The 144,179-nt window shown below is 40.7% G+C and overlaps 2 protein-coding genes across 2 annotated transcripts; both read left to right on the top strand.

Annotated features, from left to right (window-relative positions):
• The first annotated feature begins 56,558 nt into the window (after positions 1-56,558).
• Positions 56,559-120,963, top strand: MRPS6 (mitochondrial ribosomal protein S6). The gene is made up of 4 exons (XM_061192691.1): positions 56,559-56,575; positions 56,690-57,035; positions 105,588-105,727; positions 120,400-120,963. The coding sequence occupies exons 1-4, from the start codon at positions 56,559-56,561 to the stop codon at positions 120,587-120,589; spliced, it is 693 nt and encodes a 230-aa protein (XP_061048674.1). The 3' UTR covers positions 120,590-120,963.
• SLC5A3 (solute carrier family 5 member 3) lies at positions 56,946-81,411 on the top strand. Its single transcript, XM_061193960.1, has 2 exons — positions 56,946-57,035; positions 78,854-81,411. The coding sequence occupies exon 2, from the start codon at positions 79,193-79,195 to the stop codon at positions 81,347-81,349; it is 2,157 nt and encodes a 718-aa protein (XP_061049943.1). The 5' UTR covers positions 56,946-57,035; positions 78,854-79,192; the 3' UTR covers positions 81,350-81,411.
• Positions 120,964-144,179: the final 23,216 nt, after the last annotated feature.

Genomic DNA, 144,179 nt, shown 5'->3' with positions numbered 1-144,179 from the left:
TGGGACAAGTCCTCTCCCTGCTGTGCAGTCATAAAAGCTGTGGAATGTGAGCACAGCATGTGGTGCGAGCATGAGCTTGCACAGAAGTGGAAGCCTCCTGGGAGGCATGGTACATGGCCTTGCAAAGGAAGGTATTTGGACAGAGGTCCCAGGCTTGACCCTGAGTGAGAGGTGCAACTGCTCAGATAACTCTCCTTGGCATGGAAAGTGCTGCGCAGGGCTTACATGAGACTTTCCTCCCAGAACATATTCTAGGTTGAACTCGTAACAATGCCAGCCATTTGTTGTACCAGGCTTGACGATACATGCTTGACCTACCATCATCTCTTTGTCTTCTCACCTTATCTGGAAGGGAGGTAGGGAAACAGTAGGGCAACTCCTTTCAGGCACACACACCTCCCCATCTCTTCCCAAGCCAGGCACCCTGAGAGCTGGCACCCTGTGGTTCTGGAATGTGAGAGCAGCGTGGGGTGTGGACACATGCCTATCCTCTTCAGGTGGAGCTAATGAGCACAAAAGTCTACACCCCGTGGGAGCCATGATGCTGCAGAGCACCATGGAAAGCACAGGAGACCAGGGTCTGGAGATGAGGATGTGAATGGAATTTTACTCTTGCTGAGTTCTCACTTCCTCATCTGGAAAATGGTGGATGCTACTCTCACTTCCTCCCAAGGCGATGGGGGAGGGTCAAAGGAGACCTTGTGAATGAACGTACTTGGTCAACTGTCAAGGCCACATAGAGGTGGGTGATTTTTGTTCTTGGTTGGGAGGCAATACGCATTCAGGCAGCATGAGAGAGTACTTGTCCTTGGCGGGGAAATGGCACCCAGTGAGATTAGCACCCAGAGAAGGGGTGGGAGCCAGGGAAGAGGTTAGTACTCAGGGAAGAGTGTGTATTGGTCAGAAGGATGGTACCCAACGAGACGGCTTCTACTCGGAGAGGAGGATGATAGCCGGTGAGGAGATTTGGACTCAATGTGGAGGTGGGACCTTGGCGAGGCTCATCAGGTGATCTGACCCATAAAGGGGTCTAATAACCAAGGTCGGATGAGACGGAAAGAGATGGCTGGTGCAGTTCTTCAATTTAAATAAAAAGCAGCAGTTTGTCCTAAACCTTTAGTGCTCTGCCCACGGTGAGGTGTTTTAGAACATCCATTTGTCCACAATGGTTTTAGACTTCTGCCCAAGGAACACTAGTTAAAATTAAAGTCAACATTACTGCGATCAAACTGATCTCATATTTCTCCCACCTGGAAATACCTACAATTCCTGAAAACAATGTTTCAATTTACCACAAGTCCGGAGGAATTTTAAAGTGTAATAGCCGCCCTCCCCTTTCCTTTTCCTGCCTCCCACTCCCGGTCTTTTGGAGACAGCAGCGCACACGCGGACTTTCCATCAAGGGGAAGCTCTTCATCCTTTATTTGGGCACCTCTATCTTTGCTGGAGTGCATGACAAACCTACAGAAGCTGGTGACTCAGGTTGGATCATGGGGAGCAAGTGGGCGAGTCATAAGTGAACGACGTGCGTGTGCTTGCCTATCCATTTGACATGTTCCAGAGCTTAAGTCAGAAGGATCATTAAGCCACTTTGGATTTGGGGCCATTCACTTGCCCAGTAAGCTTAATCGACCTGCCCTCCCCGTCATGTGCCTGCATTTGCACCTGTGGTCAGGGCTGATATTTGGCACGTACAGCTCAGTCTATTAAAATATTGAGCTACTTTCACGTTTGTTGCCAAATAACCATTGACTGGACACTTTCCAACATCCCCAAGGGTCTGTGTCCATGCTAATTGATCAATGCCTGTTACCACACTGATCGTTAAATAGTTGTCATCCCAGCTTATGGGCAATTAAAACAAATTTCCATCCACATAGGTGGTGAGAGGTGCCATGCATTCCCTTGCTTGGAAAAGTCCCATGGTTCTTTCAGGATGAAAGGAGCCCCTAACCATTATCTTTGTTTAGGTGATTGAGAAAACTCAGTTGAGAGAAGACCCTTCATTGACAAGGACCAGAATTAATGTTGGCTATTTTTTTTCTTTGGTAGTAAGAAAGTCACTGAAATAATTCAATCAGGTAAAATAAGCAGACATGTGGCCTAAAAAAGATGAGGTTTGTACAATGAGGCAGATGCCATCTGGCCCAGTAGGAATTCAATGAAAATGGGATCATTTTCTTTAATGTCATAACTATCCAGATCATTGTCTATTTGTAGAGTCTTGGGGCACATTGGAGGCAAAATTCAGAAAGCAATTCTAAGTTGAAGCTTTTTAATCCTGAACCACAGTTGATCACCATAGGGTATGCCTGTACTGGAAACCTCTCGTTAATTTCCATATGTTCACCCATAATATATGATCATTGTAAAAAAAATTAGAATAGCTGAAAGCACATATTTTTCCCCATGCCAGCCACTGCCAACACTTTCTTTAGCCCTCCCCAAAGAGTCTCTGCTAGTGATTTGCCTGTATACAAACATATATTTTAATACTTAACACATGAACCACAGTATCTAAAATCTAATGTATAACTTAATGTATAGCAGACAACTTCCACAGTGGAAGTATGGTGTGCTCCCTAGATCCTGCTTCCGAGTCGAGACACTCATTTCCCCAGCTGTCTGGAAGTTGACTGGTGACAGATCACAGCTAAGCCCTTCCCCTGGAATTGCCCTTGGCCAAAATAACACCTTCTCCCAGGGCACAGCTCATATCCAGGGGCTGGTCAGTGCAGGGTATAAAGGCTCAGCCTTCACTCTGAAAAGCCTTCCCAGCCAGCTCCAGAGTCTCCTGTGGGATCAGCTGAGACCCTTGTTACAATTGCATCTCAGTTTAACTCCTCCTTTTGTGCCCTCCTACGGCTTTCACTCCTGCACAGGTGTTGTCTCTGAGGGCGTTTCCCAGTAAAACTCTGGCCTGCAAACCTCCATCTCAGAGTCTATGTCCCAGGAGCCAGTCACGACAATGCCCGTCTTTTCAATACCTGCAGAGTATTCCATCATACAGAATCTAACAAATATGTTTAGTCTCATTCCTATAATCATGTTTTACATTTTCTGTTTAGTATTCTTTCTTGCTGTTTCCTTCTAATTTTTAACAGATTTTATTTTGTTTTATTTTACCAGATCAGTAGTTTCCTTTGCACTTTCTTCATTCTAGACAAACACTAATAATAATATAGTTAGAGCCACATATGCAATTTAAAATTTTCTAGCAGTCACAAAGGCATGACTCATTGGGGATCATCTTAGAATTCTGACTACCACACACATTATAAAAGGTTTTCAAAAAATAAAATTAATTTTAATAATATGTGTTATTTAATCCAAGATAATCAATATATTATCATTTCAACATATATTCAAAGTAAAAATTATTAAGAAGATATTTAAAATTCTTTTTTTATTGTGTTGGCTTTGAAATCCAGTATGTATTTTATATTTCTAACACATCTCAATTCGCACTAGCCACATTCAAGGGTTCACTAGCCTCATGTGGCTAATGGCTACCTAGACAGCACACTTCTAGAGGTTTGAAAGTCTCCATCAAAAGTATATTCTAGGATGTCAGCAAAAATGATGAAGTAAGGACCTCCAAAAATTCTCTCCTCCATAAAAGCAACAAGAACACTGGCAAAAATGTTAGAATCAACATTTTCAGAACTCTGGAAATTAACCAAAAGCTTGCAGCAATCTGGAAGCATTTATTCAAGCAAAATAGCTGAATCCTGGTAAGAACAATGAGCTTTGTGTCATTTTCTCTTGCTGTATTCCATTACTCCCTCCCCAGCACCACAGCAGCCCAGCAGCCTCTGGAGGGGGCAGAGTGGGGTTGGAGCTCCTTCAAAGCCCCATCCTTAGAGAACTGTCACAATTTGACCTGGCTGATGGTTCTTTGGAAGACCCCCCTTGCAATGCTGTCTTTATTTTATCCCACTCAGAGCTCATCTAGTGCAAGCAGCCTTTTCCCCAGGGGTGTGTGTTGAAAATATCAGAGGCAATTATTGAACATCATGGCAGCCTCAGATAGTGGAATAAGAGTTGGGACAAACAATAGGCTAACCAAAAAGCTTAAAAGGAAAATCTGGGGAATGGATACCCATAGGGGACTTTGGAAATCTCCACCATATTCCTGGGAGTCTAGAAGGTCATGCAAATATATAGGGTTGTGTGCATGCCCAGGGCTGCGTGTGTGTGTGTGTGTGTTTAGGAAAGACCTGAGGAGGTCCTAGTTCTCACCCCTGCTTAAGATGGAGTTGTAAAGTGCTTGACTGAATGTTGATGGTGTCCCCCAAGACACCCACAGAACTTCTTGGCAAAAACTGGGGGCTTTGTTGGTTCCAATCGTCTAAGGAAGTGTCTGTTGAAACATTAACTGATCACTAATCAGAGACTTCAGTGTTCTCATACAGCAAACAATATACACTTTACAGAATTACTTCAGAAAATTCAACAAACAAACAAACATACAACAAACAACAACAACAAAACCTGGGATGGAATCTGATTTCCAGAGTTGCTACATTATATTATTTTAAATGTCCGGTCTTCAACAAAAAATTATGAGACATACAAAGAAGCAAGGAAGTATGTCCCACACGCAGGAAAGAAAAACAATCAATAAAAACAGTCTCTGAGGAAGCACAGACATTGGATTTACTATGCAAAGTAAATCAGCTATGTTAAATATGTTTTTAAAAACTGAAGGAAACCATGGCTAAAGAACTAAAGGGAAAAAAGTCCTGTATATAAAGAATCCACAAAAAATACAAGATCAGTATACAAAAATCAATTGTATTTCTATACAATAGCAATGAACATTCCAAAAATGAAATTAAGAAAACAATTTCAATTACAATAGCATCCATAAAATACTTAAAAATAGATTTAACAAAAGAAGTACCAACCTTGTACACTGAAAACTACAAAACATTGGTGAAAGAAACTGAGGAAGACCCATATAAATAGAAAGACACCTATGTTTATGGATTGGAAGATGGCAATACTTCCCAAATAGATTTTCATGTTCAGTACAATCTCTATCACAATTCCAGATGCTGCGTTTTGAAGAAATTGACAAGATGATCCTAAAATTCATATGAAAATGCAAGGGATCCATAATAGCCAAAATAATCTTGAGAAAGAAGAAAAAAGTTGGAGAACTCACATTTTCCAATTTCAAAACTTAAGCTGCAGTGGTCAAGATTGTGTGGTACTGGCATTAAGGATAGACCCATAGACAATGGAATAGAATTGAGAGTCCAGAAATAAACCCATACATTTGTGGTCGATTGATTTTCAACAACACTGCAGAGACAATTCACTGGGGGAATATAATCTTTTCAACAAATGGTGCTGGGATAACTGGGTATCCACATGTGTAAAAGAATGAAATTGTACCTCTTACATCACACCATCTTCAAAATTTAACTCAAGATGGATCAAAGACTTAAGTGTGAGAGCTAAAACTATAGAACTCTTAGAAAAAAACATAGGTGTAAATCTTCATGACTTGGAATAGGCAACTTTTTCTTAGATATGACACCAAAACCACAAACAATTAAAGGAAAAATAGATAAGTTGGATTTCATCAAAAATTTAAAAATCTGTGCTTCAAAGTACACTATCAAGAAAGTGAAAAGACAAGCCACAATATGGGAGAAAATATTTGCAAATCATGTACTTGATAAAGGTCTAGCACCCAGAATATAAAATGACTATTACAATTCAACAATAAAAAGGCAAATAACCCAATTTAAAAATGGGAAGGGAATTGAGTAGACATTTCTCCAGTGAAGATGTACAAATGGCTAATAAGCACATGAAAATATGCTCAATATCTTTAATCATTAGGGAAATGCAAATAAAAACCACAAAGAGATACCACTTCATACCCATTAGGATGGCTATAATCAAAGACAGACAATAACAAGTGTTGACAGGGATGTGGAGAAACTGAACTCCTCATATATTACTGATAGGAATATAAAATCTGGCAGTTGCTCTGGAAGAGTTTAACATTTCCCCAAAGAGTTAAACATAGTTTCCATATGACCCAGAAATTCCTCTCTCAGATACATAATCAAGAGAAATGACAACACATGTTCACACAAAACCTTGTACGTGAACTTCATAGCAGCATTATTCATAGTATCCAGAAAGTGAAAACAACCCAAATGCCCATCAACAGATGAACAAACAAAATGTGTTATATCCATATAATGGAATATTATTCAGCTATTAAAAAGAATGAAGTACTGATTCATGATACTACATGGATGAATCTTAAAAACATCATGCTAAATGAAAGAAATCAGACATCAAAGAACACAAGTTGTATGATTCCATTAATATAAAACGTCCAGAATAAGCAAATCCATACAGACAAAAAGTAGATTTGTGGTTGCCAGGGGCAGGTGGGGAGGGAAAATGAGACATGATTGCTAATGGGTATGGAGTTTCCTTTCAGTGGTGATTAAAATACAATAATGGTAATGGTTGCACAACTTTGTGAGTATACTAAAATATACTAAATTGTACACTTTAAAAAGATGAATTTTATGGTACGTAAATTATATCTCAATTTAAAAAAATTTTAAAAGGAATTTAAAAAAAGAGATTGGAGAAAATTTTTTACTATTAGATACTCTTAAATTTTTAACAAACCTATTTTAACCTACATTTATCTATCAACATCAAGAATGAAATAGCCTTTATAAATCACCTTCCTTTCTATTATCTCCACAACCTGAGAATTAAACATATTCTTACTCTCCCTACTCACCTCTCTACAACTTACATTTTTTTGTTAATAATGATAGTGGAGATAATAATATACTTATTACTTGTTGAGTGCTAACTGCCAAGTACCTTGTTTGTTTTATACACATTGTCTCATTTTTCCCTAGCTCTTAACTACCACCTCAAACTACTCCTCAGACTGTTTAGGGATTTTTGAAAAACACTGTCTTCTATTTTAAGCCTCCATCAAACAAGTTAAAATTAAGTCATGTAACAACACTATTGATGATTTTTTCTATTGATTTCTTAAAGCCACTTTCCTTCTGTGGCTTCTTTGACACCACAGAATTCCAGTGTTCTCTCATTTCTAGGATGCTTCCTCTCATTCTCTTTTGCTTGATTCTCCTCTTCTTCCTAACTTCTAAATATTGCAGTGCCACAAGACTGAGGCTTGAGACCTCTCCTGTCTTCATTTACCTCACACTTTAGGTGATCTCACCCAGTCCCATGGCTTTAAACACCATCTTTCACAGATAATTCTCAAGTTTGTGTCTCCAATCCTGACCTTTTTCCTAAACGCCACCTTCCAATTTGACATCTCCACTTGGATGTTCAAAAAGCATCTCAAACTTAGCATGTCCAAAACCATACCCAGACTTGGTCTTCCTCTGATATTCTCCATCTCTGTGAATGGCACCGTATTAATCCAGTTACTCAGGTCAAAAACTTAAGAATCAAACTTGAATTCTCTCTTTCTCTCATACTCTACAGATTCAATCCAATAGTAAATTCTGTTTTTCCTCTCTTCAGTGTAAATCTCCACTTCCTCTACTAATATCATCCTGGTCCAAAACAATGTCACATATCTCCTGGATTATCACAATAGACTCTTATCCATCTTGATTCGTTTCCTCTTGCCTCCCTGCACTCTTGTCCCCAAACCCAAGACAGAGTGATCCTTTCTATTGTTTCCCATCACACTAAAGTATAATCCAAAGTCCTTCCTATGGTCTGAAGACCTTAGGTGTTCTGCTTTCTTAATAGCTCTCTCCTTCCCCTCCCACTGTTCTCCTTGACTTCACTTGACCCCAGCCACACTCACCTCCTTATTGTTTCTTCAGTTTTCTGAGACCATCTGTGCCTTTATGATGCTTGGAACACTTGCCCCCCATAGCCTCATTGTAGCCTCCCTCACCTCATTTGGATTTTTGCTTCAGTGTCAACTCAGAGAAGCCCTCTCTGACCAACCCCCCATCTATAATAGCAGCTCCTTCCACTCACTCTCTTTACCCTACATTGTTTTTCTTTATAGAACATGTATGTTTGTAAGACTTTATGTCCAGAAGCATGCAGATATGATACATATTTTGTTTTATTTCCTCCTGTAACTCTATCACCTAGAAAAATCGAACAAATAGTTTCCATCCATGTTCATCATCGAGTAAAGAGATGGGTAAGAGCATTGGTTGTGTAGCCAACTTCTTGGGTCCAAAGAACCAGCTCTGCCACCCTTCTGGCTGTTTAACCTTGGACAAATTATTCTTATTCCTTCATCTGTGTAATGGGGAAAATAATAGGTCATACCCATAGTGATATTGGGAAAATTAAATGAGATATTAAATGTAAAGTTGTTTAGAATAGTGGTGCTTTCATCAGTGTAAGCCTTCAATAAATGTTGACTATCATTATTATTACTATTACATACTAGACTTTTTTCTTGATTCAGATTCTTTTTTATTATTTGGGTACAGTATATTCTTAAGTAATTTTCTCAGAAAGGGTAAGGGCATGTGAATGCTCTATTTTCCTGCATTCCAAAAGTCTCTCCCTTTGATTATCATGTTTGATCTATAGTCAGTGCTCAATAAATGTTACCTATTATATTTAGTATATACAAAATCTTCCCTTTCTTGTCATCTTTATTCTTATCTGTTTTCATTGGTTTAGAGAACTTCTTCAAGTAAAACCTTCAGAAAGTACATGGGGTGGTACGTAATTTGAATCTTTGTATGTCCAAGCCCATCTTCCTTTTATTATCACACATGAATCATGGTTTGGCTCTAGAATTCCCTCAGAATTCTGTCAATGTTGTTTCACTCTCCTAGCATTTGAAAACTGCAGATGAGAATTTCAGTGTCAGTCTTCTATTTTTGTTTGGAAGTGTATAGGATTCTCTCTTCACGTGACATTTCTTTTCATGTCTCTTTTGTGACAATGTGGATGAACCTGGAGGACATTATGCTAAGTGAAATGAGCCAGATACACAAAGACAAATACTGTGTGATCTCACATATATGTGGAATTTTAAAAAGTTGAACTCATAGAAACAGAGAGTAGAGTGGTGGTTGATGGGCTGGGAGGTGGGGGAAATGGGGGATGTTGGTTAAAGGGTACAAACTTTCAGTTATAAGATGACTAAGTTCTGGGGATCTAATACACAGCATGTTGACTATACTGTTAATAACAGTTAATATAGTTAACAGTACTGTATTGTATATGTGTAATTTGCTAAGAGAATAGATCTTGTGTTCTCACCAAAAACAAACAAGAAAAGGTAACTATGTGAGGTGATGGATGTGTTAATTAGGTTGATTGTGGTAATCATTTCACAATGTACACATCTACCAAATCATTACTTTATATACCTTACATATGTATAATTTTTATTTGTTAATTATACCTCAATAAAACTGGGGAAAATAAAAGACATTTCACCATGGCAGTTATGGTTGACTGTCTTCTATTTAGTATTCCTGCCTAGTGTTTGTTGGTTTCTTTTGATGTGAAGGTCCAAGTCTTTCTTTAGCATAGGGGAATTTTCTTTTATTACTAATTGGATTATGGGTTATCTTCCAAGTGAATTATTGTCTATTGGAATTGATTTAAGTGGCTGACTCTCTTAGATCTTTCCTCATATTTCATATCTTAGTCTTAAAATGTCTATTTCTTTGGTCTTTGGTTTTTGAAAAATTTTTTAGTTATTCATGCATTGAATTTCATAAGTGTTCTTTTTACTATTCAGCATCCCCATTGAAGTTTTTTTGATGTACTTTTTTTTAAACTTCCAAGATATCTTTTCTATTTTTGTGGTAGCTTGATTTGTGAATGTAAAATTTGCCATAGACTGAATATTTGTGTCCCCACAAAATTCATATGTTGAAACCTAATCCCCAATGTGATATACTGGGAGGTGGGGCCTTTGGGAGATGATTAGGTCATGATGGTGGAATCCTTGTGAATATGATTAGTGTTTTATAAAAAAGACCCTAGAGTACTTGCATGATGACTCAGCAGGAAGACAGCTTTATGAGCCAGAAAGAGTTCCCTCCTCAGACACTGACTCTCCTGGTGCCTTGATTTTGAATTTCTCAACCTCCAGTGTTATGAGAAATAAATTCCTTTTGTTATAAGCCACCTAGTCAATGGTATTTTTGTTATAGCAGCCTGAACAGACTAAGACAAGGATGAAAACAAGATGTTTTTTGGACGTTTCTTCATGTTTTCTGTAGTATTTCCAATGACTTCATGTTTTTCCTTCTCCAATGGCTCTTGAAATGGGTTTACCTGTCCCAGTGCACTAGGCCCGTACACTGTGGAACTGTGTAGTGACTCCTGGAGTTCTCTTTCAATTTAATCCACATTGCATCATATCTGGACAATATTCTTCAGAGTTTGTAATAAAACGTTGGGGTTTTTCTTAGTTCCAGTTAGAATTATTCTTCTCTATTTTAGTTTCATTTTGCTTATTTCCTCCTCTACAGTTTTTTAAAATGAACTGTAAAGTTAACCTTTTACTACATAAGCTTATTCAATTCATACCTTAATTTTTACGTCAATAGAGACTACAATGGAGGCTAGTGTAAAAGGGTGATGCTCCTTTATTATACAAGAGTTGACATATGAACAGTTTCTGTTGTGCTTTAATTTTTCCTATCTTAGGATGTTATTTTACTGTTTTATCAACAAAATATCTTCTTAACTTATTTTTGTGACGTTTCTATAGTTGTGAGTTTATATACACTATAGGATTAATCTATTATCTCTCAATCAGTAGTTTTTAAACTGAGCCCTTCTGTATAATTATCACCATCTGAGTTCTATGGGAAGTTTGACGAATCTGTCATTACCTGCAGAATGTATAGTTTGATTAGAGGGCACAAAATAATAAAACAGAAAAAGCATATAATTAAGGACAAATTGAGATATAAAGATAAAAATATATAGATATCTGGAGAAGAAAGAAATTAATGCAGAATGAGATAATCATCAAACTCCACATGAAGACCAAGAAACTTGCATGGAATCTTAATGGATGAATGTCATTTGAAAAGGAGAGAAGTGAAGTCTGGCTTTTCAGATGAGAGAAACAACAATGGAAATGGTGTTTGTGAGACAGTAAAGATCCAGGCCTGATTATAGTTAAAGTAGACCAGAGTCAGAAATTAAAAGAGAGACATCACTACAGATCCTATAGGCATAAAAAAATAAAAATCCAAATATCAAAATAGATTCAAGAAAACATTACCTGAATAACTTAGAGAAACTGAATCTGTTGTTTAAAACTTTTTCCCACAGTCAAACTCTGTTCCCCGAAGTCTTCAATGGTGAATTTAAACAAACATTTAGAGAAGAAATAACATCAGTCTTATACCTATGGTCCCAGAAAATAGAAAAGGAGGAATTTTCCAAAACTTGTTATATGAGGAAAGCATAACCTTGATGTCAAAACTTGACAAGGACATTACAAGAAAGGAAAATTCAAGTCAATCATACTCTAGAACTCACAAGCAAAAATCCCAAACACTGACCAACTAAATCCAGCATTATGGAAAGATAATATCATGATTAAATTAAATTTGTTCTGAGAATAATATTAGAAAATAATCAATGTAATTTGCCACATTAACAATAAACTATGACTATCCCAGAGATTTGGAAAAATCTTTTGATAAAATTTATCATCCATAAAATTTTTTTTTAGAAAGTTGTGAATGGAAGAGAACATAATGTGGTAAAAGTTATCTAGAAAAAAAAAACTATAGCAATAGCAAACATCATACTTATTGGATGAAATGTTGCAAGGTTACCCTTTGAAAATGGGAATAAGACACAAATGTCCACTCTTATTCCTATTCAACGTTGTGCTGGAACTCCTAGCCAATGTAGAAAAACAAGATAAGGAAATTAAAGATATACGAATTAGAAAGGAAAATATAAAACTCTCATTATTCATAAACAATATCATAGTATGTGTCAAAAAGAACCTACAGGTATTGAGATGCAAAGGGCCAAGAACTGCAAAGCACTCTTAAGAAGAGTAATAAGGCAGAAGGATTTGCTCTACTGGATATCAAATTATAAAATCACACTAATTAAAATAATGTGTATTAGTGGATAGATAGACAGATGTTTCAATGGTATAAAATAGAGAAATCTAGAAATAGACTCATGCATATTTGGACCCTGGGTATTTGACACAGCTCTCTTCAATAAATGATACAGGACAATGGATATCTACATGGAAAAAAAAAAAAAAAGAAACTCAACCTATATCTCACACCATACATAAAATTCAATTTCAGATGGATTCTAGATCTAAATGTGAAAGGTAAAACCAACCTTCTACCTTTGATAATAAGTATACTCTTTTCCTACTTTGGGGTAGAAAAAGCCTTCTTAAACAGGACACATAATGCATTAACCATTAAAATAAAGATTGATAAATAGTACTTTATTAAAATTAAGAATTTTTGTTCAACAAAAGATACCATTAACATAGTGAAAGGGCAACAACTATTCAGAATTTTTTTAAAAAGCAACTCTTACAAACCAATAAGAAAAAGACACTAGAAGAAAAAGAGGCAAGCAACTTGAATGGGCAACTCACAAAAAACGTTATCCAAGTGGCCAATATACCTATAAATCAGAAAAGTGCAAATCAAAACCACAGTGAGAATCAACAGATTCATCAGAATCGCTACAATTAAAAAGACTGATAATACTAAGTATTGATGAGGATATAAAGCAAAAAGAACTCTCATACACAGCTAGTTAGGGAATAAATGTTGCAACCACTTTGAAAAACAGTTTAGCATTACCTATTAACTTTGAAAACACACACACATTATGCTCCTACAATTCCACTCCTATATCTATGCCCAATAGAAATGCATGTACATGTGTATGCACAAGAATGTCCAGTGAAAGTTCCCAGGAGCCTCAAACTTTAAACAGTCAAAATGTCCTATAACAGTAGGATGGATAAATTAATGGTAACATATTCATAAAATAAAATAAGGTAAGCAATACAAATGAATGAACTTCAGCTGTATGGAACAACATGGATTAATCTTGTAAACATAACTTTGAAGGAAAGAAACCAAATGCAAAAGAATATATACTGCAAGATTCCATTTATATGAAATTCAAAAATCGAGTAAAACTAAACTATAATGTTTAGGGATATAAGCTTAGGAGGTAAAAAAAAATTTTTTTTAATTCGAAGTGACTTCCATAAAAATCAAGATAATGGCTACTTTTATCAGAGAAGAATGATGATTGGGGTATTGAGGAGACTTCTAGGCTGCTGGTAATATTTTATTTTTTGAACTGGTTATATAGATGTTCACTCAAACGATTAAACTATACATTTTTGTTTTCCCTCTTTTCTGTATTTGGGTTCTCTCTCTCTCCTCTCTCTCTGTCTCTCTCTCTCTTACACACACACACACACACTCTCTCACACACACAATTACAAAAAGAAAAAAGAATGATTAAATACATTAAGATACATGTAAATTATGGTGTGCTGAGATGCTGAGTAGCAGTTTAACAAAATGAGGTAGATTTATACATAGCGACATGGAGAGTTTTTGAAGACATATTATTACCATTATTAAATTGCAGAATGATGCACACAATGTGATACATTTATATCAAAACAAACAGTACTATATATTTTTGTATATACCTTCATATATGCACTTCTATAGTACATACATACAAATATACCTACATATACTTCTTCAGTACATAGAAATAATTGCAGAAGCATCTATGCAAATCTAAAAACAGTGGTTACTTCTAGGGAGAGGCCTGTGTGCATGCTGGGGGTGGGCGGGGCTGTATGTATGACTTGCATAACTAAAAATAAACAAACAAAGAAGGAAGGGAGGGAGGGAGGAAGGAAGGACCAAGCCCAGAATTTTGAGCCAAGCCACCCAAGATCACAATGGAGGTAGTCTAGAGCAGCTCACTTAGAATATTCCCTAGATGTTTCTTTATTCCATCCACGCTTGGGGGTGCCATTAGTCAAGAATTAGTTCATTCATTCATTCAACAGACATACATATTATTGTGTTCCCTGAAGTAGACCTGTTTGTAATTTTCATGTTTCAGTCCAGCCATTGAATGGGTAAGTATTTGACAATAGCAAGACAATCTCACCTTGGTGACATTCAAAACCTTCACCATTAACAGGTGGCAGGTGGATCAGGTTTATAAGAAACACGTGCATTTCTGAGTGTTTAGTTACCTAATCTAAGAATTGCACACATTCTTCTTTACTCGGTTCATCAAATCTTTAAAAGTCTTAAAAGTGTAACAGTGGCAGAGGAGCTTCTAGGAACTCTGGGAAACTCTAGGGGGGATGTTGAAACTTTAAGCGTTCAAATACGTAGACACAGTGACGAGTGTGAAACCCCAAGGAGACAGGAAAGGAACTAGAGACACAATCACACCAGAGAACCAGATGTGAACGTCTGCCTAGGTGTGATCCCCACAGAACTTGACACAGGACAGCTGTGTGATTCCTCTGAGACGCAGGAAACACGGACATGTTCTCAACATCCCATCAGGCACAGACGTGCTCTTCATACCCAGCAGAAAATTTTCTAACTCGCCTTTATAGTGGGGAGTGTCAGTAAATCACAGGGATACTTGGCGGGATCAGAAGCTTCATCTTGCCATCACAATAGCCTCTTGTGTGGACTCCCTGCTGCCCTTTCTGGCCTTGCAATTGATTCCCTACCTGCAGTTGAGTATTCATTTCAGAGAGGAAATTAGATCCCCTGATTTAAAACCCTGCAATAATGACACGTTTTATGAAATGTCAGTGCTGCTTCCATATATTCTCATACAATCCTTCAGGCATCCTTGGAGCTGTTCTTAAGATTCCCACCTCACAGTTGAGGAAGTTGAGATAAAGAGAGGTTTTCCCAAATCCCTCTAGCTAATTTGGAGTGCCCCTCCGCCATCTCCACCCAAATGCTCTCTCCCATTATTCTTGGGTTTTCTTCACAGCACTTATCACTCTCTGAGATTTCTATTTGCCTATGTGTTTATAGTCCATCTTTCCCCACTAGAATACAAGCTCCAGGAGGAGAGGGACTTTGTCTAACTTTGCCATATCCCAAGTGCCAGAATGATGCCTGACACATGGTAGACACTCAAGAAAACTTTGTTCACTAGGCACTGAACAGGTGAGCTTAAAGCTAGTCCCTCCAGAGTTTATGAAATGTTACATCCAAAGGGTCCAAGATAGTTACTTGCATTTATAATGAATCATGTAATTAAGTACAGTTTGAACCTTTAAAAGCACTGGGGTTAGGGGCACTGATCCCCTGCTCAGTTGAAAATCTGTGTATAACTTTTGACTCCCCCAAAACTTAAATACTAATAGCCTTGTTGATCAGAAGCCTTGCCGATAACATAAACAGTCAGTTAACATATATTTTGTATGTTGTATGTACACCTACATATATTTTATGCATTCATGACAGACCTAACTTTTCCTTAATTTTTAAGATATTTCTAGGCTGGCTACATAGTTTGTGAGTTTTTTCAAACTGTCTCAAATCTCCCCCAAATATTTAATATATTTAGTGAAAAAAAATTGTGTATAAGTGGACCCACACAGTTCAAACCTGTGTTATTCAAGGCTCAACTGTACATTAAATATGATATTAACTCAACAACAAGAATGATGTATGTTATCTGTATATAGTTCATTTACCAAATGCTGACTATGTACCACGCATTGTTGGGTATGGGTGATAAAAATTACCCTTAAGGAGCTTATAAGTGTGTGTGTATGTGTGTGTGTGTGTGTGTGTGTGTGTGTGCAGGGTGTGGGTGGGAAAGAGAATACAGGCAAGTAAACAGTGTCACCACACTGTGTAGTAAATGCAATTATAGAGGTAAACAGATGCTGATGGCATAGAGGAAGGGGAGGTGAATACAAAGGGGAACTGCAGTAGGGTGTTAGGGAAAACTTTCAAGGGGAGCTGAGAATGCAGCTGAGTTAGGAAGAACATAATAATTACCCAAATAAGTGGGGAAGCCTATACAAGGCACCAACTTATTAAAGGCAAGGAAGTGGGTACTTTTGGGGAACTGTATGGTACAAGGCAGGGATGCATTGAGAGATTAAACTGGATATGTATGGGAGAGCAATTCACAGATGACCTTGAATTTCACTGAATTTTATATCACCATGTCTGCTCTATTTCCCAATGTATATCCACTGCTGGCACAGTGCCTGTCAGATGGTAGGACCTCTGTAAATATTTGCTGAATGAGTGAATGGATTTGGAATGCTACCCCAGAGCAACCCTTGCTCCAGGAGCCAACTAGAGTTTTAAATAGGGAGGGGACCTGATCAGATTGACTTTTGAGATAGACCACTCTGGGAGCAGAAGAAGGAAGATTCAGGTCAGTGAGGGGTGGTTGGGAGTGAATTTAAGGATCCTGGAGTGAGGTAGGTCAGAAGGATAAGATGGATTTGAGAGTTACTTGGTGACTGGTTGGATGGGAAGTAAGAAGTAAGATCAAGGCTAGGAAGGTTGCAGATTTCTGGCATAAGACCTGGGTGTTTGCTGGTGCCACTCGCAGGACATTGGACCCAAAGGGGAGCTACTGGATTCAGCTGGATTCCTGAATCTGAGTTGCATTTGGAACATCCTGGTAGAGACGTCAATAGTCAGCCAAAATGTGGGCCTGGAGCCCAAAAGAGAGGTCTGGTCTGGAAGAAGACGTGGACACCAGCAGGGTCTAGGTAGTGCATGGAACCTGACAGCGTGAGGAGGGAGCCCAGGGAGGGAGCTCTCCAGGGAGGGGGCTGCAGGGATCCTGGAGGCAGGTGAAAGGACAAAGCAGAGAGGTGACCCAAAACTGCCTCAGAGGTGGTGGTGGACCAAGAATCATGGTTTGAAGGAACAAATGTCAGAGGCAAAAGGATTTTGCCATTGAACACAATTGAAGCATGAAAGAATGACCAATAAGACTGAAAGATGAAAGGATAAAATCCAGGATGGAGTGAGGTGGGAGGAATGGACCAAGGCAGGCAGCCTGGAACAAGAAGGGATGGGGTGCCAGAACTCCCTTTTTATGCGATGCCCCGGGTGAGGTGTTGGGTGGGGTGGTTTCCAGGAACCATTGGGATGGGACAGTTTCTGTCTTTTCATAACTTTCAATGCCATCTCCCAGGAGGTTAGAGCTTCTCTAAAAACTATGCCCCTGGGATGGTGGCCTTCACCTGTACTTCTCCTGTAGTTCTCCGCCACCCAGCCTCTGCTGTACAGCACTTGAGCCATCAGCTGTTTGGGATGGTGCAGCCAGAGGCGGGGTCCAGGTGCGCCATCTGCACGTGGGCAATTACATGTCTAGACTTGTTACTCACATTCTCTGGCACAGATTTTCACATAAATCAGGCATTTCCAGCCGTTCCCAGTTCCTCTTCCTAGATCCTCTGACCTCTTATGCTTCCTTGTTCTGGGGAAGTTTGGTTGCAGTTTCTCGGGGACTGAGAACATAGGATCCTTGCCCTTTGGGTCTCAGTTTCCCCAAGTTCTGGTTCTAATCTGAGGCCTGCTCCACACTGCTGTGCCCTCTTTGGGAAAACAGTGTGGCTGTAGACCATAAACGATTTGGGAAATTCTTCTTTGAGAGGCCAAGTGAAGGAGGCATTCCTAAATGCAGAAAAATCCGATGCACAAAGACATTCCTCTTGGGATTGGTTTTAAGAATGAAAAATTGTGAAGTGAAATGGCCAAAAGCAGAGGAATGATTAAGAGGACAATGGCATTTCCTTGGGTGGAATATAACACAACAGTTTTAATAATAGTTACGAAGATTAGTTAAGAACGTGGAAATGCTACTGATTAGATACCAAGAAATAGAATACAAAATGATGCGTATAGTATGATTAAAACTATGTAAATAAAAACACACAAGAAGTCTAGAAAGAACCTCTAAGGTCTCAACAGTGGCTGTGTTTAGATTGTGGGATTATGGGCATTTTTTTCCTGTTTCCCAGTTTTTTCCATAATGAGGTTATATTGATCTTACAATGGAAAAATACATATAACAAAAATAACTTTTTAAAACCCTGAAATCTCATTTGACAGCCACCTGCTCTTCTCAGGCTTTTCAAGAACCAGGCTGTCCTGGCCCTCCCTCTGACTCCCTCTGTACTCTGTGGCCTGGGGTTCATCTGTTGTCCTGTCTAGGCAGGGCCTCCCCTGGAAACTAGACCCCCTCCTTGGTGTGGGGCAGGTAGGGCGCCGTCTTGAGGTGTGGGCATTTAAAATGTGCAAAACCTATTAAACACAAGTTTTAAAGAGTAGCACACGGTGAGCAGGGGAAGCTACCGGAAAGTCCTTGAGGGCCATTCTCACAGCCTGTCCCTGACCCTAGTCATGAAGCCCCCGGTAGGTAGGCTCATGAGGGTGGGGCACTCAGCCTCCTGTGGCCACTCTAGTTAATGTCCCACCGTGGTGCACCAAGAGTAGACTCCCAGGCCATAGGGAAACAACTCCATCAAAGGCAGGGGGATGGTGTCATGGGGTAGGGGCAGGTCCCCTCTGGGAGACTCTGGAGAGGCAAGCCGGCTGACAGCTGGCTCAGGAAGGCACACCAGCCGTGGCAGAGACCAGTCTCTGGTACCCGAGAGGTGCAGATGGGAGTAGAGGGAGGTGAGGGAGGGGGTACTGGATGGCGCAGTAAGATAGGGGCTAGACTACAGGAACAGGACAGCCAGCCTGTGTTATAGCTGACTCTCTGCGGGATGAATTATTAGGGAGATAAGACACCGATGATGTTGCAGTGTTGTTGTTTTGCACAACTGTGGACCCAGGAAAGGAGAATGTCACCCTTTTCCACCCGACACTAGGATGGAGAGGCCAGCATTTATCCAAAGGTTTGAACTGCCTTTGAGTTCCTCCTAGAATGTTTTTGATTCAGGCCCCCTGAGGGGAATGATGCTGAAGGGACTCCCTAGGGGGAGGGTACATGGGGACAGAAGTGGCAGAGACCTGTGTCCCAAATGGAACCCAAGGCCCCAAGTTTGAGGCTCTTCTTTTTTCTCTAGTCTCTGTCCCTGGGGGCTCCCCTGAGCTAAAGGCTTGGGTACCACCCATACAGGGACTCACAGGTTGATACCCACAGTCCACCCCATCGACGAAATCCTACCTTGTACTGCCAACAAATATTTATTGAGTGCCCTCTTTGTGTCAGGCGTTGTATCAAGGACCAGGATCAACAGCAATTAGACTAAGCCCCTGCTCTGGAGAGCCTGCATCCCGCTGATGTCTCAAAGGCACTGCAGACCCATTATGTACTACATGCTGACACTTGTAGAGCCAGGCACTCTTTTAGATGCTTTATGTGTATAAACTAATTTCATCTTCACAACAGTACTTTCCTCATTTTCAGAGAGGAAACCTGATAAAGAGGTTAAGGGGCTTGCCTGATGTGCAGCTGGTGAGCGGAGAGCTGGGCTGGAACCCGGGCAGCCTGATTCTATACACTACCAAACTTCCTGTTTCCTGCCCTAAACAAAAATTGTGATTTCCCTCTCACATCGTCTCCCTAAATGTCACCAGTACCCATCCAATGACAGAGAACCACAGCCCAGAAGTCACTGCTGACACCTTCTTCTCCCCCTCCACACCCACTCAGTCAACAAGCCTCACTGATTTTACCTGTTAAGTTTTTCAAGAGGCAGAAAGGTGTGTGGTTTTGGTTGCCATTGTGTCCAGTCCCCAGCAAGTATAGTGACCACTCCACGGTGAGTCCATCAGTGAACCCCACACTCGTGCTTGGCCTGGAGGGACGGAGTCCCCTATTTTTGGATGCATCACTTTGTTCTAGATGGAGAACGAACATCCCAGGGGGCAAATCATGACTGAGATGGAATCTCTTGTCAGGTTTGGTAGGTGGGAGCCAAACCGGAAGATCTGATTTAGATAGATATATATAGAGATAAATTAAATAATGAATGCAATAATTCTAGCACCTGAGGTGGGGAGCAAGTTCATGCAACCTCCATCTGTTTACTTGTCTGTTTTTTTGATCAGAATACACAGCAAACAGTTGTTAAACACTTCCCACATGGCAGGCAGGTTTCCTCATGCTTTCCACATACTACCGTGTAACCCTCACCACAGTCCTATGCCTTAGGTATGATTATGTTACAGATGGAGAAATTGAGGCCCAGAGAATTCAGTTACTTAGTCAAGGTCACAAAGTCATTAAGCCATGGGACCATGTGTTTGGATCCAGGAAGTCTGGCTTTGGCTCCGTACCGTTTACCAGCAAGCTTTACTGCCCCCAAACAGCCACCTTTGGTGAGATCTCCTCTGAGTACAACTCTTCCCTGAGAACCAAGCACTTGTCCTTCATGGCCACACTCTCTTGGATTCAGGGTGGATGCACCTTCTAAGGTGGATCTCAAGTGAGATTCCTTCTTCAGACCAAAGCTGATGGCCAATGTCAGCAGTCATTTGAACTCAGCACATGTGTCCTCAGGGCAGTCAGGCTATGGGCCAGCCATCTTCCACAGTGGGGGTGGAGAAGCAGAGAGACAAGATACTTCTAGAGCAGAGCAGAGACAGATACACGTAGTTCCGGAGACACCAAAATTGTCACATCTATTTCTTCAGGAGCCTCAGCCTCATGTCCTGTTCCAGATTATATTCCAGGATATACTCTGGAATCCTTTAGTAAGTTCCTGTTTTTTGCTTTTTCATTGTAATAACTACAAAATGATGGCCATTGAGATAGGCAAAGACATAAAAAGAGTGTTGCAGGCAGCATTCAATTAACCCTAATTTTACAGATAAGAGATTAGCTGCAATCTGCTGTCTGTGTGTGGGTTTGAGCCTGCATGTATTTATAGGGTGTGTCTACTCAAATCAGGTGATAGAAAGTTGAAAGAGGCTTCAATTAAAATAGTTTAAAGGAGAAACTTGGGAGCCACCCAGAAAACACATGATGCAGTGTTATGAAATGAAATTCCAGGTGAAGAGTGTAGGCACAGAGATTCCTCTTGACACAGGAGATAGATTCCAACTCTAGTTTCCCAACCCCAGTATTCACAGCTGCTCAGGCAGGATCATTCTGGAAGTACCATGCACCCATATCCACTTCCAGTCTTCACTTCTCTATCAAGAACTTGGATCTGTAACTACTTCAGGATGCTGAATCTCTCACAGCTAGACCAAGTTGGCCCAAGATAACAAATATCCTCCTCTTGGTTGTTGGGTAAGTAACTTTGAAACCCCAGGAAAATGTGGAGATCAGAACAGAAAATGAGCTAAATCAAGACCAGAGTATTGCTATATTTTATCGATTTTAACATCTTGCAAATTGTAGTGCATTCTACAATCAATGGTGTCATACAACTATAAATGGTGGTACTTCTTCTTTAACGATATTATAAAATAATGATGAATCTTATAATTGAAGATATCTTAGATCCCATGAAATACTGTTGACCTTGAACAACACAAGTTTGAACTGGGCTGGTCCACTTATATGCAGATTTTTTTCAATAAATATATTGGAAAATTTTTTTGAGATTTGCAACAATTTGAAAAAACTCACAGACAAATTGCGTAGCCTAGAAATATAAAAAAAAGAAAGAAAGAAAGAAAAAGGTAAGTCATGAATGCACAAAATATACATAGATGCTAGTCCACTGTATCATTTATTACCATAAAATAAACACAAGTCTATTAAAAAAGTTAAATTTATCAAAACATGCACACAAACACTTACAGATCATACATGGTGCCATTTACTGCCAAGAGAAATGTAAACAAATGTAAAGACGCATTAAAGATGTATTAAATCATAACTGCATAAAGTTAACTGTAGTACATACTGCACTACTGTAACAATTTGTAGCCACCTTCCGTTGTTTGGCGGTGTTTCAAGTGTTGTGATATCCACTTAAAATGCAGTGTGATGCTCATCATTTCCGAGTGAGCAGTTCCTCTCTCCAGTAAATTGTGTTTCAAAGTAAAAAGTGACCTCTCATGGTTCTTGCTTACTTTTCATTGTGTTTAGTGCAATACCATAAACCTTGAATAACACCCTGGGACCCATACGAAGTGCCACTAGTGATGCTGGAAGTGCTCCCAAGAAGCAGAAAAAAAGCCATGACATTAACAAGAAAAAGTTGAATTGCTTGACATGTGCCACAGAGGAGGCAGTTGCCCACCATTTCAAGATAAATGAATCCAATGTAAGGACCATTGTAAAAAAAGAAAAAGAAATTCATGTAGGCATTGCTGCAGCTACTCCAATAGGTGTGAAAACCTTGAGCTTCTGTGAAGTACCTTTTTATCTCGTATTGAAAATGCAGCTATTGTGTGGGGGCAGGGTTGCTATAAGAAAGGCATGCCTACAGACTCTAATGTGATTTGAGGAAAAGCATAGTCATTATATGACAACTTAAAGCAAAAGGAAAGTGAAAGATCTAAAACAGGAGAATTTAATGCCAGCAAAGGATGGTTTGATAATTTTAGAAAGAGATTTGGCTCAAAAAAGTTCAAGATAGCAGGAGAAGCAGCTTCTGCTGACCAAGAGGCAGATGAGTTCCCAGTTGCCATTAAGAAAATCATTGAGCAGAAAGAAACTTGCTGGAACAGGTTTTAAATGCAGATGAAAGTGCCCCATTCTGGGGAAAAAAAAAAAAAAAAAAAAGCCACAAAGGACATTTATTAGTAAGGAAGAGAAGTGAGCACCAAGATCTAAGGCAGGAAGTGACAGGCTAGCTCTACTGTTCTGTGCTAATGCAGCTGGGTTTATGATCAGGACTGCTGGTTGTACAAGAAGTCTTGAACAACAACAACCCTTTTTCTGGATTGGTTCATCGATGCATTATCCCTAAAGTCAGGAAGTACCTTGCCAGTAAGGGACTGCCTTTTAAAATTCTTTTGTTATTGGACAATGCTCCCGGCCACCCAGAACCCCATGAGTTCAACACCGAAGGCACTGAAGTGGTCTACTTGGCCCCAAACACAATATTTCTAATTCAGCCTCTAGATCATAAGAACCTTTAAGGATCATTATACCTGGTACTCTATGGAAAAGATTGTCAATGCTATGAAAGAGAACCCCAATAGAGAGAACATCATGAAGGGCACCTGGAAGGATTACATCATTGAAGATGCCATTGTTTTTGTAGAAAAGCTGTGACAGCCATCAAGCCCGAAACAATGAATTCCTGCTGGAGAACACTGTGTCCAGATGTTGCACATGACTTCACAAGATTTACAATGGAGCCAATCAAGGAAATCATGAAAAAGATTGTGGACATGGAAAAAAAAATGTGAGGGTGAAGGGTTTCAAGATATGGGTCTTGGAGAAGTTCAAGAGCTAATAGACACCACACCAGAGTAATTAACAGAAGATGACTTGATCGAGATGAGGGCTTCCAAACCAGTGCCAGATGATGAGGAAGAAGACGTAGAAAAGACAGTGCCAGAAAACAAATTGACATCAGACAATCTGGCAGAAGAGTTCCGATTATTCAAGACTGCTTTTGACCTCTTTAACAACATGGACCTTTTTATGATATGGACACTGAAACTAAAGCAAACAGTGGAAGAAGGATTGGTACCATGTAGAAATACTTTTAGAGAAATGAAAAAACAAAGAAGTCAGACAGAAGTTATGATATATTTTTGTAAAGTTACACAAAGTGTGCCTGCTCCTCCTGCCTCCCCTTCCCCCTCCTCCACCTCTTCCACCTCTGCCATCCTGAGACAGCAGGACCAACCCTCCTCTTCCTCCTACTCCTCTGCCTATTCAACATGAAGACGATGAGGATGAAGACTTTTATGACGATCCACTTCCACTTATGAATAGTAAATAATCATCATGCCATACAGTTCATAAACATATCTTTTGTGTATGTGTGAGTGTCTTTGTGTAAAAATCTGATAACTGTACATCAAGAACTGTGTGAGACGTTTTTGTGCCATCATCATGGAAGTATTCATCATGTAGAACATCGTGGGCAAGACTTGTATTGAAGTGGATAGCGTATCCTTACATCAGCATAAGGTGAGTGATAGTGAATGTAAAATTAATAATACGTTAGTTTTCTTACTGCCTTACAACTTTGCTTCCAAAGAATTACATTATCATATAGTATGCCTCTCTCCCTTGTAATTGGAGAAAGTGCACATCAGCCTATCATCACAGGAAAGTGTTTTTTAAAATGTAACAATATTTCTAATACTGTATTATGAACATGGTTATAATACTGTATGCCATAGATATTTTATAACAATTCGTGCGTTAGTGTATAAGATAGGCTATCGTGAGGCAATCTCATATCGATTACACTAGGCTATAATAAGGCAATCATATTGCTGCATCTTTGTTATCAATGTATGAATCGTTATACCTGTAAATAAATATGAATTTTTGTTTCACATTATCTTTTCTTTTTTTTTTTTTTAATTAATTAATTTATTTATTTTTGGCTGCGTTGGGTCTTCGTTTCTGTGTGAGGGCTTTCTCTAGTTGCGGCAAGCGGGGGCCACTCTTCATCACAGTGCGCGGGCCTCTCACTATCGTGGCCTCTCTTGTTGCGGAGCGCAGTCTCAGTAGTTGTGGCTCACGGGCCTAGTTGCTCCGCAGCATGTGGGATCTTCCCAGACCAGGGCTCGAACCCGTGTCCCCTGCATTAGCAGGCAGACTCTCAACCACTGCGCCACCAGGGAAGCCCCTATCTTTTCATTTTTGATATCTAGTTTTAGTAATACATATAACATCTACAGTGTTTTGTATCATTGAAGACACTACTGATGACAAACAATTCATTTTGTAAACAGACGACGTAAATTTATGGTATCGTAAATGCAATACAGAACTGTAAATGTATTTTCTTTTCCTTATGATTTTCTTAATAAAATTTTCTTTTCTCTAGGTTACTTTATTGTAATAATATTGTATATAGTACATATAACATACAAAATATGTGTATCAACTATTTTTTATGTTATCAGTAAGGCTTCTAGTCGATAGTAGGCTATTGGTAGTTAAGTCTTGGGGGAGTCAAGTTATACATGATTTTTCAACTACAAGAGGGATCAGTGCCCCTAACCCCTGTATTGTTCAAGGGTCAACTGTATAGCATTCCTTTTGCAGTAAGGTTAGAAATAAGTTTTTAATCATCATAACCTGTGTGTTATTTAAAGAACCTTGAAACATTGAAGAAAATCTAACATATTAGAAGACCTGGCATATTAGACTTGTGATTTTAATTTGAAATGTTTAAGAGTATATAGTTAATTAAGCTTAGGGACAGTCTTTGGAAATTGTATCATCGGGGTATAATCTAACCCAAAATTACAATGGCTCAAAGATGATAGGAGTTTACTTCATGCTCCTGTAACAGTCAAGTGGTGAGTGGTCCAGAGCTGTGGGCCAAGCAGCTTTGCTATGTGAGGTCTTCTAGGGAATTGGCTCCTTCTCTACTTTGGCTCTGCCATGGCCTAAGGTGTTATCTTCATCAGCCTGGATGATGTTGGCACACCACCAAATCCAAGGGAAGTAGGAAAGAAGAGAGTCCAGGGCAAGTGTCTTAAAGAAGCACACATCATATCTGCTTATATCTTATTGGCCCAGCTTAGTCACATGGCCACAACTAGCTGTAAAATGTAGCCTACTGTTGGGTGGACATGTGTCCAGCTAAAACTCACGGGTTTTAGCTAAAGGGAAAAAATGGGAGAATTAACACTGGAAAATATTTGGCAGTCATCCACCTTGAGTCTTAAGAAACTTCACTCACTAGATTTATTAAATTTCAGTAATTGCTTAAAGGCTTAGAAAGATTTCACTTGTCAGTTTTATAAGTTTGCCATGGCAGGCATATGTCTCCATATGTCACCAGACTGTCTTCCATACTGGCTGTACCATTTTGCATCCCCACCAGTAATGATAGTTCCTGTTGCTCCATATCCTCACCAACATTTGGTGTTGTCAGTGTTCTGGATTTTGACCATTCTAATATGTGTGTTGTGATATCTTACTATTGTTTTAATTTGCATTTTCCTGATGACCTATGATGTGGAGCATGTTTTCATATGCTTATTTGCCATGTGTATATCTTCTTTGGTGGGGTGTCTGTTAAGGTCTTTGGCCTATTTTACCATTGTGTTGTTCTTTCTTTCATAGATTATGCCTTTAGTATTGTATTTAAAGAGGCTACATACTATATTATTTCAATTACATGACATTCTGGAAAAGGTAAAATTATGGGGACAGTAAAAACATCAATGATTGCCAGGGGTTAGGGAGGAGGAAAGGATGAATAGGTGGAGCATAGAGGGTTTTTAGAGAAGTGAAAATAATCTGTATGATACTACAACAGTGAAAACATGTCATTATACATTTGTCCAAATCCATAGAATGTACAATACCAGGGGTGAACTCTAATGTACACTATGGACTTTGGGTGATGATGTGTCATTGTAGGTTCATCAATTGTAACAAATGTACTACTCTGCTGGGGGATGTTGGATGTGGTGGAGGCTGTGTATGTGTGGGGGCAGGGAGTGCATGAGAAATCTCTGTACCTTCTGTTCAATTTTCCTGTGAATCTAAAATAGCTCTAAAGAAATAATCTTTAAAAAAATATTACCGGTGAAGTCATCTGGCCCTGAACTTTTGTTGTTTGGAGTTTTAAAAATCACTGATTCAATTTCATTACTGGTAATTAGTCTGTTCATATTTTCTATTTCTTCCTGGTTCAGTCCTGGGAGATTGTACATTTCTAGGAATTTGTCCATTTCTTCTAGGATGTCCATTTTTATTGACATATAATTGTTTGTAGTAATCTCTTGATCCTTTGTGTCAGTTGTAACTTCTTTTTTTTCATTTTATTGATTTGGGCCCTCTCTTTTTTTCTTGAAGAGTCTGGCTAAAGGTTTATCAATTTTGTTTATCTTTTCGAAGAACTGGCTCTTAGTTTCATTGATCTTTTCTATTGCTTTTTAGTCTCTATGTTATTTATTTCTGCTCTGATCTTTATGATTTCTTTCCTTCTACTAACTTTGTTTTTTGTTTGTTCTTTTTTTTCTAGTTCCTTTAGGTGTAAGGTTAAGTTATTTATTTGGGATTTTTATTGTTTTCTGAGGTAGGCTTGTATTGCTACAAACTTCCCTCTTAGAACTGCTTTTGCTGCGTCCCCTAGATTTTGGATCATTGTGTTTTTATTTTCATTTCTCTCCAGGTATTTTCGAATTTTTTTCTTTGATTTCTTCAGTGAACCATTGCTTGTTTAGTAGCATATTGTTTAGCCTCCAGTTGTTTGTGTTTTGCAGTTTTTTCTTACAGCTGATTTCTAGTCTCACAGTGTTGTGCTTGGAAAAGATGCTTGATATGATTTCAATTTTCTTAAAAATTACTGAGACTTGTTTTGTGGCCTAGCATGTGATCTATCCTGGAGAATATTCCACGAGCACGTGAAAAGAATGTGTATTCTGCTGCCCTTGGATGGAATGTTCTATATATCTCTATTAAGTCTATTTGATCTAATGTGTTGTTTAAAGCCAGTGTTTCTTTATTGATTTTTCTGCCTGGATGATCTGTCCATTGATGTAAATAGGGTGTTAAAGTCCTGTACTATTATTATGTTACTGTCATTTCCTCGCTTTATGTCTGTTAATATTTGCTTTATGATTTTAAGTGCTCCTATGTTGGGTGCATATATATTTACAACTGTTATATCTTTTTCTTGGATTGATCCCTTGATGATTATGTAATGTCTTTCTTTGTCTCTTGTTACAGTCTTTGTTTTAATATGTATTTTTTTTTGGCTGCACTGTGAGGCATGCAGGACTTTAGTTCCCTGACCAGGGATTGAACCCGCGTCCCCTGCAGTGGAAGTTCAGAGTCTTAACCACTGGACTGCCAGGGAAGTCCCTAAAGTGTATTTTGTTTGATACAAGTATTGCTACTCCAGCTTTCTTTTAACTTCCATTTGTATAAAATACCTTTTCCATCTTCTCACCTTCAGCCTGTGTCTATCTTTAGATCTGAAGTGAGTTTCTAGTAGGGAGCACATATATGGATCTTATTTTTCTATCCATTCAGCCACTCTATGTCTTTTGAATGGAGCATTTGACATTTAAATTAATTATTGATAGGCATGTACCTATTACCATTTTGTTAAATGTTTTAGTGGTGTTTTTGTAGGTCTTTTTTGTTTCTTTCTTCTTCTTTTGCACTCTTCCCTGTGATTTATGATTATCTTTAGTGTTACGTTTGGATTCCTCTTTTTTTTTTATTTTATTTTTTTATTTATTTATTTTTTAATTTTTTAAAATTTTTTTAAAATTTTTTTTATGGATTCCTCTTTTTTGTGTGTGTATCTATTATAGAGTTTTGGTTTGTGGTTACCATGAGGTTTATATACGTAAAACTTTAAGTAATCATATATATGATTATTATATGACTATAATATGATCTTTTAAGTTCAAATGCATTTCAACAACCCTGCATTCCACCAAACATTTAGAGAAGTGTTAACACCTATCCTTCTGAAACTATTCCAAAAAATTGCAGAGGAAGAGGAAGGAATGCTTTCAAACTCATTCTACAAGGCCACCATCACCCTGATACCAAAATCAGACAAAGACATCACAAAAAAAAAATTACAAGCCAATATTAGTGATGAAAATAGATGCAAAAATTCTCAATGAAATATTAGCAAACTGAATTCAACAATACATTAAAAGGATCATGCACAATGATCAAGTGGAATTTATCTCAGGGATGCAAGGATGGTTCAATGCCCACAAATCAATCAACATGATACACTACATTAACAAATTGAATAAAATCATATGATCATCTCAATAGACAGAGAAAAAGCTTTTGACAAAATTCAACACCCATTTATGATAAAAACTCTCCAGAAAATGGGCATAGAGGGAAGCTACCTCAACATAATAAAGGCCATATATGACAAACCCACAGCCAACATCGTTCTCAATGGTGAAAACATTTCCACTAAGAGCAGGAACAAGACAAGATTACCCACTCTCACCACTATTATTCAACATAGTTTTGGAAGTTTTAGCCACAGCAATCAGAGAAGAAAAAGAAATAAAAGGAATACAAATTGGAAAAGAAGAAGTAAAACTGTCACTGTTTGCCGATGACATGATACTATACATAGACAATCCTAAAGATGTCACTAGAAAACTACTAGAACTAATCAGTGAATTTGGTAAGGTTGCAGGATACAAAATCAATGCACAGAAATCTCTGGCCTTCCTATACACCAACAACAAAAAATCAGAAAGAGAAATTAAGGAAACACTCCCATTTACCATTGCAACAAAAAGAGAAAAATACCTAGGAATAAACCTGCCTAAGGAGGTGAAAGACTTGTACTCAGAAAACTATAAAACACTGATGAAAGAAATCAAAGATGACATAAACAGATGGAGAAATATACCACGTTCTCGGATTAGAAGAATCAATATTGTGAAAATGACTATACTACCTAAAGCAATCTACAGACTCAATGCAATCCCTATCAAACTACCAATGGCATTCTTCACAGAATTAGAACAAAAAACTTTACAATTCGTATGGAAACACAAAAGACCCCGAATGGCCAAAGCAATCTTGAGAAAGAAAAATGGAGCTGGAGGAATCAGGCTCTCTGACGTCAGACTATACTACAAAGCTACAGTAATCAAGACAGTATGGTACTGGCACAAAAACAGAAATATAGATCAATGGTACAAGATAGAATTCCCAGAGATAAACCCACGCACATAAGGACACCTAATTTATGACAAAGGAGGCATGAACATACAATGGAGAAAAGAAAGCCTCTTCAATAAGTGGTGCTGGGAAAACTGGACAGGCACATGTAAAAGAATGAAATTAGAACACTCCCTAACACCATACACAAAAATAAACTCCAAATGGATTATAGACTTAAATATAAGACCAGACACTATAAAACTCTTAGAGGAAAACATAGGAAAAACACTCTTTGACATAAACCACAGCAAGATCTTTTTTGACCCACCTTCTAGAGTAACGAAAATAAAAACAAAAATAAACAAATGGGACTTAATAAACTTAAAAGCTTTGCACAGCAAAGGAAACCATAAACAAGACAAAAAGACAACACTCAGAATGGGAGAAAATATTTTCAAATGAAACAACAGACAAAGGATTAATCTCCAAAATATACAAACAACTCATGGAGCTCAATAGCAAAAAACCCAACAATCCAGTTAAAAAATGGGTGGAAGACCTAAATAGACATTTCACCAAGGAAGACATACAGATGGCCAAGAGGCATATGAAAAGATGCTCAACATCACTAATTATTAGAGAAATGCAAATCAAAACTACAATGAGGTATCACCTCATGCCGGTCAGAATGACCATTATCAAAAAATCTAGAAACAATAAATGCTGGAAAGGGTGTGGTGAAAAGGGAACCCTCCTGCACTGTTGGTGGGAATGTAAATTGATACAGCCACTATGGAGAACAGTATGGAGAACACTATGGAGAACAGTAAGGTTCCTTAAAAAACTAAAAATAGAACTACCATATGACCCAGCAATCCCACAACTGGGCATATATCCTGAGAAAACCATAATTCAAAAAGAGACATTCACCACAATGTTCATTGCAGCACTATTTACAATAGCCAGGACATGGAACCAACCCAAATGTCCATTGACAGATGAATGGATAAAGAAGATGCGGCACATTTATACAATGGAATATTACTCAGCCATAAAAAGAAACGAGGGCTTCCCTGGTGGCGCAGTGGTTGAGAGTCTGCCTGCCGGTGCAGGGGACGCGGGTTCGAGCCCTGGTCTGGGAGGATCCCACATGTCGCGGAACAGCTGGGCCCGTGAGCCACAATTACTGAGCCTGCGCATCTGGAGCCTGTGCTCCGCAACAAGAGAGGCCGCGATAGTGAGAGGCCTGTGTACCGCGATGAAGAGTGGCCCCCGCTTGCACAACTGGAGAAAGCCCTCGCACAGAAACTAAGACCCAACACAGCCATAAATAAATAAATAGATATATTGGATTAAACAAATAGATCATTAAATTAAAAAAAAAAGAAACGAAATTGAATTATTTGTAGTGAGGTAGATGGACTTAGAGTCTGTCACACAGAGTGAAGTAAGTCAGAAAGAGAAAAACAAATACTGTATGCTAACGCATATATATGGAATCTTTAAAAAAAAATAATGGTACTGATGAACCCAGTTGCAGGGCAGGAATAAAGAGGTAGACATAGAAAATAGACTTGAGGATATGGAGTGGGAGAGTGAAGCTGGGGTGAAATGAGAATAGCATCGACATATATACACTACGGAATGTAAAATAGTTGGCTGGTGGGAAGAAGCAGCATAGCACAGGGAGATCGGCTTGGTGCTGTGCGATGACCTAGAGGGGTGGGATAGGGAGGATGGGAGGAAGACTCAAGAGGGAGGGGTTATGGGGACATGTGTATGCATATGGCTGATTCTCTTTGTTGTTCAACAGAAATTAACACAGTATTGTGAAGCAATTATATTCTAATAAAGATCTATTAAAAATTAAAAATAAAAGATATATACACCCCTATGTTCATTATAGCATTGTTTATAACCAAGATATGGAAGCAAGCAAGTGCCCACCAATAGATGAATAGATAAAGAAGATATGGTGTGTGTGTATATATATATATATATATATATATATATATATATATATATATATATATATATATATATACATATTTCACTATATATATAGTGAAATATTACTCAGCCATAAAAAGAATGAAATCTTGCCTTTGTGACAACATGGATGGACCTAGAGGGTATTATGCTAAGTGAAATAAATCAGGCAGAAAAAGAAAAATGCGGCATGATTTCACTTATATGTGGAATCTAAAAAAACAAAGCAAATGAACAGACATAACAAAACAGAAACAGAGTTATGGAGAACAAACAGGTGGTTGCCAGAGGGGAGGGGGTGAGGGAGGAAAGAAATAGATGAGAGGTACAAACTTCCAGCTGCGAAATAAATGAGTCACAGGTATAAAATGTACAGTGTGGAGAAAAAGGTCAATAATTATGTAATATCTTTGTATGGTGACAGATCATAACTAGGCTTATGGTGATCATTTTGAAATAGGTAGAAATATCAAATCACTGTGTTTTATAACAGGAAATAACATAGTTTTGTAGGTCAATTATACCTCAAAAACAAACAAACTCTTAGACAAAAAGATCAGACTTGTGGTTACCAGGGGTGAGTGTTGGGGGGAGTTGAACTGGATGAAGGTAGCCAAAAGGTACCAACTTCCAGTTATAAGATAAATAAGTACTAGGAATGTAAGATAAATAAGTACAAAGGATGTAAAAAAATATTACAACTTTAACAACTTGAATATTAATTAAAACAAGTAGCTATAGGTGATCCTCTGCACATAAAAGCCTTCTTCAGATATTAAAAAATCTCAAGTGCCATGATTATGAGCCTTTGGATGGGTTTTGTTACTTACAACCAAAAAAGTCTTGAGGAAGACTCAGTTTCTCCCCTAACCCCATTACATCATGTTTCTAGCCTGTCTCAGTGTCATAGATCACACAGCTATATTTCTAAATTTTGTTCTGCTTATGACAACCCTCCAAACACACATGGGTGGAGAAGATGCCTATTGGGATGCCTGTCCTCTTTGCTGCATACTGTTTCTCTGCACCCATAAACCTCCAAATCTACAGGGTTCAGAGGTATCTTGCTGTTGTAATGATATGATTTGACCCACTATTTAGACTTGACTATTGGCCCAAGGTAACCACTAGCCCAAGCAAGGCTAATAAGAGTGCCAGTTGAAAGAGAGCCTCAGACTATATCTAGGTGGCTAGAAGGATCATATGTAGACCACGGAACTGGGAATAGCTATTGTCTACTTTTGGAGACTGGAGAGCAGAGAGAAAGTGTCCTTTTAGAGAGAGAAGAATTAAGCTGATGGCAGAGAAACAGAAACAAAAGATGGAGAGCATCGGGTTCTAGTCTGTTCCAGAAGCCCGGTCAGCTGCACATTGCCTTGAGGCTTGGGAGACATCTGGTACACTAATAATAATTCATCTCTCCCTTCTGAACAAAACAGAGTCAGTTTCTATTATTTGTAACCAAAGGAATACTATCTAATATGCCTGAAAAGATATTAAACTCTTCGTATGAAGCAAACTCATGGGTTTTATTTTAAAAAGAAATAGCTGCTTGGTTGTCTCAATTAGAGGAAATTTCCAGTGTAGTTCTGACTTTTGGGTTATAAGTACTGGTCCAAGGTATGTCCCCTGGTAAGTCCACAAAATCCAATTTACCTAAAACTCAACTCAGAGTAACTCTGGCCTGATAATCACTTGCAAAATACCCAACACTGAGTATAAGAAAATTACAGACAATTAACCACCTGTGACTCGTGTAGCATCTCATTATACTTAGTCTATTGGAAGATCTCCAAATTGCATTATATGTCCATGGTTGAAACTATTAGTTTACCATTCTCTCCCAGCAAAAGCTACATTTCCCAGCCCCCCTTGAAGGCAAAGGAAGGCCATAAGACTAAGTTCTGACCCATAAAAAAGGAGTGGACATGATGGGGGCAACTTCCAGAACATTCCCTTAAAGGAACATCCCAAGTCTACTTTTTCCCTTCCTTCTGGAACGTGAACATAGACTGGCAGCAGGAATGGCCAGGCTAGACCACAAGATAGAAGTCATGTGCTGTAAATGGAAAGCAAAAGTCTAGGAAGAGCCTGGGTCTCCAGCCCTACTTACATTTAGACTTTTCCATGTGAGAGAAATAAGCCATCTTATTTAAGTCCCTGTTATTTTGACTTCTGTTTCAGTAGCTGAGCCAGCACCTTAACTATAACACAGTCTTTGCATGAAAAAAACAGAAATGAATGACTTTTCTACAGAAGGTAGTATAGCCAAAAGTAAAATTTTAAATTTGTGCAATTCACTCATTCAACAAATATTTATTGAGTCACAAAGGTCTGAATGTGAACAGCCTATCACCCTTGGAAAAAGTGTCTAGGCTGGTGAAGCAATCCAGCTCATGTGAAATGAGGAGTGCCCAAAGGAACATGGGGCATTTAGCCTAGGGAGGGAAAAGGTTAGGATAGGTTGGAGAGCAGTCATCAGATTTAGGAAGAACTCATGTGGAAGAGAGGATAGACTTGCTCCATATGACCCCAGGGTGCTGAATTAAGACCAATAGGTTATGCAGGGAACTGAAGCCCTAAGATCCAAAGAGTTCCATGTCAGTTCTGGTTCTTGGCTTTAAGCAACAGAAGCAGACTTTAATGTCTTAGGCAAAAACAAAATTTGTTGGAATGATATTTGGGGGGGAATCACAGAATTAACCGTATATCAGAGTACTGGCCAGGAATCAAGAGTATCTGGAGGGCTGGTTAGCAGGAAGCATAGCCACAGCCATGGAGCAGACAGGGTCTAATCAGCATGATGAATGACTTCTAACTGGTCCTCACATCTCTGAGCCATTCACTCAGGAGTCAGAATCATGGGAGAGAGTCTTATGGTTGCACCTAGATCATCTTCCATTCCCTGGCTGAACACGGGGTGGACGAGGGGAAAATAAGGTCCCTGTTGACTCTGATGAGGAAGTCAGGTACTACCTCCAGGAGGAACCAAGATAGTATCAGACAACTATCCAGTGCTACTTCTAATGATTCTTTCAAAGCCCATGAATCTGTGACCCGTGTCTTGGGATTGGGAGGAACTTGTCCATTCAGGGAAGTTATCTCCTTTCTGTATTCCTCACATATGCTCATACACTCTGCCAAATGATTCCAACCATGAAAGGTTCACTACCTCACAAGTTCTTTTTCATGTTAGGATGAAATAAAGGCTGGGGGCTTAGACTCTGCCTGATGCTCAAGACCCTCCAACTCTGGTCCCACTTTTGTAGGGGTAAGTCCTGTGATTCTTCCACAGAAACCTTTCTTCCCATCCAACTTATTCACTCAATGTCACCATCCTCTGACCCCATCAAAGCATCTTGTGTTTATTCTCTTTACTCCTCCTATCTATCTAAATGTTATCCATTCTTCACATTCCAGCTCAAATCCCACATCCTACATGAAACATTCTTGAACCATCCCAGCCCAAAGTAACTCTTTGGAAATTTTTGCCTGTACTCTTCGTTAGGCGGTTAATCACTCTCTTTTTAAATGTTTTCTATTTTTTAGAATTGATACTTATACTTTATTAGATAATTTAATTTTAAACATACTTATATCTTCTCTCTCTACCTGGATTATACCTTCTTGAAGACATGAACTATTTCTTATCCAACTTTGCATCTCCTGTAGAACTTAACAAAATTCTTTCCACATGGACTTTTTTTTTCCCTTAATTGATATGAATATCAGAGGTGGGTATGGTCTTGACTCCTTATCCAGGAATTTGGGGAAGGGGAAACAGGGGAAGATGAGGGGAGAAGTAAGTCAGACAATGACTTAAAATAACTTTGCTCAGACTATAATAATGATGTGAATGATTTATAGTTTTTATAGCGTTTTGAGTTATAATTGGTATGAAAACTGCATATATTTGATAAGTTTTGATATATGTTTACATCCATGAAACTATTGCCCTAATCAAGATAATAAATATATCTACCAGCCCCCAAAAGTTTCCTTATGTCCCTTTGTAATCTCTTTCATTCACTTCCACCTTAAGCAACTGCTGATTTGTTTTCTGTCACTCTAGTTTGAACTTCTAGAATTTTACATAAATGGAACCATTCTGTATGTACTCTCTTTGTCTGGCTTCTTTCACTCAGCATAATTATTTTAAGATTCACCCATGTTGTTGAAGAGCTCACTCCTTTTTATTGCTGAGTAGTATTCCATTGCATGAGCATATCACAATTTCTTTATCTGTTGATAGTCATTTGAGTTGTTTCTAGTTTTTGGCTTTTACAAATTAAGCTGCTATGAACATTTGTACAAGTCTTTGTGTGGATACATGATTTCATTCATCTTAGGTAAATACCTAGGAGTAGAATGGCTGAGCCATAAGGTAGGTCTCTGTATAACATTTAAGAAATTACCAAAATGATTGCACCATTTTTATTCCCACCAGCAGTGTAGGAGAGTCGCAGTTGCTCCATCTCCTCACCAATATTTGCTCTTGTTTTTTAAATTTTGGCCATTACAATGTAGTGGTAGCTCACTGTGGTTTCAATTTGCATTTTCCTAATGACTAATGATGAACATCTTTTCATGTGCTCATTTGTCATCTTCTTTGATGAAGTGTTTGTTCAGATCTGTTGTCCATTTTTAAAATTGAGTTGTCTTACTGCTGAGTTTTGAGTTTCAATTTCTCTATATATTTGGACACAAATTCTTTATCATACACGTGATTTGTAAATATTTTCTCATGGTCTCTGACTTGTTTCTTAACTATATCTTTTCAAGAGTAGAAGTTTTAAATTTTGATGAAGTCCAATTTATCAGTATTTTCTTTTATGAATTGTGCTTTTGGTGTTGCAACTAAGAAATCTTTAACTCAGGGTCACAAAGATTTTCTTCTTCTGGAAGTTTTATAAATTTATGTTTTACCTAAAAAGGTTTATGATAAATTTTGAGTTAATTTTTGCATATGGTATGAGGTATTGATCAAGGTTCATTTTTTTGTGTGTGTAAAGACATTAAGTTGTTCCAGAATCACCTGTTGAAAAGACTATCCTCTCTCTGCTGGATTGCCTTTGCAACTTTGTTGAAAATCAGTTGACCATATGTGTGTGGATCTGTTTATGGACTCTATTCTGCTCTAATGATTGTTGTGTCTGTCTTTACACCAATATGTCACTGCATGATTTATATTCCTATAATGTCTTAGATAAAGTGCTTTCACCCACAGATATAAAGTTGTGTTCATGATGTGGACTCTGGAGCTAGATTACTGTGTGCAAATCCTGGCTCTAGCACTTACTGGCTGTATTACTTTGGGCAAATTCTTTAATATCTCTGTGCCTCAGTTGACTCATCTATAAAATGGGGATGATGACAGTATCCACTCATCAGATTGCTGTGATCGTTGTGTTGATACAAAAAAAAGTCTGTAGAACAACACTCAATAAAAGTTTTCTCTTATATAACTTCCTGAATAAAACAGTCAGAGGAGTTAGTTAGGTATTATTGTTCCCTGAAATGTCTTGGCCAGTGTCACACAGATAAAGACTACACTTAGGTCTTCTGGCTCTAAACCCAGTGTCTTTTCCACTCCATCTCTGAGACTATAATGGAAACCCCAGTCTTTTTATAACCTAATCTCCGAGGTTATCTTCTATCACTTCTGCTGTATTCAGTACTTTAGAAGCTAGTCTTTAAATCTGGCTCACACTCAAGGACAGGGAACTATATGAAGTATAATGCCAGTAGGTGGGGACCATAGGAGACCATCTGAGAGGCTACTCATGGCAGGTCCCTTCACTTTTCTAGGATTCTCACAAGTCTGGTAGGAAGCATCAGAGGCTTGGTCAGAGGCTTCTGAACTATGGAATGAGAAGCCAGGGAGAGTATTCCTGAGCCAATGACCTAATAGGAGACTTTGCTTTCCCCTCATGGAAAGAAAGTGAATCTTAGCTGCTTCGTTCACCGTTGCACACTGCCCATACCTTTTAATTAGGAAGTACAGTCTGAGGCTACGCCTGTGGAAATAAAGGAGGTATCAAGTTTGGCCAAGCAGTTTTCTTCTGCCTTTCAGATGACACTAGAAACGTGTTCATACGAAGCACAGAAGTGGGAATCTCACTTATAAAATTAAAACTTATTGATTCACCAAGATTTACTCAGCACCTACCATGTGCTAGTCCCTCTATTAGGCACTGGGGGCACAAGAGTTTCTTTTTTCATAATTTTTCTGTTGATTGTTAAGGCCACAAAATCAACAGGAAATTACATTGTGTTAGTTTAGGTTCTCTAAGAAGTGGATACCAAGATAGGATTAGACATGTAAGAGATTTCTTGGAGGAAATGCCTATGAAGGACAAAGGGAGGGAACCAGAGAAGGTAGGGGGGAGCTTTCAGACTGCATTACTGGTCTGACATCTGTGCAAGGCTGGGGGAAGGAAGGAGGGGTGGGTAGGGAGAGTTTTGCACTGCAGTGCAATTCCAAGAAAGGATGTGCCGGGTCACTGGGAAGTCTTTGAGCCCAAGTCACCCATCAGAGGAGTCCTGTGTGTAACAGAAGTGAGCCTGGATTTGCACCTTCACTGTGCTCAGTCCTTGACTGGGAGCAGCCTGAAGAATATGTGGCCTCAGCACTAGCGGAGCAGTGGGTCCAGAGGGACAGCAGCTAGGGATCTGAGCAGCATCTTTTCACATCTGTCATGTGCATGCAACAAGGTATGACTAGTGTCATGATGAGGTGAGCATAGGTACTAAAGAAGTACAAAAGAGGTGCACCTAATCCACACTTTCAGGGGTAGGGCAGGCTTTCTGCAGTGCAGTGGTCAAAACTGAGACCTGAGCAGAAAAGAGGAATTAGCAAACTCACACATACTGCTGATGCAGGTGCAAACTGGTACCACCCCTTGGGAAAACCATTGGCATTATGTAGAAAAGTTGAAGTTTTGCATACTCTGCGAGGTAGCATTCCACTCCTAGGGACAGCAATTAGAGGAACTCTTTGCACGTGCACATATATGCACTGGTCTCTATGTAGATGAATGTTCCCAGCAGTATTATTTGTGATAGCCACCCACAAAGGAAACAACCCACGTCCATCAGCAGAACAGATGAATTGTGGTACAATGGAGTAGTATCAGCCATGAAAATAAATAAATTTACAGCTACATTAAATAACTTGGATCATAAACACAATGTTGAGGGGGAAAAATCAAGATACTCATACAATACTTAAAAAGCAGGCAGAAATAAGCTACGGCTTAGGGAATGCCTACATTGATGGTAAGGCCATAAAGAAAAGCAAGGAAAGTGGGGAGAGTTGGGGTTGTGTTTGCGGAGACGCACGGAAGAGGATTCTGGGATGTGTTATTCTGGAATGCTTGTTGAATAATTTTTCTTTAAATTCTCCATATGTGTTTCATGCAATCTCTGTCTGTATATTTCATAATTTAAAAAAGGGGGTGGATAGGAGTAGGCTGGGTGGAGGGAGTGGGGTATGTTCCAGGCAGAGGGCAAAGGACGGTGGGGAAGTGCATGCAGAGCTCAGGGACCTGCAAACACAATGGGGTGATGTGGTGAGGAGTGACGAGAGTGATGGAAGCAGACAGGAGGCCCCTACAGAAGGAGGGGCCTCATAAACCCCTGCTGAGGAGTTTAGACTTTACCCTGAGGGCAATAGGGAGCCACTGAGGTATTTAAGCTGTGGAGAGACTGAATCAGATTTACATTTCCAGAAAGATCCTTCAGCCCCAGTGTAAGGATGTGCCTCACAGTATCCAGGCGAGTGGCGGTGAGGTGGGAAAAGGACGAGGGTTCCTGATCCTAGGTGTTGCTGGTGGCTGGTCTTCCTCACCATCAGACTAACTGCCCTGCTATGCTGCTGCATCTAGGGACTTGTAATTTCTTAACCACTGAATCATTAATAACAGGAGGAGAGTCTCCTATCTGGTTGCTCTCCAATGTCCATCGGTCATATTATTAATTGAGGTGAAAGTGTCATTCTGGGTCCCAAAGCCCATCTCATTAAGATGCTGAACATTTTGGTGCAGAGGAGAAAAGAAAAAAAGCAAAAGGATTTGTAAATAACTGATCATTCCAAAAGATAACCCTCTGTAGGAATCATTTAATAATAGCACTATAGGTAATTATTCTTTATCACTAAAATGACTTGTTCCATTTGCAGTGCTATTATAGATGAGCATTTGGTTAATATGGGAAAGTTTTCTTAGTGATTATGTATTTAATACTAAGGTCAGTTGTGGACTTCTTTATTCAAGTGAGGAACTAAATTCCCAAGATATTTCTTGCATGTTCTCTTAAGGCCTCAGTAAACCTAGGCTGAAAGTTCAAGATGATTTATTGTGGGAGGAACCACCTAATGGCTCTCAATTACCTTGTAATTTTAATTGCATGTGAGGAAAATTTTTTTCTTTCTGGCAGCGTGGATAGCTGCTATTTTTGCCATTGCGTTTATTTTTTAAAATATGGGTAATCTGAGAAAGTAGATACTATCTAATAGTGAAAAAATATATCTAGATTTGATATATTCTAAAGTATAAAGTCTTCCTCATAGCAGCTTTGGAGGAAGTTGGCTACCTACTAAATACCTTCTCCAGTGACAATAATCATTTACCTCCTGAATATGTTCTCTGTTGGAATTCCCTCTGCCTCCTACACCCTCTTGCCTAGCTGTCATCTTCTTCCTTTGTCAAGGGAAAGTCAACGAAGTTCAGATCAAGGGCACAACTCTGTTTTGCCAAGGCAAACTTGACCCTGAGTCAACGGGGGCTGCACAGCTATTAGGCGTAATCTAGTGCCTATGGGCTTTGTTTCTTTTACTAAAACTCTATTCAGTCCTGTCTGATGACAATGTGGACGTTCTCGCAAACGTGCCTCAACAGAGCCCCAGAAACACAGGGTGGGATGATCCTTACGGAGGGCTAGACTCTGAGATGGTACTTGAATGTATGACCTTCTTACCAGGAAGTGTTGGCCGGTGCTGTCATGACACCCACCTTTCAACATTCCTTGGGTGGCCAGATGATTTAGGTGGTGCTTCTCCTGCAGGCTTCAGGACTGTCACTTTCCTTCTTTTGGTTAAAGTCCTGAACAGGGAGACAATTTTGAGCAATAAAAGATATCACCTAGGTTCTCCAGAAGATTATAACATTGTTATGAAGATTTATGAAGGTAAGACAATCAGAGAAAAAACACCAACACACTGAGTTGTAATATAAGCTTTATGAACTAGGAGCTGAGGAAATATCACATGGGCGTGTGACCAGAACTAAAGGAAATTCAGTCGAGAATGTTTGTTGCCATTGTTGACACTTGCCTCTCTAGCTGCGCCTCAGATATCTGATCAGTCTCCAAATCCTACAGATTCTATCCCTAACACTCCTGCCTTCAACCTCCACAAGACTCCACCCTTTTTTTGGCCTGCACAATGCCCTCTGAGCTTGTCCCTGCTTGCACACGTGCACACTTGCACACATGCCCCCTTTGAATCCATTCATCCCTGATCACCTCCAGCCTCGAAACTCCTATGTGCTGAGCAGGGCAGGCTCATGCCCCTCTCAGGCCTCCCCTGAATGACTGCCCATCTAGCTTATTTTGCCGGGTGCTCCTGCCTTGCCCAGAAAGCTTCGCCCCTCCAAGACACCTGTAGATGTGTTTCATCCACCCACAACCTTCTCCAGCTCCTGGCCTTTGTTTATTTTACTAAATCTCAAATCCTTCCACATGTGTTCTTCTGTATTTTGCACTTGTGGAGAAAGAACATAAAGCTTTTTAATACCTTCAACATTATTGACATTTAACGTTAAGAACACTTGTGGGAGGAGACCTTCAAGATGGCAGAGGACTAAGATGTGGAGATTACCTTCCTCCCCACAAATACATCAGAAATACAACTACATGTGGAACAACTCCTACAGAACACCTACTGAACGCTGGCAGAAGACCTCAGACTTCCCAAAAGGCAAGAAGCTCCCCACGTACCTGGGTAGGGCAAAAGAAAAAAGAAAAAACGGAGACAAAGAATAGGGATGGGACCTGCGCCAGTGGGAGGGAGCCGTGAAGGAGGAAAAGTTTCCACACACTAGGAAGCTCCTTCGCAGGTGGAGACGGCGGGTGGCGGAGGTGGGGAGCTTCGGAGCCACGGAGGAGAGCGCAGCCACAGGGGTGCGGAGGGCAAAGCGGAGAGATTCCCGCACAGAGGATCAGTGCCGAGCAGCACTCACCAGCCCGAGAGGCTTGTCTGCTCAGCCGCCGGGGCGGGCGGGGGCTGGGAGCTGAGGCTCGGGCTTCGGTCGGATCGCAGGGAGAGGACTGGGGTTGGCGGCGTGAACACAGCCTGAAGGGGCTAGTGCGCCACGGCTAGCCGGGAGGGAGTCCGGGAAAAAGTCTAGAGCTGTCAAAGAGGCAAGAGACCATTGTTTCGGGGAGAGCAAGGAGAGGGGATTCAGAGCACCACCTACAGGAGCTCCAGAGACAGGCGCGAGCCGCGGCTATCAGCACGGACCCCAGAGACGGGCATGAGACGCTAAGGCTGCTGCTGCCGCCATCAAGAAGCCTGTGTGCAAGCACAGGTCACTATCCACACCTCCCCTCCTGGGAGCCTGTGCAGCCCGCCACTGCCAGGGTCCCGTGATCCAGGGACAACTTCCCCGGGAGAACGCGCGGCGCGCCTCAGGCTGCTGCAACGTCACGCCGGTGACGTTGCCCCCGCAGGCTCCCCGCATCCGTACCCCTCCCTCCCCGCGGCCTGAGTGAGCCAGAGCCCCCGAAGCAGCTGCTCCTTTAACCCTGTCCTGTGTGAGCGAAGAACAGACGCCCTCAGGCGACCTACACGCAGAGGCGGGCCAAACCCAAAGATGAACCCTGGGAGCTGTGCGAACAAAGACGAGAAAGGGAAATCTCTCCCAGCAGCCTCAGGAGCAGCGGATTAAATCTCCACAATCAACTTGTTGTACCTGCATCTCTGGAATACCTGAATAGACAACGAATCATCCCAAAATTGAGGAGGTGGACTTTGGAAGCAACGATATATATATTTTCTTCCTTTTTCTCTTTTTGTGAGTGTGTATGTGTAGGCTTCGTTGTGTGATTTTGTCTGTATAGCTTTGCTTTTACCATTTGACCTAGGGTTCTGTCTGTCCGTTTTCTTTTTTTTTTTTCCATATAATTTTTAGTGCTTGTTATCATTTGTGGATTGGTTTTTTTGGTTTGTTTGCTCTCTTCTTTATTTCTTTCTTTCTTTTCTCCTTTTCTTCTGAGCCGTGTGGCTGACAGGGTCTTGGTGCTTGGCCAGGTGTCAGGCCTGTGCCTCTGAGGTGGGAGAGCCGAGTTCAGGACATGGGTCCAGCAGAGACCTCCCAGCTCCACGTAATATCAAATGGCAAAAGCTCTCCCAGAGATCTCCATCTCAACGCTAAGACCCAGCTCCACTCAACGACCAGCAAGCTACAGTGCTGGACACCCCATGCCAAACAACTATCAAGACAGGAACACAACCCCACCCATTAGCAGAGAGGCTGCCTAAAATCATAATAAGGCCACAGACACCCCAAAACACACCACCAGACGTGGACCTGCCCACCAGAAAGACAAGATCCAGCCTCATCCACCAGAACACAGGCACTAGTCCCCTCCACCAGGAAGCCTACACAACTCACTGAACAAACCTTAGCGACGGGGGCCAGACACCAAAAACAACAGGAACTACGAACCTGCAGCCTGTGAAAAGGAGACCCCAAACACAGTAAGATAAGCAAAATGAGAAGACAGAGAAACACACAGCAGATGAAGGAGCAAAGTAAAAACCCACCAGACCAAACAAATGAAGAGGAAATAAGCAGTCTACCTGAAAAAGAATTCAGAATAATGATAGTAAAGATGATCCAAAATCTTGGAAATACAATGGAGAAAATACAAGAAACGTTTAACAAGGACCTAGAAGAACTAAAGAGCAAACAAACAATGATGAACAACACAATAAATGAAATTAAAAATTCTCTAGAAGGGATCAATAGCAGAATAACTGAGGCAGAAGAACGGCTAAATGACCTGGAAGATAAAATAGTGGAAATAACTACTGCAGAGCAGAATAAAGAGAAAAGAATGAAAAGAATTGAGGACAGTCTCAGAGACCTCTGGGACAACATTAAACGCACCAACATTCAAATTATAGGGGTCCCAAAAGAAGAAGAGAAAAAGGAAGGGACTGAGAAAGTATTTGAAGAGATTATAGTTGAAAACTTCCCAAATATGGGAAAGGAAATAGTCAATCAAGTCCAGGAAGTGCAGTGAGTGCCATACAGGATAAATCCAAGGAGAAATATGCCAAGACACATAATAATCACACCATCAAAAATTAAATACAAAGAAAAAATATTAAAAGCAGCAAGGGAAAAGCAACAAATAACATACAAGGGTATCCCCATAAGGTCAACAGCTGATCTTTCAGCAGAAACTCTGCAAGCCAGAAGGGTGTGGCAGGACATATTTAAAGTGATGAAAGGGAAAAACCTATAACCAAGATTACTCTATGCAGCAAGGATCTCATTCAGATTTGATGGAGAAATTAAAACCTTTACAGACAAGCAAAAGCTAAGAGAATTCAGCACCACCAAACCAGCTTTACAACAAATGCTAAAGGAACTTCTCCAGGAAGGAAACACAAGAGAAGGAAAAGACCTACAATAACAAACCCAAAAGAATTAAGAAAATGGTAATAGGAACATACATATCGATAATTACCTTAAATTTAAATGGATTAAATGCTCCAACCAAAAGACAGAGACTGGCTGAATGGGTACAAAAACAAGACCTGTATATATGTTGTCTACAAGAGACCAACTTCAGACCCAGTGACACATACAGAGTGAAAGTGAAGGGATGGAAAAAGATATTCCATGCAAATGGAAATCAAAAGAAAGCTGGAGTAGCAATTCTCATATCAGACAAAACAGACTTTAAAACAAAGACTGTAACAAGAGACAAAGAAGGACACTACATAATGATTAAGGGATCAATCCAAGAAGATATAACAATTATAAATATTTATGCACCCAACATAGGAGCACCTCAATACATAAGGCAAATGCTAACAGCCATAAAAGGGGAAATCAACAGTAACACAGTCATAGTAGGGGACTTTAACACCCCACTTTCACCAATGGACAGATCATCCAAAATGAAAATAAATAAGGAAACACAAGCTTTAAATGATACATTAAACAAGATGGACTTAATTGATATTTATAGGACATTCCATCCAAAAACAACAGAATACAGTTTCTTCTCAAGTGCTCATGGGACATTCTCCAGGATAGATCATATCTTGGGTCACAAATCAAGCCTTGGGAAATTTAAGAAAATTGAAATCATATCAAGTATCTTTTCCGATCACAATGCTATGAGGCTAGATATCAATTACAGGAAAAAATCTGTAAAAACTACAAACACATGGAGGCTAAACAATACACTACTAAATAACCAAGAGATCACTGAAGAAATCAAAGAGGAAATAAAAAAATACCTAGAAACAAATGACAATGAAAACACGATGACCCAAAACCTATGGGATGCAGCAAATGCAGTTCTAACAGGGAAGTTTACAACAATACAATCCTACCTCAAGAAATACGAAACATCTCAAATAAACAACTTAACCTTACAACTAAAGCAATTAGAGAAAGAAGAGCAAAAATATCCCAAAGTTAACAGAAGGAAAGAAATTATAAAGATCAGATCAGAAATAAATGAAAAAGAAATGAAGGAAACAATAGCAAAGATCAATAAAACTAAAAGCTGGTTATTTGAGAAGATAAACAAAATTGAGAAACCATTAGCTAGACTCATCAAGAAGAAAAGGGAGAAGACTCAAATGAATAGAATTAGAAATGAAAAAGGAGAAGTAACAACTGACACTGCAGAAAAACAAATGATCATGAGAGATTACTACAAGCAACTATATGCCAATAAATGGACAACCTGGAAGAAATGGACAAATTCTTAGAAAAGCACAACCTTCTGAGACTGAACCAGGAAGAAATAGAAAATTTGAATAGACCAATCACAAGCACTGAAATTGAGACTGTGATTAAAAATCTTTCAAAAAACAAAAGCCAAGGACCAGATGGCTTCACAGGTGAATTCTATCAAACATTTAGAGAAGAGCTAACACCTTTCCTTCTCAAACCCTTCCAAAATATAGCAGAGGGAGGAACACTCCCAAACTCATTCTACGAAGCCACCATCACCCTGATATCAAAACCAGACAAAGATGCCACACAGAAAGAAAACTACAGGCCAATATCACTGATGAACATAGATGCAAAAATCCTCAACAAAATACTAGCAAACAGAATCCAGCAGCAGATTAAAAGGATCATACACCATGATCAAGTGAGGTTTATCCCAGGAATGCAAGGATTCTTTAATATACGTGAATCAATCAATGTGATAAACCATATTAACAAACTGAAGGAGAAAAACCATATGATCATCTCAATAGATGCAGAAAAAGCTTTCGACAAAATTCAACACCAATTTATGATAAAAACCCTCCAGAAAGTAGGCATAGAGGGAACTTATCGCAACATAATAAAGGCCATATATGACAAACCCACAGCCAACAACGTTCTCAATGGTGAAAAACTGAAACCATTTCCTCTAAGATCAGGAGCAGGACAAGGTTGTCCACTCTCACCACTATTATTCAACATAGTTTTGGAAGTTTTAGCCACAGCAATCAGAGAAGAAAAAGAAATAAAAGGAATCCAAATCAAAAAGAAGAAGTAAAGCTGTCACTGTTTGCAGATGACATGGTACTATACTTAGAGAATCCTAAGGATGCCACCAGAAAACTACTTGAGCTAATCAATGAATTCGGTAAAGTAGCAGGATACAAAATTAATGCACAGAAATCTCTTGTATTCCTATACACTAGTGAGGAAAAATCTGAAAGAGAAATTAAGGGAACACTCCCATTTACCATTGCAACAAAAAGAATAAAATACCTAGGAATAAACCTACCTAAGGAGACAAAAGACCTGTATGCAGAAAACTATAAGTCACTGATGAAAGAAATTAAAGATGATACAAACAGATGGAGAGATATACCATGTTCTTGGATTGGAAGAATCAACATTGTGAAAATGCCCATACTACCCAAAGCAATCTACAGATTCAATGCAATCCCTATCAAACTACCAATGGCATTTTTCACAGAACTAGAACAAAAAATTTCACAATTTGTATGGAAACACAAAAGACCCTGAATAGCCAAAGCAATCTTGAGAAAGAAAAACGGAGCTGGAGGAATCAGGCTCCTGGACTTCAGACTGTACTACAAAGCTACAGTAATCAAGACAGTATGGCACTGGCACAAAAACAGAAATATAAATCAATGGAACAGAATTGAAAGCTCAGAGGTAAACCCAGACACATATGGTCACCTTATTTTTGATAAAGGAGGCAAGAATATATAATGGAGAAAAGACAGCCTCTTCAATAAGTGGTGCTGGGAAAACTGGACAGCTACATGTAAAGGAATGAAATTAGAACACTCCCTAAAACCATACAGAAAAATAAACTCAAAATGTTTTAAAGACCTAAATGTAAGGCCAGACACTATAAAACTCTTAGAGGAAAACATTGGCAGAATACTCTATGACATAAATCGCAGCAAGATCTTTTTGGACTTACTTCGTAGAGAAATGGAAATAATAACAAAAATAAACATATGGGACCTAATGAAACTTAAAAGCTTTTGGCCAGCAAAGGAAAACGTAAACAAGATGAAAAGACAACCCTCAGAATGGGAGAAAATATTTGCAAATGAAGCAACTGACAAAGGATTAATCTCCAAAATATACAAGCAGCTCATGCAGCTCAATATCCAACAAACAAAAAACCCAATCCAAAAATGAGCAGAAGACCTAAATAGACATTTCTCCCAAGAAGACATACAGATTGCCAACAAACACATGAAAGAATGCTCAACATCACTAATCATTAGAGAAATGCAAATCAAAACTACAATGAGGTATCACCTCACACCGGTGAGAATGGCCATCATCAAAAAATCTACAAACAATAAATGCTGGAGAGGGTGTGGAGAAAAGGGAATCCTCTTACACTGTTGGTGGGAATGTAAATTGATACAGCCACTATGGAGAACAGTATGGAGGTTCCTTAAAAAACTAAAAATAGAACTACCATATGACCCAGCAATCCCACTACTGGCATATACCCTGAGAAAACCATAATTCAAAGAGTCATGTGCCACAGTGGTCACTGCAGCTCCATTTACTATAGCCAGGATATGGAAGCAACCTAAGTGTCCATCGACAGATGAATGGATAAAGAAGATATGGCACATTTATACAACGGAATATTACTCAGCCATAAAAAGAAACGAAATTGAGTTATTTGTAGTGAGGTGGATGGATCTAGAGTGTGTCATACGGAGTGAAGTAAGTCAGAAAGAGAAAAACAAATACCATATGCTAACACATATATATGGAATCTAAAAAAAAAAAGAAAAAAAACGGTTCTGAAGAATGTAGGGGCAGGACAGGAATAAAGACACAGATGTAGAGAATGGACTTGAGGACACAGGGAGGGGAAAGGGTAAGCTGGGACGACGTGAGAGAGTGCCGTGGACTTATATATACTACCAAATGTAAAATAGATAGCTAGTGGGAAGCATCTGCATAACACAGGGAAATCTGCTCAGTACTTTGTGACCACCTAAAGGGTGGGATAGGGAGGGTGGGAGGGAGACGCAAGAGGTAGGAGATATGGGGATATATATTTATGTACAGCTGATTCACTTTGTTATAAAGCAGAAACTAACACACCATTGTAACGCAATTATACTCCAATAAAGATGTTAAAAAAAAAAAAAAGGAGAACACTTGTGGGCCTGCAATAGGCAGTTGGGGATACTTCACAATAATGTCAGAAGAAAAACTAACTGCTTCAATAAGTGGAGATGCAGGAAGTAGTTTGTCTTTTTAAAGTCACAAAGTTAAAAAATACATTAAGCATTTCTTTCCTAAAAAAAAGATATTGTGCTAAGGAGAACATCTCCCACAAACATCCCATAATTTATTTGCAGGTGAGGGTAGGCAAGGGTGCAAGTAAGAGAACATTCCATTTTAGGCAAACTTTGCTTTATCTTTTTTTTTTTTTCTTATAAGTGGAGTCCAAATTTGAGCTGCACCCACCCGCCCCCCCCCCCAAAAAACCCCTTATTTTTTCAAGATTAAAAAAATAACTTGTAAATTGGGGAATTAAAAGAGAGGAAAATGTTTAGGGAACTCCCCAAATGCCTGACCTAACAATATATGTAGCACAGAGGATTTCATTCTGTAAGGCACACAACCAATAGCACAGGCAAGCTGACGGGGTGAGAGAGGTAAAGATTAGTCTAGATATTTCCTAGAGGCTTGCTGAGAAGACAGAAAGAATCACAGGCAAATCAACAAGGCTGAAAGGATCTAAAAGGGTGGGCAAGGCTGTGGGTAGGGGGTTTAGGAAATACCACCGGTACACTGGTAAATCATTTAAAAACAAAATAAGTGTGAAATGTTGTCACTTGGATGTGGGCCATCGGATGAGGAACAAAGGTACGTACTGAGCAGCCAGGCAGAGAAACAGGATTTTACAGGTCCATGTTCTGGGAGCAATTAGCGATGGAACAATCTCAGGTGTTAGTGAAGTGAGATACAGGATGGGGAGCTCACATTTGCCAGAAATGGTGGCTCCCTTTCATCAGCGAGAAGATGATAGGCTGATGAGAGTGATGATTGACAGCCTTAAATATGACTTGATTCCACCGTGGGATTATTTTCTCCGTTGATTGAAAACATTCACATTTCTTCACTTTCTGAGGGTTGTATTTAGAGACACAGGACTCTTTTTGAGGTATCTTTGAGAATTAATGATCTAGTGTGACTCAAGGTCAAGTCTCATTATACAGTAATATAAAATAAAAGGGTAAAGGTGATTAAACTGACGTAGGGCATAAGCTGAGGTTACTTTTTTGAAATAAGATCAGATTTTGACTTCTTATTTTTTCTTTTTTATTCCCTCTCATAAAAACTTACTTGAAAATGTACTATAATTTCTGGCTAATCAAATCTTAAACGTATACCATATCAAATCTTCAGGAGACTCTAAATTACAGAGTAATTTTTTTTTCTTGTAGAACTGAAACTGTGCTCTTTGACTAACTAATACCTCCTCTTTCCCCTGCTTCTCCCAGCTCCTCCCAATCACTATTCGACTCTCTGCTTCTATGCGTTTGACTATTTTAGATGCCTCATATAAGTGGTATCATATAGTATTTGTCTTTCTGTGTCTGGATTATTTCACTTACATAACGTCCTCCAGGTTCACCCATGTTGTCACAAATGGCAAAATTTCCTTCTTTTTAAAGGCTGAATAATGTCCCATTTACCACATCTTCTTTATCCACTCATGGACATTTAGACTGCTTTCCTGTCTTGGCTGTTATGAATAATGCTACAATGAACATGGGAGTGCAGATACCTCATTAACATCTTGATTTCAATTCCTTTAGATATATAATCAGAAGAAGGATTGCTGGATCATATGGGAGTTTTATTTTTAATCTTTTGAGGAGCCTCCATACCATTTTCTATAGTGGCTGCACCAATTTACATTCTCACCAATAGTGTACAGGGTTCCCTTTTCTCCACACCCTCGCAATACTTGTTGTCTCTTGACTTTTCGGTAATAGTTATTCTAACAGGTGTGAGGTGATATCTCATTGCGGCTTTGATCTGCATTTCCTAGATGATTAGTGATGTCAAGCTCCTCTTCATGTACTTGTTGGTCATTTGCATGCCTTCTGCAGAGAAATGTCTGTTAAGTTCCTTTGCCCATTTTAAAATCAGGTTATTATTTATTTATTTAGTGCTGTGAATAGTATGAGTTTCTTATATATTTGGATATTAACACCTTATTAGATATATAGTTTGCAAATATTTGCTCCCATTCTGTAGGTTTCTTTTTCATTTTGTTGATTATTTCCTTTGCTGTGCAGAGGCTTTTTAGTTTAATGCAATCCCATTTGTCTATCTTTGCTCTTGGTGTCATATCCAAGAAATTATTACCAAGGCCAATGTCAAGGAGCTTCTTCCCTATGTTTTCTTCTAGGAGTTTTATGGTTTCAAGTTTATATGTACATCTTTAACCTATTTTGAGTTGATTTGTGTGTGTGTGTGTGTGTGTGTGGTGTAAGACAAGTCCAATTTTATTCCTTTGCAAGTGAATATCCTGTTTTTCCAGCACTATATGTTAAAGAGACTATCCTTTTCCCACTGTGTATTTTTAGACCCTTGTTGAAGATCATCCATTGACCTTATATGTGTGGGTCTATTTCTGTGCTCTCTATTCTGTTCCATTGGTCTGTATGTCTGTTTTTATGCTAGTACTGTTTTGATTACTATAACTTTGTAATACAGTTTGAAATCAGGAATTATAATACCTCCAGCTTTGTTCTTCTTGCTCAAAATTGCTTTGGCTATTCAGGGTTTTTTTGAAATTCCACATGAATTTTAGGATTCTTTTAAAGAAATTCTCTAAAAATTGTCATTGAGATTTTGACAGGGATTGCACTGAATCTGTAGATTGCTTTGGGAACTATTGGCATTTTACCAATATTAATTCTTCCAACACATGAACATGGATATCTTTCCATTTATTTGTGTCTGCTTTAATTTGTTTCATCAGTGTTTTGTAGTTTTCAGTATACAGATATTTCACCTTTTTGGTTAAGCTTATTCTTAAGAATCAGAGCAATTTTTAAAATTTATACATGGATACTGAAGAAATATTTTATAATTCTCAATGATGACTATACATTGCACAAAAATCTTTTTTGGTGAATTTACATTTATAGTTACAGTAGGAAGACACTAAATTTGCAGCAGCATTCTCTATGATTTTATTATTATTTTTAAATGAACCCGCCAGCATTCTGCAGCTGTGCTTAAAAAAAAAAAAAAGTTGAAGGGGTGTAAATTTATTAACAACAACAAAAGATGGAACAGTAAACAGCTACTGAACATGGGATACTTCCTTATCTACAAGTTTCGCTGCAGAAGGCCTGTTTTAATCAGCATTTCAAATAATCAAAGGAAAGTTCCCTCTATGCCTACTTTCTGCAGGGCTTTTATCAAAAATGGGTGTTGAATTTTGTCGAAAGCTTTCTCTGCATCTATTGAGATGATCATATGGTTTTTCTCCTTCAATTTGTTAATATGATGTATCACGTTGATTGATTTGCATATATTAAAGAATCCTTGCATTCCTGGAATAAACCCCACTTGATCATGGTGTATGATCTTTTTAATGTGCTGTTGGATTCTGTTTGCTAGTATTTTGTTGAGGATTTTTGCATCTATGTTCATCAGTGATATTGGCCTGTAGTTTTCTTTCTTTGTGACATCTTTGTCTGGTTTTGGTATCAGGGTGATGGTAGCCTCATAGAATGAGTTGGGGAATGTTCCTCCCTCTGCAATATTTTGGAAGAGTTTGAGAAGGATAGGTGTCAGCTCTTCTCTAAATGTTTGATAGAATTCGCCTGTGAAGCCATCTGGTCCTGGGCTTTTGTTTGTTGGAAGATTAGAGGGAACTTTCCTCAACATAATAAAGGCCATATATGACAAACCCACAGCCAACATTGTCCTCAATGGTGAAAAACTGAAACCATTTCCACTAAGATCAGGAACAAGACAAGGCTGCCCACTCTCACCACTATTATTCAACATAGTTTTGGAAGTGTTAGCCACAGCAATCAGAGAAGAAAAAGAAATAAAAGGAATCCAAATCAGAAAAGAAGAAGTAAAGCTGTCACTGTTTGCAGATGACATGATACTATACATAGAGAATCCTAAAGATGCTACCAGAAAACTGCTAGAGCTAATCAATGAATTTGGTAAAGTAGCAGGATACAAAATTAATGCACAGAAATCTCTTGCATTCCTATACACCAATGATGAAAAATCTGAAAGTGAAATTAAGAAAACACTCCCATTTACCATTGCAACAAAAAGAATAAAATATCTAGGAATAAACCTACCTAAGGAGACAAAAGACCTGTATGCAGAAAATTATAAGACACTGATGAAAGAAATTAAAGATGATACAAATAGATGGAGAGATATACCATGTTCTTGGATTGGAAGAATCAACATTGTGAAAATGACTCTACTACCCAAAGCAATCTACAGATTCAATGCAATCCCTATCAAACTACCAATGGCATTTTTCACAGAACTAGAACAAAAAATTTCACAATTTGTATGGAAACACAAAAGACCCCGAATAGCCAAAGCAATATTGAGAACGAAAAATGGAGCTGGAGGAATCAGGCTCCCTGACTTCAGACTATATTACAAAGCTACAGTAATCAAGACAGTTTGGTACTGGCACAAAAACAGAAATATAGATCAATGGAACAGGATAGAAAGCCCAGAGATAAACCCACGCACATATGGTCACCTTATCTTTGATAAAGGAGGCAAGCATATACAGTGGAGAAAAGACAGCCTCTTCAATAAGTGGTGCTGGGAAAACTGGACAGGTACATGTAAAAGTATGAAATTAGAACACTCCCTGACACCATACACAAAAATAAACTCAAAATGGATTAAAGACCTAAGTGTAAGACCAGACACTATCAAACTCTTAGAGGAAAACATAGGCAGAACACTCTATGACATAAATCACAGCAAGATCCTTTTTGACCCAACTCCTAGAGAAATGGAAATAAAAACACAAATAAACAAATGGGACCTAATGAAACTTAAAAGCTTTTGCACAGCAAAGGAAACCATAAACAAGACCAAAAGACAACCCTCAGAATGGGAGAAAATATTTGCAAATGAAGCAACTGACAGAGGATTAATCTCCAAGATTTACAAGCAGCTCATGCAGCTCAATAACAAAAAAACAAACAACCCAATCCAAAAATGGGCAGAAGACCTAAATAGACATTTCTCCAAAGAAGATATACAGATTGCCAACAGACACATGAAAGAATGCTCAACATCATTAATCATTAGAGAAATGCAAGGCAAAACTACAATGAGATATCATCTCACACCGGTCAGAATGGCCATCATCAAAAAATCTACAAACAATAAATGCTGGAGAGGGTGTGGAGAAAAGGGAACACTCTTGCACTGTTGGTGGGAATGTAAATTGATACAGCCACTATGGAGAACAGTATGGAGGTTCCTTAAAAAACTAAAAATAGAACTACCATACGACCCAGCAATCCCACTACTGGGCATATACCCTGAGAAAATCATAATTCAAAAAGAGTCATGTACCAAAATGTTCATTGCAGCTCTATTTACAATAGCCAGGACATGGAAGCAACCTAAGTGTCCATCATTGGATGAATGGATAAAGAAGATGTGGCACATATATACAATGGAATATTACTCAGCCATAAAAAGAAATGAAATGGAGGTATTTGTAGTGAGGTGGATGGAGTTAGAGTCTGTCATACAGAGTGAAGTAAGTCAGAAAAAGAAAAACAAATACAGTATGCTAACACATATATATGGACTCTAAGAAAAAAAAAAAAAAAAGGTCATGAAGAACCTAGTGGCAAGATGGGAATAAAGACACAGACCTACTAGAGAATGGACTTGAGGATATGGGGAGGGGGAGGGGTAAGATGTGACAGCGTGATAGAGTGGCATGGACATATATACACTACCAAATGTAAAATAGATAGCTAGTGGGAAGCAGCCGCATAGCACAGGGAGATCAGCTCGGTGCTTTGTGACCACCTAGAGGGGTGGGATAGGGAGGGTGGGAGGGAGGGAGACGCAAGAGGGAAGAGATATGGGAACATATGCATATGTATAACTGATTCACTTTGTTATAAAGCAGAAACTAACACACCATTGTAAAGCAATTATACTCCAATAAAGATGTTTAAAAAAAAAACAAAAACAAAAACAAATAATCAAAGGAGTACAGTGTTCCTTTTTCTACTTTTCAGAAGAAATGGAATGAGCCCTCAGGCAGCCACCAGCTTGGGAGATTTGGGGGTGCTGACTGTGTTGAAGCATTAGGCAATCAGGCTAATTTCCTTATGCTACTTCTCAGGTTAGAGGGAGGAGGAGAAGCAGCAGCCAGATTCTCACCCCTGGGCACCGGGGGAAACTGTGGCGCTTCCTAGGTGGAATGCTAAAAGTTGAAGTCAGCTCATGGTATTGCCCTGGTCTTTGGCTCAGCATATTCCTTTGGGGTCCACATTTTCTCATTCAAACAGGGACATGTGATTGATGACAGGAGGGACAGTTGAAGTAGGGACCATCCTGGGAAACCTGTAACTCACTTCTGAAGGTCCAGAAAATTCCTTACTTCCTTATTTTATTTATTTACAATATTCTACTCTTTATATCCAAAGGCGAAATTACACTAACCAGGTAATTTGTATTAATACTTCTATGGTTTCTCTTTGGAAGAATACGTGTGGTGGAGTAGTCCACGAAAGGAAAATGTTAAAATCCAGGTATCACAGAAGAGTCTGTGTTCAAACCATCCTTATCTCTGGTGATGGATGGGAGGTTGGGGATGAGAAATAGTAAGGTGTCTGGATAAGGTGACAAAGGGACTCATTCTTGGCTCACCCAGAGTACATCTACTGAATAAGAGTATGAGCTCAGTCTCCATATAGTCTGGATCCAAACTTCGTCTCTATTGCTATCATAACCTTTGTGTGCCTGTATTTCTAAATCCCTAAAGTGGGGTTAATAATAGTTCTTGCCTCATTGCAATGTAAAAATCGTAGCGTGGTGCCTGATCCATAGTTAGTGCTAAGTTTCACCTATTATTAAAGCACTTAAAAGTTGACAGACATTTCACCTACAGACCCTTTTAATGGGGCAAGCATGGGCAGAGGCTACAGTTGCAGGGGACTCCATCTCTAAAGAGTGCAGCTGGAGAAAAATGCATTTAGTACAACTCCTGCCAGGGAGAGTACAGCCAACGGCTGGAGGGAGGTGAGCTCTGCGTTCGTGCTTGCGGGGGTAAGGGGTACGCAGGATGAGGCTCCACTCCTTCCAGGGCACGCACGATCCCGGACAGTTACTAAGTGGCTTTCCAAGCATTCAGCTGGTTCTCTAAATGAACGCCCAGTACACATTTGAGCCAAAGTCTTAGCCTATCCTTAGCAACAACACGTGGGTCAGGCCGTGCTCATAAAACAACAAATGCCGGTCTGTGCAGGCATCGTTCTCAGCGGTTGAAGAGCATCAACTCACTCAGAGGCATCACAGCCCTGGGAACTAGGTGCCCTTCACACCCCCTTTTTGTAGGAGCCTGCCCAAGGTCAGGCAGCCGGCGAGGGATGGGCACGATCCGAACCCGGCGGCCCACCGCCTGCGCCTGGCGCCCACTTCGCCGGGGAAGGGGCCCCGGGAAGCCGCGCCAGCAGCCGCACTGGAACGGAGAGCTGTGGGCAAGGGCGCGAGGGCTAGCCGGCCCCCCCGCCCCCGCTATCCTCCGCGGAGTGCGGGTGGGGGACGCAGACCGAAGCGGGAACGTTCTGGAACCCGGGTGCGCGGCCGGGGGCGGGGCGAGCCCCTGGTCCGGCCGAGATCCCGCAAGGAGCAGCATAGCCACGGAGCAGGCCCCTCGCACCGAGAAGTCGCGGGGTAGAGGCGCGCGCACGAGCCAGACCGCACCGCAGCGCACGCGCACACGGGGGCGCAAGCTCGCCCGCCGCCCAAGATGAGACGGAAGGCATGGAAAGTTCCAGCTGGTTCGCGAACTGTACGTAGCAAGCGCGGCGGCTGCGGCGGCGGCAGGGTTTGAGGGGGCGTGCGGCTGCCGCTGGAGGCTCCCGGCCGAACCCGCGGTGCCTCCCCCCGCGCAGCACCTGCGGGGTCCGGGTGGGGGTCCCGGCGGGGGTCCCGGCGGGGGCCGCGGGCGGCGTGGAGCGCGGCTGTGGAGGGGGGCGGCGCAGCCGCCTTACGGAGGGGGCGTGGCTCGCCGAGGGGGCGTGGCGGCCCGTCTGCGCAGCTGCCAGAGCCTTTAAGCCCGGGCTCGCTCGGCCGGAGTGTGCTTTCGCCGCCTGGGAGCTTTCCGGCCCAGCTGCCTGTCCGATCCCCGCGGTCCCAGCCCTCCTGCGTCCTGGGAGCCGGCTCGGTTCGGAGCCGAGAGCTGTGCGTTCGGGCATGCCCCGCTACGAGCTGGCTTTGATCCTGAAAGCCATGCAGCGGGTAAGTGACCTTCCCCTCAGAGCCCGCCTTCCCGCGCGGGCGCCCTCGCAGCCGCTAGGCCGCCGCCCCCCGCCCTCCTCGCCCTCCCCGCCCTCCCCGCGCGGCCGGAGGGGGCCGGGGCCGCGGGCGGCGGGCGGCGGGCGTCCGCGCTGAGGGGGCGCGTGGGGCCGACCGGCCCGGCGAGGCCGCGTGCGCGCGGCCGCGGGAGGGTGTGCCTCGCACGCGGCCGCCGGGCGGTCTGGCGGGCGGGCGGGGGACGGGGGGCGGGGCGGCCCGCGGGAGTCCAGTGGAAGGTCCGCGGGAGGACACGCGCCAGCGCCCGGCCCCGGCCCGGGTCCCGCGCCCGCCGTCGCGAAGCTGCCTCGTCGCCGGCCCCGCCGCTGCCGCCCGCTCCGGCCCCGCTCCGGCCCAGCTCCGTCGCCCACCCGCCTCCGCCTCGCCTCCGCCGGCCGCCCCGGAACCGTCCGCGCTCAATAAAACCTTCTCCAAAGCGTGTTTGTGCGATTGTCTGGACCACGGTCGCGTAGAACCGGCTCTCACGTGAAAAAAAAATCTTTGACTTCTCGTTTTCTGACTTCAGCGACAATCCTGCTCCGGGTGCCCTTAGCCCAGTTTCATTCATCCAAGTTGTGGCCTTTTTTGCGCCTTCCGGAAGAAATTTGGCTCCCTCTGCTTTTGATTGCTGTTGAGGTAGAGGATTTCAGGTTTGGAGGGATGTTAAGCGATCCTGCAGTCCGTTCACTCCAGGTAACGCTGTGGCCGAGGACAGGGACCCGCGGCCCGGAGGCAGCTCTTCGTTCTCTGTTCTGGGTCAGGTACTCCTCAAGCCGTCGCCGAAATCCCCATTCTTCCGTGAATTCGGTAACGTAGTGTGTGGTGTGTGCTTTTTTTCCTCCCCCCGCCTTCCCTTCCAGGTATAATAATAAAAATGATAATAATTCGATGTTCGAACTTTGGGAAGATAGCTTCCTACAGCGCCAGAGGCTTGGGCACATTCTATGTTTTGGGTCAGTTTTGAAAAGGAGCTGTTAGGAAGTTAAGCCTGGGGTCTTGGTCCAAGCGCTGTTGAAACGCTGCCAATCACAGAGCATTAGAAAATCGTTCCGTTCTTTGCACACTGTAAAGTGGAAAAGACACCAGTGTCTCTTGATCAGGTCTGGAGAGTCTGGTCCGGCATGCCATTGTGTCCCCAAGCTTGTTCTCCCTGAATTTGGGGGAAGGTAAGATTGCATTGTTCAGCCTCCTGAGTATTGCCGCTTTCTTGGCCCTCTTCCCTCTATACTGAAATACACTGCTTAAAGAGAATGGGAACAATGAAGAAAAGAAAAGCACAGTGTTAAAAAGGAAACATTTAAAATTATGTGGCAGTTGTTTAAGTCCTCCCTTTAAGTTACGCGTTTTAGGAGCTATCAGAACCTGGGAAATGGAGATACTGAAATTTCTTTTGTTTCACCTTGTTTTAGGGAGAAAACAAGTATCATTAAACAATGTATTTGAGTCAACGTATAGACATAGTATTTGTTCATTCCATAAACCTTTGGAATGAAAATTCAGAACTCTTCTTTGTCTTTAGCATAGCTGCCAAGTACTGTACATTTGTTAACAGAGCTTCAAGTATGTTAGTTAATGTATTTCCTCTGTGTTCCATTTTTTTTTTTTTTTTTTTTTGTATCCTGTAACAACCAGGATTCACAATCTTTGGTGTGGATCATACATTTCTTACTCCAGTTCAGATAAGCCACATAGTACAGTTTGGTTAAAATAATAATTCAATTAACCTTCCTTGAAATCCTGGCGAGGTTGGGCAGGGGCCCTTTGCAAATAATCAAGGTGAACTCCTCCCTGGAGGCGGAGGCCTCCATGGCTACAGATAAGGATATTGTAACAATGATGAAGTTGTGTTGAAGAGATCCTTGACCTAAATAAAGTAAGATTAAACAACAAAAAATTTCTCTTTTTGTATTGTTCATAAAACCTGTTTTTGAGTAGGTTGTCAATGGGTAACGAACACAAAGACTTACTGGTTTTGAACAGTTTTGCTTGCTTTCCATTTGGGGAAATTGGATCCTAAAATAAGATCCGTACTTCGGGGGAAATGAATGAAAAATGCCACCATGAGCTTGTATATCTCTGACAGGCTTTGGGGAAACCTTCCTTCTAATATGCAGTGGTTTGCAGTTCCACTTGCAGGTAGCCTATTCTATGTAACTCCTCAACTTTAAGATGCATATCTTTTATATTTTTAGATTCTGAAATGTATACCTCTTACGGTGTACCCCTTGATGACTTATTTTCCTTTCCCACCTTCCTCAGATCATTTATGTATCTTGGAATTGAGGAAATATTCTATGTTGGACAACTCTTGTAAAAGATGTGGAAGTTGCAGTCTTTTCTTGGATTCCCAGAGAGGTTTTCTTGTTTCTTTCTTGTGGTACTCTGTAGGCCTGAAGAGCATTCCTCCTCTCTTTAGGGTGAAAACTGAGCATAGAAGAGATTTTAAATTTAAGATGCAGGTACTGTGTTGAGCCTCTCACAGCATTTCTTGTGTTAAAGACCCACTGCATTGTAGCACAGACTCTTGTGGGAGTCCCCATTGGAAGATTTCAGGGTGTAGTATATAGAATGAATCTTTATTGAACTATACACAACTGTGTGTTAGTCACTTAGAAGTTTCAGTGCTGTCTTTTTCTCAGTTTGCAATTGGGAGTCCATTATAATGAATCTCTGCTTGTGTTGCGCTCTCAAGTTTGTGTACTTACGAATGTAGATACCAGCCCTCCCAAGACGAAATTTATTTGCAGGTACCATTTAGCTTGAATTTTATTAAAACGTGTGTATGTAAAGTTGTCTTTCTGTATTCCCCCTATTTTTAGTTTAGCGTGAAAAGTAGATAAATGTAGTTAATTCTGAAAGTTGATGCGGTAGAGTAATGGATGTTGTGAAACCAGACTTTTAAAGGTGATGACTAAAGCCATTTGAAAAGGTGGTTGCTTAGACCAGTTGTAGATCGTTAGGTAGAAGTGTCTCCATAGTAAAAAGGTATTGAAAAGTCTTGTCATAGGTCAGCATCGTAAGAGTTTTATTCCTTTCTGGCAAACACAGTTTTCAAGGCTGTAGTATGGAAGGACATAGCTGTAGAGGAAAGATCACAAGCTGCAGAGTTCCAGGCAGTCTCAATTCAGCATATGGAAAACCTTTTCCAACAACTGAAAAAGTAACAAATTGCCTGTGAGATGGTGAGTTTTCTCTCCACCTCTACCCTGACCTCTTGCAGTGGGAATGTTTAGGTAGGTAGAGGAGGAGGGGTCATGCATTTGGTAGGTGAGATATGACACTGATTTCTGAGGTCCCCTGAGAGTTTGAGAAATGGCTTTTGTCCTTTGATTTCACTTTGAAATTTGATTTAACACATTGGTATTTCATCTCAGCTAGGTAAAAGATAGATTGAATTGACAATTTTTGAATTTTAAAGCCACATACTGTGTTGAAAAGCTGTGTGAACTTCGTAGAAAATTTTTACGTTTGGGATAGGCTCAGGAAGAGGAATTTTGAGGTTAAAAAAAGATCTATGCAGGACATTTATATATTTTGGTTACTTAGTTTAGGAACACTTTATCATGTCTTAGCACATTTGCCCAGAGGATGATCACAATTGGCATATTTAGAGTTGTGAAAGCCCTGGGAAAATATTTTTTCCTGAAGTCTTCTCATTGCTACTTAGGAATTTTTAGGAATTAAAGGTTAATGGTTTAAATAATAATTAGTTTAATTCTAAGTGAATATAGGTGTGTACAATAAAATAGCATTTATATATCCTCTTGCATAATTTTTCAAATAGGAATAAAAGTAGATAGCTACTTTGGAAATCAAATTCTTTTTCATTAAAAGAGATTTCACAAGTTATTTTATGTTTAATATCCTTCATTTTTAATTTCATTGAAAATCAGATTATATTTTAAATTTTACAATAACATTGAAATAGTTGTTTGTAAGTAAAGAGTTTTACGATGTACTGAGTTTAATTTATGACCTGGGTTTTATAAGTTTAGAAATAGAAGTGTTGTGATATTCCTAAAACTGTACAAAGCAGTAGGTTTTCTGATAATGCAGTGAAGAGTCTCTTCTATTTCTCCTCAGTCAAGCCTTTTCGGTTAGAAAACCTGGCAAAAGTTGTGTACTCTAGAGCTGTATCCCAGGTTTAGGATCTTGTGAAAGTAATTGCTACAGAATGTTTGCATTTTAGATACTTTTTGGAGGCATAGGGTCTAATAATGAACTCAAGTATGGAACTGGCCAACCTTAGGTCATTGTAGCTTGGCTTGCTTGGCAACATTTGATAACTAGGAGCTAGTGATACTTTTGCTGTCAGTTGGTGGCAGACAGAAGTTCAGATGGAAACATATTTGTCCTAGTTGTCAGGTGGCTAAGTTAGTCTCTTTTTCCTTCTGTGAGCCCTCCCTTAACAGCTTAGCTTGTAGCTTGTATCTTTAATAATCACCCTTTGTGTTTTGTCTACTTGAAATCAGACAACTTAAAATAGTTATCCAGTAAGGAAAGACTTGAGCCTTGTGGGCAATGTTGTACTTTCACTTGGTACTAAAGTTTTCTTGGGTTACAGCTTATTGCCGCAGCAAGTGATTGAAGAAGGAGTCCTGTTCCTGCCCCTGAGCTTACAGCTAAGGTACAAGGAGTGGCTTGGGGGTAAGGAATCCTTCCTCACCAGACATGGTTTGTATGTATGAAGACTGTTTGTCAGAAGTTTGACATTCTGCACTAAATTCTTTGTTATTCGTGACTCACACATTCAGTACAGCTGTTTGTTGCTTTTTAGAATCTACATGTTTCATATGCAGACTGCTATTGAATCTTCTCACCTTTAGATTATAAAATCACTTTAAAGAAAACTAAGTGTGAAAGCATTGAGGAAATTCTGAAGTAATGTTTTTCATCTAGTACCTTCACTGTATTTGTAGTTCAGGTAGAATTTATCTGTTCAAGATGAGGAATACATCTTTTTAGTGGAAGGCAGTTCTAAACCAACACGGAATGTTACCAACACATGTAGTTAATTTCTTAGGGGAATCAAATTTAAGGAATTAGTCAGATTTAAAGAAATCATTCAAATTTAATGAATGTCTGGTAAGTTATCAATTTATCTAAAGGAAAAACTACCCTCAGAAGTTCAGAAAAAGACAGTTAATCCAGTCCTGTTATCCTTGTTGTACTTAGAGCAGGAGTTGGCAAACTATATGGTTCACAGGCCAAATCCAACCTGTCACCTGCATTTGTATGGCCTGTGAGCTTAAGGAAGGATTTTACGTTTTTAAATAGTTGGGAAAAAATTAGAGTATTTTATGAAAGTTATATGAAGTTCAAATATCAGAGTCCATAAATGCAGGTGTTTTGGAACATAACTCTATTCATTTGTTTATATTTATTATCTGGTCCTTTAGAAAAAAAATTTGCTGACCCCTTATTTACACATAATTTCCTAGGTTCACCATTTCTCTTAGCTTCTTATGGTGCTGTTTTCTGAGATTTCTGCTTTGATTCCTTCCTTTCCCTCTATATACTGTACCTTTGCTTTCATGTGGTTTAACCTTCATATGGTTTGCCTTTTTTTGGTAACAAGCCAAGAACTCTGGCATTTTGTACTCTTCTGTGCTGGTTATAGCCTCCTGGATGTTCCCTTGGCTCTGCAAACTCAATGTGGTTCAAACTTAATGAGTTGCCTACCCCAAAACTTGTCTAACTTATTTCTGTTCGTGGCTTCTGTTTTCTGTCACATGTGGCTGAACCAATCCAACTCTTTGTTCCTTCAGTCTCAATCCCATATAGTCTCTTCTCTGCCCTAGCTGAACTACTTACGTTTCTTGCTTGGATTCTTGCAGTTTCTTAGGTGGTCTCTCTAACATATTGCTGGGGGGTAGGATAATCAATGCCTGTAAATATGCTTTTTGGAGTGCAAGAATATAAGTTCTTGAGATACTTTGAAAGAATTAAATTGGGATGCATTTTTAAGAAAATAACACAAACCATTGTTACAAAGCATTGTATAATGATGTCTTTTTGATTACATCATTACCGGCCCATATCAGTTGATTGTGTCAACACCATTGCCAAATTACAGCACATTCAGAAATGTGCTCTTTTTCAAAGATACTCCTAATGAAGTCTGGCATCCAAGGCCACCTGTGATATGACTCCAATCTTTTTTTTTAACCTCATCTCTCAATTTCTTTCATTCTCCATTTCATATAGTACTGAGTAAAGAGAATTGCTGTAGATCCCTATAAATACCATTCCCTTTTATTTCCTTTGGTGCCTGTGTCACACTGCTTTTCTTGTAATGCCCTCCTGTATTACCCCATCATCTCCATGAAGACATGCTTCAAGTTCATTTTAACTCATCTGGTACATGAAACAAATATTGAGGACCTGCACTGTTATGAGTATAATATTTCCTTTGGACTTGCATGGTGTGTTTCCGTGTCTTATCACATGGACCACTTTCTACTTAGTATTACAGTTAATTGGTGAATGTTTCATACCTCCTTTGGTAGGTTACATGTTCTTGAGGGTCAGGTCTGTTTCATTTCTGTCCTCTGCTTTGCACACAAGGTTGATATTCACTAAGCTGCCTTATGGGGATTCCTCTTCTATCTGCCTAAAACAGTTCTTGAATGTGAGATAGCATGCTGATCTCTTGTGCTAGTAAGTTGCTTTCAAGTCAGTGCACTTTGCACTGAGAGAGTTGTATGCTTATCAGAAGTTGTGTTGATTTCCAAGACTATTTCATGGCAGGTAATCTTGCTTTTATAATAATTTAAATATGTAAACCGATGAAATGAGTGCAAACTTTTTTTTTTTTTCCTGAAAACCAAGTTGGATTCTTTGGAAAAACTTGATAAAGGTGAGTCACTAAAATAACGGCAGTAGAATTAGATATGGCTGTAATAACAAAGTTTTGGAGAAAGAATAACAATAATCCAGTATGATTCTGTGTGTAGACTGCTTTACAAGATTTCTTAAAGCTTTCCACTTTAATGAAACTGGAATGGAGATTGTAGATGATGCATTTATAGATACAGTTTAGATCAAGCAGCAGGAACTTCGGTCAGCAAGGAGCACCACATCATCAATCCCGTTCTCCAAGTGCTTGACCCCATGTTAAGATTGACAAATACATTCATGTGTTAAATGTAGATAAAATGTTTGTTATGTATGTATGATTTTTTGATTTCCTATTTTAGCTTTAATCCCTTTTTTACTTACTACTTTTGTATATGATTGTTTTGGATACAAAGGCTTTTGCTTCAATAAGTGCTCCGATTTTTGTTTTCTAAATGAATGGAAGAAATTAAGATCCGAAATGAAGATCGTGGTTGTGTTATGTTGGAATAAACAAAGAACTGACACTGGGACAGCAGAAAGAGCTTTAGAAACAATGAACCTCGTTTTGATTCCTGGCACCTACATCCTAGGAGTCTTAACCCTCTTGGATCCTCATTTCTGTCTGTAAGATGGGAGTGATCCCTCAGTTGGAGAGTCTTTGAAGATAAGATGGTAACACGACCTTAGAGGTAGTAGGTGTTCAGTGTGTCATTAAAGTAGCTTTGTGATCTCAGGCAAGTTATCAAACTTTATTGTGTAGTTTTCCATTATTCCCACTTTCTTAATGAAGGAACTCCAAAAGATAAATTTTTTTATGTGTGAGCTACCAGAATCCAAGACTGAATCAAACCTGGAATATAGTACTTGCTCAGAAATTTTTGTATTAATGAACATGAGCCATACTGCATAATAGCTTGCATGCTAATTAAGCAAGGTCTAGCTTCTGCATCCGTGAAATGTAGAATGTGTGTGTGAGGGAGCCCATGAATGAACTCCACTGCTTGGAACGGCCTCTCTGTCAGACAGATGTGCAGCGTTTATTCAGCAGCTACTGGCCTTTGCCAGGCTGAGTGCAGTGGGATTCCTCATCAAGAACTAAACTGTTTGCAACTGGGCTTTGTGTTCATCTCTCTCATCTGACCTTGTATAACTAGTACTTAGGTTTAATGTGTTTTTTAAGTGAGAAGGTTGGGAAAAGTGAAGAACAGGGAAAAATCTAAAAGAATTACTTTAGATAGACTAAGTGTCAAGGTGATTTGAGGCAGGTGGAGGGAAAGCTTAGTATTTTAATCTTCAGTAAATGTTTGATTGCTAATTGCAAATTGCTAAATCTTTAGGGATGACCCTTTTTCAGTAAAATCAACACATGGAGCAGATAGATCATAGCCTAATTGATTTCTGCTGCTACGTGATATCTTCAGTTAGTATTTTACTTTTCATTTTTGATGGAGCAATGTATTATAAAACTACATCTTTCCTTTTAATTGTTGATTTTGAGAGATTTTTTTCCACTCCTATTGGTACAGATTTTTTTCTTATAAAGGAATTAAAATACAACAGTATTATTTTATTTTTTAAACATCATAGCATATGTTGCTGGAATGTATATGTTTCATTAACATTAACATGTTAACATTCATTAACACGCTTGATTGATTTTTAAATAATTGTCTTGTAAGCCAGGGGTACCTGTGATCCAAGTCAAAAATAAGACCATTTACAAGAGAATGCACATTTTGTATTGATGTATACTTAACTGTCAGTTTTTTAAGTCCAACTTTGTTTCAGACTTAATTTGTGACTTTTTTTCTACCTGATTATTTTACTCTGAAGCTGCATAATGAAATATTGGATGATGTAGGGTATTGGGTGCTGTATGAAACAGGATAGAGAAATATGTGTGTGTGTGAGTGTATGATAGTGGATGAAGAAACAAGAATGTGACCAAGAAGATCGAATAGTAATGCTGCTAACTTTGAAATCATTTTCATTGTGTTTGGAGATGGCAATGTGAAGTGTAAATATATTCATGAGTTAATGAAAGCTGTTTAACAAAGTTGCCTAAGAAATAGAAAGGTTATATGTTGAATTCTTTTGACTACGGTGTTTTAAAAACTGGGTAAGTATGAATCAGCCTTATTTTGTCATAGTTTGGAGTGTTGTAATTCAAGACTGAAAGGGGTTAGGTGGGCCTGTGGTAAAATGGTAGAGCTGCTAGGGGTGGGGGGAAGGTAGGGGTGTGTGTGTGTGTGTGTGTGTGTGTGTGTGTGTACGTGTGTGTGTGCACACATGCTGGTGGTGCTGGTGCTTACCACTACAGTCTATTATTGCCATGGGGAGTGTGGGCCAGGTTTTGCCAGCTTGTCCTTTTCTATCCTATTCTTAGCCAGAAATCCAGATTTTACAGGAAGTCTGATTTTTAACATGTCACAACTAAAAATATTTAAGCACCATGGACCTAAGGAAATGTATCTGTTGGTCAGGTATGGCTACCATCTTGTAATTTCTGATTTAGATGATGGGCTTTAGATGTTCTTTAAAGACATCCTTAATTGCCTTTAGAACTCTTTTAGCATTTAGGTTACAAAAATTGCTGCTCACACATTGACAGAACCCATCTTGTTAATTGGTCATTGATTTACAGTAGGACTAATAATTAGTAAATGGCAAACATGTTCACGTCTTAAAAGTATCAGTTTCTAGTTCTGGACTCGTGGATTATGTATGCCCATTTAGGCTAAGTGTACGTACAGACTTCAGAGAGTTGCACAGAGACTGAGGTATTGACTTAGTGTGAACTGTCAGAACTTGGTATTCATAGTCCACTTCTTCTTTAGATGTCTGGGTGATTGCTTATTTTAAGCATGCCTTAGTACAGTTTGGTTTACACCCACTGTACTAAAGTCTTACAGGTTTGAAATACTGCTTCCTGGAAAAGACTGCTTTATCTAGAAAATGACATTTTTTTGCTCAGGGTATATCTATGAAATTCACATTAGCTTATATGACACATGATCCTTGGAATATAGTATTACTACGAAAGAAATTAGGTGCTCTTCTAGTCAGAGGATAGAACAAGAGGATGGTACAATATTATAATTTTTGGCCAGGCTTCATGTTTCCATGGAATGGAAGCCAAGTCATTACCTTGACTGACTTTCCCTTTTTGTCTTTGTTACTTCCCCACTCCCACTCCAGATACATAACAGCAGATTGCAAATAAACTCAGGTCCAGTTTGTTCTTCCCTACCTTTCAAGTCCAGGGTACAGTTGATTTGTTCCCATCCCTCTCCCCCATCATTTTTATTATGATTACAATGCCCTAGTTAAGGGAATCCTTACCCACTTTGGGAACATTTCAGTAGAGGTTGATGTGGATGAGAGCTTAAAAATGGAATTGCAAGTGAAGGTAGGGACTTAAAACCTCGACCTGGAGCTCTCAGTGCTCATAAAGTGGCATTTCCCTGCTTCTGTCCTAGCATCAAGAATTCCTGGTTTTGAATTCCCTGGCGGTCCAGTGGTTAGGACTCTGTGCTTTCACTGCTGAGGGCGCGGGTTCGATCCCTGGTCGGGGAACTAAGTAAGATCCCACAAGCCATGCGGCGCGGCCAAAAAAAAAAAAAAAAAAATTCCTGGTTTTGTCTTTGTTTAGACTTCAGTGTCTCCTTGACACCTACCTTGCCTATTACAATGCTTTAATTTTGTCAGGTGTAGAAACCCAAGTGCAGCTATAACAGCCAGATTGCTGTGGATGTACTTCAGTATGAGAACACATTGTGTGGTGGTCAGGTCATAGCTGAGCTTGGATTTCAGGTGCTGGGAAGGTCCTCGTGTGGGAACCCATGTGTAGTCTTTGCTTGTATTAGAAGGATGGAGGACCAAAGTCCCAGATACCTGTCCTGTTTTCAGTTGTTCAGGTGTCCTGTGTGCAAATTATGAATATAAGACATTGTTCAGTACTGGTTTTGATTCGGATTCAAGGTGAGTTTCTGCTGCTGAATAAAAAGCGAAATTTGGGGGTAAGATCTTTGCCAGGCGTATGTTGCAGGGAAGGTGTACTTAAGTGTCCTTTTAAAAAAACTGCTTCAACCATTATTAAGTAAATATATGACCCAGTAGTAGGTTGTTTTGATTGTCATTCTTTTGTGCTGGTATACTGCTTGCCTTCTGTTTTGTTGGCAGTTACATGAGAAAGCAGTTTTGTGAAGTATACTACCTTGAAAACCTTAGACACCGAGTTTCCATCAGGGATGATCTTTAGTCCAGCAGACTCTAGTAGCATGATTGGTCTTAGGAATGCCATTCTTATGTATAGACTGAGGGCCAGGAGTTTGTGCAAATTCAGTTTAAGGAGATTAAAGTGAAGAAAAGAAATTCCTTTTAATATCATTTCCTTTATTAAATATTTTATCTGATTAGGATGAAATAATTGGAAGCTACTTATAATTTCAAGATCTCCTACCTTCTGACATCCAAGGAAAGCACTTCTGATCTTATTTTTCTGGATTTTTATACCAGTCTACTAGTTCTATCTTTGAAATGTAAGAGAAAAATCCAGCTGCATTTGTAATCTACAAAACCATGCCTCAGTTTTATGTTCACTTCTTAGGTTCAGTTCAGGGCATAGTTTCTTCCAGTCCTTCCAAATTCTGTTAAAGTTATCCTGTTTATGGTCCTATTGTTTACTTCTTGAAAATCCTGTATTCCCCAAACCTTGGAGAAGATTGGAAGGTTTTAAAATTTTCTAACCAAAAGTATCTGCCTGAGGAAACATCCCAATTTCAGGATCTTCTATTTTATGACTTGGCCTCCTGGGAGAATTAGAATCTGGTCTACCAGGAAGACTCTTGTGTTTACATTTTCTGGCCTCAGTCTCATGGAAAAATGAGAAACTTCTTGGCCTCTGTTCTTCTAGGAACATAAAATTGGAACCAAGTAGGATGAGAACAGAAAACATGACGGTAAACCACCTGGTTGGATGTCTGACATCTGTAAATCTTATGGTTTGTAATACCTAATTCTTAGTGGCTGGTTTAAGCAGGGTGTGTGTGTGTGTGTATTCCCTCCACCCCTTGAATATTCAGCCATCTTAAGGGTTAGATAGTGTGATCTCCATTTTACACATGAAAAAACTGAAGTGGAAAGGTACCCGGGACCACACAGCTCAGTAAGGGGCCAAGTCAGGATCCTAAAGGCAGTCTCAAACTAGAAGCTATACTTTTGATCACTGCATCTGTAGAAAACAGTGTACACTGTACTGGTATTAGAGCTATAAAGTCCCCTTAGACTGAAGGAAGTATTTCGTATCTGTTTTGAGTGCCTAGTAGGTGCCAGCACTACCATGTGTTTGGGGAATAGAGTGGTAAACTGTAGGACAAAGTTCCAGCTTTCATAGGGCTTACATTCTAATGAGGGAGACAAACTAGCAAATGCTGTGAAGAGAAACAGCAGGATAAGGGGACAAATGTGGCCTTATATTTTCATTATAGTGCTCAGGCAAGGCTGAGACTTCAGTGAGGGAGCGAGCCATGGCCATTAACTGCGGGCAGAAGAGCAGGGATGAGTGCAGAGGTCTTGGAGTGGTTATATTAACATGGCATTCAATTCAGCAGGCTTTTATTTTATAGGTCGTCTTCAAGCCTTTCCTGAAAGAATTGACAGCATATGACAGTTTAATGCTAACTTTTTTTCCATAGGACTTTTATCTAGCAATCTATCTCGATGAAGTTGGCTTGAGGTACATGTTTTTCCCATTTTATAGAAGTGAGAATTAAGATGTGGACTCAAGCATACGTAAAGGTGACTCGTTTAACGAATCTCCGTATTGTATCCATCACCCAGCTTCAGCAGTTATCACCATTTACCACTCTTGCTTTATCTCTGCCACCCCTTCCCTTTATTTATTTATTTTTTTTGCTGGAGTATTTTATATTTTCTTAACTTTATCTTAAAATTTTAAACCTTTAGAAGAGTTACCAGTATAAGAACCATTCAGTTGACACCTGTATGCTTTTCACCTAGATCACTAATTTGCCGTATTGGCTCTTTTTTAATCATTTGAGAGTTGCAGGCATTGTTGACATGCCTTTCTTAGGAATAAGGACTTTCTTCCTAACTATAGCATGACCATTACACTCAGATTTGACATCAATACAATACAATTATAGAATGTTCAATTTGTGTTCTAATTTACCTTGTTATTCCAGTGTTATCCTTTAGTTCTTCAGTCCAGTATTCAGTCAAGGCTCATGTATTTGGTTGTTGTTTAGTCTTCTTGATCTAGAGCAGTTCTCAAGCCTTTGTCATTAAGGACAGTGTCACTTTGAAGAGTCCAGGCCCTCTGGTCTGGAGAATCCCTCAATTTGAATTTGTCTATCTGCTTTCTCATGATTAGAGATAGGTTAAACATTGTTGGCAGGAATGTTACATAGGGATGTCAGTTTGTCCCACTGTTGGGGATGTCAAACAATTATTTGGTTTAGGTGATATCCACCAGATTGCTTCATTATAAATGTACCTTTTTTCCTTTAGTAATTATTAAGTGATTTATGGAGTGACAAACTTGATTGAGACTCAATATTCTTTTCTCCAGCAGTCTTCCACTGGATTTAGCATTTACTGATGATTCAGAATCAGTTATTGCTGGAGTACTTTAAAGCAAATGCAGATATAAAATTTCTCATGTAAATATTTATCATGTATCTAAAAGGTAAGGGCTTAAAAAACAAAAACAAAAAACCACAGTGCCTTTATGCCACCTCACTACAATTCCTTAACATCTAATATCCATATTCAAATGCCCTGAATTGTCTCAGTTGTTTCTCTACAGTTGATTTGCTTGAATCTGAATCCAAGCAATGTCCACAGGTTGTATTTACTTGATGTTTTTGCAAGTGTTCCTGGGTATAGCATTCATGTCTGCCTTTAGAGATGAGATTAATTCTTGATGGGTGTAGATGTTGACAGCCTCAAGCATCCATTCTGAAGTTCCCATCAAACTTTCTTTCACCTAAGGGTTCTAGCATCCATTGCAATCATTGCCTAGGGACATTATTTCATTAGGGATTACGAAAGGTGATTCTCAGATTGCATCATTCCTTCTGTATCGATGAGCAGATTTTTTTCTGACCTGTGTTTATTTCTACTTTTTTATATATACCTTCCTGGGGAGAGTTGTAAAAGGATACATTCTTCATCTTTACTTCACAGAGGATGGTTCTGGACTTCCTTAGTAATTCTGTAATATGTCCTCGATTTTCTTATATGTAAATTTGGGGGTAATTATGCCTACCTCTTGGGGATTTTGTGAGGATTAAATGGTCCGGTACATGTAGCTTAAAAATGGTGCCTGGCACTAATGTTGGGGTAAGCGCTAGTTATTAAAGTAACTTTTTCATTTAAATCTTCAAGTGTAATGGAGAGGCAGAGATGGGAGAGGTTCTTCATGCGTTGACATCAGCAGGATGCTTGAATTTGTATAGAGTGAGCTGAGGGAAGTGCTGCTTGCCCACACCGGGCTGTCCTTTGTGACTGCATGGAAACAACCATAATACACGAAGCATATATCACTGCACACTGTGAAATGGATATTGACAGTTGAAGAGGTAAAATCTGGAACGCATTCTGAAATGGAGTTAGTACAATGAAGGGAAGTAGGTAGGTAGGTAGTATGAGATGGTGGCTCCAGGTACAGGTTTTTACTATGTCATGGCCCTTTGAGATTTTTATCTGAACAAAGGGCAGCATGCTTGCCTAGTCTGATTTGTCTTGTTGTCATTCTACACTCAACTAGAGCTGTTTGAGATTGCAAATCACTTTGGTAGGGGAGGAAGTGCTTTACTTCTTCTTGGCCTTTTAATCTGCCTTCTCTTTCTGCTTTAAAAAAACCCCACTGTTGATAATTGTATAGAGTGTTGGAAGTTTAACACTCTTGATCAGGTGTTTAGTCATTAATATTTGATTCATTTATTTAAACATTTGAGCACCTGCAGTGTGCAAGATAGTGTTCTAGACACAGACCACATCAGTGAGCATCAGAGACTGGAGTCTCTGCCCTCATGGAATTTACATTTTGGTAGTGAGGTGACAGTAAATATGAGGAAGTTGTATAGTATGTTAGAAGGTGTTGAGTCCTGTGGAAAAAAATAAAGCAGGATAAGGAGAGATTGAGATGGTTAGGAAGTTACTTTTGAGCAAAGACAATGAGAGGAGAGCAAGTCTTGTGAAAATCTGGGGGTGCAGAGTGTGTCCTGCATAGGGAACAGCCAGTGTCAAGGTCCCGAGGCATGTTTGGTACATTGTGCATTGTGAGTGAAGAGGTGACTGCTTGCTGTGTTAATGCCCTGTTGTGGGCCAAGGGCCAGAGCTTGGAGACAGGTTAAGAGGCTAGGGCAGTTAACCGGATGAGATGGAATGGTGTTTTGGATCAGGGTGCTAGTGGTTGAGATTCTGAGTGGTCTGATTCTGGATATATTTTTTGAGAGAAAGCTAACACATTTTGCTAATGGATTGATTATGAGTGGGTTGAGAGAGAATGTGAGCAAGCCCTCAGTGATGACTGATAATTCGGGCTTGAGCAATAGTAAGGATGGAGTCACCATTCTCTGAGGTGAGGAAGATTGAGAGTGGAACAGCTTTAAGGGGGTGAGCCAAATTATTCATACTCCCAAGGAAAAGGATAGGTGGTTACAAACACTTCATTCAGTAAGGACAGTGATCCATAGATTTTGCTATGAGAACTCATATCTATAGATCATACAGCCAATTCTCTTAACCTAATGTCTTAAGGATGTAAGAGTTAGCAGATGAGGGAAGGCTGAGATTCATATAGCCTGTGGTAACAAGGTCCGATGTAGAATAGACTTGGAGACTTAATTTTTTAATTCTAACACTGAAAAAGAGAATGGAGGCAAAAGCCTTGGACTTGGAGAATGAGAAGCTGGTTGAGCCTTGATCTTCTAGCCGAATTTCCTGCTCTGTGTGTTTTTACTTACATAAGAAGCCTGTGCCTGGGACTTCTTTTTGTTTTGAATCTCTTCATTTTTTCATACATATATTCATCACGAATGATCATACATAAATACTTCAGTTGGATTTTATCCTCTACACTCTTTGCAGTCTCTTTCGTTAACATTTGTTATATATACATCTCAGTTGTTTTCTCTGCAAACTCCAAATTTTTAAACATGGGTGATATTGAATGATCTTTTATTAATATTGTTTGTTTCTATTAATAAATGTCCTTTTCATTAAAGATAGTATTGCATAGTGATTAAGGGAAGAAGCAATTTAAACCTAGATGGGAGTGCAAATCCAGATGTAAACACAAATAACTGTATCCTGGGGTGTTATACTACCTCATTGGTTTCAGTTTTCTTGTGTGTAAAATGATCATAATAATTGTACTTATCCCATAATTGTTGTGAGGATTAAAGTAATGCATACAGCACTCTAGGCACAGTACCTACAAGGTGTTAGGACTTAGTGCCAGGTATTTATTTTTTATCTCCATTATTTATAACTCATTTATGATAACTAGTCGTTTGCAAGCAAATAGTGCTGAGCCTTTTGAATTCTTCCCATTAAAAGTTAACACAAAATGCTTAGTCATTGGGATTACCTGATATGGTATCATAGGCGCTACTACTCCGTTACTTTACATTTTCATTTCTCTCAAAAAATATAGGTTATTGGAGTTTGCTCCATACACATGTTCTGGTATCATCCACATAAAGGTTGAAACCAGTGGTAGTTTCAAATTTACCCCCATACCCAAAAGGTCTTCATTGCTGAGACTTCTTTCGAAAAACAAACAAAACCCAAAAGACCCCTGGTGAGCCACACTTCTACATTCGTAGAAGCAAATTAAAATGACTGTATCTTGGGGGATGTGTGTATATGGATGAAATGATAAATCTGGTGGTTTATGAACTTTTCTAGGTGAATAAGATTTTATTTGAAGAAATGGATTACTTACATGGGAAACCATCCCTCCTAACCCCCCACCCCCCAATAATTTGCTAAAAGTAGAGCCGTTCTGGTTGGTAGAGGGTTGCTGGAGGGGGGCTTAAATCCCTGTTCACTCTGCCTCACCTCCCACCCCTGTGATGGGACACCCCTGTGTCCCATCTAGGAACCCTCAGAATATAGTTTGAATGCCATTTGAGTTCAATCACGGTTTCATACATTTCTTGCATACTTCCAAAAACTTGAACAGCAAGATTGTAGGTATAGTAGAAATGTTTTGCCAAAGAAATTTAAGGGCAAGCTCCTTAAATGTTTTAGGGACTATTATATGATTACATGTCTTCAGCTCCACTTGTAATTTAAAATTGGCTGGAATTCATATCTGTTGTATTAGAAACACTCATTTTCCTTTTGGTGTCACTGATAAACTGCTATCATAGCCAAGCTCTACATTTTTAAAGTTAAGCAAGGGTTGAGGAAGGCCCTGTTATGAGTATGTATATACCAAGCGCCAGCAACCTATTCCACTAGAGGAGTTTGCTTTGTTGGACTTTGAATCAAGATAACAAAAGTGGAAATGTGTCTGAAAAGTCCATAAGTAGAATTTTATATAAATTTAGTGAGTTTTTTTGTATTTAACTTGAATGAAGTGATGTAGATAGGAGCTAATAGTTGAGTTGGTTGGGAGCCTGTTTAAAATATTTGTGACAGAACTGCATATTTAATACATTATTTTATTTAGTTCTTTTTATCTATAAATAACTTTTATGAGGCTCCTAAAACACCTGGGGTATCGTTGATAGTTTAATTTGAAAGGAGCCGATATCACCACTTCCAGTCTATGCAAGTTGTAGACAGTGAAGTGACGTTTACTGAGCACCTGCCTGTTGCACTGGGCAACACACTTTCTAGGTGTTACTTAACTCCTTATTAAACCATTAAGAGCTGCGTGGTGCCTTCATTTTACAGACGAGAGAGTTGAGGCTCATAGAGATTACTTGCCTAAGATCCTGCAGTTAGGAAGTGACAGAGCTTGGACCCCCAGCCCTTCAAAGCTCGTCTGCTTTCTTGACCATGCCACCTACACATGTACGTTTTCAGACGTGTCGGTGTGTTCTGTACCCCTTAAATTACTAGTTAGTAAAGGGAATATTTTCCATCGAATCAGAAAATGAGCAAGACTTGGCAAGCCTACTATTGACAGTAGTGGGCTCTGCCTATTCAGATTGTCCTTTTGAATGTTTGGTTTTTAAATCGACCCCAAAGCTAAAAAGATTGTGGTTTGGTCACTTTGAGGGTCACTTTGTTCTACTCTTTGGTAGTTCGCGAGCCTCATTGAGTTTATTATGACTTGCAGCCCTGATGGCTTTAAGGTTTGTTTTTCTTGTTCTTTGTTTGGTTTTTATGGCAGATGACTTTCTTTTAAGAGTGACCATACATCCTGGATTTTACACAATGTCCCAGAATAGCTTCCTAGCTTGGAAGATAAACTATATGTTCTCCCTAGATAATAGAAAAGAGATGTTAGATTTGGTCATAACTAATTATGTTTTGATTATATTACCTGAAGGGGTTTAATAGCTGATTTAAATTTGGTCTTACCTATTTTACTCTTTCTAGTTCAAACACAGCAAATATTTGTGTACACTTCTTTATTTGGATTAATTCTTTAATTGTAATTTAATTCATCCAAGTAAATGAAATAGTACTTTCATGTACCAAGATTGTATTTTTATTTTGTGCGGAACTATCAACAAAACACTGCTTTCTGAGACAGAAGCGCCCTCCTGTTGGGGAGAGTCTCTCTGTTTCACAACACCCTTGTGTTTGATTGAAATCAGCTCAATTTCTTACACTGGCCATCATAACTAGGGGACCATTTCTTTATACATTCTACGTCTATTACTCTCGTTACAGAAATAATCGTTTTCTTAAAAATGCACTACCAAGGAGCCAACCCACATACTTATCATTACTATACCTACTTTATTACTCGTCCCACATTTCTCACTTAAGGGATTTATCTGAACCATGAACCAGCTTAGTCCTAGAAATATAAAAACATAAATTAAAAAATTTCGTTTTAGCTGGAGAAAAAATTTTTCCATGTATATTCTTTCTAACAATAAAGGAACTCTGGATAGTGTTCGTTATATTTTTGTTGTAGAAATGTTTACTTCTTTAAAAGAGTGAGAAAAAATATGCAAAACTTGTATATTTTATTTGGAACCATTTTTTAAGAATTGCACACTTCATCTCCTAAAAGGCTGTGACAGTCTCTCTTAATGACTAGTATGTGAAATTTGGCTGCATTGTATTATAGTATTTTATATCTTTCTGTAAACTAATTTGATCTGTTTTTGTTTTTGTTTCCTTCTCCAGTCTTTACTAGGTGCTGGTCTCTGGATGTTTTTTGTTTAAATTGGAAAAATCTTAAATCTGTCCACAGACTGCTATGGTATCCAGTGAGATGGGGACTGTTGGCAGTGGCTTTTGAAGGATCTGAGGGGCAGAAAGAGCTGAGAACTCGGCCTTGAGCTAGTGTTTGGCGTCTTCCTGCTGCCTCTCCTGTGGGCCCAACATCTTTTCTCTCTAGCTTACCTGCCAGCTGTTCTAGGGAAGTTAGGGGTTAGACCAGTCTAAGCATTCATCACGGAGCGGAGTATGGCTTAGATATCTTACTTGCATCATATTTGACAATGGGAAAGTGTTGTTTATTTTAGCAGTGCTTCCTAGTGATCGGAGAAGGAAGGGCTTGTTTTGTCTCTGAGCACTCTGCTCTTTGAACAGATAGGCTGCTGCAGCAGCCACTGCAATACATAGCCCCTTCCACCTTCCCTCCAGACAAACATAAAAGCACTCTGGCTGTTTGTCCCTTCTTGAGGAGACAGATGGTCAAGTATTGCCGTTGAGAAGAGAGACACTTGAAATGGCCCTTCTGACCAGTGCGCTAGGCTTATCTGTGTGTAAGTTGGAACAAAATGGCAAGGGTATGGCTTGGATGTTGGATGGCAGTGGGAGCTCTGTTGGGGGCAGGGATCTCATAATTGCCAACTACAGTTTTCTTTGTAATTGAGGACCTAACCCTTATACTGAAATGTTACAGGTACCCTTTTAAATAATTAATATTTATTAGTCACCTGATTAGATTTTATTAAAAATTTAGGTAATTCTTCCTAAATAATGTCCAAGTATTTTTTAAAATAACTTGAACGTTTTGGGGTCAGAGAAAGTAGTCATAGAAATACAAGCAGCTTCAGGTTTTGGCAAGTATGAAGTGATACAAATACCAACTTTTAGTGTATTTTATGTTTTTGTGTGTGGCAGTTTTACTCATGCCAGTCATTATTGACACTGGCTTTTAGGAGGAAAGATTTTAGTTTTTTTTAGTGTAATTGTTGTAGTGCTTTATGCTTAAAAAGGCATAAAGATGGGTTTAAGACATTTCTATGTGGCAGCATTATTAATTAGACCTAATAACCTAATTCGGTAGCGTGTTTATCTTTAAGCATTATTTCCAGCTCTTTTCCTTACCAGTAAGAGGTGTGTTGTTAAGTGTTTAGTACTGTGGTCTATTTGGAAAAGAGGTGGCTTTTAGTATCATTTATAGGACTTAATAATTTTTAAAGGAAAATATCTAGATTCATCAAAAAGCATCTGCTGTGTCAAGCATAAAAAAACATTTCACTCTGAGGTTGCCTTATCTCAAAAGGAGAAATCACTTTAGGAGTTAACATGTGGAAGGCATTAGCTTGAATTACAAAGTGTTTTTCATATTGGTCTTTCAGCTCCAATTATAATAACTTTGAAGATTCAGAATTTGTCTCTTTTTCCAGGAGAAAACCCGTCATATTCATAAACTCAATTTTAGGTAAATTTAAATGTCTGTTTTTCAATGATTTTCTTAATCCAGGACTGAAAAAATCTGATTGACTTATTGAAGATAATTTATTATCTAATGGTTTATAGATGTCTGTTTTGTTTAGGTTTGGAAGATATAATAATAATGACGTTATTTTTCAGTCTTCCAGAAAAATTTTCTCTTTCTTCCTCCTCTCCTTGCTCTGTATACCCTTCAACAAGAAAGCATTTAAAAGGAAAAATTATTCAGCAAAATCAAACCTTGAGTCAGTGCCTTTATCTTCTCAGAGGTTCTCTTGGAAATAATGCCTAATGAAATGGAAGGGAAGGAAATCACTTTCTTTAACATTAAACAAATCTTTTTTTCAATGTCTTCCTTCTAGCTAGCAGAGTAAAATTTTAGGGTTGTTTATAAGTTGTATGTTCCTAGTTTTTTTGTGTGGAACATCTTGTTTCCCCTTAGGGCAGGAGTCATGTCACAATTTCTAGGTTAATATATGATGACTAGCACAGATGTACATTTGTAGTAGGAATCTAGGAAAATTTTGTAACAGTAGGCTGCACAGACTAAGCAGTACTTGGTATTGTGTTTGGGGGTAGATGATAATACTTAGTAAGTACCTGTTCTGTCCAGGACCCTAACTGGCTATAAAATACATTACTCTTAGGATTCACAGTATTTGAAGATTCATTTTGGTGCCCTTATTTATTATGAATAATTAGTGTCATCCCCCCCGCCCCCAAGGTGCTTTAAGACCTTGGTGCCTTTCCAATCTGAGACTACCACACTAAGGCAAGAAAGGGCAGTGTCATGGTGGGCAGTTCTTAGTTGCCAGAGAAGTTAAGCCGCTTAGTTAGGAGATCGAAGAATTTTTGTTCTTAGTTCAAAATGATAAATATTCTCCCTGACTTTAAGTATCAGATGTGATAGTATGGATCACTCTTTCCTGTGGAACTAAAGTACATATATTTTAAAAGTTTTTTTTTTCTTTTTATAATGTCTTGTTGCGCCGTTTTGCTAGACTGAAAGTTTCCTCATCGCTTGGTGAGCCCCTCCTCTAATTCAATCTTTGTCTTTTGTCTTTGCTGCCTTGCAGGGTTGGTACAGTAGGCTTCACTAGACTTAGCTGCAACTCAGAATTTCTCCTCCAGCACCTGAGTAAATGCTGATGGTCTTGTGGAGAGTGGATTAAGAGTACGAGCTAAGTTCTCAATCCCAATTAAGAAGCGGAGGAAAATTTAAACTGTCTCCTTCAAAGTTTATCACAACCGCCACCATCAAGACAGCAAACCAAAGGACAAAGACTTTGACCTGCTGTGTTGCTCTGTGTAGTCCAGTTCACGTATGGTTTACAGACTTGGCTGGGGTTACTAATGAGTAAATAAAAAGTTGGACACTTCTGTCATTGGACACTTTTATTCACAAAGTTACCAAAATGAGGGCTGTACTGGAGACAGCAGACATTGCCATAGTGGCCCTGTATTTTATCCTGGTCATGTGCATTGGTTTTTTTGCCATGTGGAAATCTAATAGAAGCACTGTAAGTGGATACTTCCTGGCGGGGCGCTCTATGACCTGGGTAGCAATTGGTGCCTCTCTGTTTGTGAGCAATATTGGGAGTGAGCACTTCATTGGGCTGGCAGGCTCTGGAGCTGCAAGTGGATTTGCAGTGGGCGCATGGGAATTCAATGCCTTACTGCTTTTGCAACTTCTGGGATGGGTTTTCATCCCGATTTACATCCGGTCAGGGGTATACACCATGCCTGAATACTTGTCCAAGCGATTTGGTGGCCATAGGATTCAGGTCTATTTCGCAGCGTTGTCTCTGATTCTCTATATCTTCACCAAGCTCTCAGTGGATCTGTATTCGGGTGCCCTCTTTATCCAGGAGTCTTTGGGTTGGAACCTTTATGTGTCTGTCATCCTACTCATTGGCATGACTGCTTTGCTGACTGTCACCGGAGGCCTTGTTGCAGTGATCTACACAGACACTCTACAGGCTCTGCTCATGATCATTGGGGCACTCACACTTATGATTATTAGCATGATGGAGATTGGCGGGTTTGAGGAAGTTAAGAGAAGGTACATGTTGGCCTCACCCAATGTCACTTCCATCTTGTTGACATACAACCTTTCCAACACAAATTCTTGTAATGTCCACCCTAAGAAAGATGCACTGAAAATGTTGCGGAATCCAACAGATGAAGATGTTCCTTGGCCTGGATTCATTCTTGGGCAGACCCCAGCTTCGGTGTGGTACTGGTGTGCTGACCAAGTCATCGTGCAGAGGGTCCTAGCGGCTAAAAACATTGCTCATGCCAAAGGCTCTACTCTGATGGCTGGCTTCTTGAAGCTTCTGCCAATGTTTATCATAGTTGTCCCAGGAATGATTTCCAGGATACTGTTTGCTGATGATATAGCTTGCATCAACCCAGAGCACTGCATGCAAGTCTGTGGAAGCAGAGCTGGGTGCTCTAACATTGCTTACCCACGCCTGGTGATGAAGCTGGTTCCTGTGGGCCTCCGGGGCTTAATGATGGCAGTGATGATTGCAGCTCTGATGAGTGACTTGGACTCTATCTTTAACAGTGCCAGTACCATATTCACCCTCGATGTGTACAAACTCATCCGCAAGAGCGCAAGCTCCCGGGAACTAATGATTGTGGGGAGGATATTTGTGGCTTTTATGGTAGTGATCAGCATTGCATGGGTGCCCATCATCGTGGAGATGCAAGGAGGCCAGATGTACCTTTACATTCAGGAGGTAGCAGATTACCTGACGCCCCCAGTTGCAGCCCTGTTCCTTCTGGCGATTTTCTGGAAGCGTTGCAATGAACAAGGGGCTTTCTATGGTGGAATGGCTGGCTTTGTTCTTGGAGCAGTCCGTTTGACACTGGCCTTTGCCTACCGTGCCCCAGAATGTGACCAACCTGATAACAGGCCAGGCTTCATCAAAGACATCCATTACATGTACGTGGCCACAGCGTTGTTTTGGGTCACAGGACTCATTACTGTAATTGTTAGCCTTCTCACGCCACCTCCTACGAAGGAACAGATTCGTACCACCACCTTTTGGTCTAAGAAGAGCCTGGTGGTAAAGGAGAGCTGCTCCCCAAAAGAAGAACCATACAAAATGCAAGAGAAGAGCATCCTGAGGTGCAGTGAGAATAGTGAGGCTGTCAACCACGTCATTCCCAATGGGAAATCTGAAGATAGCATTAAGGGCCTGCAGCCTGAAGATGTTAATCTGTTGGTGACCTGCAGAGAGGAGGGCAACCCAGTGGCTTCTTTAGGTCATTCAGAGGCAGAAACACCTGTAGATGCTTATTCCAATGGGCAAGCAGCTCTCATGGGTGAGAAAGAGAGAAAGAAAGAAACAGAGGATGGAGGCCAGTACTGGAAGTTCATAGATTGGTTCTGTGGCTTTAAAAGTAAGAGCCTCAGCAAGAGGAGTCTCAGAGACCTGATGGAGGAGGAGGCTGTTTGTTTACAAATGTTGGAAGAAACTCCACAAGTTAAACTAATACTGAATATTGGACTTTTTGCTGTGTGTTCACTTGGAATTTTCATGTTTGTTTATTTCTCCTTATGAACTTTTAAGGATATGATGAGACACTAACTTAAGAAAATACTGGTCTTTGAAAAAAAACAAAAAAAACAAAAAACAAAACACCTATGTAACTGTTGCATCTCTCAGGCATTGTTTACGCTGTAGGTTTTAGCCAAATTTTACTTAGCAGAAAAATCATCTATTTGCAAGACTTTATTTTCCCAGAGATGGATGAAAGTAAAATTTCAATCTAAATGAAGTAAAACTTGTTTAACAGACTGAATTGTGCACATGTGGTTTAAAATTTTCCATACCAAAGTAAGGAGAGACCAATTATTCTCATAGAGCACTTAGAGCAGAATATATGCTAAGATATCACGAATAAGATATACTGTCTGCACTGCCAAATCTTGGTAGGCCTTCTTACCCTGAAGTAGAAGACTTGCTCATTTTAAAGTTTTTTCTCTCTCTGTAATCCCTACTTCCATTTTAAAAAACTGAATTTGTAGACATTGTATAATCAATTATGTACTGAAAATCTAACATGTGCTTGTTTCAGGGCAAGTTCGTTTGCCAGGTTTGTTTTGTTAGCATGAGCCTATGGATTCTGAATGCTGAAAGAAAGGAAGAAGAATGTTTTCCTGTAGCTATTCTTGTACCACCAGTATATGGAATGTTGGGAAAAAGTTTGTTCCAGTTGTTTTTTTCTTTTTTTCCTACTTTGAAGTTTAAGTGAACCATACTCAAATGACCACCAAGTCTGTCTTTATAAAGTTGTATGTCATGATTGTATTGTAAATGATTATGGGGGAGAAAATGAAGTAAACATTGCTGATGATCCCCAGATTTACTGACCAAATTAAGATCATTTATGTAGTTTGGAAATTAGCATCTCCTAAGCAGCATTTGATCGACTAAGCTGAACAGGTGATAGTCTAATACTAAATATCGGACTTTTTGCCGTGTGTTCACTTGGAATTTTCATGTTCTCATACTTCATTAATTCTCTAGCTTTGTTCTTGTCATTTGGTAACATTCTTTATTAGCCAGGTACCTTCCCAAGTGGATCCATTTGGAAGATATGTCCGGAAATTTGAAGAAGAATTAACTCTGCCTTTGTGCTGGGTCGCCCTACTTGATTAGATCATGAGATATTGCAGTTGAGTTTTTAGAGTGAAAATTTAATTCTCAGATCATATTGTATCCTTGATAAGTCTTTTTTCCCCGATTTACTTTTTTTTCAAAAGACTTGCCATGTGTACACAGCCTCTACATTTTTGCTTAAAAAGTTAACAGTGACTTAGACTGTGATGATACTTCGATGCAAACTGACCATCAGTAACAGAAAACTCAAGAGTGCATGCTTTGCCATTGGTGGATTGTCAGTATAGTTTTTCTGTAGAATGGATAGCATGTTCAAGAGGTGCCATGAACAAGAACTTCTACGGGTTTAGTAGTGTGTCTTGTAGAGGAGATTACAGGACTTGCGTTAATTGTAGGACCCTCTATCTTGACATGGCTTCGTACCCAGTTACAGCCTTCCTGGAAGAGAATCCATTTTTCACAGGCTGATTCCCTTCATGAGCACAGGGTACAAAAGACGCTTGAGAACAGCTCTACAGATTAGGTAGTTCTTTGTGTGTCCTGTCCTTTTTCCTCCATGACAGATGAAGGAAACTAATTGTGTATCTACTTTGACTTTTCTGTAATCTCTGATATTTTTTAAATTGCATGATTTTATTAACCTTTATTCTTCAGGGGAAAATTATTACTTTTTTAGATATTTTTGTAGATTTTGAATCAAAACTCAGTCCTAATGACTTTAAATTTTTTTGTATTTATAAACTAGTTCATTATGATGGATTTGATTAGTTCAAAGTTGATTTTAGAAATTATCAGGTAGCATAATGTCTTCCCATCTCCAGGGGGCTTTCTGAAGGACTGAGTCTGTAGATGAAAAAATAATTCATGTACGAATAGTATGGTTTCTGAGAGCTTATTAGAGTGCCTTGTGGAATTTTGTTCTCAATTTCATTCTTAAGGTTTATAAGCTGGGGGCCAAATAAAAATAAGGACCATCCTTTTCTTGTGTGGAGGCTGAGGCTGTGACATGTCCATGGTTACAAAGTCTGTTGGGAAGAACAGAAAACCAGGTGTCCAAATCTGGATTCATGGTTTGTCCTCTTCTTTTCTCAGAGGAACTGTTCTTCCTTTGAGACAGCCTTTTGATATTTGGGGAAATAACAGGATCTTAGATTTTTCAAATTGACATTAAGTTGTAGGAATTAAAATTTTTCTTTGACTCTGAACACCTTGCTGTGTAACTCAGCAAGTTACTGAGGATTGACTTATTGGCTTAGCAGCCTTCTTACCCCTTCTATTAAAAGCATAAATGAATAGGTGGTATTTAAGTGGATTTTTCCCTTTATTTAATGTTGACTCCTAATAGTTTGGGATATTAGCATCCCCCTACCTTCTCTCTGCTGTTGTCTTAGTATGATACATAAAATACATCATCTTGTGTCTATTCATGTGTATATAGCAGTAGGTCAAGTTTAGAGTACTAATGTTTGTAAATAAGGAATGATTATTAGCATATCCTTTAGGATTGTTTATTCTTGCCAGTATAAACATTTTATTTAGACTGAAGTCCCTGAAGCTTGCCCTTCTTATTGCTTCCCAGTAATAGATAATGTGCTTGAATAAGTATGTGAATTCCTGATTGCAACTTCATTTCAGGGGACCATTCTTCGGTCTGTATTTCATTAGAATGATTGTTCATGGAATGATACGTGGTCTGTCTTAAAGCTAGCAAAATAGTCATACTTTACACTAACTAAATGGGTCCTAAATGATGACATTGATACCTAGACATTAAGATGTATATGTTTTCATATTGGCTCAAGCTGAAGTTCAGAATTGGCTAAGAGTGATTGACTACAATAGTTAGCTGCGAGTCAAAATGAAGCGAGGACACTGGTGTTCAAAGGTGGAGAAAAATATTGTCTTATCTGCTGTTAATGGTATCCCCAGTTCTTAGATTTTTGTCCTCTCAGGCAATCTTAGTCTCCAGATCTGATGAGAAGAGCTTATTACCGTGACATGCAGAATGATTATTGGTTCCTTTGTGGGACCTCTAATTTCCCTGTTCATCTAAGAATATTTTGTCCTCCTACCCAAGACAGTAAGCGGCTTTTGAAACAGCTGAGCCAGTCTTTTTCCCCAGCCTTTCTTTCCTGGTGAGGTTATCACTCTTATCTTTTGGTTAGAGAAGCATCAAGCAGTAGCAATGGTGCTGTGTCCTTTGGCCTAAATCCAGCAGATCTGATCTCCCAAGGCTTCTTTTTCACTTGGCTCAAAGGATCCATTGTCTTTTTGCACAAAGAGGCTGGCCTGGGTCACAAAGCCCTAGCTCATGGGGATGGCAAGTCAAGTAATTAGTGGGGGCCCATCACTTCATGAAACTTCACATTTTAAGAATTGAGTGGGAAGGTTGTTACTCAGTTCTCTAACCTGAGGCTAAGTGGGGGCTTGAAAGTCTTGTCCAGGGTGATTAGAACCTTTAAGTCTCTACATTTCTCAGTCCATTGCTGTCTTCCCTATATTGGGTGTGTGGATCTTCCCCCTCTCTCTTTAGATATCATTTAATGTAGCGTATGGGTTATTCTCATTCTTTACCACACTATAGAGCTGCTATATTATTAACTATTAAAAGGTTAGACCCATCAATGTTCCCACTTGGCAGTATTCGGCTTACTTGCTTTTCTTATACTTTACTCCCATGTGTCATTTTCATCTGAGGTATGATGGCTGAAAATGACCACATGGGTATCTAGTAGTGACACCTCAGCATTTCCTGAGTTTGGGTTGAGAGATGTATAAAGACCATTGTTAAATTACATGAGTACGGAGACTTGCCAGGACAAAATTTTCTTAAGAAGTCAGAAACACTATTAAGTGAGATGCTGAGAAGTACCTGGGTGATGCAGACTTAACAGAAGACAAAATTAGCTTAAAATGTGTTAGATGTAGAATCATATTCATTGAACCCTAGAACTTGAGGCATCTTTGCTATCAGCTAGTTTAAACCCCTCTGCATGTAGATTAGGGTACAGTGAATAAGATCAAGCTTGTTAAACCCTGGTTTGATGTTGAATATCGTAAAGTATGAGTTTATTAACATATTTGAGGTTAAAATGACTGATATTTCATAATGATACTTTAGTAGAAAAAAATGCTTTTAGGCTTCAGTATTCATAAGATTTATCATTAGCCAGGTGTTAAATTTTTAAGTCATTTTAATGTTGACATTAGCCTGAGCAGACTTTACAAATGGGATATATTCCTATTTGTGTGTATGCCTACCTACCATTCAGAGAGACTGGTTTCCCCCTTTATTTGTCTTCCCTCACATTGCTTTAATTATTCACCTATTCTTTCAACACTTAACAGATTCCTATTTTGATCTTTTGTCAGCTTAATTCACTTTCTTTCAGGCTTATTGTCATGGTGTGCAGAAGTGCTGCTTTGCCCCATATTTGAAGGTCTGGATCCAAATAGTGATTCACTAAATGTAGTTGTGTTTAAATATACTAAATTTCTATTAGCTTAAACTGTTCTCAAAAATTATTTTCTTAGACTTTGTGTTCACTAATAATAAAAGCCCTTAATAATTCATCAGTATTTTATTCTCGAAACTCATTTTTCAAAAATTAGGAGGCAAGAATAGTTAAATTCACACCAGTCCCTTTGAAATGATGGTATCACAATGTAGAGAGGAATGGAGTTTGTTTTGATGCCGAAAAGCCTTGTTCTCGCAGTAATTAAAGGTAAAAAGTTGGAACTAGTCAGTTGGCATATAGAGAAACCCTTTTGTACTAGTTAGGTATGAAGCTGGATTACATAAGAAGTAATCTTTTGATCACTACGTTTGGTTTTCTTCGTTGACTTAACTCAGGGCTGCAAACCCCTTTTCCTCCATTAAGCTAACTTCTCTTAATTTGGTATGCTTTTTGTCAGACTCTCACCTCTGTTGGAAGAGTAGATACTCAACTACTTTGACTCCAGAACAGAATTTAGCTAAGGTTCAAAATAATTGATGGGCTTTGCCAGCACTGAGTCCCACACCATTATTCACGTTGTCATATAAATGTTTTTATTTAAACTTCTCTCTCCAGTGCTGGGAATAAGGCTTTAAACTACTGATTCACCTTTAAAGGAATGTTAAGAGAATTGATATAATTTATGTTTGTTTCCATCTCAAATCCTTTATAAAAGATAGGATTTAGCTTATTGTTTTGGGTTAAGCACCCCATTTATCTGGTAACTAACAGGCTTAACCATTGGCATATAGTCTTTTACTCAGAAGTAAACAAAAAAGGTTTGATGTATCTGTATCATTACTCATCTCGTGCACTTTACTTTTTCGGGGAGGACCATAATCTGAGACTTGACTTAAACCAATAACCTTAATTTATGTAATGACTTTTAAAAGTTTGGTTTGGTTACCTGGATATATAGCATGTTTGAAGAGCGGGATGCTAGAATAAGTCAAGACAAAGCACAGTGGTCTCAGATTCTTGTTAGTGTAGGAGCAGTGCTTTGCTCTCCTCAGAGAAGCACTGTATTATAATTGTTGCCCAGGATAACAGAGCCCCCCACCCCAGTTCAAGACAGTTTACAGTAAGTGAACTCTGTCATTGAGGGAAATACATTTTCCAGTGATTTCGGCAACAGCACAAGTTGACAGTAGATAACCACACCTTTGTTGGAGACTTATATTGGAAATTCACCTTGTACCCTAGTGCTGCTGGATAAAGGAGTGTTTACTTTTTTTATTGCCTCTGGACAAACTACTCTGGATAATTTTCCAATATATCAGTGTAGCCTATACCTCTATAAGTGGAATGTTCCTTAATAATTCACTTTTTTGTTATACTAGTGGGAAACTGAAATTAAGCTCATTGCTATCTATATTATTGAAACCCCCGATTGGCAAAGGCCATTCTGTAGGGTATTCCGTAATATAATCATCTTCTGAAATTTATGTTTTGATTAGTGCCTTCTGGTTGCCAATATTGAATCTGCTAGTTCACACCTTTCCCTTTCTTGATAGATAACTCTTATTTGTTACAATTCCTCTTTTTAAATATTGTTATAGCTAGTGAAGGAAATACATTTATATTTACATACTTTATATGCAGTCTCTGTTTAAGTTCAAGGAACCAGGTAAGTCTGGTTTGTGTTGCAGCTTAAATGTTATTTATTCATCTGTATTTGTTTCTTTTATATCCTTAATTAAAAATTTAAGGTTACTTATTTTGTGAGTATATTTTAACTTTATCATTTTCCAGTGTAGGTTGGATAGGCATATCTGAGAACATATATGTGACAACAGTTTCACATTCCATGATAAGGAAAAAGCTGAAAGTAAGTGTCCATAGAAAGCACAAAATCATGTTCCCTCATATTTGTAACCCCACATGTAGAAAGCACAAGACTAACAGTATTCTCATTATCCCACAAGTGCCAGGCATAAAAAGCCCACCATGGGTTTGTCTCGAGTTGTCAGGATGAGAACCGCAGTATTGAAAGCCCTAGACAGTGAGGTACCTAAGATAGGGGTCCTAAATCATAAGGGATTCAGCGTTCTAATCTGAGTACGTTTGTACTGCTTTGGTGGAGGAGACAATACCAATGTCAAGAATACTGCAGTTGTATTGGGGGGTTACTAGCTAAAATGGGGTCTGTGGGCTCTTTCCTACAATCTGGAACTTGAGAAACAGGGACAGACTTCTAGGATTTTGGTGGGTGGAACATTTTGACAAACTTCTGCTTTAAGCTGTAGAGCCATTGGATTTTTTTTTTTTAATCATAAATCTTTAGGAAATTTTACCTCCCGTCAATAGTACCCTGAAAACATGGAGAAATCTCACATTTTAATAGGGCAAATACTAATCTTTAATCTTTGTGTAAATTTAATCTAAACTTAATGAAGTTATTTTTTCATATGCTTCACTGCACTTCATTTTAATAGAGCAGAATTTGATCCAAGTGTTACGAGCATCAAACTAACTGAGACAGATCTGCCAAATGAACTACTTTGCTTTTCACAATGGTTGTAAGAGTCTAAAGGATTCTTTTGCCTGTCTCATTACCCGCTTCAAGACTAGATTAGGTGCAATCTGAATATGCATGCAAAAGAAGAAAATAATGTGTTTTCTTGAACTCGACATTATCCTTATTTTACTCGTCACTTTCTTCACCTGAATAGTCCCTGTTTGTAAACAATGAATAAATACATCTGTGTCTTGGATTTTGCCTGTATGTCAAAAGATGGAAGGACTCTAAGGATGGAGAGAAGTGACTACCTTTGTTCCCACTCTCCTCTATTTTGTATGTTTATCTTCTTAGGGATAATCAACTTCAATAATATATGGAATGAAGATTAAAGCTGGTATAGACTGATGGAACATGTTTTAGAAGAATTAACCTGAGCACTTTGAGGGAGAGACTTACCCCCTCTAGCCAAAAGTCGCCAGGTTGTGGACCTACAGCATTTTTTAAGAATGTAAAACCTCAGGCTTCGGTGGGGTTACTGGAGAGGAGTACCAGAAATGCAGGAGAAAGGAGAGGTTTGAGGAACATCTTTGGCTTAGCAATATGTGATAAGGCAAAGCAGTAATAACCTGTTAGTCCTGTGTAGAATGTGTTCTGTACCTTTAAATTTTGTTTTTAAATTTAAAATAGTTTTTAAGAACTTAAAGGATGCTTTTGAAGATTCCTTTGGCAGAATATCTTTCATCTGTAATTCCATGGAAAATTGCTTTAATTAGTCTAGGTGAAAGTAGTCCTAGCGGTGTAAATATGTATAAATAGAATTTTCTAATTTCACTGTGAGATCTCTAACTTTTGACTGGCAAACAGATCAACAGGTCTTTTGCTCATGGACTTTTCTGTGGGATCGTTAAAATGCAAAAGCTTTATTTTTTAAATAATGACATATTACATTCGTGTCAGATGATGGTATGGAATCTGTTGCCCTGCTTTCCCCCACCAATATTGCTTCAGTTTATAGATTGCCAACAGAGTTCCAAAATAAAGCGAGGATTTACCCATTCTTTGCTTGGACATCCCATTTTCTGTTGCCTGGACCTATGCTGGCAATCACATATGAACTATGTTATGCTTCTCAGTGCTTCTTCTTCTCCTTTTTTTTTTGATAAGGTGGATATCAAAAATAGTTGCTGTGCAAAAGTTAGTAGTCTTCTTCAAGAAGAAAACCAATTCCTTTTCTAATATCCTGTGAAATTGCTTCATTCATTCCTTTATTTTTAAGCCAAATGTCAGCAGAGTACTGCTGCTTTTATCTAGTAATTTTGATATGTAAGTATTAATGCATTTTTAAAAGATGTCTACATTGAAAAATGTTTTTCCCAGTGTCCTGCCTCTTAAGCTTTGTTCAGATGTTCTGTGAGAGACCAGTCTGTGCACTGGGGTTGTGTATTGTATACATGGATTGTTTTGTCAGTTATGCATTGTAGACCAAATGTGATTTTAAATGAAGTTGTTGGGTTATTGGTGAGTTTTTTGAATTGTAAACTGATTTCCAGGGTACCTTCATTGTCCACAGCATTTTTTTTTTTTTTTAAGGTTTGACTGATCAGGTCCATCTCACTGTACAGTGTTTTAGTTGCAAGCAGAAAGTAGAATTTGGTATAAACCAGGTTACTTCCATATTGAAAGGAATACAATTAAAATTGTAGATTTAGGATTGTTAACCATACAGGACAATTCTAACTTGACTTATTCTAACCTATTGTATACAATCTTATTTTTTAAATTGTAGACATGTATGATCTTGGTTTAATGTGTTTTTAAAAGTGTTACTGTTTAAAAATGAAAAAAATGAAGCAAATCTGCTAAAGAGCTGTCAGTTTTCATTACTGACTCTGTAAAATACACTGTTCTTTGTGTACTATGTGTTATTTTGCCAGCTGCTGCATTAGCCTTTAAAAGTATTTGGAAACTTAAGATGAGCTACATTTCTTGCAAAGTATATTCCTTTCTGTGGTATTTTGTCCTGTAACTGAAGTATAGTAATTATTTTATGGAAATGTTAGCACTTCTGTACCAACTTTGAATAAAATGAAAAATTTACACTTCTGTGACTAAGTATTTTCAATATGAACACATGTCTACCCTCAAAAGGTTGTATCTCAGTTCCTTTTCTCTTGGCTCATGAAGAGTTCCAGTGGGTTTCCCCCACCAATTATTGCCATTGTTTACCTTGGTAAACATGGACTTGCAAATACTGACTGAGAATTGAGTTGTATATAAAACATTGAATAAATAAAAATATTCTTAGTTTTTTCATTTCTAATTTTGAAATAATTCCAAATTATAGGAAAGTTGCAAGAATAGTTTGAAGAACCCAGGAATCATTTTCATCCAGATTCATAGTAGTTAATATTTTGCCACAGTTGCTTTGTCATTCTCTCATTAGACACTTTCCTGAACCATTTGAAAACATAAGTTGCAGACATCATTCCCCTTTACCTTCTAAGTACTTAGAGATATATTTCTTAAGACAAGGATAATCACAATATAATTATCAAAATCTGGGAAGTAACTGGTACGATATTTTAATCTAAAGTCTCTATTCAAATGTTGCTGTTTCAGTAATGTTCTTTTATAGCAACTTTTTTTTTTTAAGTTTGGAAACCAGTTCATTGCATTTAGCTCTTATGTCTATCTCCTTTAGTCTGAAATAGTTCGTCAGCTGTTCTTTTTGTCTTTTGTGGTATTGATATTTTTGAAGTTTAGAGGCCAGTCATTTTGTGAATGCCACCCCTATTTAGGGTTGTTTCCTCATGATTCGATTCACACTATGCATTTTTGGCAGGACTACAACGTAAGCAATAATATGTCCTCAAAGCCTCACACTGAGAGGCATGTGTTGTGTTGTCTCATTATTGTTGACATTAACTTTGATACTTGATTGAGGTGGTACCTACCAGGTCTCTCCACTGTCTAGTTAATGTTTTCCCCTTTGGTAATAAGTAAATTGTGGGGAGATAGAGTTTATGTAAATAACTTATTCCTCATCAAACTTGAATCCCTAGTTTTAGCATCCATTGATAATTCTTTCTTTTAAAATAAATTTGTTTATTTTATTTGTTTATTTTTGGCTGTGTTGGGTCTTCGTTGCTGTGCGCGGGCTTTCTCTAGTTGTTGTGAGCAGGGGCTACTCTTTGTTGAGGTGCGCAGGCTTCTCATTGCGGTGGCTTCTCTTGTTGTGGAACACGGGCTCTAGGCGTGCGGGCTTCAGTAGTTGTGGCTTGCGGGCTCTAGAGCGCAGGCTCAGTAGTTGTGGCGCATGGGCTTAGTTGCTCTGTGGCATGTGGGATCTTCCCAGACCAGGGCTCGAACCTGTCCCCCCTGCATTGGCAGGATGATTCTTAACCACTGTGCCACCAGGGAAGCCCCATTGATAATTCTTGCCTGAGTAAGTTATTACTGTGGTGGTGTGAAACAGTGATTTTTCTAACTTTTTTTTTTTTTTTAACTATCCTGAAATCAAGAGTTTCCCCTTTTCCCCATTTATTTATCAGTTTGAACTCATGTATTATTTAGTGGGTTATAATTCATTACTGTCATTATTTTGCTCAGATGTTTTCCAGATTTAGCTAGCAGGTCTCCCTTCAGGCTAGTTTGTGTCCTGTGGCACTTTCCATCGTTTTTTTGAGTACTTCCTTATTTTCCAGCACAACAAAGTGTTCCAGGCTCATCTTGTACTTTCCCTGACCCATTCAGGATCAGGCATTTAGTAGGGTATGGTGTTTAGAAACTAAGGTCTGGGTGTGCTCATTCTTACAGAGGTAAACATGGTCAGTGTACAGAACTAGGAAGTTCACGTACACATCTACTGATGCCTCCAGTTGTAAACCAGCACCAGAGGTTTCTTTTTAGCCTCCCCTTTCTATGTTTGTATCTCCCTTCTCCAACAGCAAGAAATCTGATAATACTGACACATTTACTTATTTTTTTTCAATTTTACAGTGCCTTAGAATTAAAGTTTTTGCATGTCTAAAAGTGTTTTTATTCTACTCATTTGTCTGAAAGTTTGGCTGAATATAGAATTCTGGATTGGGAAGTAGTTTCCTTCAGAAATGTGTAAACATAAGACCATTCTTTTCTAGCTTCTAATCCCTGTGTTTTAAAACTTCATGATCATGTGCCTTGAAGAAAGCTTTTCTTTCACTTGTACTGGCCCTCAGTGGCCTCTTTCAGTTTGTCAACCCCGTGTCCTTCAGTTTGGGGGTAGGTTTTCTCCTCTTTTGGAACCTCTTTTGTTCATGTCTTGGATCTTCTGGACTGGTCCAATTGATTTCATACAGTCTTTTAATTTTCATCTTTGTCTTTTTGGTCTTTCTAGAGGTGTATCTAAACTTTATCTTCCAACCCTTCTGTTAAAAAAGAATTTCTTTTAAATTTCTGTCAGGTTTTTAATTTTTAAGAGATCCTTTGTTCCCCAAATCTTTCTTTTTTATAGCCTTGTTCTGTATTTCATGTATGCTGTATTTTCTCATCTTTGAAGATGCTAAAGTTTTCTCCTTCTGCATTGTCTCCTCCAGTTTTTATTTTGTTTGTGTTGGTCTCACATGTTAAAGGCTTTTCACAAATGTGTTCTGATCTTTGGTGGTTTGCTTATGTTTAATGGGGTGGACTAAAAAAATGCTCTTAGTGTGTGGGTGGAGTTTCTTGGCCTCATTGTCGGGCCTTCAGGGCCTGGCTGTTGGTTGGATGACTCCTGCAGTCTCTTTAGAACAGGTCAGATTCCCCAAAGAAGGTTCTTTGAAGGATAAAAGGCCTTGGGCCATCATTCTGGAAGCCAGTCGGGAGAAAGAGCACAGGGGTCTTCAGCATGCAGTGTGCCTTTTTTTCTTAATTCCTTTTTGGTATAGTATCTCTTCTTACAGCTGTGCCTGTGTCCTGCAGTCCATGTACTTCTCTGTTTTACCCACTCCAGAGAATCAACCTCCAAACATGCAGCTAGGGGTCCAACCAACTTTCATAAACTTTCAACCAACTTTATTTTAGTCCCCCACTCACCCCCATTTTCAGAGGTGTACTCAGTGTTGCCAATTCCCAGATCTTTTGGGGAATTCTGCAGTGTAAATATGGTTGACTCTTGGTTTTCCCCATTGCTGCTTTTCTCCATCTGCTTTCTTTTTTTCTAAAATTGAATTGCTGTTTTCCCCTCTTTTCTCCCTCATTCTTGCAGAGTTGTACGTTAAAAAAAAAACCAAACAAAAAAACCACTCCTTTACAGTAGTTATAGTAGGTTTTCAGGAGGGAGCATAACATGCTTATGTTGAATACTCCAACTTACTGGGAAATCCTGGTATCCACTCTTCACTTAGCATTTGAAGCTTAAAATTTCAGAGCCTGTTGCCAGTTGCTGCCTTATCCTAAAAGAACATGTTGTCAACCAGAAGCACAGTGGGAGTTTAAAAATTCTGCTTATCTTAGGAGTTAGACAACTTTTATATGTGACCTCCAAGTTTGAATGCAGTACTCCAGGGTGTAGAGGCTGCTGATTTTAGACTGGAAGGAGAAATAAACACAACAAAATGAGGGCTATCGTTACTTTGGGTTTTACTCTCCTTCCAATTCTAATTTGAAACTTTATTGTCATGCCCTATGGCATATTCTCTGTAAAATATTATTGTCTCTACATGAAGCTTGCTGACTCAGTTACCAGAAGTTTTCATGGGTTTTTGGAGGCTGAGTTTTGTTATATTCTCTTGTACACTCTAGGAGTTGAATGTCCATTGGTTTTATTAGTCCCAAGAATCTTTAGAAGTTTGGAGGCACCTTTACGTGTCTCCCACTATGTTTTTTTTTTTTTTAATTAATTTATTTTTGGCTGTGTTGGGTCTTCGTTGCTGCGCACGGGCTCTTCTCTAGTTGCGTCGAGCGGGGGGCTACTCTTCGTTGCGGTGCGTGGGCTTCTCATTGCGGTGGTTTCTCTTGTTGCAGAGCACGGGCTCTAGGTGCATGGGCTTCAGCAGCTGTGGCTCATGGGCTCTAGAGCACAGGCTCAGTAGTTGTGGCGCACGGGCTTAGTTGCTCCGCGGCATGTGGGATCTTCCCGGACCAGGGTTCAGACCTGGGTCCCCTGCATTGGCAGGCGGATTCTTAACCACTGCGCCACCAGGGAAGTCTCTCCCACTATGTCTTTATTTCCACCTTCCACCTGTTTGTTCCTAGTTCCTTGACCATATATATCTCTGTTTTTGACTAACAGGATATGCTTAACTTTATTATGTATCTCTGCCTTTATATATATATATATATATATATATATATATATATATATATATACACACATATACATTATATATACGCATTATATATATATATGCTGTTTTCCTTTTTGCAATGAAGATCTTATTTCTCCTTGAATTTTATTTCATTTTTTAGTTTAATCCTTTCTTCCTTTCTAGTTGAATTAAGTAGAGTTAGTTACTTCCATCTCTCATCTATCTTTCCATTTATTCTTTGATGTACGTATTCATCAAACATTTATCGAATGCATCCTGTGTGCCAGGTTCTTTTCATCTCCAGCATCTAGTAAAGATGAATAGGAAGCAACCTTGAAGAGGCTTTGTTAGGGAAGGACATGCACTTCTAAATAATTACACTTGCAAGATAGGATTAGGGGAGGAAAGGCACACTTTTCCTAGGAAGTAGCTGAATCTCGAAGGGTGTTTTGATCCCTTCAGTTCCTCTGTGCTTTTATGCCCTTTCTCCTCCCTGCTCTTTGCAGCAGTGTAGTCCCGTAAGTACCTTCCTCCCACCACTTGAGTTAATACGCACCATTGCAGTGGCTTAGTTGGTGAAGACACTTTTGGTCTGTTGTTCAGCAAGGTATGCAAATCTGACTGTCTTGCCAAAGCCCAAGTTTCTGATTCTTTCTAGGCATATTTAAAAAAAATTTCTCTTAACCCAGTCAGACTGATATTTTTGCTAAACCCGTACACTGATGCTTAGAAGATTCACAGAATCTAAATCGGCTTTTCTCATAACCCTTTTGTCTCTACTGTCAACATCCTTTGCTGATTCTTACCTCCTTGGTCTCTCTGTCATTCCAGTGCTGTCCCCCTTCTACTCTCTGAACAGGATGAAATATAAGGCGGAGGCAGTGAACTGAATTGTGCATGAAGGAGAGCAATCAACAAGACAGGTACAGCTCCATGATGTCTACCTGATGCCTGCTCTCACTATCAGTTTCATGAGCTGTGGCATTTCATTTACTTGCTGCCATAGTAACCAGGACTCCTGCCAATCTTCTTGTTTCCCATCTTTTATTCATCTGTAAGTGCATCTGGAGGGGAATGAGGAGGAAAGAAATGGAAATCTCCCAGTAAAAGGATTGTGGATTTTGGAATGTTCTCAGAATAGCAAACATGGGTACCTTAATTTTGGCATTTTCCCAGCTGTTCAGGCAGTATTAACCACAAGTAGTCACCTATTGTGATTGTCATTTCACATTCAGGGAGGGCTCCATTATTACTGTGAGAAAAGTGGAGCATTTATGTTCCTTAAATTAGAGTTGAAGGAGGTCATTGCTGAAAATCCTTTATAAACTACACTTCAGCCAGAATCATTCATCTTTGGAGTGATGAGAAGCTAGCCAGCTTCCTACTAGAATGTGGTTTTCAACCTTTGTCCACACCTGGGGAGCTTTGAAAAATCCTAGTGCCCAAGATTTTTGAATCCCCAATAGACCAATAGAATCAAAATATCTGAGGATGAGACATAGGCATCTCATTTTAAAAGCTCCCCAGATGATTCTAATGTGCTCTAGAGGAATGCCTTGGTAATTCTGCCCTTTTCCTTTGACTTACCCGAATCACAAAGGGAATGGTTGGTTATATGCAAATGAGCCCCCACTTTTGGCCTTAAATGGCCTCTGAATGACATTCTTTGAGTTGAGACCTTGGAAAGAAGTGGGTTTATTCAGGAACAAAACTGCATTATGGTTGAACTACTCATGTTTACTGATAACCTAGGCACATAAGTAATTGACAACTAGTAAATTCACGTGAAGTTGGATCTCATGTAATCATGACTTCCTTCTTGCTCTCTGTGTTAGTTCTTTAAATTTATTCATTTATAGCCTTTTGATACCAATGCCGGTATTTATGTCTCTGTGTGGACTAGCTGCAGGGGTCCCTTGGATGCCCACTGCATTTAAGGTAAGTCCAGTTAATGATTTAAAGACATTCTGCCTACCTTGCAGCTGAAGTTACTTTACCAATCATCCTATTATTTTTATATTTGCAAATTCAGCCATGCTACGAACTGTGACTCTACTTCATTTGCACTTTGCTGTTGGCACAGCATTAATCTATGCTGAATCTGGCAGTCGTTGGACCCTTATTCCTCTGATTTTTTTCTTCCATTCTTCCCTGGGTTCTTTTTATTTTCATCATATCGTCCAAAGAATACATTTTTGTGTCAGATTTCCCAGATCTCAAGAATCTGAGTCTTGGCTGCATGGCAATAGAATGGGCAGGCTCCTCTTATTTTTCGCATCATCTTGCTTTCATTGGCTGTTGTGTTTTCAAGGCCACAGTTGGCCTTTTCCTATCACATCTCTTTGGTCTACTCTGATTCTAGAAGCAGAGATCAGAGATCTCTGGGCTCCTGACTTCGAGATTCCAGTTTTTCCTCTGATTCCCAAGAGACAGAGCAGCCAGTTTTAAGAGCTCATGATGCTGGGAGTATAACTTACAAGGCTCTTTCATTAACCACTGAAAAGCTCTCCATCTATACCTCCCTGATTATTATATTTTTTAAAACGTATATGGATATGGAATCAGTATGGATATGGCATGAGTTCTAAATGTTGAGGCATAGTTTCAGGGCTTTGACACAGAATTCACAAACTGTGGCATCTAGTAAGATAGCAATTGGCATAGACTCAGGGGAAGAAATTCTTCTTAAAACAACAAAACTGAATTCGCTCCCACCCCCACCCCAAAAGTTTTAAAATCACCTTTTCATTGCTCATTGTGAGAGAAATCAGATAATAAAGTGCAGAAAGAAGAGAATAGAATACTCCTCTCATCTTACTACCTAAGGAGAACTGGTATCGTTTAGCTGTATATTCATCCAGACTTTTAAAATATATGTATCTTAATACTTTTTTTCTTTTGGGAAAAACTGTGGACTGACCGTACAAGCTGGGTTTTTTCTTTATTTTATTGTTATAATATTTTCATGTCAGTATGTAAGGATCAGCATTCCTGTTGTTTTAATGGCTGCATAGTACTTGTTCAATCAGTAAAAATAATTTATTGAACCAGACTCCTATTAATGAAGAACTACATTTCCATTTATTCACTATCCTAGTAATTTTGTGGTATTTTCATAGCTAAATCCTTGTGCGTGGGTATGACAGTTTTCATAGAGCAATTTCCTAGAAGTGGCTGTAGCATTGAAGGCATACATATTTTAAACTAATATATATTGCCAAATTGCCCTCCAGAAAGTTTACATTTTTACTAAAAGTGTGTTTGAAGAAACTAAATCTTAATGTTCTAGGCAAAAAAAATTGCCACGAGTGGAAAAAAGCAATGGCTTCTACCTGTACTGAGTACAGTGTCCACATTGATTCTACCTCAAATATAAATTCCATCAGAACCTTCTTAATCCAGACCTGCTCTGAGAGGACCCTAACTAACGCTCCTTCTACCTCTTGAAGAGGTGTTCTTCAGCCTTTAGAGTCTGGCTGAGGTCTGCCATCTCCAAACCACCAGTCAGAAGTGTTTCACCCTCCCTTTATTAGTTACTTATGTGTGTCTGCATATCTACATCACGGACTTCTAAAGGGCAGGGACTTTGTGTTTCATATCCCCGTGGCTATCCTTTTGGAGGTGGATTTCACAGTGAGCAACTTGGAAATAACTTGTCTTGAAGGAGGCACTTTGAGAGGAATGTTTGTGGGTAGCTATTAGGTTGAGCCTTAAGAAATGGTCAATATTTGGACTGTTCTTGATCCTCCCAAATGGCAGTTTCATAAGGTTCAACCTGTATTTCTGATACCCACAGAGTTTGGTATATTTATAAGAAATCGTCCAGTTTGTTCTCACTCCATTTCCAGATGTGGGTGTATACTATACACCTTCTCTTTTACAGCTGATTTATGCCATTAAGATTATTTTAAAATTGTTCTGCAATGGAGGGTTCTAGATGCCCCCCCATAATTGTTTCTCATGAAGATGAGTGTGTAAATTGAATATCATATTATGAGTGCTTTTCACTTAGTACATGCTTCAGCAACTCTTAGGGCTCTATTGCTTTAACGGTTAAATGATCACTTGATATGTCTGAACTGTGAATTTTCAGTATTTAACATAATTTTAAAATTTTGAGATATTTTCGGTTTGCAGAGTACACAACAGTGGCTTATAAAAAGAAACAGTTTTTCACCTCATTAGAGTATTTGTTACTTTCCCAGTGCACTTGATGTGTATTGGTTCCCGTCTCTTCTTCTCCTGTCCTCTACCCTGCTTTTTAAAGTCTGTTAAGTCTTTGTTCATAGTTATTTTGTATTTTTTAAAATAAATGGTTTAATGATTCATGGGCAAAGTAGTAGAGCAGTTAAAAGATCTCAAGTGTTTTCTATCTTTGACCTTTAAAAAATCTTTAAGAGTTACTTTTCTAGTCACTTACCTACAAGTTATATAGTGTATAATAGTCCATTATAGGTAAGTATAATCATGTTCCTGCATGTATTTATGTATCTTTACTTTTTTTAGTGTTCTAGGCTTGCCCTTACTGAATTTTATTCTAATTTTTAAAATAGCTTCTGTGCTTAGTAATTTTTATCCTTAATTACTGGGAGGACTGCAGCTCTTGATTCAATAAATTGTGGGGCAAAGAGGTTCTACTGAGTCATAAAAATATTTGATAAAACAGTTCCCATGGAATCATTCCCAAAGTTGGGCTCTGTAGATGTTAGGCAGTGCTGGCACCTCACACATTTTGAGGTAGGTGGTGTCCATTCTCTTCTTCCAACTGAGGTCTGCTAGTGACAGAGCTTTCCCTGGAAGCTGGTTCTTCTGTTGAAAGCTGTGCTCACAGATTTTCTTTTTCAAATTGCTGTGAGACTCTCAATGCAGAATTTCCAGGTACATTCTCTCTATTTGGAAATGTAAATTTCAAGGAAATTTTCTTAAGGAGATAAACCTTGGAATTAAGATGCAGCGTCGATTGGGAAAGGCTTTTACATTTACATTTTCACAGGTTTTGACAGTTTTCTGACCTGGCTCTGCCTTCCCTAAATCCTACTTGCTCCTGGGAGTTGCACTGCTCTTTGTAGAGTGAGAAGGGTGAGGTGTAGGTAGATGCTTCACGCCATTAAATGTTGTGGATTCTATGTGGTTTTCATTTCCTGGTGGGCCGTGAGGGTGTTGTAGTGATAGCTGGGTGCACCCGAGGGCCACTGGTTCAAAACTGTCTTTGCCAGAGAGTATAATTTACAAGATAATTTTGTTGAAAAGCTTCTCTTCTGGGATGAAAATAAGTTTAATTAGATTAAATACTGGTCATTGACCGATGGTGTTTATGATATTCCCATGAATTCTTAGCTTAAATAACCTTACTGAATGGGGATTTTATTTGAGGGGCAAGTAGAGATGTCCTTCCTTTTATTTTCCTCACCTCCTTGCTCTTTATTCTTTTTTATAGAAACTTTGCCCATTAGAATCCCTAGAACTGCAGTTTGCCAAATGTGATTTGAGGAGCCTTGGACTTCCCAGAGACCTTTTCAGGGGATCACTGCAAAAGCAGTAGTGGGTAAAACAGCTGGTGCCTTCATATAAATCTAGGCACCACCACCAAACTTTACTAGTAGTGTATTCCTCACCACCATGCAATTGTAGTGTTTGTAAAAAGGCGGTTTCACTTCAGAATGTCCTTCAGAATGATGAGTGGTGCCAGAATAGTATTGGAATTTAATCTCAGCAGGGGCTTTAGAAGTCGAAAAGTCTAACCTCCCACCCGGTGCAAAGATTGGTATGATGGTCATCCCATATCTTTGCATTTCGAGTGATGGGAAGGTCAGTTCTTTACAAGGCAGCCTATTTCACTCTCATATAGCTGTAATTTTCAGAAATGTGTTCTTGTTTATGCATCAATGCTCTGCGTCTCTGTAATTTTTACCTTTTGATTCCAGTTTCTCAGTGTCCAATCAAAATAAAACATACCTATCTTCTACATAGTAGCCCTGCAAATATTTGAAGTTAGCTGTTGGGTTTTCCCTAAGTCTTCTTTTGTAGCCTGAACACCAGTAGGTCCAGTAATTAATAATAATAAGATCAAAATTTGGTTTTAGTTTTGTCTAGGATGAACTTTCTTTTTTTAAGTATTGTTTAGTGTAAATTCTTTGGATAGTATTATATCTTATCACAGATAATTAGAACAATCCAAGTTTAACATTTATGTTTATGTATGTTTGTACTTTATATTTCTGAAATACATGAAATATTTAGTTTCACTTCTATTAGATGAATTCTGGATTCTTTTAAACTGTAGTATTGGTATTAACAGCGTTTTGGCACTACATGAAATAAACAGAAAAACGCTAGTACTGTAATGTTGCTTCAGTATTATGGTCACTACCCTGATAGTGAGGTATGTTGTATATGAAAAGTGGCTTCAAATTGTATTAGAGAAACGAGGAAACTTCCAGTCCCTCAGGGGGGAAAATGAGAGTAAGTAAGCAAGAGACCCTCTTGGGGAGGTACATTTGATACGCTAATTTATTCAACGACCATTTCTAGCGCCCGCTCCATGATATGGACTCTTGTAGATTTGGGGAGTACAGTTGTGTACAAGATAGACAAAAGTGCTTGCTCTCCTGAAGCTTACATTCCCGTGATGAAAGGATATTCATAAATTGCTGTGTAGAAGTAAATGAGAATGACGTAAAGAGTCCCTGAGGTGGGCGGGGCACTTTGGGGTGATGAGGATATCAGAAGAAAAGAGAGAGACTTTTTAAAAACTTTGTGCCCCCAGGATATTTTGAGAATTGTGACATAAATGTTGTTTGTGAGAGGCTTATAGAGACAGAAAATTTGTTGAGAACCACTAATTTAGCACATGAGGAAACTGAGGCACAACTTTAAAATGGATAAATTTTAATAAGTTATTATTAAATTTAATAATTTAAAGAGTTGCATAGCATTAGTGAAGGAGCTGCGACTGGAGTCCAGTTTTCCTAGTTCCCGTTCGCATTCATTCACTGTTTCTTTTCCATACTTTTTTTGTCCAAGTGAACGTTTTTGGCTCTCCAATCTGTGCTGTAACAGAATTGTGTTTCATTGACATATGGTGGGTTGGAGGAAAGTCTTAAGGAGCTGCTTTCAGATGGGGTGAGAGAAGCCCGTAAGGGGCACATGCGCACAACCTCTCAGAATAGTTGGAATTAAAGGGTTCAGAGACCTTGCAAATGAGAATTACGCCAGCAAGATCGTGTGCTTCCTGTAGACCATATGTTTTTACAAATCGAACATTGTGCTGTGTTGAGCAGAGCTTTTTTTTTTTTTCTTTTGGAAGCCTAAAATTTTTGTTTTAATAGACTTAGAAGTTTCACCAGTGAGGGAAGTTGAAAGCCTGGATTGATTAGATTAGGAGCTTGGTGGGTGGAATGGTGATTTTGTAGAATCCCTTCTGAATCCTGTGGTGATTTGAACAGTCAGGCTGATGTTCCTTATTAGGTTGGCGCCCTGTGTTTCTACCTGAGGACCCATCCCATGGGGAACTCACTGTCTGTAGCTCAGTGGCCCAGGCTCATGGTATTATCTGTGGTACATTTTAGGGTGAGTGGATTGAGGCCTTGCCAGCTTCCCTCAGTCCATTACACTGTAGAGCAGAGGTTGGCCAGATAGTAACTAGTGTAGACTTTGAGGGTCATATAGCCTCTGCTGTAATTTCAAGTCTGCTTTTAGCATGAAAGCAGCCATGGACACTATGTAAATGCCTGAGCTGGCTGTGTTCCAGTAAAGCTTTATTTGCAAAAGGAGGTAGTGAGCTAGATATGGCCCACGGGCCCTGGATTGCTGACCCTTGACTTAAGAGTGATGTGGTAGGTATATGGGACAAGTTGAGCAGCTCCCTTAATAAACAGGAAGTCTTTTAACCCCTCCTTCATCTTTTTAAACTTTTGGGTAATTTGAATTACAGTGAAATGAATGTGGCCATTCAAACAGTCTGCAATTTGACCTTGACATGCTGAAGTTAAAATGTGTTTTGATATTTTCCCAAGTTACATTCTTGTTAGGTAGCCTTTCCCCTTTTTTGGACAGAAGCAAATCTTTTATTATACAAGCTCTTACTTCAGAAGAGCTCCATGTTTCATACTGTAAACTCTTCAGTTGGAATTTAAACGAGGCATTGAGATATATTCCTTTTTAATCAGGCAAAACTGAATTAAAATTTATGATTTGGGTAGCTAATCAGCAGACTGTAATCAAAGTGTGTGTGTGTGTGTGTGTGTGTGTGTGTGTGTGTTCTCCCTTACCCATTCTTTATTTGGATACACTGTTCATCTACTTATCATAAGTTTATTGATGCAATACCGAGTCAAGAAATAGCATTTTTAATGAAATGAAATATTACCCTGCTGTTAGTAATGAGGTTTCTGCAAAATACTGAAATGTCTGTGAACTAATGAAATGTGAGAAGAATTTAGGCTCTGTTTGATTTAGAATTATATAAAAATATCTGTTTACAATCATAAGGAGAAATTACCATAGACTTTTTACCTAGTTAGCGTTAATGCAAAGAGATTTTGGCCCTTATTTTTGTTTTCAGGAAGTTTCTGTTTATCATAAGGCTGGTTAAATATATAAACACACATAATTTTCAGTAGGAATTTAAAAAATCCCTAGTGGGCTACAATATGAAATAGAAGTAGAAATTTTATTTCTAAACCTTAAACTAATACTTAGTGCATTCACAGCATTTTAGCAGTATTTTTCAGAAAGAAAATATACAGGTATATAGTGGATTTTCTTCAGTTACTAGAGTGCACACTTAAAATTGTTCTGCAGTTTTCTTTTCATTTGATCCAAAATGAGCCACTGGAAGGTAGCCTTTTCTTAAGTTCACTCCTGCGTTGAAGATTTCTCTGCTTGCATTTCTTCACTTATGTCTGAGGAGAAGTACTCTTTTCCTTGCCAAGGTGTCCTCTGGCCTCCTCCCCCGATTTGACTTTTGTCAGTGTTCCTTTTCTTTGCATCAGGCTCTTCCACTGTTAACTGTCATGTAATCTCAAAGTCATGACATCTCTCAGAGGCCCAGTTTCCAAATCTATCAACCTTCTTGGCTCCCTTTTTTTTTGTGTGGTGAAGATTAAATTTGTACCAATAAAACACTAGATCTGTGTTGATCACGTAGCAGTTACGCAGCAAATCATGTTGGCCATTGATGATGATATTTAAAACATCCTACATTTTATCCTTCGACTGGTTCATTCCCCTTTAACTGCTAACTTCCTTGTGTTTTCTCTCTCCTCAAACATTTTACTCAAATTTGTTTGCCCCTCAGGCTCTAGAGCTTTCTCTTTCCTTCACCTCTACCTTTGCAATCTAGCTTTTAGCCCCATCTTGCTAAGTGACCGTGCAGTCACCGTGCTGTGGTTTTTTCTTCATCTCCATCCTGTCATTCTGGAGGCTGCCTCTTTCCTTAGTTTCTGTGACGAGGCAGGTCTGGTTTTTCTTTTGCTGTTTGCTTCTCTGACTTCTGAGTCCTCTTGTCCGCCCCCAAATGTTTGCACTCCCCCGGGTTCTGTTGTTGGTCTCTTTTCTTCTCACCCCACACCCTCCCTCAGTGCTCTCACCCCTCCCGGGGTTTCAGATAGCCCTTCTCTGCAGATGACTGTTAAATGTGTAATTCTAGCCTGCCCTGTTGTTTTGAGCTTAAGGTTTATATCTTGAGAGGTCAGCCTGGAGGAACTGTGGGCATCTCAGACTCAGCATGTCCTAAACCAGAGTCATCTTTTGTGTCCCCAGCCAGCTTGTCCAGATTTCCCTTTAGCTGTTAATAATAACCCCATTCTCCCAGCCACCATGTTTGGTGCCCCTCTTTTGCCACGCCTCTCCCTCATTTTCCACATTCCGTTAGTTGTGTCTTCTCAAGTTTACCCCTATAAAGTGTCTTTTCTTCCAAAAGTTTTTGGTGTATACATGTGCATAGAGGGCTATCTGGAAGGAAATTCACCAAAATATTTAAAGTCTTTTATCTCTGGATGATGGGATTTTATATTGTTTCAATTTTGTTTTTTAGTAACAGATATTGATTGTTTATATACTTGGACCCAACCTACAATCTTAACTTCTCAGTCCTCCTTGTCCTGAACTTCATCGGATAGGACTCCTAGCTGTTTCCTCAATACTTTCTTGTCTCTGCTCTTTTACTCAATGCTTGGTTTGTTTCTTCTTTGCATCTCCCGTTGTCATTTTCCAGGGCTCCCCTCGAGACCGCTTTCTTTAATGGAACCCTTCTTCCAACTGAATGTGCTTTCTCTTCTCATGAGCTCTCTGGTCCCTATGTCACTTCTGGTGTTCTGCTCTGGTCCCTATGTCACTTCCGGTGTTCTGCCTTCTGGTCTTCTTACGTGGGTTTTTGAGTTCATGTCTTTATTAGATTGTAAGCTCCATGCGGGCAGAGATTGGGTCTTACTCATCCTTTCTCCCTTTTGGTTACAATCTCTCAGTTTTTCTTTGGGAGACAACCCCTTTTCCCACTGGCTGTCTATGGTTTTGGTGAGATGGTCAATCAAAGTGTCCTGCCAAGAGGATGCTCTTTCCCTGGAATTTGAATTTTGAATCATGGGCTACAAGGACTGACAGTGATTGGCGCTGATTCATCCTGGCCAAGGTGCTCTGAAGACAACACTCATTAGTTCCTGCCTCCCAGATCCCTGGAGCTGCTCTGGTCCCTGAACTCTCCGAGGCCTGCTGCTTCAGATTTTCCTTCGTATCTGTGAGCTATCTCATATCCTTATGATAAATGTGTCTTTCTCTCTCTCTTTTTTTTTTTTAAACTTTAAGTTAGCCAAAAGTAGTTTCTGTTGCTTTTACCCAAAGATCCCTACCAATAGAGCTGTTATGATTGGAACTGACCACACTTAATCATTCTAGTTCTTACATTGATTCTGATGTGTTTTTTTCTTCTTTTTAAAAACAAAAACAAAAAACAGCCAGAGACCGCTGCTGCTTTGAAGCGTACACTAGAAACCCTGATGGACAGAGGGGCTGTGGTGAGGAACTTGGAGAACCTGGGCGAGCGTGCGCTTCCTTATAGGATCTCCGCCCACAGTCAGCGGCACACCAGGGGAGGGTAAGTCCTTCGTGAGTCACTGGACACGTGCCTTTGGTGGGCTCCGTAAGGAGCGCTGTGTAATTCATCTCAGGAGTTATTAGACGCTCATAGGTCCCCACTGTGCCAGGTGGTGTGCAGGTACGTACCCTAGCAATGTTGTGTTGCAGATGGGATGCATTTATGCTGACCCACAATAAGCTAATCAGAGCCCCAAAAGAGGTCATGCCAGCAGTAACACATTATTTATAAGCTTTTGATTGTGGGAAACTTTTCTCGTCAACTTAAGCACTGTTTTCCCCGGGCATTTCTTTAACTTTCACCTTTAAAACACCTCATTGAGCAATGTGTTGTCCACCTACTCAGTGCATCCTTTGTAAATATGAAGGTTGCAGATAACAAGCAAAATGTACTTCTTATTACTAATGTGTATAACCAGAGCCTAAAATCCCCAATAGGAAAATGGTTTTACCTATTCCAGCCAATTTTAATCACAATTTTAATCACAAAAGTAACGGGGCTTTTTTCTCACATAGTATATAGCAAGTTCCTCAAACATGTCAAGGATTTGATTTTATAGTGATACCTATCTTTGTAGAAATTCTTCGAGGTCAGTTTGTTTGTTGGGTTGGTTTGCCGCTTCTCTAAACTTATGCCCAAGGTTTCTGGTTTGGAGGAAGAATCTTATTTTGTTGGGTTTCCTAGAAGTAGGTGATAGAGAAATGGGAATCAGTTTTTAGCATAGCAGGGAAAGTCCAGGACTAGGAGACTTGATTCTCCTTCTGGGGCTCCCAGCTGTGTGGCCTAGACCAAGTCACTTAGCTTCCTTGGATACTGAACTCAGGTGGTCGTTCTCCCATCCACTTTGTCACAGTGATCAAATGAAATAACCTCTGAAGATGTGCTCTGCGGACAGTACTGGGTGTTGTATGATGCTGCTTTTAGTCATGTGGGGCGAGCAGCCTTGTGCAGGTTTGCTACATGTGATGGGCCCGAGTAAAGTCACACCTCACGCCAGGCTTTCTTACTGCTTGTAAACCTTCTGCCGAGATGTGGCACAGACTGCACGTTTCTTTTTATTGCTTCACCTTGTTTTGTGCTAGTGTTCAGCTTCTTGAGAGCACCTCTGAAGAGTGTGCCTGAGGTGTTGCTAGGCAACCTGAAATGCTCGGTGGCTTATTCCTCTCCACAATCATAACAACAGTAAGCGATGGAGACTGTGTGTATAACATTTTTTTAAAACTTAAACCAAACAAAGGGGTTTGGTTTTAATAGCAAGGCTACGAATCCTTTTGCCTTTTTTTTTTTTTTAAGAGAAGCATATAAACTTTGGCCAAGAGTTATTAGCCAGGTTCTGTGATGGAAGGCACTGAACAGGGAGAGAAGTCAGTTTCCTCATTATGTGCTTTCATGGATGTACAGTAGGAATGCTTTCTTCTGCCCCCTTTCCAAGTAGAGGATTCGACCTTGTTGAGGGCTAGTGTGACCAGCATCCTGGAATTTGCATTTCTCACAGTGCGTGGGTAGCGCTGCTGCTGCTACTGTGAGGACCACGCTTTGAGAACTGCCGCATTAACTCATCTAGTTTTCAGGCCTCTGTGTGCAGTGCTGGGGTAGGGTGGTACTCTTTCTCCTTTATGGATAGAATAAACTCAGATCTGGGAAGAGCTCGCCTGGAATCAAGCCAGAGCTGCTGACAACACCAGACCTACATTCCAGATTCCTGACAAGGTGCCGGTGCCCCACCAAGGGCTGTGTTGCCGTCACTTAGTTCATTTATGGTTAAGGATTTTATTTCTGGGTGGTTTTTCTGTTTGTTTGTTTTTTTACTTTCAGACTCCTCAGAGAAGGAGAAGCAGCATCCTTAAAATATATCATACTGTGTCTATTATACATCAACATAAAAAGGTGGTGCCTAGCTCCAGTGTGGGAGGTTCATGTTTTAAGTTTGCTTTTCTGAGGATAAATCAGTATCTGGTATTTATTTGCTTGAGGTAGTGTTTTCCAAAGTGTGGTCTCTGAAATGCTAGTGATACAGATATGCTCCACCAAAAATGGAGGGTGTGTGTGATCAGTCAGATGTGGGAAGCCTTAAAAAAAAAAAAAAAAAAAAGTGAAAAAAAGGGACTTTCCTGGCAGTCCAGTGTTAAGACTCCGAGCTTCCGCTGCAGGGGGCGCGGGTTTGATCCCTGGTCAGGGAACTGAGACCCACATGCTGCACATACTGTGCAGCGCGGCCAAAAAAAAAAAAAAAGATGTGGGACGCCTTGCATGATCTAATCCTTCTGGAAATTCACAACACACCTTAGCGTATAAATGGTGAGAAGCCCTTCCATAAGATGCCCTAGTTTGTCAATTTTACTTGACCATGTTACTTTTGTTTTTGTAACACTCGTTAATGTTCTTCACAGTGGCTTTTGGTAAATGAGACGAGGGGCTAGTGTAGTTGGGAGTTCCCTGGTTTGGAGATTTAAAATTGAGTGGCGTGTCAGATGGCTGCATTGTGGAGCTTGAGTTTAGTCTGATATTCCCTTAGCTGCAGCCGGTCTTCCCATAGTCACTACCCCCAGTGATGTTTGTAGTAGGCATTCTGTTCACTTGTCAAGTTCTTTTTGTGCACTGACATAGCCACAGAAGGCACTACAAGCATGTATGAAGGAGACTATGTGCCAGGTTGTGTTAGGTGCTGGGAAGGTTCACTTTTATGAAGTGGTTGAGAATAAACAGGGTGGACTTGTGTGTTATGCATTTATTAGCGTTCAGAAGTTTTTGGCTCTTTTCAAACAGCCCTGGAGGCCATGAAACGTATCTGTAATTGTGGTGGGGCACTGGTTTGACTCCTGAGGTTGATATGTTGAGAGCCAGTTTTTTAGCTGGCTAACGAGTGAGCCCTAGATGCCCTCCATGAATCCACATTGCACTGTGGTGCTGTTGGTTTTAAGTGTTGCTTTTACATTTTGTGGGAAGAAATGGTTTATCCTGGTGGTATTCCTAGGTCTCAGGATGGTTCTTATGATCGTTGTGGTTCTTGATCTCAAGCAGTTTTCACTTGAATCAAAGACATGCCTGCATATGGCTAACCTAGGCACCAGCCAAGCGGGTGTAAGCACAGGGGCCCAGCACGGAACGGTCCCTCTGACCGAGGCTGGCAACCAGGCGTCTCTCTTGCAGTTACTTCCATCATGTTGAGTGATTGCCTCCCATCTCACCTCCTTCCCCCAAATCCATACCCCTGCTACACACATGCCAAGTAGGCCTGCCGGAAAGAAGAATGGACTGAGAGAGTGCTTAGGTAGGAGAGATAGTGCTACTTTAGGGTTATTTGGGAAGCTTTCCAAAAGGAGGAGGTGGTACCTTGAAAGTGGTACCTGGTGTTTATTATTATATGAAGTCTGTTACCAGTTTATGCCAAAAGAATATCATCATTATACTCCAGATATTAACTTAGTCAGTCCTGACTTTGGGAACAGGTTACATTCCAGGAATTTGTCTGTAGGTTTATTGTTTATAACTGGGAACCTGTTTTCCCATTGGAACAACTTGTTCCCAGGCTGATCCACAGAAACTTACTTAAACTCATAATCTCTGAGGGTCAATAGAATTGGACGAGTCATTTATGTCCCCTAGGGACAGGGAAGAGTTGACCGGATGCCCTGTTGCTGTTTGGGCCAGGTTGGGATGGTTGGGTCTTCGGACCGTTTTTCCCGATGGAGGCTTCTGGCCTCACTCACCACCCATTTCACGAGGCAGCGCCTGGAAACCACTGGAGCATGATTAGGAGCTGGGGGTAGAGTGGGGGGTCGGGGTGGGGATGGTCTTAGAGGGGCTGGGATTTATTCTCAGCTCCGGATTTGCTTTGGTCTCCTGGGGGCCCCCCCAGATTATCTTTCCTTTGTGCTTTCTCATGCTCACCTTTGTACCCTCATCAGCTCTCTGGGAAAGGCAAGGTTGTTGTTGTGGAAAATTCTTTCTGTGTTCCTTGGTGTCTAAAAGGGGACAGTGTTACATAGGCAGAAGGGAGTAAGTGCTCATTTAGACCCTTGCTCAGAAGGGGCAGGTTTTTACTGACTCATAGTATCAGTCACCCTCTGCCAGAACTGCCTCAGCATCTTCCTCCAGGGCTGCACAGACTGGTTTAAGGCTCTCTTTCCACTAGATGGGGCTGGACTGAGACTAAGAGGGATTTCTGGTGCAGGAGGGGGAACCTTAGAAGAAACCGTAGTCTATATTGCAGCGATGGGCTTGTGCTTGTTTGTAAAAGGATGCCCCAGATTGCTTTGACTGTTTTTACCACCTCTGCTTTCACTGCAGTGCGATTGGGCTAACTTCAGAATGTGTGTGTATGAGAACTCTTAAGTAGTGAAGGAGGTTTTTCTTGCCTGTTTTGTCCCTCCTTTGTCTGTTCTCATGTGTTTAAAATGTGAATAGGTGCTTATAGCAAAGATCTGCTGGTCTACATATAAGACGCCCTTCTGTTTACGGGTAAGCAGAATGATAAAAATAACTGGCTCTATGGTGAATCAGTGGAATTTTACTGACTTGCTCTCCAAATGTGTCTGCAGCTAACTCCAAGAGTGCTGGCACCCTCTCTAGAGGAGATTGATTCTCCTCTGTAGTTTTCTCGTTAGCTAACGTTTCCATGTTCTTGTGCTTTCTTGCCAGCATTAAGTCCAGGCCAGCATCCTGACCCCATTCTTGTGTGTAGGTGCTTCACGATGGGGTTTCAGGGCAGGGCTGCTGTGTAGCCTTGGAGGTTTCTTTTTAGTGGCAGTGTCCCAAGATTTGTAAGAATTCTGCAGCATGTTTGGTGGTTTTTAAAATGTATGAGACCCAATGGATTTTAAAAAAGGAATGGGGCTTTTCCATGCAGAGGCTGTCTTGGTTTTAAGGAGAATAATTCACTGCTTCAGTGAAGCCTGAATCCAGCAAGGTTTAACCGATACAGTCTAGGAACTGGCATTCAAACGGATCTGTTTCCTATGTTCCAAAAGGCTTGAAGAGGCTTCCTGGCTGCAAATCCCTCTCCTCTCCCTCCCCCACCCCACTCACGGGGAGCCACTGAGCGCTTCAGTGGAAATTTCCACTCGTCTGCGAGGGGGAGGGCGAGGCTATGAGTGAGTGTGTGACGGAGAGAGACAGACAAAGAAAACTCACATTCAAGCAGGCACTTTCTATGGACAACTTGTAACTGTAGGGTGAAGACAGAAGTGAAATAAAAACCAAATACAACCTTTAGTGTTTAGGAGCGTTGCAAGAAGCCACTCGGGTGGGTGAGGGCTGGCAGGCTGCAGAGCCTTGTGTCAGGAGGCCACTGAGTGGTTTGCTGGTCTTGTTGCCCAGAGAGGAGGGCAGAAAGGACGCTGAGGGCTGCTGGCTCCCTCGTGAAGCTGAGCTGGGGATGGAGTATGCTTGGCGGCACTGGGCTCAGTCTGTCCTGGGCAAGCCCTTTCTCTGGGTCTTTTCAGATCTCTGTGGGGTTTCAGTCATGTAGTGGAGAGTTTTGTGGTGCGTGTCTTAAGAAATATAGAAAGGGTTAACTGCCACCTTCAAGACCACGTGGGCAGTTCTGCCTACGAGATGGTTCCCTGTTCCTCCAACTTTTGAACATGGGACTCTGTGATGAGAAATGCACTAGTGTACTAAACCATTTTCTGTCCTTTCTCTCCTTGCCAGTATCCATCATTTCCTTGCCTCTACTTCTGCAGAGTTGGTGCCACCTAAAATCCAAGTGGTTTTCTATAGAAAAGAGAGAAGCTGATGTCTACCTTGCGGGTGAAGTGATTCTATAATGAGAACCACATGTGGGACAATACACCTTGAAATGTCAGCACCACTGGGTTTTGTGTTGAAGGCGAGAGCAGTGTTTACCCTGGCTACCTGGTGTGCAGAACCATTTCACTGGTGCTACTGAACATGTGGTTGAAGGTGCTGGGAATGTAGACTGTAATCAGATTTGAGATTACTAAACTGGATTTTTCCAAAATGATTGGTTCATATATTGATTTAATCACTGATTAGAGTAAATGTGGAGATTGGAAAACTGGCTGTTTGGAGAACTTGATTTTTTTTTTTTTTTTTTCCTTATTGGAATGTCAGCTTTTGGGCATGTCTAGGCAGTTGCAATTATAGTCATACTTGTAAACTACCTTGAGTGAGGAGCTCATCCTGAGAATGGAGATACGAGTCTACATGTTAGACGTGTGACGACGTTTGGTCTTGTGTGTTGATTCCGCATAGCTAGGTTAGGGGGAGAAGCAGACATTGTTACCTCATTGTGGGATGAAGGTGGAGCAGATGCCTCTGGAGATGCCGAGCCCCCCTTCTGGCCCCCTTCCTTTGAACAGCAGCTCGTCTGAATTTCAGAATGGCTTCTCCATGGCAGATTTCAGTGGGATGTAGGGGGTTCCGAGGTCGTTTTGTCAACCTAATTCCTATTTTTACAGGTCTGTTATGGACCTGTGCTGTCATGGGAAAGGGATCCTTGCAGGCATCAGAAGCTGCCCAGACCTACAACTCCAAGTAGGCTGTTTCTGGGCTTCACTTCTCATTGTCATTCCTTAGGTCACCTGTGGTTAGAAAAACCCACTAATACGTATAAAATAGATAACTAACAAGAACCTGCTGTATAAAAAAATAAATAAAATGAAATTCAAAATTTCAAAAAAAAAAAGAAAAAAGAAAAACCCAGTAGCTAGGAGTCAGGTGTCCACGACCACCGCGTCATTTCCACAGTCTCCTGCGGGACTGGGAGACGTGTGCAGGTCTTGGAAGCCTGGGTTTCTGCTAGCACTGTGCCCTTGTGACTTCTCTCCCCAGCTGGACTCAATGTTCCAGGGGGTCAAGGCCATGTGTACCTCATCTTTTTAGTCTCCTGAGGTTTGCCCATAGTAGATGTTCATTGACTGGTTAAGTTTGCCCAAGATAAATCAGTGAGAAGAAGAATATATCCTGGCAGTAACCAAGAATTGGTCAGTGCATCCCTGTGTGGGAAGGCCATAAAGGACTATTGACCTGTGTGCTTGGGCTGCTAAGGCAGATAGAGATTGTCCTGGACTCCTGCTTGTTTCTCTCACAGTGGGGAGGGACAGCTTGGTTCCCTGGGAGGGAGATGTGGAGGTAAGAGGTTAGCTATTTTTTTAAATTAATTTATTTTATTTTATTTATTTTATTTTTGGCTGCGTTGGATCTTTGTTGCTGCGCCCGGGCTTTTCTCTAGTTGCAGCGAGCAGGGGCTACTCTTCGTTGCGGTGCGCGGGCTTCTCATTGCGGTGGCTTCTCTTGTTGCGGAGCACGGGCTCTAGGCACGCGGGCTCAGTAGTTGTGGCTCGCGGGCTCTAGGGTGCAGGCTCAGTAGTTGTGGGCTTAGTTGCTCAGCGGCATGTGGGATCTTCCCGGACCAGGGCTCAAACCCGTGTCCCCTGCACTGGCAGGCGGATTCTCAACCACTGCGCCACGAGGGAAGTCCAAGAGGTTAGCTTTCAACTGTGAATGTAAGGTTAGCTTTCAACTTTGAATACAGTAAGATCTGCCCATCTGTGAGCCACTCCTAGCTCCTTCTCTGTCTTGGTGGTGTTTCCTTTCTGTGGAAATTTCCACAGTGCAATAAGGAGCATGGGAGTAGAAGCAGTCTTGCCCACATGAGCCCCAGGCGTAGATCAACAGTGTGATAAGCATGAAGTGACTGTCACAGCTGTGGCTGTGGGCACTAACCCATTTGCATCTTGGCCAGTGCTTTTGTTTGGGTTTGGTTGCTGGATGAGTGTCCTGACTGGTAGAGGGAAGGCAGAGTAGCTAAAAGAAGGTAAAGGCTGGAGGGGTTTTGGTAGTAACAGAGCCTCCTGAAGCCAAGCTTAGGGTTCCCAGACCTTTTTCTAGTGCTTTTCTTTATCCTTGAGAAACCTGCAGAATGCCAGTTGCTGGCTAGCAAAAGATGTATTTGACAGAGTGGGAGCTGAGGGGTCTGTAAGTCTGGATCCTGCCTCTCCCCTTGTGACCTGGTGCAGATCAGTTCCCTGGAAAGCAGCGGAAGGGGTTGGACTGCGTCGTCTTCACGGTCCTCTCCCCATTCACTGGGGTTCTGTAACCCAGTGATCCCAAAGTTCTCTGTGGCTTCTTATGTCCTGGAGTCAAAAGACGTACTCTTAGAATCCTGGCTGAGGCCACTTAGTAGCTGAGTGACCTTGAACTAATGACTTAATCATTATAAAATTCAAAGGAGATAATGTGTAGGAAACCACTTTGAAAACTGCTAGTTGTTGCTGGGGAGAAGGCTGCTGGGCCCACACCAGCACCCAGCACCACTTCCTCTTGCACTTCCTGAGTTGCCACATGGAGTGGAGCTTCCACTTCCTCCTCCTCTTCCTCAGGAACTGTTTAAAAGAAAGTTCTATCTAAGACACTTGCCTTTTCATTTCTGAAATAATACCTGGCTTCTAGTTTCCATCCTTGGGTATTCTTTTTACCCTTATCACAAAATGGTATCCAGAAAGTTTTGGGTTATTTCTTAGCATTATTTGGTGAACGCCAGTGTATGGAGGATACTGCTCAGGAAGACTGCACGAGAATTGATTTGTGGGCAGATGAGTTGCTTGTTGGCTATCGTAAACACACTCTCTCTTAGAAACATGTTTAGACTCAGAGGCTAGCCCACAAAAATACCTCTGTGGTGTAGTAGAATGGAAAATGGAAGAAGACGATGCTTGCTGAACCCCAGATATGGTATCTGAGTAACTTGAATACTTGACCGTAAAGAGGGGCAGGCTTAACTCACTAGAGCAAGGGACACCTGTGTACTCTGGAGGGAGGGGATGTGGAGCATTTACAGGGCTGGCAGTGGTAACTGCCGGGGTGGCTGTGTGCCCAGAGCGTGTCAGGCCCTCGCTAAGCATTTCCCTCCATATGTTACCCTGTGTAATAGATGGCGTTTCACAGTGCACTACCTCTGGCTATCAGGGCTTTAAGTGGAGTAAAGCAAAAGAGGAAGACGCTTCTATGGAAACTAGATGAAAAGCAAGGAAAGAGGAAGGAGCTCAGAGAGGATGTATATGTGTTTAAAGAAAAACTGCGGCTATAGAATGAAGTATTGTGGGATGTTAACAGACAGAGGGTGAGGTCATAACTTGTCCATGGTAGCTAGGCAAGACATTTTGATGTATACTGGATGAAAGAACAAATGGATAAAAAGGGAAGAGAGATGCTGGAGGCCATGTTGAATGAGAGCGTTCCCAGCCCTGGCCACCAGGTGGCCATAATTATTGGGGGTTGGAGGAGTGGGAAAAGTGCTGGGGGTTGGCAAGGAGAAGGTGATTTAAGGTCGATTACACTTATTTTTTAGGCTCTAATTCAGAGCCTTACTCAAGGTAAGTAATCAATAATTAACCATTGAACAAACGAGCAGTTCTTAAGTTGGGTGATGGCAACCATAGTGCCTGCTTTGTGGAGTAGAAATAAACAAGTAGAATTAAACCTTGGAAGATTTGGCCAGGTTGGTGTGTAATTTTCAGAGTAAGCCCAAATGGTGGTTTCATCATTGAGCATACGTGCAAGTCAGTGATCAAGAAGTTTGCCAGGTCGTGGAGGAATTGGCATTTTTATTTCATTTCTTGAAAAACCCTCGGCGTCTTCATCAGCTGTAGTTACTCCTCATCATCACCACTCTATATCGAGTCATTCACCAAGTCCTGCTCATTCAACTTCTATATACCATTTTAAAATCAGCAGCTTTGTAGAGGTATAAATGACACACAATAAACTGCACATATATGTAAACCCATGAAATCACCACAATCAAGATGATAAATTGGTCACCCCTAAAGTTTCCTCCTGCCTCTTGTGATCCTTCCTTCCACTTATCCGCCATCTGATCTCCTTTCTTTCACTATAGATTAGCTTATATTTTCTAAAATCTTATTTAGATAGAATCAGACGGTATGTACTCTTTTTTACTCTAGTTTCTTTTACTCAGCGAAATTATTATGAGATTCATCAGTGGTATGTATTAATAATTTATTCCTTTTTATTGTGGAATAGTGTGCCATTTTATGGATATGCTACAGTTTGCTTATCAGTTTACATGTTAATGGATATTTGTGTTATTTCCAGTTTCGGGTTGTTACAAGTAAAGCTGCTATGAACATCGATGTAGAAGTTGTTCTGTGGGCATATGCTTTAATTTTCTTGGGTAAATCTAGGAATGGAATGGCTTGATCATAATGGCAGGTGTATGTTTAACTTTTTAAGAGACTGCCACACTGGTTTCCAAAGTTGGTTGTATCATTTTGCATTCCCACTAGCAGTGTATGAAAGTGTCAGTTCCTCTACATGCTCACCACACTTGGTATGGTCATTTTTTAGCCATTCTAGTAGGTAACTCTTCGTGGTTTTAGTTTGCATTTCTCTAATGACTAGTGGTATTAAGCATCTTTTCATATGCTTCTTCGCCATTGTATATCTTCAGAGAAATGCCTTTTCAAATTTATGTCCATTTTTAAAAATTGGTTTTTTAATTAAACTGTGAGAGTTTTTAATATTCTAGAAATAAGTCCTTTATCAAATATGAGTTTGCAAGTCCCAGTGCATGGCTTGTCTTCTTATTATCTTAAGAGTATCTTTCAAAGAGCAGTTTTTAATTTTGATGAAGTCTGAAGTATCAAATTTTTCTTTTATGGATTGTGCTTTTGGTGTCATGTCTAAGGAATCTTTGCTTAACCCAAGGTCACAAGGATTTTCTCCTGTATTTTCTTCTAGTTTTCTAGCTTTGTGTTTTATGTTTAGATTCGTGTTCTAGTTTGAGTTAATTTTTATATATGGTACAAGCATGGATCAAAGAGCTCATTTTTTTGCCTATGGATATCAAATTGTTCCAGCACCTTTTGTTGAAAGGACTATCCTTTCTTTACTGAATTGCCTTTGCACCTTTGTCACAAATCAGTTGTGCATTTGGATCTATTTCTGAACTCTCTATTCTATTGATCTATTTGTTTATCTTTATATAAATACCATACTGTCTTGATTACCATAGCTTTATAGTAAGTCTTGAAATCAAGTAGTGTTAGTCCTTCAACTTCATTCCTTATCAAAGTTGTTTTGGCTGTTCTTGGTCTTTTGAATTTCCATATGAACTTAAGAATCAGTTGTCAATTTCTAACAGAAAAGTTTAGGATTTTGACTGGGATTCTTTTGACTCTTTACGTCAGTTTGGGAAAATAGACAACTAAACAAGTTGAATCTTCCTACCCATGAACAAGGTATACCTCTCCATTTATGTATGTTTTCTTTAACTTCTTTCAGCAATGTTTTATAGTTTTAATTTACAAGTCTTGCACATCTTCTGTCAGATTTATCACTGAATATTTAATATTTAATTTCAAGGTCTGATTATTTGTTGCTAGTATATAGAAATACAATTGATTTTTGTTTATTGATCTTGTATCTTGCAACCTTGTTAAACTTACAGTCTGGTATCTTTTCCATAAGCTTCTTCAGATTTTTCTATATACACGATCGTGACATCTGCAAATAAAGACAGTTTTACTTTTTCCTTATCAACCTGGATGCTTTTTACTTCTTTTTTTCTTGCCTTATTGCACTGGCAAGGCACTTCAGTAAAATGTCAGATAGAAGTAGTGAGAGTAGACGTTCTTGTTTGTTCCCGCTCTTAGGGGGAAAGCATTCAGACTTTGACCAGTTAGTATGATGTTAGCTGTAGGTTTTTCAAAGATGCTTTTTATAAGTTGTAGAAGATTCCTTCTTTCCCTAGCTTGCTGAGAGTTTTTATCAGGAATGGATATGGGATTTTGCTAAATGCTGTTTTTTGCATCTATTGGAATGATCACATGGTTTTTCTTTTTTAGTTTGTTAATATGGTGATTTTCATTGATTTTCAAATGTTAAGCCAATCTTGTATTCTTGGACTAAATCCTACTTGGTCAGGATATATTGTCCTTTTTATATATTATAGTAGCCAATGTGCTAAAATTTTGTTTAGAATCTTTTCATTTATGTATATGAGGGATGTTGGTCTGTTTTTTTCTTTTCTTTTAGTGTCTTTGTCTGGTCTTGGTACCAGGGTAATGCTGACTTCATAGGACAAGTTCAAAAGTGTTGTCCTTCTTTCCAGACCAATTTGTATCAGAATTGGTATTTTTTTCTTAAACATTTGGTAGAGTTTGCCAGTGAAACCATTTGTGCCTATAGTTATCCTTGTGGGAAGGTTTTTAACTACAAATTTAATTTCTTTGATAGATATAGGGCTATTCAGGTCATCTGTTCCTTCTTGAGTGAGTTTTGATAGTTTGTATTTTTCTAGGAATTTCAGTTAGGTTGTCAATTTATTGCAAAAGTTTTTTTTATGATATTCCCTTACCATTCTTTTAATATCTGTAAACTTTGTAGTTGTTTCACCTTTCTCATTCCCAAATATCGGTAATTTGTATCTTATCTCTTTTTACTGATCAATCTGATTGGAATTGTATCAGTTTTATTGATCTCAGTGAACTAGTGTTTGGTTTCACTGATGTTCTCTATTGTTTTTCCTGCTTCAGGGATTTCTGCTCTGATTTTTATTATTTTCTTTTTTGGTCTTACTTTGCATTTAATTTGCTCTTCTTTTCCTAGTTTCTTAAGGTGGAAGCTGAGGTCATTGATTTGAGGCCCTTCTTTTGTCTTACGTAGATGTTTAGTGCTGTAAGTTTACTGCTAAGTACTGCTTTAGTGGCATTCTCCAAATTTGATGTGTTGTTTTCATTTTCATTCAATTCAAAGTATTTTGTAATTTCCCTTTTGATTTCTTCTTTGACCCATAGGTTATTTAGATGTATGTTTAGTTTCCAAGTATATGGGGATTTTCTCAAGATTTTTCTGTATGACTCGAATCCCTTTAGATGTATTGAAACTCATTTTATGGCCCAGAATATGGTCATCCTTGGTAAATGTTTTGTATGCCCTTGAGAACCAATATGTATCTTGCTGTTGTTGGGTGGAGGGGTCTATAAATGTCAGATCCAGTTGGTTGAGGGTGGTGTTTGCTTCTTCTGTAACCTTGCTGGTTTTCTGTATACTAGGTCTGTTGATTACTGAGAGGAATGTTAAAAGTTTCCACCTATAATTGTGGATTTGTCTCTTTCTCTTTTCAGTTCTGTTAGTTTTTACTTTCTGTATGTTGTAGCTCTGTTATCTGTACGTACACGTTTAGGAATTTTGTGTCTTCTTGGTGAACCCATCGTTAAGTGTTGTCTCTTTTTTCCCCTGATAATTTTTTTTGCTCAGAAGTCTCCTTTGTCTGATATTACTGTAGCCACTTCAACTGTCTTTTGATTAGTGTTTTTGCGTGATATATATTTTTCTGTGCTTTAACTTTTAATTATTTTTACTTGAATAACTTTCCCACTAGGCTTGTGAATGGTCACATGGGAAGTTGGGAATTTTTCTTACGAGTTTTGAACCCTCTCCTTGTGTAGAATTACACAAAATGCCATACTTTTTCTAATAACGTTCTTCCTTGCTGAATTTGTTCATTTTTAATTTGGTCTTTCCTGCTTTCTGTGAGAATTCCACGCTTCATGCCAACACACCACTGTGAAATACTTACTGTGGACCTGATGTACGTTAGCCTATGCTCAAGGTGCTGGGGATGTAGCAACAAGGTCCTTCTTCTTAGGGCAGTTATATTTCAGTGGAGTGAGACAGACTGTAAACAAATATACATTGTGTTAGTGGTGATAAAGTGCTATGGGGAAAAAAATAAAGCATTAAGAAAGGGAGGTAGGGATGAGGCTGGGTGGGCGGGGCAGAAGGGCTCTCTGACAAGGTGACTTTTGGACAAGACGTGATGGAAGTGAGGGATGAACTCTGTGGAACTAAGGTGAAGAATATTTCTGGCAGAGGCACAAAGAGTGCAAAGACCTAGGATGGGAATATGCTTGGGAGAAGAGTGTGGCTGGAACCAAATAAGTGGTGTCAAAGGTCATCTGAACCAGCTGGAACATTGTAGAATTATGAAATACTGCCCTGAAAACTGTCCTTTAACAACACCGTGGTCCAAACCAAACAGTACAAGTGAGGCTTCAACTTTTGCAACAGAGCACGGGTGGGGTGGGCAGGGAATAGAGACACTTCTTCCTTTGCATTGGCATACGGCCAACTACTGATAAAGTTATTAAGACTGAAGACCAGTGAGCTGTATGAGATGTCCGTCTGTATTAGTCTGGTCTGAGTAGATGAATGTTAAATTCTTTCTGTCACCCAAGATTCAGGTAGTTTTCTTTTTGTTCCTGTCAGTTCTTGAATGTGCTGGATAGTCTTAGATGAATCCCAGGCCTTTCTTAACCTTTTTCTAGTTTATGAAGTATGGCTGATGGTTCTTACTCTATCTCTTAGGTGCATTAAGTCACTTGTCAAATCCTTTGGAAAATTAGAAGACTCATAGATGTTTTCACAAAAAGCATCAACTAATGGTTTGAAAAATTCAGTGGAGTGTAATGGGAAAGGCCGTAGGAAAAGGGAGGTCGGGCACACTACTACACTTTGGTTTAGCTGGTCAGCTGGCAGTTTCTATTTTGACAAAGATGTGTATGTGTGTTTGTGGGTAGTTGATGTCTGTATGTGGAGAGGAGTAAAACGAAAACATTGACCAAAAGAGTGAGATTGCTGTATTTCAGAATGCAGCATATTCACAAATTTTTATTTTATTGCAGGTATTTCTTGGTGGATTTTTACGCACCGACAACAACTGTTGAAGGCATAATGGAGCATTTGTCTCGAGACATTGATGTGATTAGACCAAATATTATAAAACACCCTCTGACCCAGGAAGTGAAAGAGTGTGAAGGGATCGTCCCAGTCCCACTTGAAGAAAAGCTGTATTCCACCAAGAAGAGGAAGTGAGAAGATTCACCAGATTTTAGCCTTCTATTTAATTCTCTCACTTTTGAGCACCATGGATTAATAACTTACCAGCTTGATCTTTATGTAAGAGGGTGCTTTCAGTGCCCTTTGATTTTTCTAAGGTACTTTTAGTTCTTGATCCCCTTTGCTGTGAGAAGTCGGAAAATGGCCTCCTTAGAGCCACTTTGTAATATATGGCGTCAGCGCTCCCTGCTCGATTGCGTTTCACGAATGTAATTTGTCAGTGAGGACTTTGCCCTACAGCAGCACTAACACCGCTTTGAAGAGCAAAGGTTATAAAAACCACTTTGGATTGCACGCTAGTTATTCAGACTGTATACCACCATGCAAAATAAAATTTTAAGACCATCGTATTATATGAGTAACTTTTGATCAGAGTGAAAGTCTGTGATTTTAAAGAACTTTTGCCTCTTCACCTCCCCCAGCACCGTGCCCCATCCGAGGCCTCACAGCTCCAGTCTGCCCAGAATGCTGGCAGCGTGTGGGCGGGGCTCCCGGTTACCAGCGCAGGTTCAAGACTGGGAGAAGCCAGGGTGAGGGCAGGTGGGATGTGTCTGCCCCTTGACTCCTGGGCAGTCACTTTTCCTTTCATCTCACAAGTAACTTGTCCTTGTGGTGGGTGCTGCTCTTGGTAGAGGGGCGTGTGTGTTCTGTGGCGGTTGGTGGTGGCACTGCTTCCTGTCATTCCTCTGCCAGTAGCACTGCTTCCTCACTGTCCCTTGGGCCTGCAGACCTCTTTGGGGAAGTGGCCACCTTTGAACTCTGCACCTCTTCCCTTCTCCCCGCTACCCTGATGAGTCGGAAGCCAATTGCTGTTGAGTTGGGGATGCCCAAAGAGCTAGCTGGCGCCATGCCTGTGGCTAGTGGCATGCTGAGCTCTTAAGTTAGGGGGACTTGTAAGAAGATACATCTTTTTTTTTTTTTTTAAGTTTATCCCTTCATTTTGGAAGGACTTTTTAAAAAAAAATTTGTATTTATTTATTTATTTTATTTATTTATGGCTGTGTTGGGTCTTCGTTTCTGCGCGAGGGCTTTCTCTAGTTGCGGCAAGTGGGGGCCACTCTTCATCGCGGTGCGCAGGCCTCTCACTATCGCGGCCTCCTGTTGCGGAGCACAGGCTTCAGACGCGCAGGCTCAGTAATTGTGGCTCACGGGCCTAGTTGCTCCGCGGCACGTGGGATCCCCCCAGACCAGGGCTCGAACCCGTGTCCCCTGCATTGGCAGGCAGATTCCCAACCACTGCGCCACCAGGGAAGCCCAAGATACATCTTTTTTGTTGTCGTTTTTATTTGATACTCATAGACCTATTTTTAAAAACGACATTGTCCTGGAAATAAAAAGACAGGTTTTGCTTTGAGAGATTTTTGTGTTAGCAGGGGAAAAGTTGGGTTTGAAATGTTGTTATACTTTGAGACTAAGAAGCAGCTAGTCTTTGCTTAAAATTGATTTAATTAGGGTTATCATATTTAGCAAATAAAAATGCAGGATGGCCAATTAAATTTGAATTTCAGATAAATAACGAGTCAGCTTCCACATAAGTATGCTCCAAATATTGCGTGGAGTACACTTATAGCAAAAAATGATGTATTGTCTATTTGACATTCAGATTTACCTGGGTGTCCTGTATTTTATGTGGTAACCTTGGTATAACTCACGTAAAGGAATAAGCAATACCAAGCCAGAGACAGCAAAGCTGAGAAGGAAATAAAGTCAACATCCAGCATCCTGGCTTCAGCTGACTACACTGGCAACGAGGCAAGTTATGGAAGAGAACGCGGTGGGTGTGCTCTAATGTGCCCCAAACCCTTATTCCCTCAACCTATCAGAAAACTGATCTAGAAACCAACTGAAATTTTATTTCTGGTCAGTGCCAGATAATCTGTTCTGTGAGCCTGAATTTACACCACAGTCTGAGAATTCTCCTTTAAAAAGTTCCATATGTGGTTTCTGCCCCAGGCCTGGGAAGCTGGGGACCTCGGGTCCCTGGCAGTGGGATGGCTTCTGTGGTGGGTGAGGATGAGGCTTTTTCCTGCAACAGTCACTGGCATCTCCTCCTCAGTCTCCTCAGAGCTGGTGAATTGGAGGAAATTGACCGGCCTTTCCATCTTCCCACAGCGGGGCCCTGCGCAGGGTGTCCACCAGCAGCCCAAACGACGAAGCTTCTGCACACAAGTTGTTGGGGGAAGCGCCAGTTACTAAGTCGAATCTCTGGTTGTACTAATTACACAGTCAGATCATGTCGAAGCAGGAGGGGGCCCAGAGATCTGGCCTCTGCCTCTTTTTAATGGTGAGACTGAAGCACAGACAGATGTGCAAGAGAGGTACCCCAAGAGCCAGGAGGAGCCCAGCTCCAAACTAGTCCAGGGCTTCCCCCCTCCGTGATGCTGCCTGTCTCTGCCCTGGATGATCAGATTCCGCACTTTGCTTATTCTTAAGAGCCCGGGCAGCATCCAGCTTCAACTTCCTCCAGAAGCAAAAAGCTATTAAAAAGTCTCTTTGAAGAGCAATAGTTCAGTCAAGAGGGTCATTAAGAACTGTACACTGGAAATAAAAGGGATAAAGTGGAGATTATCGGGGAAAATATGCTTCTTCCTGTTTCATTAGGAATTTCCTGAAAGCGCAGTCTCTCAGCCAGGGCTCGAGGGAGCACAAACTCTTCCACCAAATGGCTTGGGTCTCGATGTACTTTCACTCAGGTGCTATCTGAGGTGCGTCTTGCGTTTTCCTTACAGTGTATTATGTGCGTGCTGTGTGCCCTATGCTGTGCTGCGCACACTTCATCTGTTAACCTCATTTAGCCCTTTCAGCAGCTCTGTGAGGGAGTGGTGTTATGCCCTGTTTTTTGGATGAGAAAACAGACTCCAAGAGATTTGAACTTGACCCCACAAGTACCAAGTGACAGCTGGGATCTTGAGCTGGGGACCCTGACGCCATGGAGTCTTTTCCATCCGGTAGCACTGAGGTTGTCATTGTCCTCTCTGGTTCAACAAGGCACCTGGGTGACAGGGGTGAGTTAGTGTCACTCAGAGAGTAGCAGTTGTCCTCGTGTCCTGAGTGTGGTGCTGGCACTTTCTTTTGCTGCACTTGCTAGCCCCTAGGAAATCGACGGACTCTGTCGGGCATTCCAGGTCATCGAGTGTTCGGAATCCTGTGGCACAGTTTAGAGCGGCTTAGGAAGGAGGCTGGCTAAGTAGGACAGCTGTGCTGTGTGCCAGTTCCCCTCCAAAATGAAGCCACTGTCCCTTCCCCCTGAGGCGCTGATTCATAGCTGGACCTTCAGCCACTAAGGGGCCCTTGCCCCCTTGCAGCCTGTTGGGATGCCAGGGTTTGAGCAGGGCCTATGTGCAGGTCACCTCCGGGCTGCATCTTTGCCCTGGGTCCTCTTGCCCGGGTTGGCGGCAGGCAGAGGCACTGTTTGGGTGGTCTGCCCCTTCAGTGGACGGTTATCAGTGAAGTGCTGGGAGCAGAGCAGCGGACAAAGACAGTCCTGGGGGGCTGATAGCTGGGAAGGCAGAGCGGTGTGGGTGTTGCCACATGGGGGGCGCTGCAAAGGGAAAGAGCAGAGGACGTGGTCGGGAGGGGACAGGGAAGCTGAGACCTGCAGGATGCGGAGCCAGTCCCATGGTGTGGTGGTGTCGGCAGATGGCACGGCACATGCAGATGCCTCGAGGTCCTGAGCTGGAGGCCAGAGGGTGGAGCGGGCAGGATGAGGGATTGGGGGGCCGGATCTGGGAGACTGGATGGAAACTCCCGAGAATAAACACGAAGGGACAGGAGTCTGCTGAAGTGAAAGGAGACGCAGAAGCACAAGAGGCCAGGTCTCGGGGTGAAGCAGCAACTCCAGAGCGCTCCCTTTGGGGGCCTCTTAGATTTGTTACCCTATTTGTGGTCCACTTGGAACACGGTTGAGCTTCCAGAAGTACTTTTTTTTTTTTTTTTTTCAGCATAAGGTGGGCTCAGGGAGGTGGAGAAAGATGGAGGCTGTGGACCCAAGAAGCTAGTCCCAGGGGTGCCTTGGAAGCTGCTTCCTGGAGACGTTGTCACAGAAGCATCTGAATCCGAGACGATGCAGTCCTGTCCCGTGGAATGTCCACAAGGAAGGACCACTAGGCTCAAGTGAGCCTTTTGCTGAAAGACCAGGTTTGTGTTGATTGAGATGAAATACCAATTAAAAGATAGAGGAGCACTGAAAGCATGAGCTGCATGTCCATGCTTCTGGTTGAGTCTAGAAGAGTAGTTATCCACCCTGACACACCTGAGGGATACCACACACACCTTCAGCAAAAGCTCAACATGGACATTATGCCTTTCCCCTCCTCACAACTCCCTGAGGCCAGTATTATACCCATTTTACAGATGGGGCACCCAAGTGCTAAGAGAAAATAAGTGACTCCTCCAAAGCTACCAAGGGAGGAGTTGGGATTGGGGATTTGAATGTCCACTTTGGGCACACTGCACCCTTCTAGAGGTGGCCCCTGCCAGTCCTTGCAGCCCGGGCCACGCTGACTGACCTGTTACCCTGTGCCCTTCCTGTCCCGCACCTAGACTAAGACCCCGGGCTTCATCACTATAGGAGGGGAGACAGTGGATCTGGGACTCCTTGGGAGTGTTTTTAATCTCAGGTCCTCAAAGGGAAGTCCTGAGAACACCAGAAGAAAAGTTAGCGTACCCTGGAGAATAGGCCTCCTTTTGTCATGTTTTTCCAAACTGTTCCATAATTTCTCACAGAGCTTTTTTCTCTCCACATTACCCCAGGGGTGTGTTTATAGGGCACACACATGGCAGGTGCTGCCCTGGGCAGGATACAGAGACGAATGGGCTGTGTCCCTGACCCCAAGGCTCTCACAAATGGGGGAGGTGGAAATATTCAGCCATCTGAAGACAGGCCATAATAAAAATAGTCACTGAGGTTCATACCAAGTGCTGTGGAAATGGAGAACTGGATTCGTTAGTACTTGGAGTGGGGGGGAGGTGGGAGGTTTTCCAGCAGAGATGGTGTTTAAGCTGGCATGGGAGCAACTAGTGTGGAACATGGGCGGTGGGAGATGGGAGGTGGCTAAAGTGTGTTTTGGAAACACCTGGGAGCGGGCAGGTATGGTGTGATGGTGGGAAAGGGCTTGGGGTGCAGGAGAGCCTGGAAATTCAGGGAGGGTCCAAGCTGCCATCTGTTGGTGAAGAGACATTTTGTGGCTGCTAAGGGTTTCTTGAAGTGAAGGGACCATTTTGAAGAACCAAGAATGAGTACTATGCATATTAACCTGTTCTGAAAGGTGCCTCCTAATTGACCAACCCCCCATGCTGCCCACATGTTTGTGAGAAAGAAATGATTATACAGACTCATCATGGAGAAGTACAAAGAGGGCTGAGGCAAGGTTTCCAGATGTCCACCAGCAGTAGACAGAGTGGACTAGACAGTGTAGTGCTTGCCCCGTGGCCCCTGCCTGACCTGGGGGTGCTCTGAAATGGTGTGAGGGAGCATTTGGAAAGTACGCACCGTCCTCTCCTTGTTGTGGTCTGGGCTGTAACCATTTGTGTTCGGAGGGCTCAGCGAGAGATGACTGCACCTGGCATCCACCTGGAAGGCCACCTGCCACCCCCTGCCCTGTTTTCTGTACCCGGAAACAGGCCAGTGTGGTGCTGATAGTGGGGAGTTTCCAGGGCAATTTGTGAGATTCTCAGTCACCTTGAAAAACACATAGTAGTGGGATGAGCGTAGAACTTTGGGTCAGAGACCTCCTCAATGGACCACATGATCATGGACAGTTTCTTATCTTCTCTCAGCCTCCAGTGCACAAGCTGGTCTCAAGAGAGCCTTTCCAAGTCTATCAGGCCCTGGACCAGGTCCCACTGTGCCCCCAGTTTGCTGGGGTTTTGGGTGGAGGGTTATTCAGTCATCCTGCTGGTTGGCAGGATAGGGAGATGGGGAAGGGTTAAGAGAATTTCCCAGAGGCTTTGCACACTCTTCATCTTCTGGTAAGGATAGCTGTTTCCACAGCCTGCCAGGGGGTTCTGTGGGGCTATCACTCTAATTCTAAACAGAATAGGCGCTGTACTTGATCACAAGAAAACAGCAAAGGACCGATGGCCAGAGGCCAGCATGGTCATTTGCTGGGCTTGAATTGCCAGCATTCTTTTTGCTGAGAACAAAGTTTTAAGGCATGTGGACCTAGACCAAAACACAGGCACAAGGCATCATGTGAGTCCACAGGAGGAAAGCGGTGTGGTGACCAGGAAGTTCTTGGGTGGTGGTGAGGTCTGGTTTTTGGAGAGCTGCACCATGACCCACAAAATCAGCCCCTAAGTTTATAGTAACAGCAGCAATACCTAGATAACCTTGCACACTCCCAGCTCCCCGCCACCCAACAGGGAGATTAACAAAAGTCAAACTCCTGAAGCCAGACCGAGTGTCCAAAGTGCTCAAGACCTTTGGGTTGCTGCAAAGGGGCAGAATTGTCTGCGTACTGCAACTCAACCCTTTTCTCCAGAACACCTGGGGCTAAGCCGTGTCTCCTCTGGGGAAGGAAATGTGATTTCACTTCATTTCCCAGAGATTTGCCCCGAGATGATTGCATTGTGAGTGGAAAAGACAAGGATACATTGTTCAGTGGATAATGCCAGAAGTCAGAATTGTGCAAAATGAGCTCTTGACCTCTCCATTCCAAATAAGTGGGCGACTCCATTGTTTCCATAAACTTGTATTGAGCTAAATGATGTGATTTGGATGTAGCACTGTTTGTCCATGTGGATCCCAAAATGTGAGCACCTCTTTGTGGAAGATTAGATTTTGCTTTTTGGACAGAGATTAACTGGTACTGTTAACTGGTACAGCCAATTCTCATTATTCAAAGATTCTGTTTTTGTGAATTTGCCTAATCGCAAAAATTTATCTGTAACCCCCAAATCAATACAGTGTCTTTGCGGTCATTCACAGATACAGAGGCAAAATTTTGAGTCTCCGGTGAATCTGTTTACAGCCGAGGATGAACAAGGCGACTTCTCGTTTCAAGTCTTAACACTGTAGACAAGTGTCTTTTTTTCAGTCAATTTAGTGTCCTGTTTTTTGCATTTGCGTGCTTTTTGTTGGTGATTTTACTGCTTAAAATGCCCCTACCCGTGTGCCCCGCCCACTGTGTAATGCTGAAATGCTGTCTATTGTCCCTAAGCACAAAAAGGCTGGGATGTGTCTTACGTAAAAAATACATGTGTTAGGTTAGCTTTGTTTTGGCCCAAGTTATGGTGCTGTAGGCCTTGTTCAATGTTAATGGATCAACAATATATATTAAGCAAGGGGTCATTAGAAAGAAACACACAGATAAAGCAAGATTATGTATTGACGGGTTGACACAGATGTTGTGCCCAGAGGCTCGCAGGAGCCTAACCCTGTATTTCCTCTGGGAGCAGTGGTTTTATTGTTCTCTAAATCAGCATTCGCAGCAACTGTATATGACAGAAGTAACAGGCATGATGAGAATTGACTGTATTTGACGTGGGTTTTGTGCTTTGTTTTTCTGCGGAGCACCTCTTTGACATCTTCCAATAATTCTCCAACTTTTATTTGCAACAGAGATTTTTATTCCCACCACTGTTCTTATTCTGCTTGTCCGGTTTGTCTTTCACCATCCTGCCTCCCCCCTGTCATCACTTTCATTCTCCTCTGCCAGCTCCCATCCACTAGAGAGCCACGTGTCTGCATGAGCCAGGGGCCTTCTCTTTGAGGGGAGCACAAAGAACCTTGACAGAAAGGTTTGGTGATGTGGCCAGAAAGAGCCTGGACACTGTCCACTAGTCTCCCAGCCTTAGGAGCAGGTGATTCAGTGGGTTTAGTTAAGGGATAATTAGATTAGCAGTGGAGCAACCCCTTCCCAGGGCTCTGTGATATCTCAAGGGTTTTCATAACACTCTTCAAATACTTTTTTTTTTTAAAGATAGCATTTAAAAAATTATTTATTTATTTACTTATTGGCTATGCGGCATGTGGGATCTTTTTTTTTTTATAAATTTCTTTCTTTATTTTTGGCTGCGTTGGGTCTTCATTGCTGCATGTGGGCTTTCTCTAGTTGTGGCGAGCAGGAGCTACTCTTCGTTGCGGTGCGCGGGCTTCTCATTGCTGTGGCTTCTCTTGTTGCGGAGCACAGGCTCTAGGCACGCAGCCTTCAGTAGTTGCGGCACACAGACTCAGTAGTTGTGGCTTACGGGCTTTAAAGCGCAGGCTCAGTAGTTGTGGCGCACGGGCTTATTTGCTCTGCGACATATGGGATCTTCCCCGACCAGGGATCGAACTTGCATCCCCTGCATTGGCAGGTGGACTCTTAACCACTGCGCCACCAGGGAAGTCCAGCCACTTGCCTCTTAATGAGCATGTCTAAGTTTACAGTGTTTCAAGCAAAGCTCTAGTGAACTTGCTGGCAGATATCTCCTAGGGCATACATGTGAGTATTTCACTAGACATTGAATTGCTGACTCATTGGGTATTTCCATTTTCATCCTTACTAGTTATTGACAAATTTCTCTCCAAAGTCATTGTACCAGTTGACACACCCAACAGCCAGATTTGAGAGACCCTGTTTTCTAACATCCCCCAATACATGGTATTAATCATGTTATTTAAAAAAAACACAAAACCCAAAAAACTTTACCGATCGAGTGTCGAGAGCTGTCTCTCTTTTAAACTTACATTTTTCTCTATTATTAATAAGCATGAGCTTATTTTCACGCTGATGGTCATTCTGTTTTTTCCCTTGTTAATTGCCTTTTTATCTACTTCGTTAATTTCCTTCCTGGATTGTTCCTTATTTTTCTAACCTAAGAAACCAAAGGCAATGCTTTCTATACAAGTGCAGTTCAAAAGAAGGCCTAAGACCCCACCCTGGCTTCACCCCACCACTGGCAGGAATGAAGAAGGGCGTCCCAGATCCCGGATTCTACATGCTTCTGGCAACACCCGCATTCATTCTTGCCTTCCCCCTCCCTCCCCTCCCCCCAGCCTGGCTCTGCTACTGCCTTGAGAATTTGGGACTAATATTACGACGCCCTTTATTCTGGTTTATGAGAGTCACCGCGAGCAGGCTAGGATTTCCAGATTGTCCCTCACCCTTGGCAACCCAATCCACATTTAGCTCAGGACGTACTGTCTTTCAACTGTCTCTCTCTCCACTCTCAAAACCTGTTCTCTGTGCCCCTGGGACTCACAGTCATCAGTCAGATCTCTTATCTCTTCAGCTTGTTCTAAAACATCTCTTCTTGTTGCCCCAGCTGAAACTGGGATCGCCCCTGAGCCCCTGCTTCCCCTGGAGCCCTCTCAACTGTGACTGTTTTCTCTCCCATCACCTCTTTCCCACTTGGCCTAGAGGCAGAGCAGCCATCCTCCTTGGCTCTCTGCCCCATCCAGACCATTGCCCGTCCTGTCCTAAACTCCCTAGACTTCTGTCATCTGAGGACCCCAGGCCACACCCTCTTGTTCCTTGACGACTTCAGCTCCTGGCTCACTGTTACTCTTTCCACCCAATTTCATATGATTCTGGGTGATTTCAGTATCTACTTAGGTGATCCTCTCTAATATGCTGGCCTCTCCATTACCTGATCACCTCTGCTCCAGTGGTCATACCATCCATCTTCCCTTTGTCACCTGCTCCCTGGTTATACCTTAGACCTTGTCATTACCAATAGCTACATCACCCAACATCTCAATTTCCCTTTCTTATCTTTCTAGGTCACTCCCTCTTGAACCCCAGCTCCCACAATCCATTCTGTCAACCCCACCGGGACCTACCGATCCTACCATCTTTTCTTTGTGTCTCGTCTCCCTCACGCCATCACTTTTCTCCCTACTCCAGCTTAAATTCCATCGCTATGGTCACCCCTCAACTCTCTAGATCCTCTCTTGCTGATTACAGTCAAATGCTTCACCCATTCTGTGCCTGCACCTGTGCAGCTGAATGTGGCTGGAGAAAAACCCGTCTCTGCTGACCGGTCTCAGAGACCACCCGTGGGCCTTTGGTGCCTGGCACAGCGCCACACCCCTAGTCCATTGACTCTGCACCCCCAGGCAAATATTTCCTTCCTTCCCTTGTCAAACTTCCAGTATCCTTTTGGCCCAATTTCACTCTCAGCTGATGACCTCACTCCCTATTTTACTGAAAAAATTAAGGCAATTAGAAGAAAAGTTCCACAAATGCTCCAACCACACCTACTGTCCTCCCGGCATCTGTAACCACATCCTCCAAGCCCTGTCCTGGGTGGACAGCCCGTGATGCTACAGAGGGCTCATGCCTTCCCTGTGCCCAGAGTTCTGTCCCCTCGCACCTGCCAAGGCATCACCCAGCAAATTTCCCCCCTCCCTCCTGCATCATCAGATTTCTCAGTCTTCTGGTCATTCCCATCAGCAAAAACATGCTGTTAATTCCCTCTGAAAAAAACTTCTCAAAAGAGTTATCCACGTTCGTCCTTTCTTCTCAGTCTTAATGAAGATAATGGTGAAAGGAGCAAAAAGAAGCCCAGTCCTTTTGTATTCAAGTGCATCCCCCCCCCAACCCCTTGAACTCGCTTTTGCCCCCTGCCCCACTCACTGCTCCCCTCAGCCCTCATTTCACTCTCCCATCAGAGGCACTGGCACAGTTGCTCACTCCCTCCCCCTTGAAAAGCCTTCCTCGCTTGGTTTCTAAGGCATCACAGACTCCGCTCCTCCTGACTCTGGTCTCCTCCACGGGCACTTTGCTGGTTCCTCCTCAACTTCCCTGACTCAGCGTCAGGCTGTTCCAGGTTCAGCCCAGACCTCTCCTCCAGCTGCTCTCACGCCCACACTTCCAGGGTGATCTCACCCACGCTTCTGGTGTTAAGTATATATTCATCTCTATACCTTGGAATCATCCTGTACTCCTCACTTTCCTCCACATCCCCTATCCAGTCCCCGTCCTGTTTTCTCACCTTCAAAATGTATCTGGAGTCCAACCAGTTCTCATCTCCTCCACAGCCGCCTCCAGGGTCCAGACCACATCATCTCCCCGCTAGACCACAGCAAGCAATTCCTTTATTCGTTTCCTGGGGCTGCTGTAACAAAATACCACAATCTGGGTGATTTAAAACAATGGAAATTCAGTCTCTCATAGTTCTGGAGGCTGGAAGTATGAAATCAAGGTTTGCAGCTATTTTATTGACAAGTATACATTTAACGCAAGGAAATAAACACCGATATATGGAAGCCTAATTAATAACTGTGTAGCAATATGTATCATTTTGATGATTACATTATTTTAAACAACAAACTGCCCTGAAAATGAATGTGATAAAGTTCTTGGTCATAATGTTATTAAGAAATAATATTAAGAAATATTGTTAAGAAATTATATACTGGTTTCAATATATAAATTGAAAATATGATTGCTTAAAATGTGACTCCCTCCGAAGGCTCTAGAGGAGGATTCTCGATGCTCCCAGCGTCGAATGGCTCCTGACGTTCCTTGTCTGTAGCTGCATCTCTCCCATCCCTGCCTCTGTCTTCACGGGGCCTCCTTCCCTGTGTGTGTCTTGTCCCCTCCCCTCCGCTTAGGATACCGGATTTTGATTTAGAGCCCACCATTTAGTCTAGGGTGATCACACCTAAAGATCCTTAACTACATCTGCAAAGACGATTTCCAAATAAGGCCACATTCTGAGGTTCCGGGGGACATGAATTTGGGGAGACACTGTTCAACCCACTCCACCTCGTCTCAGGTGCCCTCCTCCTGCTCAGCACCTCCTGCTCTGACCTGCAGCCCACAGCCTGGGCACATGGCTCCTCGTCTTAAACCCTCCAGAGGCTCCTGTTTCACCGGAGTAAAGGCCAGTGTCCTTCTAATGGTCTAAAACCCGACCTCCTTCTCTTCCTCTCCCCCACTCCACTTTAGCTACACCAGCTCCCAGGCCTTTCCTTCCGGCAGTGCCCTCTGCCTGCCTGGCCTTTCCTCGAATCTTCCTGTTTAGCAGACACGCATGTAACATTTATTATACGCCAGGCCCAGTTATAAGTATTTTATGAACATTAACTTAGTTAATTCTTCTTGTTCTCTGAACATCCCTCTGCCATGGGGGCTGACACCCCTCATTTTACAGTGGAGGAAACCCAGGTACAGAGGAGTTAAACTGCTCTCTCAAGGCCATACAGCTTGTGTGAACGATCAGAGTGCGTGATCCTGATGGGGGCACAGCACCACCTCTCTTTGAGGGGTTGGCCAAGTATCACCTTCCCAGTGGGGCCTTTCCTGACCATCCTGCTTTGAAATGCAGCCCACACCCCTGCTTTGAAATGGAGCCCACCTCCTTCCTCTGCTGTATGTTTCACCATGGCACGTGTTTTGCCATCTGATACGTGTGTTATTTACTTGTATCTATAGTGTCTGTCTCCTCCCAGGTGGGAATGTAAGCTCTGTTGGGGTATGAATTTTATCTGGCTGGTTCATGGATGCATGAATAGTGCCTGAAGTGGTACCTGGCACATTGCCATTGGATGAACGAAGAGGAATTTTCCAAGAGAACATGATCTAAAGTTAGTGTCCTAGACTTTGAAACCTCCCGTCCTAAGAGAGCCAACGTCAGTGGCCCTGTCTTCCGTATGTCCCAGGGCGAGAATGGATTGGTCAAAAACTGGATAAAGATGAATAAGGATGAATACAGCAAAATACCTGTGGATGTAAAATCACAAACTACCAAGAGTAAGTTGGCAGTAGGTAACAAAAACCACCAAAAAATGCATGGCCTGTGGCCCAGCAATTCCACTTGTGGGCATTTGCCTTGAATCATGATTGGCGCACAGAGTTAAGGTATGAGGATGGTCACCACATTGTTCTTTGATAAAATCAAAAAGTTGAAAATCACCTAAATGTTCTACAGTAGGCGACTATTGAAATAAATTGTGTATGGACATACTATGCCACCATTAAAAAAATCAACATATAACAGCATGAGAAAATATTTATGACATATCAATGGGAGTAAAGTGAAATGGTATCTTAGATACATAAACTTAATATGAAAATAAAATAGATTTGCCCCAAAAAAGAGAACCAGATTTACGAAGATAGGAAAAAATACATAGATGGGTCAATATAATATCAATGAGAGCTCGTGGAGATAATAGAAAATCAGTGTCTGGTATAATTTTGAGCACAGAAACAGCATTAGGTTGGCAACCAAATTGGAAGAAAAGCAACAAGCATGAGGGTCATCCACAAGGAAGGACTGCGTGGGCATTCAGAAAGCTAGTCTAGGACGACAGGCAACCCTTCAGCAGCAAGGATCCACTGGTGCTCATGTGAGGGCCCTTAGGTAGCAGCCCGGTAAACCCACTGTGGACACCAGAGTGCCCTGGAGAAGGTCCCTCGTGTAAACCTGGGTGGACTCAGAAGATGGAACAAAGGAGAGGTTTTGGTTTGAATAAATATCTCAGCCCAAGTCTTCTTGAGTGCTTGCTGATGTTTCCCTCCATGTACTGGGCTGGTTCCTCTTCAGGTTAAATAAATCAGTGTTGGTAGATTCATTTTATTTTGCCTCCTAAGCCAATCTGAACTGCTGCTAGGACTGATTCTGAGACTAGGAGCTGCTTTGGATGAGAAAAGTAGCTTGAGAGCAGTACAGTCCAGTGTGATCTCTTCTTAAAAAAGAAAAAACTCAGGATAAAAGACCGAAGTGCTGAGTACCACCCTACCAACAGTAGTTGTCTCTGAGAAGTGTCATGATGGTATTTTTGATTTTCTTTTTTTTGTTAACTATCATTGCTAATTTTTAAAAAACGATGGCTATGTGCTGAAGAACATAGTAGAAATATTTCCAAGAACAACGAAGAAATACTGAGCAACCAAAACAGCACGAAAAACAACCTGAAGGGTCATCACAGCAACTTTCCTACTCTGCAAATATGATTCAGAGAAAGCTCATATGGCACGGAGGATAGTAGAACTGGTTTGTGAAGTCATCGTCTCTGGGGGCTTTATTAAGCTCTTCCTGGTCTTAGGAGAGACCCAAGAGGGCTCAGCAAACACAACTAATAATAGAATTAAGAAGATGATAACAGTTTGGGTTATTTAGCGTAAAAGAAATTGGGACTTAAAAATTGTGAGTAAAGAGATTTTAGATGAAGACACTGATCAATTATGAATCATTTTCACAGAGGACGGAAGAAGAAATGGCCTTAAATTGATTAAGAGAGAGCTTGAAGAAGAGATCCTTGCTAGGGAGGCTGTGGAGAGCCTGGCATGGGCTGACCTGACCGTGGGCTTGCTCAGTCCTGGGAGGACTAAATATAGGAAACACCATCTGTCCTAGAAAATCCAGGGAGACTTCCAGAAGGTTCCTTAAAGTTCCAATCCTATGATGTCTCAATGAAGGTATAAGCTCACCCAATCCATTCTTGAACATCCTATCCTGGAACTCGAAATGTCTGTGTTCTTGGCCAGGATTGGTCTTGGGAGAGCTGGTGGCGATCTCATCTGTGTGATGAGAAGGCTGCCAGAATACCAGTCCTCCTGCTGAGTCACGCTGTCTGAAGTTCTACCAGGTGACAATCATTCTTTGGTCATCAAGAGCCCAGTGGAATGTGAGTGATGCACTTAGGGTTTTCTTTTTTTCTATTCTTAGGTTCAAGAAGGAATAAATGTGGAGATTTTGAGATAACTAGTTTAGAATTTCTTTTAGGGATTGTTAAGAAAAATTATCCCGAACTATTTGCCTAGAAATAAGGCAAAAGGGCACGTCCTCTCCACGTCACATGGAGGCATTGTTGAATAGGCTCACCCAAGGATTACTTAATTCTTGAGGAGAATGTACCTGTGTTTGACTTTACTATTTACTAGTTGACAAGCCCAGACACAGTAAAGTTGCATGTTAACTTGTCAATTTCTGTCCCTTAGAAAAGATAACCACGAAAGTTATGGTTTTATTCTCACACAGGGCGTTAACCAGTTTTGTATCTAACAAATGATCCAGCCATCATTCTGACATTCTGTTTTTAAAGGTCAGTAAGTTCCACACATGCGCTTTGAACCACCTTTCCTGTCCTACTGGTTGGCTCATTTTCACGAGTTAAATAAATCTTGGACACATGTTCATTCTATGTCTTTATGGGAGTCATGGGCTTAACTTTTTGAAAATCAATACTTTGATAAGAAGGAGGAGAGGTAACATTAGGAGAATAGCTTTAGGAGCATGACACTGATTCTCATCTGTATAGATGTTTCTATGGTCATTCTTGGAAGGAAAAGGATTCGTCAGTTCCGTGTAATCCAAGATGAGACAACCCTTGGTGAGCAAGAGGTAACTGGATTTTTTCCAGCCTTAACAGCTAGCTGAGAATGAGATCTGCAGGACTGGGTGTGGGGAATTCTGCGCAGTAGAACGGTTAGGGTTCTGAAATGAAAACCCTGGTGGATGCAGACGTCAAACTGGAGAATAAGATTTCAGAGGCAGAGGGATTCAGGGGAGGTCAAGGTCCTGATGTGAGCGTGGGAGAAGGTGGCTGAAGTGGGGGCTGAAATTCACCAGAATCAAGGAGTTCAGGCAGAAGGTGGCCTGGAGCCAAAGGAGCCACCTGTGGGGATGTTGAACTCCTCTCTGATGGTGACAGACCCTGGCAGTGGCAACAGGAGCACTGGCCCTGGGATGCTGGAAGGGAGTGGGGTACCTGGAGGAGGGCCAGGCCTCAGCCATGGCCAGAAGGTGGAGGTACTCAGGGGGGCCGAGGATGACAAGGAAAGGCCCCTTTAAACAGAATGGGGGCGGGGATGCTGCAGAGCTGTGTAGGGGGATTGAGGGACCAGTAGAGAACTGGCGACCGAGGAATAACAATTCGGGCCGTACCAGCAGCTCCCGGGGTGAGGGCGGGAGGGGAGGAAGTCTGCCATGAGCGGCCCAAGCATCGGAAAAAGTGTGTGGGTGACACAGCGGGGCAGAGTGTCCAAGTGAGGTCGCTGCCGGCCCTGCCCCAATGCATAGACGCAGGTAAACCTCAGACACCACCTTGTACGGTGTTGACATCTCCTTCTAGGCCTTTTTCAGAAAACAGCCTCCTTCGTCTCACAAGGGTCCATGGCTGGGGAAAGCTGAGGAGGCACTGGCCCACCCTTTCAGGCCTTAGAAGGCAGCACACAGCAGCTGAAGGCTTTGGACCTGCAGGGCTGGGTTTCACTCTGGGCTGGCAGTTACGAGACTCTGTGCCCCGCCCCCCATGCTGGGGCTGCTCATCTGGTCCCTGCCTGAGGCTCAGATGCCACGTCACACAGCGGATCTCAACTGTGGAGTGTCTGGGGCCCCAGCTCCAGGAGTCGGAGCCCTTCATAGGCATCTCCGGAATAAAACAAAACACCACACTTCTGTGCATTCATTGTGTGTGGCCTGTTTCACCCCATGGGCGTATCTCTTCACAGCTGCAAATTCCAGGTTTATCTCTGTTCTGTTTTTGAACCTGTTTGCTTTTGATTACGATTTGGGTTTGAAAGGGAAGAGGCACACACTCTCCAGCTCCCTGTTTTCTTTCTTGGATGGAATAACACAGCTTATTTATAGTGGGATTATTTTTTCCATTATGGCATATGTACTTTTATTACTCTACCACCTTATGTTTTGAATTGCATGGGGAAAGAAATGCATCAAAGAATACTCCATTGTGTGTGTGTGTTTTTTTTTCCCTCCTGTAGTTGATGGTGGAAAAAAGTGTAGCATCCGATTATTCATCCTGTACCATGATGGTTTTTTGCCCCGACCAGCAGAATTACATTTTACACTCAAAAGAATTCTCTGTAGGAACCCTTTCGATTCAACATGGGAGGAGATAAGATTCAAAGTATGGCCAACCCCATGCATCACACCCAAAGTCCATTTCTTCTATGGTTTAAAAAAAAATTTTTTTTTAAATTAATTAATTAATTTGTCTGCCTTGGGTCTTAGTTGTGGCGCACAGGCTTCTCTCTAGTTGTGGCGCTTGGGCTCCAGAGGCACGGGCTCAGTACTCACGGTGCATGGGCTTAGTCGCCCGCGGCATGTGGGATCTGAGTTCCCCGACCAGGGATCGAACCCGCATCCCCTTCTTTGAAAGGCAGATTCGTAACCACTGGACCACCAGGGAAGTTCCTCTTCTGTGGCTGATAATGCTCTCCAAGGATGCAGTGCGCTGTAGAGCATGAAGGTTTAGGCTTCTGCAGAGAAGTCTGGGCATGCTATTCCTTTTTTCTTTTTTCTATTCAAACCCGTTGAAGACATTACTTAACTAAGCATTTTGCTACTGCCCTTTGCTTATAGCCACCTTGGCTCTCCAGGTCACTTCTCCATCACCCTGGTCGTTGCTTTCTTAGGCCTGGAAGGAGGATAAGAAAAACCTCTCTCCTTGGAATCAAGGAGGTTCCTTCATTGCTCAAGCAGGCTTGCAAAAGATCTGTTTGTATGTCACGTGAAGCCTTGTTACATGTTCTGAATCTTAGGTTTCAATCCTACCATGTTTTCTACCTGTTTTGGACTAAATAGGTACCTTAATGAGATGCTTCTGCCTCTGTCTTCATTTCTAGAAGAGAAAATGGAATCACAGGGGAGGGTGCTTGCCTTGCCTGGAATCCCCACAATTTAGGAGAAAGACTTTGATTGAACTTTACTCTTTCTGTTTCAATTTATACAAATAAAAGGGAAGCAGATCTTTACCAACTTGTGATGCTCTCCAGGAAAGAGGTGGGGATGCTGAATACCCCATTTTTCTGTAGTTCATTTGCTCTCTGGTTACTTTAAAAAGCATCCTACTGACACGGAGAAATTGGAACCCTCATATACTGCTGGTGGGAATGTAAACTGGTGCAGCCGCTTTGGAAAACAGTCGCAGCTCCTCAAAAAGTTAGACATACAGTTACCATATAACTCAGCAATCCTAGTCATAGGAATCTACCCAAGAGAATTGAAAAACTTATATCCACACAAACACTTGTACAGAGATATTATAGCAGCATTATTCATAATAGCCGAAAAGTAGAAACAACCCAAATGTCCTTCAACTGATGAATGAATAAATAACATGTGATATATCCATACAATGGAATATTATTTGGCAATAAAAAAGAATTTTAGCAAGCTATGTAAACCAAAAATAAATCATTGGGGCAATTTTTTTTACTTCAAATCAAGGAACCTATTTATACCTAAACACCTAACAATAATAATGATAAGAATAATACTCATTTGTTTACTATAGTTACTATTCTACATATCTCACTTGATTCTCATGATAACCTTCAAAAATATGTATTATCATTCCCATTTTCAGATGAGGAAACTGAGGTTCCAAGAATACTTTCTGCAGCCCCCAGCTCTTTTATCTCCAAAGCCCTGCCCTTCTTAGAGTTTCTGAAATGTCTGTCGCCTGCCACAGAACTGGCACCAATGGTGGCATTTTCAGAAATGTGACATCTCCTGCAGGATGCACTTGACCTCGGGCTGGCAGAGCAGCATGGAGGTAATGATGAAAAGAACCAGTTACAGTGTGGTTTCATGTTTTCCAACAAATATTTCTTGGGGTGAAGAAGCAAGACACACAGACACATGCAGTTTCTGTAGTTCTGATGGGTACAGGTCCAGTTGGTAATTAGGTAAAAGATTCAGGCATCAGGAAGTAGTTTTGCACCTGCACCCCAGTAATGAATGTGGGAGCAGTTCTGAATTCATGGACAGGAGGAAACTTTGTAATATATTCATTCATTCACTCCAATTACCCATGGGTCACTGTTTTCCCATCCCTGGCTTGGTCTGGCTCTGAGGCAAGCTTCCTGGATCCATGGGTAGAGAGTTCTCTAGTTTGGTTTCTGGAGACAAGTCACTCTTGGTAACTCCTGGTTTCATGCTGGCGGCTCCTCCAGCTCCCCACCTGTCCTGACCCAGCAGCCTGGGCTCCTCTTCCAGTATGGTCCTCCAATCCCAGCCCAGATGTCCAGACCTATGTTTGTCTCTGGGAGGCCTTGGACTGTTTTCAATACTTTTGCTATCGCTCACTGCTTTATGTCAGCCTCTTTTTTCTGGTCTCTGTTTGGTTTCGAGCTCAGCAATGTAACAAAATTCTGTTATATTTCCATCCATTTGGAGCAGGACATTCTTTCTCATCATCTCAGGCTTCCACATTGAACAGAATGTTTATATCTATTTTTACCTTTTCCTTTGTGGCCTAATTGTTATGGACTGAATGTTTGTTTCCCCCCAAAGTTCATATGTTGAAGCCCTAATCCCCAGTGTGATGGTATTAGGAGGTGGGGCCTTTGGGAGGTGATTAGACCATAAGGACAGAGCCTTCTTGAATGGAATTTGTGCCCTTATAAGAAGAGACAAAAGACCTCTGTCTCTCTTTCTCTCTTTCTTCCTCTCCTACAATGAGAAGACAGCCCTCACCAAGAACCTGACTGTCTGGCACTTGATCTTGGACTTCAGCCTCTAGGACTGTGAGAAATGAATGCTTGTTGTTTAAGCTGCCCAGTTTGTGGTATTCTGTTAGAGCAGCCTGAAATCATTTATGAGTGTTTGAAGAGAATTTGTTTTCTAAATTTAGTCTGAAGTTCTACGCAGATGGCATTTGGCTTATTGGTTACTCAGTGTCTCCACGTCTTCACTTCTTGTTTGACAACTTGATCTGGTAATTTCAAAGAGAGCTGTTAACCCTACAAGGACTGCGGATTCATCCGTTTCTTTTATCTTGGAAAAGTTTTGCCCTATGTATTTAGAAATAATGTCATAAGGAATATATAATGGTTCATGACTCTTTCTATTTGGAGTTGTACCTATTATCATTATAAAATATTGCTTTTTGTCCTATTTTAAAGCTGTTGGTCTTAAATTCCACTTTATCTGATCTCCATGTTGCCTCCATTCTTTTGTTTACTCTTGCCCAGTATATTTTCCCATCTCTTTCTTTTCAAGCTTTCTTTATAATTTTGTTTGGCTGTTTCTCATAAATAGCATGTAACCAATAGTGCTTTAAAACTCTATTTTAGAATATTTTTCATTCCATGGAGGAATTTAACCTAGTCACATTTATTGAGATGTCTAATATCTTTGGTCTTATTTTTTCATCTTACCTCTTTTTTTAACGATTTATTAAAGTTTCTTTTTGTGTCTTATTTTTACATTCCTTATTTTTCCTGGATTAGTCAAGGTTTTTGTTTTTATTTTTTAATCCTTCCTACCCGTCTTGTCCCCATCCTCATTGGTAATTGGAAGTTCAACTGTGTGTCTTCTTTTATGATTTGATTTTTCCTAATCCCATGTACTCCTAGTCTTTTCTTAAAAATGGAACATGGGTAGAAATTTTTTAAATCCTTGCAAAGTGCCAAAGTGTCTTTCCCTGGCCTCCTGTATGCATGATATTAGCCAGGCAGAGGGATCTTGGACCAGAGCCTTATCTCTCAAAAGCTGTAAGTCTGGCTCCACTGCTTGGGGGCTCTAGCTACTTCCAGTGAGGATCTGGTGCCATTCAAATTTCCTTCCCTATGTAAATATTTGCTTTTGTTCTCTAGCAGCTGGAGTTTGGGAATTCACCAGATTTTGTCTGGGTGTGATTTTTTTTTTTATTTTCAAATTATTCTTATTTATCTTGCTTGGTGCTTAGAGTGTATTTACATTCGGTCCAAAAATTGGTCTTTATTCAGTTAAGGGGCGTTTTCTTCTATTTACTTTTCAAGTTTGCTTCTTCATATCATTTTTCTCTCCTTTTCTGAAACTCCCAATATTCAATAGCCAATATTCTCCCAGTGTGCAATATTATTGAAAATGTACTCCCCAGCTCTCATATTTTATTCATGATTTTCATTTTATTGAATTTGTACTCTATGTTCTGGGGTCAATCATATCATTGATCATTCAGATCAAGTTGTTTACTGATCACCATCATGAGAAAGTAGAAGGCTGAGGGATGGATAGAAACTGTTAGCAATTTTTATACTAATTGCTTGTTACTAATTACCTGGAAGGCAGGAGGATCCAAAACCCCTTGATGGGGAGACCACATCAGCAAGGGGGCAGCTTCAGATTCAGATGTCATTTTCAGTCTGACCAAACCCAGGATGAATCCAGTTTCTAGAGAAAGTATCAGTGTTGACAGTTTTGAAGTTGAGTTTATCCTTTGATCTTCCTAATTATTTCCTGGAATCTTGTCATTTCTCCCTCTGTGCTCTGCTTATGGGCCCACAAGCTTGCTCATCACCCCACCCTGGGTTCTGAGTATTGTTATCCTTTGTTCCTGTGTCAGCTTCCTCCTGAGCCTATGTCCTCTGTTCACCTCCCACCTGTATTAGTCAGCTCAAGCTGCCACGACAAAGTACCACAAACTGGGTGGCTTAAACAACAGAAATTTGTATCTCACAGTTCTGGAGCCTGGAAGTCCAAGGTCAGGTGTTGGCAGGGTTGGGGTTTGGCAGGCCTCTCTCCTTGGCTTGCAGATGGCTATCTTCTTGTTGTGTCCTCACAGGGTCTTTCCTCCTCACATGGTCTTTCCTCTATGTGTGCATGTTCCTGGTGTCTCTTTTTGTGTGCAAATTTCCTCTTCTTTTAAGGAACCAGTCAGATTGGATTAGGGCCCACCCTAATGACCTCATTTAACCTTATTTACCTCTTTAAAGGCCCAAACACAGTCCCATTCTGAGGTATTAAATATTAAGGCTACAACATATAAGTTTGGGGGACACAATTTAGTCCTTAACACACCCCTGGACCTTAGTGCAGGCTCGGTCTGTAGTAGATGCTCAGTTAAGTTTTGTTTATTGCTTAAATGAAAGCCTCCCAGTGTGTTCTCTTTCCCTATTTTGAAGCAGGTTGTTATGCATGAGATGGCAAATGCTTTCTTAAGGTAAATTAAATGAATTACCTCTTTATTGTCTATTTTATCCTTAGGCAGTCATATTTTATGTAAAAAAAACTCTATAGTGGCGTGAATATACGGTCCTTTCTTTATTTTTTTCTTTTCCCCAAAATATCCTGCTGTTGCATGGTAATGAAATGAGCTCTATGCCTGAGGTCAGATTCAGCCCATAGTCTCTGTGGCAAAGCCACTAAATTTCTCACAACAGGCCTGTGTTTGTCTGTGGGGATTTGAATCTGTGTTATTGAATGCTGGATTTACCTGCCTTGGGAATTTAGTTCCTTTTTTATTTCTTGGCATACTTTCTCTGTTTCATCATATTTACTTCCATTCTCTGCCCCCAGCTCTGACAAATCTGAATTTTTCAAAAAGCACAGAGAAATGTATTATACTGATTGTGTCAGTTGTTTGTGGTTGTTCTTCGAGTTTATAATAATGAAAAGATGGAATTTAAATTTTTTCCTTTGGCTATTTTATTCTTTTGCATTCTTAATTTTTGTATTTTGCTTTCAGTCTCCTCACTGAATTTTTGATCTCTGAAAGAGCAATTTAAAATAGCCATCCAATGGTATATGTATCCACAACAGAGGTTGTTGCCAGGCATACAAAATGAATGGATTCCTTATTGAAATGTGAAATGCCTACACAGCAGAGTCTATGTATAGAACTGAGACGGAGATTTGGAATAGGATTCTACCATGGATATCATCAGGATGACAGCTTCCAATGGGCTTAGAATTTCATTGAATTTAATAGTCTACCAATGCTGTCTAATGAAACAATGTGATTTTCTTCTGCCATGGTCTCAAAAGCCAAGAGGAGTTCATGTCCTGGCCATTCTAAACTACTCGCTATGACCCACACTTTCCACACTCTGGTGCTTTTCTGGCTCATGAGCATGACTTTCCATTTGCTGAGAACACTCTTCCTCCCCTGCTCATTGGGCAGCCTTTCCTGATCCCAAACTAGCCTACGTGCTCTCTAAGGGCTCCCAAAGGTCCTAGCCGCTCCTCCTGAGCATATATAATGCTGATTTGAAAGTCGTTGCTGACATGTCTGTCTCTCCCTTTTGACTAAAAATCCTTACTATGCAAGAGACCTCTTTGGAAGCTGATGTGGCCTATGGATCTTACCTCAAAATTATGTTTTAAGTGCATGAAATAAAACACATTGGGTTCTGATTCAGGGCAAGATGGAGTAAGCACGTTCCAACCTGTCTGAAAAGCAAACGGTAGTTTGCAAACTGGTGAAGAAGACAGAATCTGAAGAATCCCCAAACTTGTGGTGAGTTACCATTTTTTCCCCTCCAGAACCCCCCAGCCTAAAGTCAGTACAGCTCTAAACCCAGAAATGGGCACTGGTGCCTATAGAGAGAGTCCCACTCAGGTCCTGCCCTAGGGAGCAGGAAGGAGGTCTCCTAATACTGAGAAGTGGTGGAGAAATCCCCTGTTTTGTTTTCCTTTTCTCCATTCTCTTGTGCCTCAGACTCCAAGCCATCCTGTGGTGTCAGGGGCATGAGAGCTTATAGGATCCTGAAACTGAGGGAGGAGAATCATCCCTCTGATCAGAAGAGCTGTGGTCCCAAGAGCATAGGGCAAACTCCCAATGCTTTTTTTTTTTCCCCCTTTCTGCTACCACTACTGTCCCTGGACACAGATGCAGTTGTGGAAAATGCATAGACGAGCAGGCTAAGTAAAGCCCCAGCTTTTTGGCCAGGGGACCAAAAAG

This window comes from Eubalaena glacialis, chromosome 6 (assembly GCF_028564815.1).
Source record: "Eubalaena glacialis isolate mEubGla1 chromosome 6, mEubGla1.1.hap2.+ XY, whole genome shotgun sequence".
Lineage (NCBI taxonomy): Eukaryota > Metazoa > Chordata > Mammalia > Artiodactyla > Balaenidae > Eubalaena > Eubalaena glacialis.
This window is presented reverse-complemented; position numbering and strand designations above follow the sequence as displayed.

Bases quoted from the DNA above. Each gene is read 5' to 3' on its own strand.
- SLC5A3 (XM_061193960.1), top strand. From the start codon at position 79,193: ATGAGGGCTGTACTGGAGACAGCAGACATTGCCATAGTGGCCCTGTAT.
- MRPS6 (XM_061192691.1), top strand. The intron at 57,036-105,587 runs GTAAGTGACCTT...AACAAAAAACAG, and splicing joins TCCTGAAAGCCATGCAGCGG to CCAGAGACCGCTGCTGCTTT. The intron at 105,728-120,399 runs GTAAGTCCTTCG...ATTTTATTGCAG, and splicing joins CAGCGGCACACCAGGGGAGG to GTATTTCTTGGTGGATTTTT.